We start from the raw sequence: 121896 nt of genomic DNA, 5'->3' as shown, positions 1-121896 counted from the left end.
GGGCCCCCTCGCTGGGAACCCCTCCTCCCCGTGAAGGCTGCCGGTGAAACAAACGGTGACGGGTAAGGCCGGGAGGGAAACTCACAAGTTGGGGGCATCCCCCAACTCAGGATAACACCGTCTGGGCCGCAGCCCGCGCGGTCTGGGCAGGTAGGGGTCAGTGGGCCATAGCCGAGAGGCTGACCACGGCCTGCTACGCCGCTTACCCACGCCCGCAGCCACGCGGAGCCGCGTCCTGGCGCAGCCTCACCCACCCAGAGAAAGAGGCGGAGGAATTGGAGCAGCGCCCAGGCCGCCGGCGCACCCCCAGGATAGTCTTAGCTGCTCTAGTGGGACGGGGCTGACCGTGCAAGCCCCACCCAAGACTAAGCCCCTCCCACAAAGCCCTGCCTCTTGCCCTAAGCGCCACATGTCAGGCTCCGCCCACTGCTTTACATCCCACTCACTCTTCCCTGCCCCTGACAGAGCTATGTACCAAGCCCCGCCCATAGCCATAAACCACGCCCACTCAGCCCTGCTCCTCGGCTCCTTGTGTCATTTATCTAGTCACGTCCCCTGCTGAAGCCACACCCACGTGGCCCTGCCCTAGCTCTAAGCCCCACACACTGGGCCCTGTGGTTTGGGACAGGGAATTAGGCTAGGGGACCGCCACCCCTGGGCTCCCAGTGGAAGAGGTGAAGTGAGAAAGGAGTTCAGGGTGTAATAAATACCTACAAAGGTCAGATGTAGCTATGGATGCCGGCGATAAAAAGTTTAAAACAATCAGCTGTGTGGCCTCTGCAGCACTGCTTTCACCCTCCCTAATCTCCACCTCCTGTCTCCCCTAGTACCTGTGTCCTGGGTGGTTCCCACTCGCCGAGGGAAAGAAGACATGCCTTCTCCGAGAATGTTGCTTTGCTTCCTGAGGGCATGGCTACCCGGGGCTCCTGGCTTTTCTTCGAAAAACCAAACAATTCTTCCATTTTTTCTTTTTTTCTCTTCCTTCCTTCCTTCCTCCCTCCCGCCCTCCCTTCTTTCTCTCTCTTTCTTTCTTTCTTCCTCTCTCTCTTTCTTTTTGAGACAGAGTTTCACTCTTGTCGCCCAGGCTGGAATGTAGTGATGCAATCTCAGCTCACTGCAACCTCTGCCTCCTGGGTTCAAGCGATTCTCTGGCTTCAGCTTCCTGAGTAGCTGTAATTACAGGCACCCATCACACTTGGCTAATTTTTGTATTTTTAGTAGAGATGGTGTTTTGCCATGTTGGCCATACTGGTCTCAAATTGCTGACCTTAGGTGATCTGCCCGCCTTGGCCTCCCAAAGTGCTGGGATTACAGGTGTGAGCAACTGTGGCTGGCCGCTTTTTTTCATTTTTTTGAAACAGGGTCTTGCTCTGTTGTCCAGGATGGAGTGCAGTGGCATGATCACCGCTCACTGCAGCCTCAACCTCCCGGGCTCAAGCAATCCTCCCACCTCAGCCTCCCAAGTAGCTGGGATTACAGGTATGCACTATCACATTGGGTTAATTTTAAAAAACTTTTTGTAGAGACAGGGGTCTCTCTATGTTGCCCAGGCTGGTCTTGAACCCTGGGCTCAAGTGATCCTCTGGCCTTGACCTCCCAAAGTGTTCGGATTACAGACATGAGCCACTGTGCCTGTCCTAGAGCATTTTTTTCTTGTTGGGGTTGTTCACCGGTGGGAAGTGTACCATTCTGCCTTGCTAACTATATGCATAGAGTTATGTACCATCACTCTCATCTAATTTCAGAACAAAAGGAAATCCATACCCTCTCCCAGTCACTCCTCCATTCTCCCCTTCCTCTATCCTATGGCCACCACTAATTTACTTTCTCTTTCTATGGATTTGTCTGTTCTCACAACTAGGGCATTTCTGTGACATGCTAAGTTACCTAACCATGGTGTGGAAGGAGAGGGAAATGGAGTGAAGTTGGGGACCCACCAGGGAACATGTAGCTTGAGGCAGCCGGGAGGGGGCAGGGAGTGTGAAGGTAAGGGCTTGCTTTGGGGGCTCAAGGCAGCTTGAGCCTTGTTTGCAGGTAGCCAGTGTCCACCAGGTACGTGCAGGTGAGGGAAACAGGAAAAAGGGCGCTTTTTGGAGAAAGCAGGTGAGCTGGTTGGGGGCCTGGGATGGGGAGTGGGGAGGCATGAGGGCCGGTGGATCAAGGTCAGAGATTGCTGTAGAGGAGGGAGAATCCCAGAGGCTGAGAGTGCAGGTGGGGAGGAGGAGGAAGAGAGGAGGGCGGACAGGGGGGTGGCTGGGTGGGGCTCTGTCTATAAAGAGTGAAGCTCAGTGTGTTGGTCCTGCAGACAGGAGAGCTTGGCGTACAGCCTGGTGGGGATCAGCTCCCTTGACCCAGTGAACATCGGTGAGTCTTTCCCTTGACCATGACTGAGACGAGCAGCTTGTCCCTCCAGCTGGACTTGTTCCCATTTTATGCGACCTCCTTGCCTTGCTGTATGCCTGGGGCTTAAGACAGGGGTGTTCCCAGTACCCACTCCCCTCCTTCTCCTCAGTCCTCATCACTTCCCTCCATGACCCCAGGTAGCCCCATTGTTCTTCTAGGTGCCCAGGGAGGAGAACCCGCCTGCAGCATGAACCTGTGGCTCCTGGCCTGCCTGGTGGCCGGCTTCCTGGGAGCCTGGGCCCCAGATGTCCACGCCCAAGGTACCGTCTACGGCAATGCCTACCCCCAAGTCCCCCTCTCCCCGTGTCCCCACCCACTCCATCTGTCTCTCATCTCTTCCAGAAGTCTCCTCAATCCCATCTCCACTGAATTTTCCTGCTCCTGACACGCAGGAATTCCTGGCGTTTGGGTAGCTCCTGGGATGGGGTTGGGGAGATAGAGGGTCCCCAGTTCCTTCTTCCAGAGCTCCATGGAGTCCTTTGCAAGACTCCTACAGCCTAGAGACATGAGGAAGCAGACGGTGGCTTCCAGTTGTGGGCACAGCCAGTTACTGCCAGGGACATATTGCAGAGTCCTAATCCTGCTGAGACAGGGGTGGGACTGGAGATCAGGGCCCTGGGGACGGATGGGAGTGGATTCCCATCCCAATCCCCCCATGCAGTCCAGCGGAGAGTTAGTGGCTACTAAACCTTTTTTTTTTTTTCAAGACAGTGTCTCACTCTGTCATGCAGGCTGCAGTGCAGTGGCGTGATCTCGGTTCACTGCAACCTCCACCTCCTGGGTTCAAATGATTCTTCTGCCTCAGCCTCCCGAGTAGCTGGGACTACAGGCATGTGCCACCACATCTCGTTAATTTTTGTATTTTTAGTAGAGGTGGGTTTTCACCATGTTGGCCAGGCTGGTCTTGAACTCCTGATCTCAGGTGATCTGCCTGCCTCAGCCTCCCAAAGTGCGAGGATTACAGGCATGAGCCACTGTGCCCTGCCTCCTAAACCTTTAGGAGCCTTCATTTTCTTAGCGGCAAAGTGGGAATCTAAAATTCCCACTGCATGGCTTTGACTTGAGGATCCAATGAGCTCATGCTTGCAAAAGACTAGGCCTCAGGTCTGCTAGCAGCAATAATAACTGTTTCTGCCATTAACAGGGAACTCTTTCCTTCTTCCCCGACTCCCTACCGCAGAGTAGGCACTTAAGGATTCCAGTCACCAAAGGACAGTTCCTGGGCCCGCGGTGTCCCCACAGGAGCCCTGACAGTGGGTCCTACATCCTCTTGAGTTTCAGCAGCTGGCCAAAGCAGTGTCCCTGGCTGGGTGGCAGACCCGGTGGGGCAGGTGGGGGCAGACAGGGCCCCATCCTCCTGCCCTGTCTGCCCCACCTGCCCCGCCTGTTTCTCACCTGGGTCTGATGGGTCCAAGTCCTTAGCCTTTGCCCAGGAGGGGGCTGGGCTGTGGTCTGATTGTTCTGCTATCAGAGCCAGTGATAGCAGTGATAGCCAGGCCCAGCCCCGGCCCTTTGATACCTGGGGGGAAAGGTGGCCCCCAGCCTTGGGAACTACCTGCCTGGCATTGTAGCCTGAGGTTCCAACAGAATGCACTGCCTCTTGCTCTCAGAGGCCAAGGTTGGGAGACACATGGAGGGCTCGAGTCCTTCCTCTGCCTGCTCCTGCTGGGCTGGGCTCTGCAGGGGACTCGGGCTTGGCCCCTGGAGGTTAGTTCTGGCAGAGGTGGGATTGCAGAGACTTTCAAAAGCCAGTTGGGCAGCGACTTGTGCCTCAGCTTCTACTACCATCTCATCAGCTCCTCCTCGGCTCATTCATTCCACCTGCTCACCCTCCCAGAACTTTCTGGCAGCATCACCTCCTCTTCTGGGCACCCCCAACAGTGGCTGTGCTTCCCCCAATCTGCATAGATTGATTTCCCTGTCTCCCAACCAGGCCAGGAGCTCCCTGAAGACAACACTAGGTCTAATTCATCTGTGTGTTTCATCTCTGCCTAGCCTCTTTTTGAGAGGAAATCTCACCCTGTTGCCCAGGCTGGAGTGCAATGGCACGATCTCAGCTCACTGCAACCTCTGCCTCCCAGGTTCAAGCAATTGCCTCAGCCTCCCAAGTAGCTGGGATTACAGGCATGTCCCACCACGCCTGGCTAATTTTTAATAGAGACAGGGTTTCACCATGTTGGTCAGGCTGGTCTTGAACTCCTGACCTCATAATCCACCTACCTTGGCCTCCCAAAGTGCTGAGATTACAGGCATGAGCCACCATGCCCAGCCAATTTTTATATCTTTAGTAGAGACGGAGTTTCACCATGTATCCCAGGCTGGTCTCAAACTCCTGACCTCAAGCAATCTGCCCACCTCAACCTCTCAAAGTGCTGGGTTTACAGGTGTGAGCCACCGCTCCAGGCCTCCAATCAGCTCATTGTTAGGAGGTTAGAACTTGGCTGGGGAGGGGTGGTGTTGACCTCTTCTCAGGGTGCACCTGCACTGTGAGTCACCCTCTTCCCCGGAGCAGGAATGGAGGTGGCCTTGGTCTCCTGCTTATTTGCTGGTTCCACGCCCTTCCCAGACGGGACCTAAGGGTCTTCTCCAACTTCCAGCTATCCCAATATCCAGAGCTAAGGGGTGAGCCAGGAGGCTGTCTTTTCCCAAAGCTGTCCCTCAGCCTCTGCCGGGCCTGGAAGGGTTGTGGTAGGAGCGTATGTATGCAGACAGGTTCCATGCCTGTGGCTGGCCCTGCCAAGTTCACGTGCAAGGATGCATGTATCTGGGCGGCGGCTGTGTGGTTGCAGGTATCTTTGAGGACTGCTGCCTGGCCCACCACTACCCCATTGGTTTGGCTGTGCTCCGGCGCGCCTGGGCTTACCGGATCCAGGAGGTGAGCGGGAGCTGCAATCTGCCTGCTGTGATGTGAGTGAGGCTGTGGGGGCTGGGGGCTGGGGTGCACACACAGCTTTGCTCCCAGCCTGTGCCCTAACCTGGGCACCCTCCTCTGCTCACCACAGATTCTACCTTCCCAAGAGACACAGGAAGGTGTGTGGGAACCCAAAGAACAGGGAGGTGCAGAAAGCCATGAAGCTCCTGGATGCTCGCAATAAGTCTTTTGCAAAGCTCCTCCATAACATGAAGAACTTCCCAGGTGGGCAAGACCCCTGCTGAGCATCTAGGGGGCCCTCCTCCGTGACTGCAAGCCCATGTGTGCCTCAGACCCTGAGGGAGGGAATTGGAGACCAGAATACTGACAGCTGCCCGAACCCCAAAGAAAGTCAGTTGCTGGTCAGCGGGCACCAAGTGAATGACCAACTGACTGCGTCATTGTCCAGTTTTTTGTTTTGTTTTGTTTTTGAGATGGGGTCTTGCTCTTTTGCCCAGGCTGGAGTGCAGTAGCATGATCATAGCTCACTGCAGCCTCGAATTCGTGGGCTCAAGTGATCTTCTCACTTCAACCTCCCAAGTAGCTGGGGCTGCAGGTGTATTCCACCAGTCCAGCTCTTTTAGTATTATTATTTTGAGACAGAGCCTTACTCTGTCACTCAGGCTGGAGTGCAATGGCACCATCACGGCTCACTGCAGCCTTGACCTCCCAGGCTCAAGCAATCCTCCTACCTCAGCCTCCCGAGTAGCTGGAATTACAGGCATGTGCTACTAATCCAGCTCACTATTATTATTGTTATTATTATTTTGAAATGGAGTCTCACTCTGTTGTCCAGGCTGGAGTGCAGTAGTGCAATTTCAGGCCACTGCAACCTCTGCCTCCTGAGTTCAAGAGATTCTCCTGCCTCAGCCTCCTGAATAGCTGGGATTATAGGCACCCACCACCATGCCTGGCTAATTTTTGTATTTTTAGTAGAGATAGGGTTTCACCATGTTGGCCAGGCGATCTGCTTGCCTTGGCCACCCAAAGTACTGGGATTACAGGCATGAACCACCATGCCTGGCCTCAGCTCATTATTATTATTATTTTGAGACAGAGTTTTACTCTGTCACCCAGGCTGGAATACAGTGGCACAATCACAACTCACTGCAGCCTTGAGTTCCTGGGCTCAAGCAATCCTCCCATCTCAACCTTCCAAGTAGCTGGGATTACAGGTACACACTACCATGCCTGGCTAATTTTTTATTTTTATTTTGCAGAGACAGGGTTGTGCCATGTTGCCCAGGCTGGACTTGAACTCCTGGGCTCAAGCAATCCACCTGCATTGTCCTCCCAAAGTGCTGGGACTACAGGAATGAGCCACTGCACCCAGCCAGTCCATTTCTTTTAATCAGGACGCTTTCCATTCATGCAGATGGAAAGCTCAAGCACGTGGGACACTCACTGGCTTACATAACCAGCCAATAGCTTCAGGCTCAGTTAGATCCGGGAGTTCAAAGGGTGTTGGCAAAGCTCTTGCTTATTTCTCTCTCCATTTCTCCAACAGGCTCTCATGCTGTAAAGAAGTTTAGTTCTGGAAGCTCCAAGCTATCATCGTCCAAGTTTAGCAATCCCATCAGCAGCAGCAGGAGGAATGCCTCCCTCCTGATACCATCTAATTCAGGTAAGGACTCTTGGTCATGTGACCATCTCCCATCCATCACCTTTGCTGAGGTTTGAGGGTTCACGATAGGCTCACACTGGGACAGAGGATTCACCTCCAGGACCAAGGAGGGCTGGCTGTGTGGTCAGTGCTGCAGGTTCACAGGGGAGGGGCCTCGGTGGCTGTCCACTCCCATGACCCAGCCCAAAGAGGCTATAGCATGTGCTGAAGTGAAGCCCCAGGGGAGTGACCCTAGAGCTCCAGGGCCTTCTACACCCAACAATTCTCCAGCAGGCACCAGCTGGGTGTCCTGTAATTCTACTGAATTCTGACACTGTATATATAAATTTTTTTTCTTTCTTTTTTTTTTGGAGATAGAGTCTTATTCTGTCACCAGGCTGGAGTGCAGTGGCACAATCTCAGCTCACTGCAATCTCCACCTCCCGGGTTCAAGAGATTCTCCTGCCTCACCCTCCCAAGTAGCTGGGACCATAGGCATGCACCACCACATCCAGCTAATTTTCGAATGTTTAGTAGAAATGGGGTTTCACCGTGTTGGCCAGGATGGTCTTGATCTCTTGACCTCATGATCCGCCCACCTCGGCCTTCCAAAGTGCTGGGATTATAGGCGTGAGCCACCGGCGCCTGGCCTGTATATATATATTTGAGACAGGGTCTCACTCTGTTACCAAGGCTGGAGTTCAGTAGCGTGATCTCAGCTCACTGCAACCTCTGCCTCCAGGGTTCATGTGATTCTCGTGCCTCAGCCATCCAAGTAGCTGGGATTACAGGCATGCATCAACATGCCTGGCTAATTTTCATGTATTTAGTAGAGATGGGGTTTTGTCATATTGGTCAGGCTGGTCTCGAACTCCTCAAGCAATTCTCCCACCTCAGCCTCCCAAAGTGCTGGGATTGCAGGCATGAGCCACCACATCTGGCTGGCATTGTTTATCTGGAGGTAGTGACACAACTCACAGGTTAAGGACTCAGTTCCACAAGACTGTCCCCATTTCAGATGCTGGTTGCAAGTAGCAAGTTGTCACCTGTACTTCTGACTGATTGGCTGGAAGTCAAGGCTTTCACTTTCCGTTGGATCATTTGTTAGAGTAGCTCACAGGACTCAGGGAAATGCTTTACTTATGTTTACCATTTTATTGTAGAAGATTACAAAGGGGCTGGGTGCAGTGGCTCATGCCTGTAATCCTAGCATTTTGAGAGGCTGAGGCAGAAGGATCAATTGAGCCTGGGAGTTTGAGACCAGCCTGGAAAACATAGCGGGACCCTCTCTCAAGAAAAAAAAGTTTTTTAAATTAACTAGTTGTGGTGGCATGCACCTGTAGTTCCAGCTGCTTGGGAGGCTGAGGTGAGAGGATTACTTGAGCCCAGGAGGTAGAGGCTGCAGTGAGCTATGATCATTCCACTGCAACTTCAGCCTGAGAGACAAAATGAGACCCTGTCTTGGAAAAAAAATAAAAAAGATATTACAAAGGATAAGAATGAATAAGCCAGATGGAAGGGGTGCTTAGGGAGGCAAAGTCTGGAAAGGGCACAAGGGCAGGAGTTTCTGCCCCCGTGGAGTTGGGGTACACCACCCTTCCCACACACATGGATCACAAGCCCTGAAGCTCCCTGAACCCCATAGTTGAGGTTTTTTGTTTGTTTGTTTTTAGAGATGACGTCTCATTCTCTCCCATGATTGCAGTGGTGTAATGATAGCTCACTGCCTCAGCCTCCTGAGTAGCTGGGACTGCAGGCCTGTGCCCTCAGCTCAGCAGGGAATTTTTTTTTTTTTTGAAATGAATTCTCACTCTGTCGCCCAAGCTAGAGTGCAGTGGTGCGATCTAGGCTCACTGCAACCTGCACCTCCAGGTTCAAATGATTTTCCTGCCTCAGCCTCTCGAGTAGCTGGGATTACAGGCACCTGCCACCACGCCTGGCTAATTTTTATATTTTTGGTAGAGATAGGGTTTCACCATGTTGGCATGCTGGTTTTGAACTCCTGACCTCAGGTGATACATCTGCCTCTGCCTCCCAAAGTGATGAGATTACAGGCATGAGCCACTGCACTCGGCCTTCACCAGGGATTTTTTTTAGCAGCTTCATCACATACGAGTGAAGGATGATTCACTCCATTTCCAACCTTCTTCCCCTTCCTAGAGAATGGGAGATGGGACCAAAGGCTCCAAGCTTCTAATCACTGGCTTGGTCTTGCTGGTGACCAGCCCCCACCCAGAAGTCCACCAACAGTCACCTCATTAGAATAAAATATGTTCCCATTACCCAAGAAACTCCAAGGGATCCAGAAACAGAGTTCAAAGACCAAATATTGGCCCAAAAGATTCCAGCACTCCTCTGACTCAGAAACTCACAAGGGTTTTAGGAGCTCTGTGCTAGGGACTGGAGTTAGAGACCGATGCATATAGTTACTATTATTTCACAGCCATCAGTTTCACTTTGGCCTCTCTAATTGCTGCTGCAGGACCGTGAGCCACTCCTTTCCAGGATCCATCAGCACAGGAGGGGCTGGATCTTTCTCCGCTGAAACCGTCACCCTACAGATCCAGCTGTCCCCAAGCCTCTGTCTTAATCCTTGTGCCTGAGGTGGTCCTCCCTCTCCACTCCCACCACCTCCTGCCCCTCTGGCAATTGGAAAGAGGGAGTTGGCATGATTTTAAGCCTTTTGCCACTCCAGGGACCAGCGTCAACCCTGGGCAGGCAGTGGCTCTTGTAGAGAAGACTTTAGATACTTCTCTCACCTACTGTTTCTTGCCACCGACCAGGGCCATGCCAGTGTGTTCTTCTGGGTCCCGGTGAAGCTCTGGTCAGTTCAAGGATGCCCTATGCTTTTCTATGACTTTTAAATAAACCTTGGAGGGTGATGGAGTCATTCCTACCTGTTACGTTTCATGATGAGGTGCAAGTTGCTGCTGCCCTAGCCTGGGGTGAATCCCATGTGATCTCGGCCATCCCAAGCTCTCCTAACAGACGGCTCTCTAGGGGCCAAGCATTAGGTGCTGGCTGCAAACTGCAGTTCCCAGCTGGTGGCCTTGAACCAATCGCTCACTCTCTGGGTACCTCTGAGTTTGTCTGTAGAGTAAGGGCCACTGTGCTTGCTCTGCTTAGATTCCAGGGCTGTGGTGAGTCCAGCTGACGGACACAGAAGCCCTCTGCAAGCTCTTATGGGCTGCCTGGAGGCCACTGGTAAGTCAGGCGGGCCAGGATAGAACCAAGGACAGAACTCTGGGGCCAGGCACTAGTGACATTTCTGCAGGTGGAGGCCTGAGTCACCACCGATTATGTTGTCCTTGGCAACCTCAGTTTCCATCACAACAGAAAATGATCTGGATGAAAATCAAGCACATTGGCTGGGCGCGGTGGCTCACGTCTGTCATCCCAGCACTTTGGGAGGCTGAGGCGGGTGAATCACCTGAGGTCAGCAGTTTGAGACCAGCCTGGCCAACATGGTGAAACCCTGTCGCTACTAAAAACACAAAAAAATTGCTGAGTGTGGTGGCAGGTGCCTGTAATCCCAGTTACTTGGGAGGCTGAGGCAGGAGAATTGTTTGAACCTGGGAGGCAGAGGTTGCCATAAGCCGAGATTGCATCACTGCACTCCAGCCTGGGCAACAGAGCAAGACTTTATCTCAAAAAAAAAAAAAGCAAAATCAAACACATAATCTCTTAGGGGACACCATGGTGGTTTGGGGCCAGGGACCGGGATGAAGTTGCAGAAGAAATAGAGTCACATTCAGTGTTCAGGCTCCACCACGCACTATGTCGGTGACCCGGAAAGCCTCCACAAGCTCTCTAAGCCTCAACTTTGCCCCCCTGGAAAATGGGGTGATAATATTGCCTGCCTCATAGAGCTTTGTTGGAGACCAAATGCACCGTGATGTGTGACACGCACAGCACACAGTACATGCTAACTGCATGTTTATTAACACAATGAATATCCTGGCCATCAAATTTGAATCCGCCTGGAAACAGTGTGGGGGCGGATGGCCCAGGAACATGCACAACTTTGGTTTTTTTTTTTTTTTTTTTTTGAGACAGAGTCTTGCTGTCTCACCCAGACTGGAGTCTAGTGGCACAATCTCAGCTCACTGCAACCTCCCCTTCCCGGCATTCAAGTGATTCTCCTGCCTTAACCTCCCGAGTAGCTGGGATTACAGGCACATACTACCATGCCCGACTTTTTTTTCTTTTTTTGTATTTTCAGTAAAGACAGGGTTTCGACATGTTGGCCAGGCTGATCTCAAACTCCTGACCTCAGGTGACCTACCCACCTCGGCCTCCCAAAGTGCTGGGATTATAGGCAGGAGCCACCATGCCTGGCCAAGCTGCCCAGCTTTCAACCTGGCCCGACCTTGGCCAAGGTATTTAACCTCTCTGAGCCTCAGTTTTCCCTGTAAAACGGGATGGTAGCAGCATCTATTCCGTGAGGTTGTAGTGACAACCACAGTGGTCAATAATCGTAAAATACTTAGATACTCACGTCTGTAATTCCAGCACTTTGGGAGGCCAAGGCAGTAAGATCACTTGAGCCCAGGAGTTCAAGACCAGTCCGGGCAATATAGGGACACACCCTCTCTAAGAAAAATAAATTTTAGGCTGGGCATGTGGCTCACACCTGTAATCCCAGCACTTTGGGAGGCATTGAGGTGGGTGGATCACCTGATGTCAGGAGTTTGACACCAGCCTGGCCAACATGGTGAAACCCTGTCTCTACTAAAAATACAAAAATTAGCCAGGCGTGGTGGTACGCATCTGTAGTCCCTGCTACTCAGGAGGCTGAGGCACGAGAATCATTTGAACCCAGGAGGCGGAGGTTGTGGTGCCACTGCACTACAGCCTGAGTAACACAGTGAGACTCTGTCTATTAAAAAGAAAAAGAAAAAGAAATTTTTAAAAATTAGCCAGGCGTGGTGGCGTGCACCTTTGGTCCCAGCTAGTTGGGAGAGGCTGAGGCGGGAGTACTGCTTGAGCCCGGGAGGTGGAGACTGAAGTGAGCCGTAATTGCACCACTGCACTCCAACCTGGGCAGCAGAGCACAGAGCAAGACCCTGTCTCAAAAAAGGAAGGAAGGAAGGAAGGAAGGAAGGAAGGAGGGAGGGAGGGAGGGAAGGAAGGAAGGAAGGAAGGAAGGAAGGAAGGAAGGAAGGAAAGAGAACGATGTCCGGTATGTACTACATGATCAGGAAGCATGAGTTGTTATTACCATTATGGGAGCCCACAAGCCCTTCTGCTTCCCCAGGCACAAGATCTGCCTGGCCCAGCCCGAGGGCAGCATCTACTTACTTCAAGAACTTGCCAAGGCTCAGGCAGACTTAACCCAAAATAACTTTATTATTGTCTCCACTTTGATATAAAAGCATTCTCCAAATGGGGGCAAACGCGGCAAATCACTGTGAGGTCTGGGCCCCCGTACACCCTTCTGCTCCGAGGGACAAGCTCTGTGCCCACCCCAGTTGCCATTGTCATGTCCTGCCAAACCTCCCCCCCGACCCCAGGCAAGCCACAGTGCAGGACGGAAGCTAAAGCCTGAGATTGACCGGACACGGTGACCACAGGGCCTCTCCCTGACCTTGGCTGTGGGGTGGAGGGTGCAAGCTGCAGCTTCTTGCTGCCTCCAGGAAAGACTGAGTAATTGGGGTCCCCTGGAGCTGGCACAGAGGCCCAGGCGGAGGGTGGGCTCGCCTGAGGTTGTAGTGTAGCATGTTACTCTTCCTGAGTTTCAGGGTTCCACCTGGTCAGTCATCACTGCTGGGGATCAGTCCTTCCCAGTTCCAGAATCTTCCTTCACTGAACAGCTGGGCCCATCAGGCCTCCTTCCAACTAAAGTAACTGCAGCTGCACCTTCAGCCTCAAGGCCTGGCCCCATGGCCCTGGCTGCCCCTCTGGCTGGACATCCCAGGATCCTGCTACATTGCTCACCAGCTCCAGTCGGTAGATTCCAGGCCCCGGCCGCCTCCGCCCCAGCTGCAGGGAGCTGCAGCCACGGATGTGATGCATGCGAAAGAAACCTTGTTCATTTCCCTGGGCAATGACGTACCGGACCCGGCCCTCCAGACCCTCTAGGGCTGGCCGGAGCTCCAGGATGCGCTTGGCCCGGCCCAGGTGTGAGAGATTCAGGCCCAAGGTCAGCAGGGCCTCAGAGTCAAGGGTGGCCAGGCTCACCTGGGGAGAGAGACCAGGTGCATGGTCAGAGCCCAGGAGAATCGGGATGTGGTGTGGGTAGGGGGTCCTGGGATTGTGGTCAAAGAGGAGATTTTGGCCGGTCTCTAAAGTGGAGGAGAGAGCCATAAAAAAGAATGAAATCAGGTCATTTGCAGTAATGTGGATGCAGCTGGAGGTCATTATCCTAAGTGAATTAATGCAGAAACAGAAGACCAAATACGGCATGTTCTCAGTTATAAGTGGGAGCTAAAAATTGCATACCCATGGACACAAAGATGGGAGCAACAGACACTGGGACTACTAGAGTGGGGAGGGAGAGGGAAACCAGGGTTGAAAAACTGTCTATTGGGAACTGTGTTCACTGCGTGGGCGACGGGATCAGCAGAAGCCCAAACCTCCTCATGATGCAATATACTCATGTATTAACTACAAACCTGCATCTGTACCCTCTGAATCTAAAACAAAAAACAGGCTAGGCACAGGGGCTCATGCCTATAATCCCAGCACTTTGGGAGCCTGTGGCAGGAGGATTGCTTGAGGCCAGCATTTCTTTCTTTCTTTCTTTCTTTTTTTTTTTTTTGAGATGGAGTTTTTCTCTGTCGCCCAGACTGGAATGCAGCGACACGATCTCGGCTCTCTATAATCTCTGCCTCCCAGGTTCAAGAGATTCTCCTGCCTCAGCCTCCCAAGTAGCTGGGACTACAGCTGCCTGCCACCATGCCTGGCTAATTTTTGTATTTTAAGTAGAGACAGGGTTTTGCCATGTTGGCCAGGCTGGTCTCAAACTCCTGGCTGTAAGTTATCTGCTCACCTTGGCCTCCCAAAGTGCTGGGATTACAGGTGTGAGCCACGGTGCCCAGCCAAGGCCAGGATTTTAAGGCCAGCCTGGGCAGCGTAGTGAGACCTCCTCTACCTACAAAAAGTAAAAATATTAGTGCCGGCGTGCACCTGTAGTCCCAGCTACTTGGGACACTGAGGTGGGAGGACCCAGGGATTTGAAGTAGCAGTGAGCTGTGATCATACCTCTACACTCCAGCCTGGATGACAAACTGAGACCCTGTCTCAAATATATATATATATATATATATATAAAATACATGTTTATTAGGTACCTACTGAATTCCTGGCGATCTTTGAGGCACTAGGGGTTCAGTAATGAGCAGATAAAAATCCTTCCCCTTAGGGAGCTTACCTTCTAGTAAAGCAAAGCAGATAGTAAACAAATAAATGAACAATGAAAAGGTGACAAGACGTGCTATGAAAAAACATGAACTTGGCTGGGTGTAGTGGCTCATGCCTGTAATCCCAGCACTTTGGGAGGCCAAGGTGGACAGATTGCTTGAGTCCAGGAGTTTGAGACTAGCCTGAGTAATGTGGTGAAACCCTGTCTCTACTAAAAATACAAAAAATTAGCCAGGTGTGGTGTTGCACAGGATTCTTTGAGCCCAGGAGTTCAAGCTGCAGTGAGCTCCAGGGAAAAAAAATTAGCCAGATGTTCAGGGATCCTCTCATCTCAGCCTCCCAAGTAGCTGGGACTACAGGATTGCACCATTGTATTCTAGCCTGGGTGACAGAGTGAGACTCTGTCTCCCCTAAAAAAGAAAAGAAATTGATTTTAAAAGTCAATAAATAGGCTGGGCACGGTGCTTTTTTAGTAGAGACAGGGTTTTGCCATGTTGGCCAGGCTGGTCTCAAACTCCTGGACTCAAGTGATCCACTGGGCTGGGCACGTCTGTAATCCCAGCACTTTGGGAGGCTGAGGTGGGTGGATCACTTGAGCCCAGGAATTTGAGACCAGCTTGGGCAACATAGAGAACCCCAACTCTACAAAAAATACAAAAATTAGCTGGGAGGGCATGTGGTGCATGTGCCTGTGTTCTCGGCTACTCGGGGAATTGAAGTGGGAGAATTGCTTGAGCCCAGGAGTTCAAGGCCACAGTGAGTTATGATGGCGCCACTGCACTCCAGCCTGGGTGACAGAGTGAGACCTTGTCTCACACACACACACACAAAATCAGTCAATAAAAAATAAAGTGGAGAAAAACACGGGATGTGAGCTTCCCTTGGCATCTCAAGTCTGGCTCTTCATCCACAAGGCCAGCGATCAATGTGAGCTGTAGACTCAGTGGCATAAGGCTGGGGGTGCTTCTGAGAGAGGCTGGGATAGACCCCTAGTCCCAGCTGAAGGACCTTGCTCAGACCCCTGCCAGCCTGGGCCAAGGGAATCAAAGATTTGCTCTCAGAGACCCAGCAGCCAGGGGATCATTCCGATGACACTGGGCCCCACAGCACTAAGGTTGCTCAGAGGTGTCCCAGGATGGCTGGTGTTAGGAACAAGGGCCTTTCAGCAGAAGCCAGCCCCTAAAAGGATGCCAGAGCTGACAGTGAGAGAAACGGATGCCAAGCAGGGCTGGAGAGGAGAGCGCAAAGAACCAGACAGAAGAGCCGCCTGATAGCTTCCGCTATGCTTCCTGCATCTGGCTCTCTTTGAGAGCTCCCTGTGTGCCAATGACAAACCCTTCTTTATTTAAGCTCCTCTGAAGTGCCTTCCTGGTCCTGGCAGCTGGACAAGGCCCTGAATAAGACAGCGAGCCTCAATGGCAGGCTACCCCAGGGCTGGGTGACGTATTCAATCCCACAGAAGGTCATCTGTGTTTTCTTCTCTTTTGCTTTGAGGAGTGCTGTGTTGGCTTGGCCTCATTGACATGCCAATGGAGTGTTTTGCTGTTGCATTCAAGTGAAGGTTATTCCTGTTCCCCATCCCCTCAGTTCTGGAGATCTCAGGCCTTCATCCCATGGAATGCTGTTCAGACTTTTGCTCTTACTGACACCTGCTGGCAATCAGTGGGTATTGCAGGTAAAGGCACAACACAGCCCTATTTTTGAGACGGTCTGTCTGTCACCCAGGCTGGAGTGCAGAGGTGTGATCACACCTCAATGCCGCTTTGAACTCCTAGGTTCAAGCAATGCCCCCACCTCAGGCTCCCAAGTAGCTGGGACTACGGGCACAGGTCACCATGGCCGGCTAATATTTATACTTTTTGTAGGTGGAGAAGGTCTCACTCTGTTGCCCAGGCTGGCCTCGAAATCCTGGCCTTGGCCGGGCATGGTGGTTCACACCTGTAATCCCAGCACTTTGGGAGGCTGAGGTGAGCAGATCACTTGAGGCTAGGAGTTTGAGACCAGCCTGGCCAACATGGAGAAACCTCGTCTTGACTAAAAATACAAAAATTAGCCCTTCTCTATCTTAATCTACTTGTGCCCTGGGGCCCTTGCAATCACTCCACTCACTCTTACTGGTACCAAGGGGTGGCAATACAATAGTAAATCCTACAGACACAGCTCCACCCTTGTGAAGTTTACAGAAAATACCAGTAACTATGGGATAATATATACATCCACAGTTTTTCCTAGTAAGGGGAAAAAAATAACTAGAGGGAAAAAGGACAAAGTAATACACTCACATTTTATCTAACACAGAAAACCTCTCAAGCCCAATAACCCTATTTCATGTCTGACTTTGTTTTTCCCCATAGTACTTATCATGTATCATATTTTTCATGTGTTACAAAATATGATATGTTTTACATATTGATTTCTTGTGTGTCTCCCTTTTAGAATATAAACCTCATGAGGGCAGGTGTTTTTATTGTTGTTGTTTACTGTTGCTCCATTACAGTGCCCAGAATGCAGTAGGTATTCAGTAAAATCTGTGGAGTGAGGATTCATCCTCAATGTCTGCAGCTGGGGTGAGCTTGGGGTAGTAGTTTCTATGCTCAATTATAACTGTTTGGGAAACAATGTAAATTGACAGCTTCAGAAGGCAGAGGGGCCCACGATGGCTTGCCATGAATGCCAAGGCTGCTTGTAAAGAGAAGTCCATGTGCCATGGTCATGGAATCTCTGAGCCATGGAGTCTTGCTCTGTCGCCCAGGCCGGAGTGCAGTGCTGTGATCTTGGCTCACTGCAACCTCCGCCTCCTGGGTTCAAGCGATTCTCCTGCCTCAGACTCCCAAGTAGCTGGGACTACAGGTGCATGCTACCATGCCTAGCTAATTTTTGTAATTTTAGTAGAGATGGGGTTTTACCATATTGGTCAGGCTGATTTCAAACTTCTGACCTCAGGTGATCCTCCCGCCTCAGCTTCCCAAAGTGCTGGGATTACAGGCATGAGCCACCGTGCCCGGCCACCACCACTTTCAAGTTCTGTAACTTGGGAATGCGCCCTAACCTCTCTGAGCCTCAGTTCCTCCATCTGTAAAACGGGGAAAATAGTGGCATGTACGTTCCCAGGGTTGTCATAATATCGAGAGGCTGTGAGTACAGAGCATTTTGAGCGATGCCTGCATACAGCAGGTGCTTAATACATGTTTGGCTTTCAGATCCCTTGGGTGATGGCTGCAGGGCTGACCCATAGTCAGGGACTCTCCAGTTGAGGGGCAAGCAGCTGGCATCTGTGGCAAGGCTGCCCTCTCTGCACATCCTGATGGGGTGTGGCCTAAAGGGGCAGGAAGGACGGAGCCATAGGCCTGGCCTACGGCTTCTAAGTGTGTGTTGAAGATCCCTGAGATTCCTAGAGACAAGGCAGGTTCAGGAACTCCAAGGGCACCTCAGACACAGGAGGGGGCCAGGGCAGATGCTGAATGGGTATGTCAGGTTGGGGCCCTGATGCTCCTAAGGGGAGCCTTTGCTGGGGTCCCCAGAGAAAAGACTCATCTCCCCAAGGCTCAGGCAGGGAAGGAGCTTGAGCTTAACTTGGGCCAAGGGTTTGTGAGAACAGCTCAGAGGGATGCACAGAAAAGATGGGAAGAGCTCTGGGACCGAGGCCCCCACTGGAAGTAAATCCCAAAGGGGTCCAAAGGGAGGACTTCACCAACCAGGAGGTGAGGGAGTGACAGACTCCAGGGTGCAGGCACGGTTGGAGAGGCCCAGGAACGTCTCCAGCATCCAAGTGCCTTCATAAAAGGGACCCATGGAGGCCGGGCAAGGTGGCTCATGCCGGTAATCCCAGCACTTTGGGAGGCTGAGGCAGGTGGATCATGAGGTCAGGAGATCAAGACCATCCTGGCTGACACAGTGAAACCCCGTCTCTACTAAAAATACAATAATTAGCCAGGTGTGGTGGTGGGTGCCTGTAATCCCAGCTACTTGGGAGGCTGAGGCACAAGAATCACTTGAATACAGGAGGCAGAAGTTGCAGCGAGCCCAGCTCATGCCACTGCACTCCAGCCTAGGCGATAGAGTGAGACTTCATCTCAAAAAAAAAAAAAAAAAAAGGACCCATGGAAAGCATCAGAGCCCAGCCAGGGTCTGTATGGAAGATGCCTGACTCGTCACCAGGAGTGAGGTACAGTGCTCAGGGGATGTGTCCACCAGAGACCCCCCCTGCCAAGAAAAATCCCAGGGCCAAGAAAGTACAGGAAGGCCCCAAGCTGGCACCCATGACACGGGGAACATGCTGGGATGTGGAGCCTGGTGCTCCTTCTTGGGGGGCTGACATGACTAAGTCAGGTCCACAGCCTCTTTCCCACATTCACCCCGTTCCCTGGCCACCCCCGCCCAGTGCAGCACCCATGTCACCTGGTGGTCCCTGGGGACACTGCGTTGTGGCCGGTCCCGAGGGGAGAGGCCATTGATCTTGCATTCATAGCAGGCTTCAGACGAGAGCAGCTCCTCTTTGTCTGGGGCATCCTGGGGTCCGGGGCTGAAGCCCAGGCCGGATATGCAGTGCCTGGGCCAGAATGGGCAGGGTGGAGGGGTTTCAGGGGTGGGCTGGTGGGGCCTCCCCCAACCCTGCTCCACCCCCACACTCCATTCCGAGTCATGCTGCAAATGCCCACGCATAAATGTGCCTCTGAGCGTGTGCTGGTGTGGCTGTGTGCATGAGTGTGTGCACCATGTAAGGGTGTGCATGTGTGCCCCTTGGTTCACCTGGGCACAGGTGTGAACACAGGAGAGGACGGGCACAGGCTGGGATGGACAAATGGGCATGAGCATACCCAGGGGCATGTGCATGTGCCAACCTGTGTGTTCACGTGGGGAATAACTCATGCAGGCACCTGTGTGCTCAGAGGAATGTGCGAATCTCCCTGAGTGTGCCTGGGGGTTTGTGTATAGTGTCAGCACTCACAGAAGCCTGATGTGTGCTTCCTCACCTGTGCAAACCAGGATGTAACAATGGCACAGTGCCCCCAGGGATGCATGAGCCTGCGTGCACACTGGGACATGCATACACATGCGGGCGCACACACGCACGTGTGCATGCTGGGATCTGTGAATGCATGAGGGTGTCCAGGAATGCTGGCACAGGTGTGTGCCATGTGGACAACTACACGTTAGTGGTGTGAGCCTGTGTGTGCACAGATTCAGGTGCCACTCTACCTCTGCGTGTCCAAGATTCTGTGCATATGTGGGTACAGGCCTGCATGCGCAGGCCAAAGGAACTCTTCTGGTAAATTCTTGGCATGCACAAAGCCCCGTGTGTGTGTGTGCGCGCGCGCATGTTCATGGACGCTTGGAGGGCATGGAGTCTGCCTGCCCCACTCCAGCTTCTCACCCTTGCCCAGCCCGGAAGTAGCCTTGAGGACAGCCACACAGGAAGCCACCGGGCGTGTTGGCACAGCTGTAGCTACAGGGGCCGCCCTGTCCAGCACACTCATCCACATCCTGGCAGCCCCCGAGAGCCTGATCAAAGTCAAAGCCAGAGGGGCAGACGCAGTGGAAGCCACCAAGAGTGTTGCGACAGGAGGCGCTCCCGCAGGTGGGGGGCAATAGGGCACACTCGTTCTCATCTGTGGGAGGAAAGGAGGAGGAGAGGGAGGACACAGAGGTAGGGGCGGGGCAGCCTTTGCACCCCCAGAGCCCTCCACCTGGAATGCCCTCTGTTCAGAGTCCAAGTCCAATGTCAAAACCTCCAGCAAGCTGGCAATGAGCCCTGAGATTAAATCGGCCCCACAGCCCCACGGCCCCAAACCCTATGGTTCTCCTCCACAGCATCTCTCAACACTTCCCCTAAACCCCAAAGTGTGGGATGATCTAGAATGAGCTTTCTCACCCTCAGTGCTATTGATATTTGGGGCTGGATCATTCTCTAGGGTGGGCCATCCTTGCACTGCGGGACATTGAGCAGCATCACTGGCCTCCACCCACTTGATGCCAGGAACACCCATCTGGCTCCAATTGTCTGTTTAGAGTTGGGTTCTCGCTCTGTTGCCTAGGCTGGAGTGCAGTGGTGCAACCATAGCTCATTACAGCCTTGACCTCCTGTGCTCAAGTGATCCTCCAGCCTCACTCAGGAGGATCAGTAGTTGGGACTACAGGTGTGCACCACCATGCCTGGCTAATCTTTTAACTTTTTATAGAGATGGGAGTCTTGGTATGTTGCCCAGGCTGGTCTTGAACTCCTGGCCTCAAATGATCCTTCTACCTCAGTGTTCCACAAGAGTGAACTACCAGGCTGGGTCCCAACTGTGATGATCAAAAATGTCTCCCAGACACTTCAAAATGTACTATAGGGGGGTAAAATGGTCCCCTGTTGAGAACCTAATTAGGGGTCTAATTAATCCCTGTTTCCTCTGCTGGCTGAACAAGTCAAGGCAGAAATGGTTTTTCAGTTCACTTCTGCATCTGAGCTCAGGTTCTAGTGCAAGGGAGGTCCTTGGCAGACAGATGGGGAAAGAATGAATGACTCAGTATAGGGAGGAGGAGACAAGTTGAGAAGGAGGAGTTGCCAGCAAAGGCTGATGGTAGGATCCCCAAGATCCCCAGGGGACAAGCGCCTTGCCTGGAGGGGAGGGGGTTGTGTAGTGTGGAAAGCCTGAGAAGAACTTAACTGAAGACCCATCATGAGAGACAGGAGGAGGGGACAGAGAAGGCAGTGCCTGTGAGACAGTGGGAGAGCAGGGACAGCCACATAACAGAGGCCACAGGAGACAGTGTCCAGGAGGGGCAGGCTGTGTTGCCCAGAGCAATAGAGGTAGAGGATGGAGGCTGAGGAGAGGTCTCAGGAGATAGCAAGTGGGCCCGAAAATGGTAGAGGGTGAAAGCTGCACTGTAGGGGAGGAATGAAGAGAGTAGTGAAACAGGCTGCTAGGAGGTCATGGAGCAGCCAAAATATGGGGGAAGGTTGGGGGGCAGAAGGCTAGCCCCTCAAATGAAAGGCCTCTGCAACAACTATGGCAATGATATAGCGTGCACACCTCCACTGTCCCTTGCAGCATCTGTAGCAGACATCACTAATCACACTCGTGGCAGACATCACTAATCAATCACAGCCCTCTTTCCCTGTGATTACAGAATTGCAGACTTCAGGTCTCAGAATCTTTCTCAACTGAGTCCTCTAGGTCCCCATGCCCTAAGGAATGAACTCAGACACTTTTCCATGCTCATGCTGCTGCCCCTTGACTCCCCAGCAGTGGGGAACTCACTGCCTTCTAGGTTGGCCTGTTCAAACTTTAGATAATTGTACTTGTCACAACATCTTGCAAGGTGGTGGCTGTTAGTCGCCTGCTCTGAGCAGATTCTGGTGGGGGACCCGGCTTGTTCCCAGCCCCTTCCACTCACCCACACACTGGGCCCACTGGGAGTGCTGGGTGAAACCCTGGGGGCAGCTGCAGCGGTAGCCCCCCAGATGGTTCTGACAGCCGTGCTGGCAGCGGTGGGGCCCGTCACATTCATTCACATCTGAGACATAGAGAGGGAGAGAGGGTTCATGAGGCGGTTCTCAGGACCAGCACCCCCAAGCACTAGACCCCAGCCAAAGCTAGGCTGTACCTTCACAGCCATGGCCTGAGCTGTCCTGGGTGAAGCCTTGGTGGCATTCACAGCGGAAGCTGCCTGGGGTGTTGTGGCAGTGCCCGCGGGCACCACATGGGCCAGGCTGGGCTGAGCACTCGTCATTGTCTGCAGAGGAGAGAGATCAGGCAGGGTTGCCAGTTGGTTAAGGAACTTGTATCAGGTGACACAATGCCAGTCCCATCACTGTGTGGCTTCAGGCAAGTCGCTCACCCTCTCTGTGCCTGTTTCCCACTCTGTGAAATGAGATCTGTAACAGTTCCCAACTCACAGAGTAGAAGCCAATGTTTGAGATCCTGCACATAAAGGATCTCATCTCCACCGCCTCAAAGCTGTGTATCCTTGGGCAACTTACCCTCTCTGTGCCTCGATTTCCTCAGCTCTAACATGGAGATGATAATGTTTATCTCATTGCATTTTCGTGTATGTGTGAGAGAGAATTAGATTAACCTAATCATGTAAAGGGCTTTGGACAGTGCCCGGTAAAAGAGTAAAAGATTAACAAAACCTTTTTTCCTTCTCCCATGAAAAAAATGACATTGGGTTGCCTGGTAAGCTTTGTCCTCATGGAAACCTGACAATAGTATGAGGTCAGCCGGTGCCATGGACTGAATGTTTGTGTCTCTCCAAAATCCTATGTTGAAGTCCTAACCCCCAGTGGGATGGCATTTGAAGACGAGGTCTTTGGAGGTGATCAGGGTTAGATAACGTCATGAGGGTAGGGCTTTTATAATGGGAATAATGCCCTTACAAGAAGAGACACCAGAAAGCTTGGTCTGTCCAAGTGAGGACACAGCAAGAAGGCAGCTGTCTGCAAACCAAGAGGAAAGCCCTCACAGAACCAACCAGGCTGCCACATTGATCTTGAACTGCCCAGCCTCCAGCACTGAGGGAAAATCAATCCCTGTAGTTTAAGCTACCAGTGTATGGTGTGTGTGTGTGTGTGTGTGTGTGTGTGTGTGTGTGTGTGTGTAAGCTATTGTTTTAAATAGAGTAGTCTATAAACATCTTTCTGTGTCTTTAAATATTCTTGCTATTTTAGGGGGGTGGGTGCAGTGGCTCACGCCTGTAATCCCAGCATTTTGGGAGGCTGAGGCAGGTGGATCACCCGAGGTCAGGAGTTCGAGACCAGCCTGGACAACATGGTGAAACCCCATCTCTACTAAAAATACATAAAAATTTAGGCAGGTGTGATGGTACACGCCTGTAGTCCCAGCTACTTGGGAGGCTGAGGCAGGAGAATTGCTTGAACCTGGGAGGTAGATGTTGCAGTTAGCCAAGATGGTGTCACTACACTCCAGTCTGGGTGACTGATAGAGCGAGATTCCATTTTAAAATATATACATATATATTTTTAAAGATATGAATAAATATGTATATATACACACATGCACATATTTTTTTCTTACTATTCTTATTCACGTAATTTTAAATGGTCACCACATCTTCACTTGGTGTGGATTTGCTCTGCTTTATTTAACCAATTGTCAGTTTTCTTTTTTTTGTTTTGAGACAGAGTCTTGCTCTGTCACCCAGGCTGGAGTGCAGTGGCGCCAACTCAGCTCACTGCAACCTCCTCCTCCTGGGTTCAAGGGATTCTCCTGCCTCAGTCTCCTGAGTAACTGGGATTACAGGCATGTGCCACCACGCCCAGCTAATTTTTTTATTTTTATTTTTAGTAGAGACGGGGTTTCACCATGTTGGTCAGGCTAGTCTCAAACTCCTGACTTCATGATCCGCCTGTCTCAGATTCCAAGTGCTGGGATTATAGGCGTGAGCCACCATGCCTGGCCAGTTTTCTTATTTTTAGACAGGATTTCATTCTGTCTCCTGGGCTGGAGTGCAGTGGCATGATCTCAGCTCACTGCAACCTCCACCTCCTGGGCTCAGGTGATCCTCCCACCTGTCTCCCGGGTAGCTGGGACTACAGGTGCACAAGACCATGCCTGGCTATTTTTTGTATTTTTGGTGGGGACTACATTGTCCACTATGTTGCCCAGGCTGGTCTCAAACTCCTAGGTTCAAGGGATCCACCCACCTCAGCCTTCGAAAGTGCTGGGATTACAGGCTTGAGCTACCACCCCCAGCCCAACTGCCAAATAAAAGACACTAGGATTTTTCTAATTTTTCACCATTTTAAACAATATGAAGGCTAGGTAAATCTTTGTCTGTTTCTGTGATGATTTCCTTGGAATAAGCTTTTAAAAATGAAATGGTAGGCACAGAGGTCCATAGTTATAATTTTTTTTGTTGTTATTTGTAAGAAATGGGATCTTGCTCTGTCACTCAGGCTGAAGTGGAGTGGTATGATCATGGCTCACCGCAGCCTCCAACTCCTGGGCTCAAGTGACCCTCCTACCCCTCCCGACTAGTGGAGACCACAGGTGTGCGCCACCATGCCTGGCTAATTTTTAGAATTTTTTGTAGAGATGAGCTCTTGCTCTGTTGCCCAGGATAATCTCAAACTCCCGGGCTCAAGAGATCGTCCTGCCTCAGCCTCCCAAAGTGCTGGGATTACAGGTGTGAGCCACTTCACCCAGCCAAGTTTTTGGATTTGAATTTGCTAAATCCCACACTTGTAGTCTGTGTATTATGGCAGCCTGAGTTGACTCAAATGGCCAGATTGCCAGAGAGCATTGTTACGATGGTAGGAGCCCATGGCTGGTATATAGCATTTGAACTGGGATTTTGGGGAATGAACAATAAATTCCTGATGGAAAATCCTGCTTTGGCTTTCTTGGGTACAGAGATTCTTGACACTAGGCATATATCTATGGAGATGTAAAGTCTCTCTTGGGGCCGGGCACAGTGGCTCATGCCTGTAATCCCAGCACTTTGGGAGGCTAAGGCAGGCGGATAGCCTGAGGCTGGGAGTTCGAGACCAGCCTGGCCAACATGGTGAAACCTTGCCTCTACTAAAAATACAAAAATTAGCTGGATGTGGTGCTGCATGCCTGTATCCCAGCTACTCAGGAGGCTGGGGCGGGAGAATCGTTTGAACCCAGGAGGTGGAGGTTTCAGTGAGCTGAGATCGTGCCACTGCACTCCAGCCTGGGCGACAGAGTGAGACTCTGTCTCGAAAAACAAACAAAAAATGAATATCTCTTGGGAACAACTGACATGGGCACATGCAGCTTCTAAGTAGGAGTGGCTCCTGCAGTTGCCTGAGCTGTCACTTGAGGGGCTATGGAGAATAGCTCTAGATTCAGGCCAGAAAGAAATGTCTGACACAGCCTGGCGCTGTGGCTTACACCTGCAATCCCAGCACTTTGGAAGACCGAGTGGGCAGATTGCTTGAGCCCAGGAGTTTAAGACCAGCCTGAGCAACATGGCAAAATCCTGTCTCTACAAAAAATACAAAAATTAGCCAGGCATGGTGGCGCACACCTGTAGTCCTGGCTACTTGGGAGGTTGAGGCAGGGGGATTGCTTGAACCTGGGAGGTGAGATTGCAGTGAGCCGAGATTGTGCCACTGCACTCCAGCCTGGGCAACAGAACAAGACTCCATCTCAAAAATTAAAGAATGTCCAACAGCACCAGAAATTTCTTTCCCTTAAATCTAGCAAAGCAAACCAAGTGTCCGGTTGGCCTACTGTGATCATGTGAGTTTGATCTTCTATTAATAGTTTAGTCATCAGCAAACTAGAACACCTTGGGACAAAATCCAAGCCACTGTCTGTTGTACCAATAAAGTTTTATTGGCACACAGACATGGTCATTCATTTACATATCTTTTGGGCTTCTTTGATGCTATCTTGGCAGAGTTCAAACACTGTGACAGAGACCATATGAACTACAAAGCTGAAAATATTTACTCCTCTCAGCCCCTTTACAGAAAAAGTTTGTTGACTCTTGGTCAAGTTAAGCCTCACACCACCACCTGCCTGGCTGAGAATTTAAACTCTATTCTAGTGAGAGAAGAAGTCACGTGTGAGCATGCTACATGGATGGTACCCATGGGATGCATGTGCCTGGTCCATGTAGCTGCTCACACATCCAGTAAAAACTTTACTTTTTTTTTTTTTTAGACACAGAGTCTAGCTCTGTTGCCCAGTCTGGAGTGCAGTGGCGCGATCTTGGCTCACTGCAACCTCCACCTCCCAGGTTGAAGTGACTCTCCTGCCTCCATCTTCCGAGTAGCTGGGATTACAGGTGCCACCACCACGCTCTGCTAATTTTTACATTTTTAGTGGGGATGAGGTTTTGTCATGTTGGCCAGGCTGGTCTCAAACTCCTGACCTCAAGTGATCTGCCAGCCTCAGCCTCCCAAAGTGCTGGGATTACAGGTGTGAGCTACCGTACCCAGGCACAACATTCTGTTAATTTCTTGTTCTGTCTGCTTCTAGTCTGATTCTGTGCTAGAAGGAAAGTTCCATGATGGAGGAGCCCTGCCTCTCATATTTGTTGCTGTACCCCCAGGGTCTATAACAGGGCCCGACAAACCATTTCTGTTTCTGTAACAGGCTCTGCCGCAAGACTCTTCTCTGCCAATATAGTGCAAAAGCAGCTGCAGGGAATTGTAAGCAAGTGGGCTTGGCTGTGTGTCAATAAAACTTTATTAACAAAAGCAAGCAGGGGGCCAGGCTTGGCTGGCAGGCTGAAGTTTGCCACCGTTTGGTCTGGAGCACTGCCTGGTACACAGCAGTTGCTGAGTAGGTACTGTCTGGGTAGACTAGTGGGAGCATGAATGGGGCCACCCTTGGCTAGGCTCTGCCTTTGGGGAAGATTGGGTTCCCTGGGGGCCACAAGACACTAAGAAACAATGGTGGTAGCAGATGCTCTTGGGGATTTAGCTGTTGAACCGATTTCCTTTCGGGACTATGTGAGACCTGGGATTTCAGGAGCACTCTTGGGAGGCTCTGGAAGGCAGAGCCAGTAGGGACTTGTCAGGGGGAAGGGAAGATGTCATGAGCCAAGGCCAGAGAGTCACGCTTTTTCCAAAGGAAAAGAAGGAGGTTCTAGATGCCCCAGGAAGGAAGTGCTGAGAAAGCAATGATTTTGTTCTGATTGCCCCCATGTCCCCAATCTCTAGCACACGCCCAGTGCTTGATACTTCTTTTTTCAGATGGAGTTTCATTCTTGTTGCCCAGGCTGGAGTGCAGTGGCGTGATCTTGGCTCACTACAACCTCTGCCTCCCAGGTTCAAGCGATTCTCCTGCCTCAGCCTCCTGAGTAGCTAGGATTACACGTGCCCACCACCATGCCTGCCTAATTTTTTGTATTTTTACTAGAGACGGGGTTTCACCATGTTGGCCAAGCTGGTCTCCAACTCCTGACCTCAGATGATGCACCTGCCTTGGCCTCCCAAAATGCTGGGATTACAGGCATGAGCCACTTCACCTGGCCAACTTGATACCTTTTTGGTGAACAAAAGACCTAAGGCTGGGGTCGTGCACCAACTCCTGGTGACGGGGAAGGGTTACTCACCGAAGCAGGCCTGGTGGCGCTGGGTGAAGCCGGGGGGACAGTGGCAGGTAAAGGCGCCGATGGTGTTGACACAGAGGAACTGACAGTTGTGCTGCCGAGAGGTGCATTCGTCCAGGTCTGCAGCACAGATGGTCCAGCAGGCTCAGGTCAGGGCTCAGTGGGGGCTTGGGAGACTTCCCAGAGGCTGCCCTTGCAACCTCCAGGCAGAGGAGTGATAGGAGAAAGACCCCAGAGACAGTGCTTGACTCCATGCAGATGGGAAGGGGTGAGACTGCAGGACACATGTCTCGGGTATCCCTTTGGGGACAGGAGTGGGGCCCTAGAGTGCATGCAGCAGCAGGGGAGGGGGTGAGTTGAAAGGACATCACCTTTGCAGGTCCTGCCATCCTCCTCCAGCAGGTAACCTCGGGGACAGCTGCACAGGAAACTGCCCTTTGTGTTTTTGCAGAGGAAGGTACACGGCTTGGGGACCTGGCTGCACTCGTCCACATCTAGGGAAGGACAGCGGGGTGTGGTGGGGGCGGGGTTAGAGAGACATTCTCTGGGGATGTTCAGGAACTGGGGTTTCCACTCAGACCCCGACCATCCAGAATCTATGGACTTACATAGGAATTAGCATTTTTTCTGCAAAAAGCCAGATGGTAAATACATTTGGTTTTGTAGGCCACACCATCTCAGACACAACTACTCCATGTGGCCTTTGTAGCCACAAAGCAGCCATTGAGGGTAAACAGACAAACGTGCATGGCTGTATGCTAATAAAACTTTACTGACAAGAACAAATGGAGGGCCACACTCGGCCCTCGGGCTGGAGTTTGCCTCCCTCTAACTTAGATGTATACCTGCTACAAAATGTAATTGAAGAATCTCAGGATGTGCAAAATAAAAGGAAGAAATAACAGCAGGAAAGTGGCCCAAATGGGATAGGGTGGGAGAAGGAAAGGATGTTTCCTTCCTTCCTTCCTTTTTCTTTCTTTTTATTTCTTTTCTTTTCTTTTTCATTTTTTAAGAGACAAGGTCTCACTCTGTCACCCAGGCTGGACTGCAGTGGCACAATCATAGCTCACTGCAGCCTCGGACTCCTGAGCTCAAGCAGCCTCCCCAGTTGCTGGGACTATAGGCACATGTGGGGCTACAGGCCACCACTCCTGTCAAATTTTCTTTTGAAATTTTTTGTAGTCATGCGGTCTTGCTATATTGCCCAGGCTGGTCTGGAACTTCTGGCCTCAATCCTCCCACCTCCACCTCCCAAAATACTGGGATTACAGTAGCGAACCATCACACCTGGCCCTCAGTTGTCTGTACGGTTCAGGCACCACTTTGTAAATGAAAACCTAACATTGCAAACTGGAAAATCTCAGGGAATTTGGGGTCAGGGGCTGCGCAGAAGGTGGCGGGGCTGGGCCAAGTGTGCAGGTGCAGAGGGCTGGGCTCACCCAGGCAGGTGGTGGTAGTAGCATCTGGCGTGTACCCGGCCTGACAGTGGCAGTGGAAGGAGCCGAGACTGTTGATGCACTCCCCATGGGCACACAGGTGAGCGAGCATGCGGCACTCATCTACATCTGGGGAAAAGCAGGGTGCAGATGGGGTTGGCTGGCCGCCGAGACCCATTGAGGTGTGTTTCCTTCTCTCTGCTTGGCAGCCCTCTTCTCGGAGGCAAGTCCAGCCTCCTTTCCACACCTGCCACTGCACCCCAGCCCACGTGGACCCCATCCTCAGGCTGTGGATGACACCTACCCACCCCTCACCCCCAACCTGCTCCACCCCCACACTCTCCACCAGCCTCGATAGTGACACCTCCTCAGTGTGCCAACATGCACAACAGAGATACATGGGCGTGGTGGCTCACACCTGTAATCCCAGCACCTTGGGAGGCCGAGAGTGAGGCAGGCGGATCACAAGGTCAGGAGTTCAAAACCAGCCTGACCAACGTGGCGAAACCCCGTCTCTACTAAAAATGCAAAAATTAGCTGCATGTAGTGGTGGGCGCCTGTAATCCCAGCTACTCAGGAGGCTGAGAATTGCTTTAACCTGGGAGTCAGAGGTTGCAGTGAGCTGAGATTATGCCACTGTACTCTAGCCTGGGTGACAGACTCCATCTCAAAAAAAAAAAAAAAAAAAGAGAAATTATGTAGATTATGAGGTCAGGAGTTCAAGAGCAGCCTGGCCAACATGGGGAAATCCCATCTCTACTAAAAATACAAAAATTAGCCAGGCGTGGTGGTGGGCGCTGTAGTCCTAGCTACTCGGAAGGCTGAGGCAGGAGAATCACTTGAACCCGGGAGGCGGAGGTTGCAGTGAACTGAGATTGTGTCACTGCACTCCAGCCTGAGTGACAAGAGCAAGACTCTGTCCTCCCCAAAAAAACACACACACATACGCAAACAGAGACACAGTGCATGCAACATGACACACCAGCCACACACCTAGATGATCCTGCAGAAACACAAAAACACACACTCACACTGAGGGACTCCCAGGTCTCCCCCGAGACACACCCTCGAAAAGCCATTTCCTCCCCAGTCCTATTGATGTCACTTCTGGTCACATAGATAACCCATCTCACTCTCAGTGACACACTCAATGAGACACGCTGATGGCCTCACACTTGCTCACACACGCACACACTCACATACCTGCCCTTGTACACTCACCCGAGCCCAGAACACACAGGCTGGCTGGCTTCCTCTCACTGCCTTCTAGTTCACAGATGAACACGGTGTGTTCTTCTCGCCCAGCTGACACAGACACACACCGGCTCCCCTGCAGCTGGAATGAGCTCTCACACACAAAGAACACACACTGGGCCGGGCGCAGTGGCTCACGCCTGTAATCCCAGCATTTTGGGAGGCTGAGGTGGGCGGATCATTTGAGGCCAGGAGTTCGAGACCAGCCTGGCCAACATGGCAAAACCCCATCTTTACTGGCTGTGGGACGGCCAGCCTCTCCCATGGCCCCAAAGGGCAACTTTGGGTCTGTCTAGGCCCTCTTGCTTTTTATTTTTATTGTTTTTGGAGATGGGGTTTTGCTCTGTTGCCCGGGCTGGAGTGCAGTGGCACCATCCTCACTCATTGCAGCTTCAAATTCCTGGGCTCAAGCGATCCTCCTGCTTCAGCCTCCCAAAGTGCTGGGATGACAGGTATGTCACTGGGAGGCAGAGGTTGCAGTGAGCTGAGATTGCACTGCTGCACTCCAGCCTGGGTGACAAAGTGAGTGTCTCAAAACACACACACACACACACACAGGCTCACACACCTGCTCCCTCAACCCCCCGAGTTCTTGCACACATACAAGGCACCTACTGGTTCTCATATCTGCTAGCACAAAGACACACACACACACACACAGAGTGATTCACACATTCTAGCACCTGCTGGAGTACAGACACATGACTTTGAGCAAACTCCCCCGCTCCCTGCCTCCCTGGGTCCTGAGGGCATGGGCACCCACCTCGGCCCTCGGTGGTGTAGCCTGAGCCGTGGGGACACAGCTTCCTGTAGGTGGAGGTGCTGGGCAGGGGACAGAGCTCGCAGTGGGGCCCCCAGGCCCGGCCGCCCCCACAGCAGCACTCAGCCCTGGTGACAGCCTCACTCCCGCTGGACAGAGCCTGGCATGTGGCTTGCAGCGCCTCGGTGAAGCAGGGCCCCTGCCGGATGTCTGCGGAGAACAAAAGGAAGGCCAAGGGTCACTCCAGGAGGCTGGCTTGGGGGCAAAGACTGAACTTGCTTTGGGGCAAGCTGTATTTTGGGGATGTTGGGAATTGGGGTATCCAGGAGGGAGTTGGATACACAGGACAGATGGCGCTAGTGGGTCACGCGCTGGGGTTAGCTCCCAGGAAGTGGGAGATCTGGGGAAGGTGGGTTCCAGGGTGTGGCGTGGTTCCAGTGAGGTTGGAGGAAGCGTGGAGGAGGCAACTGCTCCGGGGGTTGCCCCTCAGTGCCCCAGAACCCGTCCCTGCCTTGGGGAGCTCCCAGGCAGTGGGAGCAACAGGCAGTGGTGCCCGAAGTGGGTGGCTGCATCCACTGTACGTGCCTGGCCACACTCACCATGGCACTCGGTAAGGGCGTGGCTGGGCCGGAAGCCCTCATCACAGTCGCACCGGAAGCTGCCCACGGTGTTGACACAGCGGCCACCGACACACAGGTCAGGCTGAGCGCGGCATTCATCGTCATCTGAGAGGGCAGGGAAGAGGCAGGCCGGGGGGAGGAGGAGGGGAGGCCACAGGCAGCCAGCCTCTCCCACGGCCCCAAAGGGCCCCTTTGGGTCTGCCAAAGCCCTCTTGCTTATTTTTATTTTTACTTTATTTAATTAATTTATTTTTATTTTTATCATTATTATTTTTTTGAGACAGAGTCTTGCTCTGTCATCCAGGCTGGAGTGCAATGGCGCGATCTCAGCTCACTGCAACCTCCACCTCCTGGGTTCAAGCAATTCTCCTGCCTCAGCCTCCCAAGTAGCTGGGAACACAGGTGCCCACCACCAAGCCCAGCTAATTTTTTTTTTTTTGTATTTTTAGTAGAGATGGGGTTTTGCCATGTTGGCCAGCCTGGTCTTAAACTCCTCACCTCAGGTGATCCACCCGCCTTGGCCTCCCAAAGTGCTGGGATTACAGGCATGAGCCACCGTGTCCGGCCCTATTTTTATTTTTGTTGTTTTTGGAGATGGGGTCTCACTCCGCCAGCCAGGTTGGAGTGCAGCAACACTGTCCTAGCTCATTGCAGCCTCAAATTCCTGGGCTCAAGCCATCCTCCTGCCTCAGCCTCCCAAAGTGCTGGAATGACAGTATAAGTCACCGTGCCCGGTCTGACCCTATTGCTCTAACCTCTCCCTTCCATGAGGGGTTCCCTGCACCCCTGAAGCTCCAGTGCCCCCATACCTGTGCAGCCCTCCCCGGAGCTGGGCAGGCGCCGCATGCCTGCGGGACAGACGCACGTGAAGGTACCGATGAGATTCTTGCACTCCATGCCCCGGGCGCGGCAGTCCTGCTGACCATCTACACACTCGTCCACATCTTTGGATGACCAGAGACAGATAGATGGTCAGCCAAGGCCAGGCACCCGATGGCTGTGGGGACCTGGATTCCACCCTACTCCAGCCCCGGTGGGACCTGAGTGAGTTCCCTGCAGGCCCTCCCAAGGGTCTGTCCCTCCTAGAAAGGAAGCCCCCAGCTCCTGCCCAGCCCCAGCCTCCAAGAAGCTGAAGGAATCAGGAACTGCCCCCCAAAGCTTGCATCCCCTGCTCACTTCAGGGTCTGTGAGTCTGCTCATGGGCCCTGGAACAATGACCCTGTAACAGACCCAGAGACAGAGTCTCAGAACAGGGTCTGCCACCCTTGACACATGGACATTTGGGATAGGAAAGTTCTTTGTGGTGGGTGGCTGTTTTATGTGCATTGCAGGATTTTTTTTTTTTTTTTGAGATGGAGTTTCTCTCTTGCTGCCCAGGCTGGAGTGCAATGGCATGATCTCAGCTCACTGCAACCTCCACCTCCTGGGTTCAAGCGATTCGCCTATCTCAACCTCCCGAGTAGCTGGGATTACAGGCATGCGCCACCATGACCGGCTAATTGGTTTCTCCACTTTGGTCAAGCTGATCTCAGATTATAGGCATGAGCCACCTCGCTCAGCCTTTTTTCTTTCTTTCTTTCTTTCTTTTTTTTTTTTTTTGAGACAGATTTTGCTCTTGTTGCCCAGGCTGGAGTGCAATGGCATGATCTCAGCTCACTGCAACCTCTGCCTCCCAGGTTCAAGTGATTCTCCTGTCTCTCAGACTCCCAAGTAGCTGAGATTACAGACGTGTGCCATGATGCCCAGCTAATTTTGTATTATTTATTTATTTATTTTGAGACTGTTTCACTTTTGTTCCCCAGGCTGGAGTGCAGTGGCATAATCTTGGCTCACTGCAACCTTTGCCTCCCAGGTTCAAGTGATTCTCCTGCCTCAGCCTCTCAAGTAGCTGGGATTACAGGTGCCTGCCACCATGCCCAGCGAATTCTTTTGTATTTTTAGTAGAGACAGGGTTTCACCATGTTGGTGAAACTGGTCTCGAACTCTTAACATCCAAGTGATCCACCTGCCTCGGCCTCCCAAAGTGTTGAGATTTCAGGTGTGAGCCATTGCACCCAACCACACTGAATGATACTTAGTACTATCCCTGGCTACTCAATGCCAGGAACCTCACTCCCTGCTGTGACAATAAAAACATCTCAGGCACGGCTGCATTATCCCCCAGGAGGCACTGATTGGCTGTTCCTGCCATTCTACCCACTCAGGGCAGGTCTAGCCCTTCCTGTCCTGTTAGACTCTGGATCCAGGGAGATGTGCCCTCCCCCTCGTCCTTTTTTTTTTTTTTTTTTAGAGTCAAAGTTTCCCTCTGTTGCCCAGGCTGCAGTACAGTGGGGCAATCATAGCTCACTGCAGCCTCAAACTCCTGGGCTTAAGCAATCCTCCCACCTCAGCCTCCAGAGTAGCTGGAACTACAGGCACATGTCACCACGCCCAGCTAATGTTTAAATTTTTTGTAGAGAGGAGGTCTTTCTATGTTGTCCAGGCTGTTCTCAAACTCCTGGGCTCAAGTGATCCTCCTGCCTTGGCCTCCCAAAGTGCTAGGTTTACGAGTGTGAGACACCATGCCCGACCTCTTCACTCACTTTGCCTCCTTGATTGCTCACTCCCCAGCTCAGGGACGAGGGCTCTTATTCCTCTGTTTGGGGGACAGGAAGTGGAAGAGCTGAGCTCACACCTAGATGTGCTGGACTCCAGGGTCCAGGATGTTACTGACATCCAGTGGGGGGGGGCTTCGGGATCAAGGGATAGGGAGCCCCAGGACCCTGCCTGTGTGGTACCTACCTCGACACGTGGCCCCGTCCTCCCGCAGGGTGTAGCCGGCTGGGCAGGTGCACAAGTAGGAGCCCTTGGTATTGTGACAGCGGAAGGCACAGAGCAGCGGGTTCAGGGAGCACTCATCAATATCTGGGGAGGCCGGTGAAAGTGCCAGCTGGGTGGGGGCTGCTGGCGGGACCCCCACTCCCTCCCCCAGGCATCTCTGTCACATGGCCCAGGTGCTGGGCAGGCAGAGTTGTACCCTCGCAGGTCATGATGGGGCCAGGCTCAAAGCCGTCTGCACAGGCACATTCGAAGCCTCCGATGATGTTGGTGCATGTGCCTTGCCCACAGGGGTGGTCGACGGAGCACTCGTCTGTGTCTGGGTGGATGTAAGGGAGTGGTTAGTGCCTTCAGAGGGTCCCCCAACCTCAGTAGCATCCCATCTGCCTGCCTGTTGACCACCACAGATCAGATGGGGCCAGATTAATGCACCTCTAGTCTGGCTATGGGGCAGGCAAGTGGTAAGTGTTCAGTGAATGAATGAGTGAGGTGTGAATGAATGAGGAAGTGAGTGCATGAACAAGTGAAGGAATGAGTGAACAAAGGAGTGAGTGAGTGAGTGAATTAGTAAGTGAATGAGTGAGGGGGGAATGAGTGAGGAAGCAAATGAGTGAATGAGTGAATAAGTAAATGAATAAGGGAGTAAATGAATGAGCCAGTGAATGAATGAGGTGTGAATGAAGGAGTGAATGAACAAGTGAAGGAATGTGTGAGCAAAGGAGCGAATAAGTGAGTGAATTAGTCAGAGAATGAGTGAGGGAGATAATGAGTGAGGGAGCAAATGAGTGAATAAGTGAGTGAATGAATGATCCAATAAATGAATGAGTGAGGTGTGAAAGAATGAGGATCTCGCCCACTGCCTGGGAGTGTCTTCCCTGCCCTGCTCTGCTCCTTCGTGTCCTGCGAGGGGCCTGGGAGGGGCTGGGGCAGGGCAGGCCACTCACCCACACAGCTGATACCGGTGAGGTCCAGGCTGTAGCCAAAGGGACACTCACAGCGGAAGGATCCATCGGTGTTGACACAGATGCCATTAGTGCAGATGCCAGGGTTCTCCGCACACTCGTTCACGTCTGCGGGCGGCAGGCATTGCAGACATGGTTCCTGTCACCAGGCAACCCCTAGAGCCCTGACCACACTCAAGGTCCCAAGGGACAAGAGTCCACACCCCAGGCTGGCAGGGTCCAGGGCAGCCCGTGGGTCTCAGGGGGAACCTGAGACTCAGAGACCCAGGCATTGCAGAGATGGAACTGGGTGGCTCAGAAGGGGCTCTTAGCACGTGGGTGAGAGGCTCACCTTCTCGGGAGTCATCCAGGCCCGGGACTGCCCCGTGGCCAAAGGGGCAGAGTTCCTGAAAGGCAGCTGGATGGAGATGGGGAGGGGAGTCAGAATCAGGGGCCAGGTTCAGCCCCTGGGTGTGTGCAGGGAAGGGTGAGGGAAGAATGGGAGAGGAAGGAGAGAGCGCGTCATGACAGGGGAACCTGGACAGGGGTGGACACTCACCACTGCCCTCCTGGGGACACAGCTCGCAGGGGTCTCCCCAGCTCTCCCCAGGCCTCTTACTGCAGCAGCACCGCGTCTTGGTGGTGTTGAAAGCTTTGGGCACCGAGCACTTTCCGGCCTCAAAACGAGTGAAGCAGAAACTCTGCCGTGTGTCTGTGGGGCGGGGGCTCCATTACCCTGATTGAGGGCCATAGGCAGTGCCCACCTGCCTCTCTGACCTCCTGTACCCCAGTCCTGGTGAATGGGCCGTGCTGATCTTGCCAGTGGCCAATCAGAACATGCCACAACCCTGGTGATTGGTTTGAGGATGGATATGTGACCTACTCTGTGCCAATGAGGATCTGCACTGGGGCTTTGGGGGGGCAGGTGGAATACCATCCCACTTCATTGCTTTGGGGTGTTCCTGTGCCAGGAAGAAAAATCAAACTCGGTGGTTACTCTTGAATCAAAAATCCCTTCCTGGAGAGGCCAAATGACTGATTCCAGAAAGCCAGAGGATCTTGGAATTCAGACCCCAAGCCCCCAATCCTTAGCTCTGGACTCCATCCATCCATCTGACAAGTCCTCACCAGCAGGCTGGGGCCCCAGCCCTCCAGAATAGCAAATATTGCTTGAGGTGAACTGCAGGCTCTGCTTTCACCCTTATTGCCCATGACCAGTGAGAGAACAGGCTGGCTCAAGCTGGGTGAGGTTAGCCCACAGTAGACAAGGCTGGCCCAGCTGAAATGGAGCCAGCCTAGAGTAGTCTAGGCTAGCTCAAACTGGACAAAACCAGTTCATGGAAGAAGACTGTGGCCAATACAGGAAAACCTAAACGAAGCACACCCAGGCTAGCTCAGAATGGACGAGGTTGACCCTCCATAGATGTGACCTCTATAGCCAAGAGGTTGCTGGCACTAGGATAACCCTGCTAATGCAGAGGGACACCTCTGCCTGGCCAGAGCTCCCAGAGGGTCATACAAGAAACCACAACCCTCTTTTCTGGATGATCTGACTCTTCCCCTCCCAACTTCCCAACTTCTTTCCTAAGCCCTGTGTGCTTCCTGGATTGTGGACTCACCAAAGCAACGGTGCCCGTTGTCAGAGAGGACAAAACCAGGTGGGCAGAGGCACTGGAAGCTCCCAGGACTGTTGGTACAGGTACCAAAGAGGCAGAGGTTGGGCTCCTCTGAGCACTCGTCAATGTCTGGAGGGGCAGGGACATGAGCTGGATGGGGTGGAAGTAGGACCTCCACCAGTGGGGAGAGGACTCGTGGTAAGTAAAAAAGTTCCTTTTTAAAGTTTCCTTTCTTGTTAAAGAATAAATCATAAGTGTGCTAATAACTCTTTGTTAAGCGCTATGCTACATAGCTGTTAAACATGCCATGCTTACAGGCACGTAGTACATTCTACGTCCTTGTACTTTAACCAAAATATCTGTGCTGGACATGCTTACAGGCATGTCTCAGCTCTCCATTGCTTTTATCTTTTTAAAAAGCTTCAAGTTATTAGCTAATTGGGTTTTAGTTTAGATTGTGAGGTCTGGCTCCAGCCAACGGAGATCAGACGTGGCAGTAAGGACGACCCCAAATGCATAAGGGATAAATATGTTCGCTTTTCCTTTGTTCATTGTACTCTCATGGCAAGATGGCTAGCGACAGTACCCTTCCTGCAGTCCGGGAAGTAAAAATTGCTTTGCTGAGAGATCCATTGTCTTAGTGCTAATTTTTCTTTGCAGCATCGAGCGTCTGTTTCCAACAACTCAGCTGTGAAGAGGGGCAGATGGAGTGCAGGTCCAGCCACGGGCTGCAGCAGGGCTGGGGTCCTGAGAGCTCAGTATAAGCTTCAGCATGAGGTGGGCATTGTGTGTGTGTGTAGGTCCTTCTTGGAAAGTATCTCCAGAGTCAAGGTCATGGTTAGGAATAGTTCATGATTAGAGACTAAAATTGTACATAGTACAACCACTGTGGAAAACAGTGTGGAGATTCCTTAAAGAACTAAAAGTAGAACTACCATTCAATCCAGCAATCCTACTACTAGGTATCTACCCAGAGGAAAATAAGTCATTATATGAAAAAGACACATGCACACGCATGTTTATAGCAACACAATTCACAATAGCAAAAATATGGAGCCATCATGTTTATAAGTGCTCATCAACCAACGAGTAGATAAAGAAAATGTGGTATGTATACACCATGGAATACTACTCAGTCATAAAGTGGAATGCAATAGGCCGGGTGCAGCGGCTTATGCTTGTAATCCCAGCACTTTGGGAGGCCAAGGCTGGACAATCACTTGACTGATTCCGGAAAGCCAGAGGATGGAGGTCAGGAGTTCAAGAGGTCAGGAGTTCAAGTTCTTGAACTCCTGACCGCAAGTGATCATGTAGCTGGCCAAGTGATCATGTAGTTGGTCAACATAGTGAAGCCCCGTCTTTACTGAAAGCACAAAAATTAGCCGGGCATTGTGGTGGCACGCGCCTGTAATGCCAGCTACCAGGAGGATGAGGCAGGAGAATTCCTTGAACCCAGGAGGTGGAGGTTCCAGTAAGCTGAGATTGTGCCACTGCACTCCAGCCTGGGTGACAGAGTGAGACTCCATTTCAAAAAAAAAAAAGGAATAAAATAATGTCCTTTGCAGCAACTTGGATGGAGCTAGAGGCCATCATTCTAAGTGAAGTAACTCAGGAATGGAAAACCAAATAGCATATGTTCTCACTTACAAGTGGTAGCTAAGCTATGAGGATGCAAGGGCATAATAATGGTATAAAGGACTTTGGGGACTCCCAGGGAAGGATACGAGGTGGGTGAGGGATAACAGACTACATACTGGGGTACAGTGTGTATACTACTCGGGTGATGGGTGCACCAAAATCTCAGAACTCACCACTTAAGAACTTATCCATGTAACCAAAAACCACCTGTTTTCCCATAACTATTGAAATTAAAATAAGAAAAAATAGAAAAAAAATTAAATCTTAAAAAAAAAATTGCACAAAGCTAACTGAGATTGACATATTTAGCCTACACTGGGTGGGGTTAGCTCATGTTGTACTAAGCTAGCCCAAATAGAATAGATCAGAATAGACCGGGTACAGTGGCTCACGCCTGTAATCCCAGTAGTTTGGGGGGCCGAGATGGGAGGATCGCTTGAGGTCAGGAGTTTGAGACCAGCCTGACCAACATGCTGAAACCCTGTCTCTACTAAAAATACAAAAATTAGCCAGGTGTGGTGATGAGTGCCTGTAATTCCAGCTACTTGGGAGCCTGAGGCAGGAGAATCTCTTGAATCTACTAGGTGGAGGTTGCAGTGAGCTGAGAGTGAGACACCATCTCAAAAAAAAAAAAAAAAAGGGCCGGGCACGGTGGCTCACGCCTGTAATCCCAGCACTTTGGGAGGCCGAGGCAGGTGGATCACGAGGTCAAGAGATCGAGACCATCCTGGTCAACATGGTGCAACCCCGTCTCTACCTAAAAATACAAAAAATTAGCTGGGCATGGTGGCGCGTGCCTGTAATCCCAGCTACTCAGGAGGCTGAGGCAGGAGAATTGCCTGAACCCAGGAGGTGGAGGTTGCGGTGAGCTGAGATCGCGCCATTGCACTCTAGCCTGGGTAACAAGAGCGAAACTCCATTTAAAAAAAAAAAGAATACATCAGAGGAGGCCAGGCCAGACTGGTCCAGGTTAGCTCAGATTAAACAAGCCTAGCCCAGATGGAAGCCCGAATCAGAGGTGGTCAGGCCAGACTGGTCCAGGTTAGACCACAGTGAACAAGGTAGCTCATCTGCTCAGCCCAGGATGGTTCAGTTAGCCCACACTCTCTGAGGCTAGCCCAAGTGGATAAATGAACCAAAGAAGATCAGGCCAGGCTGCATGAAATCATCTCTATGGGTGATTACACCATTGAAGCTTGGGCCAGACTGGTCCTTCATCACCAGTTAGCAAGTGAGGAGCTCTACATTTGGATGCACTGAGAAACGGTGAGACCCCACATTCATGTTCATTTCACAGGATTCACGAGGAAGCCTGTGGGCACCAGAGACAAAGTCCTGAGTTGGGAGTCCAGAAACAATCAGAAGGACAATAGTAGTTTAGGAAGCTGTGTTTGGTGCTGCGTTAAGTACATCTCCACCTTCATCACAACCCTAGCTGGTATTCTCATTTTACAGATGGAGAACCAGAGGCACTCCCTGGCCCCAGAACTGGGAGTTGGGGCTGGACACCCACCTACGCAGTGGTCACTCAGCACCTGGAAGCCAGGGGGACAGATGCAGCGGAAGGAGCCCTCAAGGTTCTGGCAAGTGCCTGGTAGGCAGTTTCCTGCAAGGCTGAGGCACTCGTTGGTGTCTGTGAAAAGGAGAAAGAAGGGTCCTTGTGCCAGCCAGGATGCAGGGGGCTCACCTGGGACTGGGATCAACACCTGCAATCACTGCATGATGGCCGAGGGCCTCAAGACAAGTCCTCCCAGTGGCAGTTCTGGCTCCAGGGCAAGGGCTGAGACTCAGGAACACAGGGACACCTGAGGAAGGATTATCTGACCCTCACGGGGTTATAAGTAGGGCCAGATGGTGTCTAGCAGGAAGAGGTAGCAAGATTCCTAATCTGGCACCACCAGTGGATTCCTTCCATGGTATCCATTTAGCGCTTCTACTATTCTTTGCTTATAGAATCTTACCTTTTCAAGACAGCTTCACCCTACACCACAAACTCCATACATAAAAACATAGTTTGATGTGCTGGTTTTATAATTATTTTATTTATTTATTTATTTTGACATAGGATCTTTTCTTGTTGCCCAGGCTGGAGTGCAGTGGTGTGATCATAGCTCACTGTAGCCTCAAACGCCTGGGCACAAGTGATCCTCCTGTCCCAGCCTCCTGAGTAGCTAGGACTACAGGCAGTAGCCATCACTCCTGGCTAATTTTAATTTCTTTGTAGAGACGAGGGCTCACTATGTTGCCCAGGCTGGTCTCAAACTCCTGGCCTCAAGCTATCCTCCCACCTCAGCCTCCCAAAGTACAGGCTATTATTTTTTTAAACCTTAAAATAAATGCTTGGGTAATAAATGGATCTATGCTCACCCAGAAGTACCAAACTATGGTACTTATGGAGCAGGGGGCTGGCTGAGATGCCTCTGAGCATCATAGGGAGACTCACCAACACAGTTCTTCCCATCAGCTGTGAGCTCAAAGCCATCCTTGCAAAGGCAATGGAAGGAACCAGCTGTGTTGAGGCACTGGCCAAATCGGCACACCTGCCCCACCAGAGTAGTACACTCGTCAAAATCTGTAGAGGGGAGATGGGCAGGTCAGGTCACCCACAAAACTTGAAAGGATCAAGCCTTCCTTGTACTTCTGTCCACAACTGAGTTGAGAGCATTGACTTCAACTTGAGTACTCAGTGTATAGACTGTGTATATTAACCTTCCACCTGCCTTATGAGGCAGGTGCTGATATTTTCTAATATAACCATGTAATACTATGAATTTGCCTCTAAGTGCTTCCTTAGCTGCATTCTATGTATGTTCATATGTCATGCTTTCATTTTCATTTTCATTTTCTTTCTTTTTTTTTTTTCTTTTAAGATGGAGTCTCACTCTGTCACCCAGGCTGGAGTGCAGTGGTGTGATCTCAGCTCACTGCAACCTCTGCCTCCCGGATTCAAGCAATTCTCCTGCCTCAGCCTCCTTAGTAGCTGGGACTACAGGTGTGCACCACCATGCCTGCCTAATTTTTTGTGTTTTTAGTAGAGATGGGGTTTCACCTTGTTAGCCAGTATGTATTTTCTTTTACTTCAATATATTTTCTAATTCTCCTTATGATTTATTTAACTATGGATTATTTAGGAGCACGTTATTTAATTTATAAATATTTGGGGACTTTCTGGGTATCTTTCTGTGATCAAGTTCTAGATTTACTTCCTTAGGTTCTGAGAACCTACTTTGTGGCCAGCCTGCCAACTGAGCTGACTCACCCACACAATCCCCATTGTGTGTCACTACAAAGCCAGGGAAGCAGAGGCAGTTGTAGGAGCCGATGATGTTCTTGCAGGTCCCATTTCCACAAGGCTGCCGGTCACATTCGTCGATGTCTGCAGAAGCAAAACCTGAGAGCCCAGCCCAGCTCACCCAGGGGATTGGGGGACTTGGGGAGTGAGAGACCAGCTGGACCTAGCCCTCCTCCCCTGCACCTAGCCCTACCTAGATGACTGAGCAGTGGCCCCTGAAGGTGAAGGCTGGGAAGTACCCCTGGTGTGATATATCACCTCATTTACAGACGGGAAAACTGAGGCACAGAGAGGCAGATCAGTCATTTACCCAATATCTTAATGTCAAGGCTCAAACTTGGATCTGTCTGTGAACTAGGATGGACAGAAACACCACTTCCATCCTTGGGGAGGTGTAGAACCCAGGCAGCCTGGCTTCAAAGGAGGGGGAAGATGAGGGTCTCACCCATACACAGGGTATGATCTGTAGAGGCCTGGAATCCACGGTGACACAGACAAATGTAGCTGCCTTCTGTGTCCATGCAGTCGCCATGGCTACAGACATTTGAGATCTCCTGACACTCATTCCGCCCTGGGGGTGCAGACAGCAAGGTGTCCCCAGGGCCCCCACCACACAGTGTTTGCCCGAGTTCTCCCCTACTGCAATAGGGAAGCCAGAACCTGCCTTGAAGTCCCCCACTCAAACTTCCACCAGGGGCATCAGGCTGTCAGCATGGACCTGGGCTCCCACTTCTATCACATCCTATTAGCACACTCTCAATACATTTCCCACCCCCCGAATAGTACAGATAAAGGGGAAGACCCGGACAGAGCCATACCCCACCTAAGTTCCCATGGCGACAGAGCCCAGCTCCTGCACCTCCTCCCAGGGATCCTGCTCACCCACACAAGCCCCGCCTGGTGACAGTTTGTACCCTCGGGTGCACTTGCAGCGGTAGCTGCCAGGGATGTTGATGCAGTCGGCATTCTGCTGGCAGGGACTCTCCCTGCTGCCACACTCATTGACATCTGGGCAAATACAGAAAAAGAGGTGGGGGTGACAGAGAAGCCCATCCTAACAGAATCAAACCTGAAACCCAATTCGCTGCTTCAGAGCAGGTGGTCTCTCTGGAAGCAGCCAGAGCTGGAGTGAAGGTGGTTATATGAGATGGAGGTCCTTGGAAAGGTGTTAGCCCATTATACAGATGGGGAAATGGAGGCTTACAGAGTGTTAGTGATGTGCCCAGATTGCACAGTGGGTGACATGCATCCCACCCAGACCCCAGGGCTGGGAACAGGGAGAGGTGCACCTTCACAAGCCAGCAGGATGCTGTTGTAGTTGAAGCCCATGGGGCACTCGCAGTGGAAGCTCCCGATCTGGTTGACGCAGATGCCATTGGCACAGATGGCGGGGATCTCCCCACACTCATCAATGTCTGCAGAGAGCATCTGCCATCAGGGGCAGCCCAGCCCCCTGGGACTTCCAGTGACCCTGAGCAAAGGGACCCACTAGTCCTGCAGTCTGGTTGAGGATGTTGTGACCACAAACCAGCACACATTCAAAAAAATCTTGCTGTGGCCGAAATACATTCACTCACACCAGAAAGAGATCAGGATGTGGGAGGACAGACAAGAGCAGAGAGAGAGTGTGTATTTTTCTCAATTGAAAATATACATTTCCTGACCCAGCAACCCTGCTGGAAAGTAACAGCCCTAAGTGTGAGCAGGACAGTGGTATGAGATGCTATTTAGCAAGAAACTGGAAACATCAATTGAATGCAGAGCAAAATATGGAATGTCTGTACCATGGAATATTCTTCAGCCTTATTAAGGAATAAAGCCCAGTAACACGTGACAACGTGGTTGAACCCTAAAAACATCCCGCTAGGAGAAATCAGATACAAAAGAACAAATACTGCATGACTGCATTTAAAGGAAACATCTAGAAATAGCAAATCAATAGAGACAGAAAGTCGATTTGTGGTTGCCAGGGGCAGAAGGGAAGGGGGAAAGGAAGTGACTGCTAATAGGCACGGGGTTTACTTTTGTGTGATGAAAATGTTCTAAACTTAGATAGAGGTGATGGTTGTGTAACACTGTGAATGTACTCAAAGCCACTGAATAGGGCACTTTAAATGGGTGACCTGTATGGTACATGAACTATATTTCAATAAAGCTGTTATATATAAACAACCTAAGTGTTCATCAGTGGGGGACTGGAAACAACCTAAGTGTCCATTAAAAGGGGACTTGAAACAACCTAAGTGTCAATCAATGGGGGACTGAAAACAATCTAAGTGTATATCAGTGGAGGACTGGAAACAACCTAAGTGTCCATCAAAGGGGAACTTGAAACAATGTAAGCGTCCATCAATGGGGGACTGAAAACAGTCTAAGTGTCCATCAGTGGGGGACTGGAAACAACCTAAGTATCCATCAATGAGGGATTGGAAACAACCTAAGTATTCATCATTGGGGGATTGTGATGAAAATGTTCTTTTTGTGTGATGAAAATGAGTTCTAAACTTAGATTGAGGTGATGGTTGCATAACTCTGTGAATGTATTCAAAACCACTGAATAGGGCACTTTAAATGGGTGAAGTGTGTGGTATGTGAATTATATCTTAATAAAACAGTTATATATAAACAATATAAGTGTCCATCCATAGGGGACTGGAAACAGCCCACCTATCTATCAATAGAGGACTAAAAACAACCCAAGTGTCCATCAAAAGGGGATCTGAAACAACCTAAGTGCCGGTCAGTGGGGACCTGGGATGTATCTGCACCATGAAACACTTCTAGGCAGGGCAAAGAGAGAGGCTGCATTGCAGATAGCAACCTGGCCATTTCCACAAGATACATTTTGGATGACAAAAGCAAGTTGTATCCAACATGTCAGATATTACATAATTTACGTAAAACGCCCCAGAAACCAACGCCGTACATTTTCAGTGGGGGACCTATTATGTAATGAAGGAAGAAAAAACTAGAAAGCAATACTCCAGCCATAAAACATAAGAACGTCCAGAGAGGGAGAAAGGGACAGAGTTTAGGTGGAGACGGGAGAAATGAGTTTTATTTGCCATGCTTGGAGTTTTTTTAAAAAAATAAGGAGAATATATTCAGAGGATTAAAACAAATGAAATTAAACAGTGCATGGTTGAAACTTGGCATGCAGGTGTTAAATTGTGCAATACCTCATTAGACTTAAAAAGGGAGCATTCTGGCTGAGCGAGGTGGCTCATGCCTGTAATCCCAGCACTGTGGGAGGCCGAGGTAGGTGGATCACTTGAGGTCAGGAGTTAGAGACCAGCCTGACCAACATGGTGAAACCCCGCCTCTACTAAAACACAAAAATTAGCCAGGCATGGTGGCAGGTGCCTGTAATATTAGCTACTCGGGGGGCTGAAGCAGGACAATCGCTTGAACCCAGGAGGTGGAGGTTGCAGTGAGCTGAGATCACACCATTGCACTCCAGCCTGGGCAATAAGACTGAAACTCCAACTCAAAAAAAAAAAAAAAAAAAAAGGATTGTGGGGAGCAATTTGACACAAACTACAGCCTAAGTGTCCATCAAAAGGGGACTTGAAACAATCTAAGTGTCCATCAATGGGGGACTTCAAAGAACCTAAGTGTCCATCAGTGGGGGACTGGAAACAATCTAAGTGTCCATCAAAAGGGGACTGGAAACAATCTAAGTGTCCACCAGTGGAGGACTTCAAACAAGCTAAGCGCCCATCAATGGGGGACTGGAAACAACCTAAGTGTCTATCAATGGGGGACTGGAAACAACCTAAGTGTCTGTCAATGGGGGACTGCAATTTGACATAAACTACAACACGGATGCACCTTGAGGACATTATGGTCAGTGAAATAAGCCAGACACAAAAGGACAAATCTTATGTGGTTCCACTCACAGGAGGTCCCTAGAATCATCAGATTCACAGAGTCAGAAAGTAGAATGGTGGGTTCCAGGGGCTGGAAGGGAGATGGGGAGTGATTGTTTCATGGAGACAGAGTTTCGGTTAGAGAAGATGAGAGAGTTCTGGAGATGATGGTGGTGATAGCTGCAAAACAATGCAAGCGTGCTTAATGCCACTGAACTGCACACTTAAAAATAGTTCAAATGGTAATTTTTTTTTTCTGGAGGCAAAGAAAAAAAAAATTCTCACTCTATCTCCAAGGCTGGAGGGCAGTGGTGAGATCTCGGCTCACTGCAATCTATGCTTCCTGGGTTCAAGCGATTCTCATGCCTCAGCCTCCTCAGTAGCTGAAATTACAGGATCCCGCCACCACGCCCAGCTAATTTTTGTATTTTTAGTAGAGACAGGGTTTCACCATGTTGGCCAGGCTGGTCTCAATCTCCTGACCTCAGGTGGTTCATCCACCTTGCCCTTCCAAAATGCTGGAATTACAGGCGTGAGCCACCGTGCCTGGCTCAAATGGTAAATTTTATGTTGCATATATTTTACCGTCATTAAAAAAAATGGATAACAGTTTAATAAAAATAGTGTCATTCTTTTTTTTTTTAAGTGTTTTTGAGGGCAGGATTCCTGGGGAGTTGAAGGTATGTGGGTTGAGGAGGAGGGAAGGATGGAAGGAGAAGAGCTGTGGTGAGGGGAGGGGTGGGAAGAAGCAGACCCCGGTGGGTGGGTGCCCAGAGACGGAACAGGGACTGCTCACTCACCAAGGGGCTTCCCCGTGTGGATGTCAATGGTGAATCCCGGGGCCTGGTTTCCGCACAGGATCTGGTAGTCAGCTGTGGAAAGGGGAACAGAGCTGAGTCTGGGGCTGCAGGCCTGATAGACTCCCCACCTGGAGGGGACACCTCATCCCTGGAGCCCAGCTCTCATGTGGCCACCTTGAACTTTTTTGGCTCTCCCCCCTTTCCCTCCTTCTACTTTTTTGTTTTTTTCTGAGACAAAGTCTCACTCTGTCACCCAAGTTGGACAGCTCACTGCAACCTCAACCTCCCCAGCTCAGGTGATCCTCCCACCTCAGCCTCCCAAGTGGCTGGGACGACAGGCATGTGCCACCACACCTGGCTAATTTTTGTATTTTTAGTAGAGACGGAGTTTCACTATGTTGCCCAGGCTGATCTCAAATTCCTGGGCTCGAGTGATCTGCAATCTGCCTACCTCAGCCTCCCAAAGTGCTGGGATTAGAAGTGTGAGCCCCTACACCTGGCGTCCTTCTTCCTCTTCGGCCAGCACTGGAGTAGAGGCTTTCCATCACACAGACAGGACGTCCCCCATCTGTTTCCTGTATGGGCACCACTAACCGTGCTCACCGTCCTCACCAGGAAATTCAGACTCAGTTTGAACCTCAAGACCTTCCTCCAAACCCACCCATGTCCCCACTTTCCCTCTACCTGGGACACCTGCATTCTCGCTGCACCAATGTATATGCACATCTGAATGCAACCTGTTCCACCATGACACCACACCTTTGTCCAGGCCGTTCCATCCGCTTAGAGCATCCTTCTCCCCTCACCTTCCCTAATGAAGCCCACTTGAGCCTTGAGGTCTCCAGGCAGTCAATGGGAGCCTCCCCCTGACTGGCCGCTCTGGCCCTGGGCAGTGAGTGGCACCACCTTTGGGCTTCCGGAGCAATTCACTCACCAATTAATTCCTGATAAAGATGCTACTCAGATGCTACCTGCCTGACATAATGCCCTGGTGGGGCTGTAGTTCCTGGAGCCGCCTACAGATGTGGGCAGGCACCTGGCCGGTGCCATGTTGCCACCTTTCCCTGGGTCCCTGTCCTAGCCCTTAATCGCACTTCTGCCTTTGTGATGAGACCAATCTCAGCAGCCCCTCGGCTGGTGTGGACTTAGCTGTGTCATATCCTACCTGCATGTCAGACTCAGAGGCACAAGATTGGGGCAGGTACCTAAGTCCCAGCACAGAACTTGTGGGTGGCATCTGATCTGTCTCAACGACTCCATGATCAGAACCGCCTGTGAGCAGCTTCCTCCCAGACCGCACAGCATGGCAGGAAGGGCTGAGTCCTCCTTAGACTCATTCCCTGGAACTCAGCACAGGGTCTGGCATTCAGAGATGCTCCACAATTATCCCTCCTTGTCAGACTGTGCGCTGGACTGAGCAATGTCCCCCTGATAATTCACATCCACTTGGAACCTCTGAATGTGACCTTATTTAGAAACAGGAGCTTTGCAGATATAATCAAGAGGAGGTTGTCCTGAAGTAGGGCGGGCCTCAAATCCAGGGACTGATGCTCCCACGAGAAGAGGACAGAGACCCTGGGAGAAGAAGCCATGTCACGACAAAGGTCCAGTGGGGGGCTGGAAACAACCTAGGTGTCTATCAGTGGGGGATGGAAAATAATAACTAAATGTTCATCAATAGGGGACTAGGAACAACCTAAATGTCTATCAATGAGGGACTTGGAAACAACCTGAGCGTCCATCAGTGGGGGACTGGAAACAACCTAAGTGTCCACCAGTGGGGGACAGAAAACAACCTAAATGTCCATCAATAGGGGACTAGAAATAACCTAAATGTCTATCAATGGGGAACTTGGAAACAACTTAAGAGTTTATCATTGGAGGACTGGAAACAAACTCAGTGTTCATCAGTGGGGTATGGAAAACAACCTAAGTGTCCATCAATAGGGAACTAGGAACAACCTAAATGTCTATCAATAGGGGACTAGAAACAACCTAAATGTCTATCAATGGGGAACTTGGAAACAACTTAAGAGTTTGTCATTGGAGGACTGGAAACAAACTCGGTGTTCATCAGTGGGGGATGGAAAACAACCTAAGTGTCCATCAATAGGGAACTAGGAACAACCTAAATGTCTATCAATAGGGGACTAGAAACAACCTAAATGTCTATCAATGGGGAACTTGGAAACAACTTAAGAGTTTATCATTGGAGGACTGGAAACAAACTCGGTGTTCATCAGTGGGGGATGGAAAACAACCTAAGTGTCCATCAATAGGGAACTAGGAACAACCTAAATGTCTATCAATAGGGGACTAGGAACAATTTAAATGTCTATCAATAAGGGACTTGAAAACAACCTGAGTTTATCATTGGGGGACTAGAAACAACCTAAATGTTCATCAGTAGTAGACTCAGAACAATCTGTCTATCTATAGGGGACTGGAAACAACCTAAGTGTCCATCAGTAAGGGACTGGAGGCTGGGTGAAGTGGCTCACACCTGTAATCCCAGCACTTTGGGAGGCCGAGGTGAGCAGATCACCTGAGGTCAGGAATTCCAGACCAGCCTGGCCAAAATGGTGAAACCCTGTCTTTATTATAAATACAAAAATTAGTCAGGCATGGCGGCACACACCTATAATCCCAGCTACTCAGGAGGCTGAGACAGGAGAATCGCTTGAAGCCAGGAGGCAGAGGTTGCAGTGAGCCAAGATCATGCCACTGCACACCAGGTTGTATGACAGAGCGAGACTCTCTTTAAAAAAAAAAAATAAGTGACTGGAAACAACCCCACTGTCCATGAGAGGCGGACTAGAAACAACCTAACTGTCCATGAGTGGCGGACTAGAAACAACCTAATTGTCCATGAGTCGCGGACTAGAAACAACCTAAGTGTCCAGTAGGGGACTGGAAACAACCTAAGTGTCTAGCAATGGGGAGCTGGAGACAATCTAAGCATCTATCAGTAGGAGACTGGAAACAAACTAAATGTCCATCAGTGGGAAACTGGAAACAACTTAAGTGTCCATCAGTAAGGGACTGGAAACAATCTAACTGTCCATCAGTGGGGGACTAGAAACAACCTAAGTGTCCATCGGTGGGGGACTGGGAACAACCTAAGTGCCTATCAATGGGGCACTGAAGACAATCTAAGCATCTATCAGTAGGAGACTGGAAACAAACTAAATGTCCATCAGTGGGAAACTGGTAACAACTTAAGTGTCCATCAGTAAGGGACTGGAAACAATCTAACTGTCCATCAGTGGGGGACTAGAAACAACCTAAGTGTCCATCAGTAGGGACTGGAAAGAACCAGCTATAAGCCAAGGAATGCCAAAGAACATCTGGAGCCACCAGAAGCTGGAAGAGGTAAGGAAGGATTCTCCACTAGAGCCTTACAGGGAGCATGGCCCTGCTAACACCTTGATTTCCGACATCTCCAGAACTTGGACAGAATAAATGTCTCATTTTTAGGTTTTATTTATTTATTTTTTGGAGACAGGGTCTTGCTATGTGGCCCAGGCTGGAGTGCAGTGGCATGATCTCAGCTCACTGCAACCTCTGCCTCCCAGGTTCAAGCAATTCTCCTGCCTCAGGCTCCCTAGTAGCTGGGACTACAGGCATGTGCCACCACGCCTGACTAATTTCTGTATTTTCAGAAGAGATGGGGTTTTGCAATGTCGGCCAGGCTGGTCTCAAACTCCTGGCCTCAGGTGATCTGCCCACCTTGGCCTCCCAAAGTGCCGGTATTACAGGCATGAGCCACTGCACCTGGACTTTTTTTTTTTTTTTAAGAGACAGAGTCAGACCAGGTGCGGTGGCTCATGCCTTTAATCCCAGCACCTTGGGAGGCCGAGGTGGGCAGAGCACCTGAGGCCAGGAGTTTGAGACTAGCCTCGCCAACACAATGAAACCCCCATATCTACTAAAAATAAAAAAATTAGTTGGATGTGGTGGTGCACACCTGTAATCCCAGCTATTTGGGAGACTGAGGCACAAGAATTACTTGAACCTGGGAGGCAGAAGTTGCAGTGAGCCAGGATCGTGCCACTACACTCTAGCCTGGGTGACAGAGTGAGCCTCCAACTCAAAAAAAGAAAAAACAGACAGGGTGTCACAAGGGCATGATCATAGCTCACTACAACCTCCAATGCCTGGACCCAAGTGATCCTCCCACCTCAGCCTCCAAAGTAGCTGGGATTACAGGCATGAGCCACAACATCAGGTTTTTAAAGCCACCTAGTTTGCAGTAATGTTCTGCAGCAGGCCTGAGAAATGAATACAGCTGTAAAGCCCTGGATGCCCCCTTCCCATCACTGCCCCACTCCTGCAGCTCTTTCTGGTGCCTGGGCTGGCTGCTAGATCATTCCAACAGGTCTCATTCCTGCTGTCAACACACTGCTGTTAGGTCCTGCCTCCAGGCCTTGGGTCCTGCTGTGCCCCTGCCCAGAACACCTTCCCTCAACCTGACCGATGTTTCCATCAGGGTCCCTATCTTGGCTCTGAGCTTCTCCAGGTCTTCCCCTTCCCCAGCCCAGGGGGTCTGTGGTCTCTCTAACCAGCTGTGCTTTCCTCCCTACCCTGGGACATTCACCAACCCCCTTCAACCCCACCTCACCCCACCCTCAGCTAGTACTGTGAGTCTTCAAGGGCCTTTCCCACCAATGAAAACTCCATTGATCCATCCTGAATTCTCAAAATCTACAAAATGGAAGAAAAGCTGCCTTGCCCACTTTAAAGTATCGCTTTCCATACATGGGGACTGACCGTTTGTCTGTGTCCCCACCTAAATCTCATCTTGAACTGTAGCTCCCATATCCTCACGTGTTGTGGGAGGGACCCGGTGGGAGGTAACTGAATCACGGGAGCAGGTTTTCCTGTGCTGTTCTCGTGATACTTGCGATAGTGAATAAGTCTCGTGAGATCTGATAGTTTTATAAAGGGCCATTCCCCTGCACATACTCCCTTGCCTGCCACCATGTAAGATATGCTTCTCCTCCTTCACCATCTGCCATGATTGTGAGGACTTCCCAGACATGTGAAACTATGAGTCCATTAAACCTCTTTTTTTTGAGACAGTCTTGTTCTGTCTCCCAGGCTGGAGTGCGGTGGCATGATCTCGGCTCACTGCAACCTCCACCTCCTGGGTTCAAGTGATTCTCCTGCCTGAGCCTCCCAAGCAGCTGGGATTATGGGCCTGCATCACCAGGCCCAGCTAATTTTTTTTTTTTTTTTTTGTATTTTTAGTAGAGACAGGGATTCACCACGTTGGACAGGCTTGAACTCCTGACCTCAAGTGATCCACCTGCCTCAGCCTCTCAAAGTGCTGAGATTACAGGCATAAGCCACCACGCCTGGCCAAACCTCTTTTTCTTCGTAAATTACCCCGTATCAAATATTTCTTCATAGCAGTGTGAGAATATACTAACAGAGGGACATAACTTCAACTTTCTGGTTCTCATCAGAACAAGGAGGATTAATCTAAGAGCCCTGAGAGCACTGTGTTTCCTTAACCTTAACAAGGAGAGGCCAGGCTAGGAGGAAGCTTGTGGGGGTTACTCACGGCTGGTGGGAGTGGGGCAGGCCTCACAGGGTCTATTCCAGGCCTGGCCAATGTTGTAGGAGCAGCAGCACATCTTCTGGGTCACATTGAAGGCCAGCTCATTTTGACAAGTGCCATTATAGTGCCGGAAGCAGACACTCTTCCTCATATCTGTAGTTGGGGTAAGAGAGAAGAACGTGGGTAAGGGTCACCTAAATCAGTGGAAGAGGGAGCCAAAGACATAGAAACTCATTCACTGATTCATTTGAAGATTACTGGCTTGGCTGGTTGTGGTCGCTCACGCCTGTAATCCCAGCACTTTGGGAGGCAGAGGCAGGAGGATCCCTTAAGGTCAGGAGTTTCAGACCAGCCTGGCCAATATGGCGAAACCCTGTCTCTACTGAAAATACAAAAATTAGCTGGGCATGGTGGTGCACACCTGTAATCCCAGCTACTTGGGAGGGTGAGACAGGAGAATTGCTTGAACCTGGGAGGTGGAGGGTGCAGTGAGCCAAGATTGCGCCACTGCATTCCAGCCTGGGCAACAGAGCAAGACTACATCTTAAAAAATCAAAAACAGCTGGGCGCGGTGGCTCACACCTGTAATCCCAGCATTTTGGGAGACTGAGGCAGGTGAATCACAAGGTCAAGAGATCAAGACCATCCTGGCTAACATGGTGAAACCCTGTCTCTACTAAAAATACAAAAATTAGCTGGGTGTGGTGGCAGATGCCTGTAGTCCCAGCTACTCAGGAGGCTGAGGCAGGAGAATCGCTTGAACCCGGGAGGCAGAGGTTTTAGTGAACTGAGATCATGCCACTGCACTTCCAGACTGGCAACAGAGTGAGACTCCGTCTCAGAAAAAACAACCATAACAACAACAACAAAAAGATTACGGCTTGGTGTCTCTCCCCCAACACACTTGGGGCGTCATTCAGTTTTTCAGCCTTGTTGATCAGGGTATAACCTGAGCAACTGTTCATGGCAGCTTTGGGCTGCAGCTTTGTTTACTGAAGCTTTGAGTCCTGCAGCTTTGTTTACTGCTACATATCAGCATTTCGTATATGAGGAGAGAAGCTTATCCTTCCTCTCCATAGGCGTGAAGGCTCCCAGCACTTCCTCCCACGCCCAGGTGCTGCTGCTGTGACTGCCAGTTCCCGAGGTCATCACGCTTCTTACCCATGCAGCTGTTGCCACCATTGACTTGGAGGTACTCTGCAGGGCAGACACAGGTGTAGTTCCCCAGCGTGTTGTAGCAGGTGCCAGGGCCACAGATGCCCGAGTGAGTGTAGCATTCATCAATATCTACAGGGAAAGGGGGGTGGAGGGGAGCAGCGGGCAGTGTCCAGGAATTGTCTGAATAACTCCCCGCCAGAGACCCAGCAAGGCCAGTTCACCAGGGACTTGAGTTTGGTTTCAAAATCAGCTTAAAATACACACATATCTTAGTGATGAAGAAAGACATAGTATGGGCCAGGTGTGATGACCCATGCCTGTAATCTCAGCACTTTGGGATGCTGAGACGGGAGGATCATTTGAGCACAGAGTTTGAGACCAATCTGGGCAAATAGCAAGACCCCATCTCTACTAAAAATTTAAAAAATTAGCTGGGCATGGTGGTGCATGCCTGCAGTCCCAGTCACTGGGGAGGCTGAGGCAGGAGGATCACTTGAGTTCAGAAGGTTAAGGTTGCAGTGCCCTGATCATGCCTCTGCACTCCAGCCTGGGTTCAGAATGAGATCCTGGCTCTAAAAAACAAACAAACGAAAACAATATGACATTAAGTGGGGAAAAAACAGTTTACAAAATAACCCCAGTGCTTTGGGAGGTCAAGTCAGGAGGATCATTTGAGGCCAAGAGTTTGAGACCAGTCTGGGTAACATAGTAAGGTCCCATGTCTACAAAAAATAAAAATTTAGCTGGGCATGGTGGCACACACCTGTAGTCCCAGCTACTTGAGAGGCAGAGATTGGAGGATCACCTGAGTCCAGGAGGCCGAGACTAGAGTGAGCTCTGATTATACCATTGCACTCCAGCCTGGACAACAGAGTAAGACAGCGGCTCTAAAAAAATTAATAAAAATAAAGCTGATGGTGATACTGCTTCTACTAGGAACAAAATGACCTGAGTTCATGAGTCAGTTTCATTATCACTAAGAATGGATCAACCATGTCTTCCTAATATGATATGATAGAAAGCAAGAACCTTATGGATAAAGTATTCTTTGGAAAAAGAATTGGATTCTCAATCTGATCAATACTCTAGTTCAGGGGCAGTAAACTTCTTCTGTAAAGGGCCGGATCATTTTGCTTTTGTGGACCAAACTACAGTGTGTCATGATTATTCAATCTGCCAGTGTAGCAAGAAAGCAGACAAACAATAGTAAACACACTGTGGCATCATTGGCTGTGCTCCAAGCAAATTTTACGTATGGACCCCTGGAATTCGAATTTTATATAACCCTTCCTTCCTCCCTTCCTTCCTTCCTTCCTTCCTTCCTTCCTTCCTTCTTTCCTTCCTTCCTTCCTCTTTCTTTCTTTCTTTCTTTCTCTCTCTCTCTCTTTCTTTCTTTCATTCATTCTGATAGGGTCTTGCTCTGTCACCCAGGCTGGAGTATGGTGGCACAATCACAGCTCACTACAGCCTCTACCTCCAGGGCTCAAGTGGTCCTCCTGCCTCAGCCTCCAAGTAGCTGGGATTACAGGCGTGAGTCACCACACTGAGCTAATTTTTTAATTTTTTGTAGAGACAAGGTCTTACCATGTTGTCCAGGTTGGTCCTGAACTCCTAACCTCAAGCAATCCTCCCGCTTCAGCCTCCCAAAGTACTGGGATTACCAGTGCGAGCCGCCACACACCCAGCCTTGAATTTCATATAATTTTCATGTGTCACAAAACATTATTCTTCTTTTGGTTTCTTCAACCATTGGAAAAAGATGTAATAAAGTGTTCTTAGCTAGCATGCAAAAATGGGTGGTGGAATATTAGCATGCTAAGAGTGATGTCACCAGAAACAGCAGAGCAGGGAACTCCAGGGCTCCATTCCTCCACAAAAGCAACTATTGAGCTGGCAAAAACAGACAAAAATCAACTTTTGCAGAACTCTGGAATCCAGTCAAAAGCTTACAATCACCAAAGACATGGTGAAGAAAGAAGCTGCTGTACTTCGGCAAGAGAGTGTCGTGGCGTTTTTAAGGGCCTGCCTACCATCCCCCATGCCACAGATCCACAGCAGCCACGAACATCTTAAAAGCAGCAAGAGGGAAGTGACAGATCATGACAAAGGGGGAAGCAGGGGAGCAAAAGCCTTTCCATGAGGCCTTTCCTCCTCGACCCTCGTGAGGCTTAGAAGGGCAGGAAGGCAGGGAGAGAGGGCAAGAGCCTGACCCACCCCAAAGGCAGTCCGTGCTCACCCTCACAGATGCGTGTGTGCTCACGGAGGTGGTAGCCAGGTGGGCACTCACACTGGAAGCTGCCAAAGGTGTTGACACAGTCACCCCCCTGACACAGCCCTGGCAGCTCTTGGCACTCGTCGATGTCTGTCAGGAAGTTAGGAAGCCATGCTTGGGAGCTAAACCCGTGTAGAGGACTTAGGGGGCACCCACACCATGCTCTGGGATGTCCAGGTCCCTCTCGAGGATCCCCAAGACCTGTCCCATGGCTGATTGACATTTGAAGGGTCTATCTGGATGGCTGGACACAGACTCTCTTGAGTTAATGTTACCCTAAATTCAACTCCATTCCCTTCATCTGTTAGTCCATTCTCCCGTCCACCACATGGTTTTCTCTAGATAGAGGAATAGATAGCCTTCTTCCTCCAGATAGAGGATAGTCTTCTCCAACCTCATCACTCCCTATGGAAAGGATGGATGGGAGGATGGATGAATGGATGGATGTGTGGATGGATGCATGGACATGAAAACAGTGGATGGGTAAATAAGCAAGTGGTTAATGAATGAGATGATGAGTGGATGGATAGGAAGGTAGATGGATAGGTGAGTAGATAGATAAATGGGTGAATGGGTGGATAAGTGGATGGATGCATAAATGGAGGATGGGGGATGAATGGATGAATAGATGCGGGATGGAAGATGGATGGAAGGGTGGATGAATGGAGGGAATAGAAAGGGAGTAGGGAACGGATGGATGGGAGAAGTGTGGATGAATGAATGGATGGATGGATGTATTGAGGATGGATGGGTAAATGGGAGATAGATGGATGACTGAATAGATGGATAAAAGAATGATAGATAGATGGGTGGGAGATGGATGGGAGAATGGGAAATAGGTTAAGGATGGACAGATGGTGGCTAGATGAAGAACGGGGAATGGATGGATACAAGAATAGCAGAGGGATGAGTGGGGGATGGATGAATGGGTGGATGGAGCATGGTTGGATGGAAGGATGGAGGGATGGATGGAAGGAAGGATGAATGGAAGGATGGATGAATGAGTAGATAAAGGATAGTTGGATGGGAGTTTAGAAGGAAGGACAGATGAATGGGAAGATGGAGGATGGTTGGGTGGAAGGATGGATGGATGGAAGGATGGGTGGATGGAAGGATAGACAGAAGGATGGAGAATTGATGAAGGGTGGGGGATAAATGGGTGAATGGATGAATAGAAGGATAGGAGAGGAATGAGTGGGGGATGGATGAATGGGTAGATGGAGGATGGTTGGATGGGTGGAAAGATGGATAGATGAAAGGATGGGTGGAAGGATAGATGAATGGATGATGGATGGAAGGATGGGTGGATGGAAGGAGGAATGGACAGAAGAATGGGAGATGATGCAAGAATGAGGGATAGACGAAGGATGGGGGATGAATGGGCGAATAGGTGGATGGATAGGATAGGAGAGGGATGAGTGGGGGTTGAATGAGTGGGTAGATAGAGGATGGTTGGATAGAAGGATGGAAGGAAGGATGGATGAATGGGTACATGGAGGATGGCTGGATGGAAGGATGGATGGAAGAATGAGCAGAAGGATAGATGGATGGATGGAAGGATGGATGGATGGATGAATGGGTGGAAGGATAGATGAATGGGTGGAAGGATGGATGGATGGATGGATGGATGGATGGATGGATGGATAGATGGATGGATGGATGGATGGATAGATGGAAGGATGGATGGATGGATGAATGGGTGGAAGGATGGATGAATGGGTGGAAGGATGGATGGATGGATGGACAGATAGATGGAAGGATGGATGGATGAATGGATGAATGGGTAGGAGGATGGATGAATGGGTAGAAGGATGGATGGATGGAAGGATGGGTGGATGGAAGGATGAATGGACAAAAGAATGGAGGATGGATGGAAGAATGGAGGATGGATGAAAGGATCAAAAAACCAAGTGGAAGAAATGGCTGAAAGAATAGATAAAAAATTCAACGCAAACTGAAAGCATGCTGTGGTCCTGCTGCCCAGCCTCCACGTGGGAAGCTCTGCCCCATCCCAGGACAAGACCGCCCAACTCTGCACTTTGGTGAGGTGGAGATGAGAGAAAAGTCAGTCTCTAGGCAGACCGATGGGTGGATGGTCTGCCAGGAACTCACCTTCCAGAATTACAGTGACGGGGTTAGGCCGGAAGCCTTCACCACCCGGGCACAGGGTTCTGTACTCAGCTGTAAGGGAAACAGGCTCCTGTTAGGTGGGGTATTTGGGCAAAGCTTAGGGGAAACAGGGGACAACAGCAGGAAGCCTAAAGAGGACTCAAGAGTGGGCCCCCATCCTTCTACTGTACTAACCTCATTCTCATATCTCTTTAGCTTCTTAGGGCCAAGAGACTTTGGCCAGTCCTGACACTGCTTGTGCGTGTGTGTGTGTGTGTGCATGTGTGTGTGCATGTGCATGTGTGTGTGTAAATGTGGGTTCCCATTCAACATGTGAGCAGATGAGTCACACGGCAATGGCTGGGGGTAGGAAGGATAGAAGATGATTCCTTCTGATCCAAAACCATATCCTAGTGTAACTGCAAGTTTTCCCCAGGCAAGGAAGACCCTGGACATTCACACACACACACATACACACACACACACACACACACACACACACACCTGAATAGATGGGCAGGTACCTCCCTGTTTCATACCTGAGGCTTTTGCACATACCGTTCTCACTGCATTGCACATCATTCCCCCTACTCTGCTAGGAAAACTCCTACTCATCCTTCAAAACCTCACTCAAGCCTCCTCCCCTGGAAAGCCTTCCCTTACCCTCTTCTCTACAGCTTTCTCCTGAGCTATGGCTATGCCTCAAAAAAAAACCCTTAAGACAGCTCTGCTCTCATAGTCCTGAAACTGGTGGTTTAAGGCTAAGGGAGAAGCAGCGTGCAGAGGCTGTGGCTCATCCTTCTCTGAGTCTCCAGTCCCTAGCAGATGACACAGAGGAACTCTCAATGTTTGTTGACTGACCAAGTGATCAAGTTACTATAAACACAGAGAATTTACAGAAAACCACCTTGGAGAGAGGCCCAGCCAATGAACTACCAAGAGTACCCTGTGTGACACAGGATGAGCCCCCTCCTTCTCCAGTTCTCAGTTTTCCTGTCGCCTAAGGACCCCCCCATTAGCAGAGATGACCCCCTAAGCTCCCAGGCCTCGGTGGCTCAGGTTACAGTGCTCACTGGTGTTGGTCACAGGACACAGCTCACAGGGGTTGCCCCAGGCCTGGCCCAGGGAGCAACAGCAGGAAGCCCGGGAGACACCAACTCCGATCTCAGCACTGCAGGAAATGCCGCCATCCCCTCGGTCATGCGTCTCCAGGAAACAGTTTCCGACCCGAGTGTCTGAACAGGCCGAAGAAGGGGATGGTTAGCAGGTGTCGGGGGGAAAGCTGTATGTGTGTGTGTGCATGTATACTTCTGTTTCAACAGGTGACAAGGACAACCACTCTTGCTGGATACCAGCAGATGTCCCGTTTGTCGGGAGCAGGTAGATTTGAACACATTGACATCCGAGTTAACTCAGAGGGCAGTCCCACCCACCTCTGCTGACCCCGGAACCCTGATCTGGAGCTGAGCATGGACTCACCCACACAGCCCACTCCGCTGGGGTTCAGCTCAAAATCCTGGGGGCAGCTGCAGAGGTAGCTGCCGGGGGAGTTAATGCACACGCCGTTGATGCAGTTCACTGGGTCTGCACATTCGTTGATGTCTGTGGGGAGGAGGCGAGGTCCTCAGCAGGAAGCCTTCCCCCGGCCCCCCTCCCTCCTGGCTTCATCCCAGGAAACTGTAGCCCTCGCTCAAGGTCAACTTCTGGGCACTAGATTGTGGGACAATGTCATGTCCTTTTCTAAGAAGAAACATAAAGGGACAGGAGCCTCCAGTCTGTCCTGTCCCCTCCAGCCCCATTCCCTCTCCTGCACCGTTCTGCTTGGCAGTTTTGCTCATTGAACTCTGCCTGCTCTGGGTTCCATACAGTCAACATATGAAAACTGTATCTATTTTATTTACTTAATTTATTGATGTTTAGAGACAGGGTCTTGCTGTGTTGTCCAGGCTGGAGTGCAGTGGTGCAATCATGGCTCACTGCAGCCTCAAACTCCTGGGCTCAAGGGATCCTTCTGCCTCAGTCTTTGAAGTAGCTGGGACTGCAGGTGTGCCCCACAATGCCCAGCTAATTTTTTGTTTTTGTTTTTTAGAGATGGGGTCTCACTGTGTTGCTCAGTCTGGTCTCCAACTCCTGGCCTTGAGTGATCCTCCCACCTCAGTCTCCCAAAGTGCTGAGATTATGGGCATGAGCCACCACACCCAGCCAAAACCCATAGAGTGAAAATACTTTCCAACCATGAGGTAGCAAACTCCAAGCTGTAGACCAAATCTGGTCTACCACCTGTTTGTGTCAATAAAGTTTTATTGGCACAGGGGCCACATTCATTCATTTATGTATTGCCTGTGGTTGCTTTTGAGCTACAATGGCAGAGTTAAATCATTATGACAGAGACTGACCATGTGGTCTGCAAATCCAAAAATATTTACCATCTGCCCATTTCTAAAACACGCAGAGGTGGGAGACCCTTTTGGCATCTTGGGTGGAGCGGCCACTTTAATCACTGAACTTATTCAGCAGGGGAACAGGAACAGGAAACGATGGGGACATGGCAAGCGCCCCTCCCCGCCCCCACCGCCCCCACCAAGACTTAGGGGGGGATGCTTGAGAAGAGATCTGAGCACAGTGAGGGAGCAAGCCACGTCCCCTGCCCCAACTCCTGGTCTCTCCTCTCTCCTTCCAGCCCAGATGAGCTCATACCTGTGCAGTTGCTACCCCCTCGGTCCAGTTCGTAGCCACCATCGCAGATGCAACGGAACATTCCAGGCAGGTTCTCACAGCTCCCGAACGCACAGAGGTTTCCTTGCGTACACTCGTCCACATCTGCGGGGACCCTGGGTCAGCCTGCCCCACCCAGAGTCTGCGGCAGGGACCCACCCACTCTGTCCTCTGCCCTGTTGGGCCCAGTCTCACCCTGGCAGGCCCGGTGATCCTCAGTGGGGTCGAAGCCCATCTCACATTCGCAGCGGTACCCACCAGGCACATTGAGGCACTGTCCATTGTCACAGAGGTCCATGTTCTCGGCACATTCGTCCCTGTCTGAGGGATCCCAAGATGCAGAGGGCTGGAGGCTGGTGGGCCAGCACCCACACAGGGTGGGCAGGAGGCTTCAGTCACTGGAACACTTTGCTGTCACACAGAGTCCCAGGCAAGTAGTTCTGGGGACTCCGTCCCTGACTCGGGGGTGGGAGGCAGGTAGGGAAGGGAGAGGTGGTTTGGGCCCTTGGGCTCCAGAGGGGACCCAGTCACTCTGGATCCAGGGAGGAAGGCAGCCAGGAAGTAAGTGTCCCGTGTATTTAAGGGTTCCAGGGAGCCATGGGCAGGCAGCAGCACCCCTGGGCTGAGGACACAGCCTCTCCAGCACCCATGGAGCAATGAGTGAGTCAGAAGGAGTCAGGAGGTTGAGTGGCCATGGCAGGCACCATGAATTGAGCCCCTGTGGCTGTCCCTCTGGGGCCCCTGCCCTCCCACGCCCCCAGTCTCACCTTCGCAGGAGAAACCATCTCCAGCAAAGCCCTGGAGGCAGGTGCAGCGGTAGGAGCCAGGGACATTTTGACAGTTGCCTCTCGGGCTGCACCGGTGCTCCCAGGAGATGCATTCATCCAGGTCTGCAAGAGACGGAGCCCAGACCTCTCACCCCATAGTATGTGCATTGGGTGGGGGCAGAAGGAAGAAGGACCCTCCAAACCTCCAACCCTGACTCCCCCACTGCAGACACCCCTGGACCTCACCCTCCCACTGCCTTGTCCCCGACCTACCTCTTCTGCTTTGCCCTGACTCCTTGACCCCAGGTACTCACCATGACATTCGAAGCCATCCCCCACCCAGCCTGGCAGGCACCTGCAGCTGAAACTCCCCGGGATGTTGAGACAGGAGGCGTGGCTGTCACAGTTCTGCCCTCCAACCTCGCATTCATCCACATCTAAAGGGAGAGGAGGCACAGTGGCGAGACCCAGTCCCAGGAGCAAAGAATTGGTACAATAGCAGCTGAAAGGGCAGGGACTCTTCTACTCTAGGGGAGAGCTGGCCCAGAAAGCCTCCTCCCACCTACCCGGGGGCTTCCATCTTTACCCAGAGCCCAGAGGAAGACTCCCAAACCTAACAGGCATGACTCCCAGCAACCCTCAGAAATGGTCTGAAATAGCAGCACGAGAGACTTGGGTTAGACATTAAGAGTGCCTGTCTGGGCCGGGCGCGGTGGCTCAAGCCTGTAATCCCAGCACTTTGGGAGGCCGAGGCGGGTGGATCACGAGGTCAAGAGATCGAGACCATCCTGGTCAACATGGTGAAACCCCGTCTCTACTAATACAAAAAATTAGCTGGGCATGGTGGCGCGTGCCTGTAATCCCAGCTACTCAGGAGGCTGAGGCAGGAGAATTGCCTGAACCCAGGAGGCGGAGGTTGCGGTGAGCCGAGATCGCGCCATTGCACTCCAGCCTGGGTAACGAGCGAAACTCCGTCTCAAAAAAAAAAAAAAAAAAAAAAGAGTGCCTGTCTGAATGAACACGCCCGATTTCCAAGCCATGATTTCCCTGTGCAGCAGCGTTTCCAATCCAGAGTCAATTCTGCATCACCCTTATAATCTCTGCCATGTTCAAACCTGAGTGAGCTACTGTCACTCAACCTTTCTTTAGCACACTTCTTTTTCCCTGACATACATATGTTTTAAAAGACGATTTTGGATCAACGTAAACAACCTCTAGGAAGTCATGGGCTTGATGCTCTGTTATGTAACGTTTGTTTCTAATACACACGAAAATAACCATGTAACTGGAGTGGACAGAATTATGTCCCCTTAAAAGGTATGTTCAAGTCCTAAACCCTGCAACCCGTGAATGTGACCTTATTTGGAAACAGGGTTTTTGTAGATGTAACTGTTTAAGATGAGGTCATCCGGATTAGGATAGGCTCTGATCCTGTGAATGGTGTTCTTCCCAGAAGGCTGTGTAGCCAGATGGCTCACACCTGTAATCCCAGCTACTCGGGAGGCCAAGGTGGGAGGATTGCTTGAGGCAAGGAGTTTGAGACCAGACTGGGCGACATAGCGAGACCTGTTTCTACAAAAACACTTTTTTTTTTCCCTGAGGCATGGTTTCACTCTGTCACCCAGTCTGGAGTGCAGTGCAGTGGTACAATCATAGCTCACTGCAGCCTGGATCTCCTGATCTTAAGCAATCCTCCAGCTCCACCTCCTGAGTTGCTAAGACTACAGGTGAGCACCACCATGCCTGGCTGATTTTTTAAAATTTTTAATGAGACAAGGTCTTGCTATGATGCTCAGGCTGGTCTCGAACTCCTCAGCTCAAGCAATCCTTCCACTTTGATCTCCCAAAATGCTGGCATTACAGAAATGAGTCACCATGCCTGATCATCAAAAAATTTTTAAAAAATTAGTTCAGCATGGTGGCATATACCTGTAGTTCCAGATTCTCAGGAGGCTGAGGTGGGAGGATTGCTTGAACCCAGGAGTTTAAGGCTATGAACTAGTTCATGAGCTATGATCACACCACTGCACTATAGCCTGGGCAACACAGCCAGAGTTCATCTTTAGAAATTAGATACTGCTGGGTGCAGTGACTCGGCTGAAAATTACTTGAGTCCAGGAGTTCAAGACCAACCCAGGCAAAAAAGTAAAACCCTAGAGAGATCCAAGATGGCTGATCACTAGCAGCTCAGGATTGTAGCTCTCAGTGAAAGTGCAGAGAACGAGAGGACGCCACACTTTCAGACGAATTTTTGTTGCTCATGGACCAGGAGATTCCCAGCAGAGGAGCCCCACGGGCCGCTAGCACGACTCTTGTGGCTGACGCGGCAGTTCTTGGTGCAGAGTGAGAGGGACTGGGTCCCCTTTTGGCCGATGTTGTTTGGAGCTCTGGGAAGACAGAGTCACCTATTCAGCTGATTGAAGGACAGACTCAGGAAGGGAGCTAGACCAGAGATTCCCAGGCAGAAAAGCACCATCAATCTTAACACCGCTGTTTTGGCCAGCGCAGTGGATTGCTCAGATTTCGGCGCTGGGAATCAACAAGTTGGATGTCCACTCAGAGACCTAATTTGAAAGTTGGTAATCATAAAGATGACAGGTGGATAAAGTTACAATGATGGGAAGAAACCAGCGTAAAAGGCTGAGGATACCCAAAATCAGAATGCCTCTCCCTCTACAGGGGATCACAGTTCCTCATCAGCAACGGAATAAGGCCTGATGGAAAATGAGTGCGTTCCATTAACAGAAGTAGACTTCAGAAGGTGGATGATAAGAAACTTCTGTGAATTAAAAGAACTTGTTCTAACCCAATGCAAAGAAACTAAGAACTTTGAAAAAAGGTTTGACGAAATGCTAACGAGAATAGACAATTTAGAGAGGAATATAAGTGAATTAATGGAGCTGAAAAACACAACACGAGAACTTCGTGAAGTATGCACAAGTTTTAACAGTCGAATTGATCGAGCAGAAGAAAGAATATCAGAGGTCGAAGACCAACTTAATGAAATAAAACGAGAAGTCAAGATTAGAGAAAAAAGGATAAAAAAGAATGAGCAAAGTCTCCAAGAAATATGGGACTATGTGAAAAGACCTAATCTACGTTTGATAGGTGTACCTGAATGTGATGAAGAGAATGAATCCAAGTTAGAAAACACTCTTCAGAATATTATTCAGGAAAACTTTCCCAACCTAGTAAGTTAAGACAATATTCAACTCCAGGTAATACAGAGAACACCACAAAGATATTCCTCAAGAAGACCAACCCCAAGGCACATAATTGTCAGATTCGTTAGGGTTGAAATGAGGGAGAAAATACTAAGAGCAGCCAGAGAGAAATGTCAGGTTACTCACAAAGGGAAACCTATCAGACTTACAGCAGATCTCTCAGCAGAAACCCTACAAGCCAGAAAAGAGTGGGGGCCAATATTCAACATCCTTAAAGAAAAGAACTTTCAACCCAGAATTTCATATCCAGCCAAACTAAGCTTCACAAGCGAAGGAAAAATAAAATCTTTTGCGAACAAGCAAGTACTTAGAGATTTCACCATTACCAGACCTGCTTTACAAGAGCTTCTGAAAGAAGCACTACACATATAAAGGAACAACCAGTATCAGCCTTTCCAAAAATATTCCAAAAATATATCAAAAAGTAAACAGCATTAACATAATGAAGAACTTACATCAACTAATGGGCAAAACAGCCAGCTAGCATCAAATGGCAGTATTAAACTCATATATGTTATTAACTGGATAAAAAGACAAAACCCATTGGTATGCTGTATCCAGACCCATCTCACATGCAACGACTACAAAGACTCAAAACAAAGGGACGGAGGAAGATTTACCAACCAAATGGAGAGCAAAAATAAATAAATAAATAAAAAGCAGGAGTTGCAATTCTCACCTCTGATAAAATAGACTTTAAAGCAACAAAGATCAAAAGAGGCAAAGAAGGCACTATTAGACTGATCAACGAGATAGAAAATTAACAAGGACATCCAGGACTTGAACTCAGACCCGGAACAAGTAAACTTAATAAACATTTATAGAACTCACCACTTCATATACACAAAACACACATTCTTATCAGTACCATATCACACCTATTCCAAAAGTGACTACATAATTGCAAGTAAATCACTCCTCAATAATTGCATAGCATTTCATAGGTTTAAATGAAATATCGGTTGGCTGCTTGTTTGTTATTTTCTTCCCTTATTCCTTCCTGTCTCCATTGTTAAGCACAATTATTGGCATAAAAGAGGTTTTCAATTCCCATTTTTAGACTGCATTCTAGCCTTGGCAATAAAGCAATACTCCCGTTCTCTCTCCCTCTTTCTCTTCCTTTTTCTTCCTCTTCTTCATTCTTTTTTTTTCTCTTTCTTTCTTCCTTTTTTCTTTTTTCTTAAAAAAAAGATTCTATGTTCAATCCTCTTCATGTCTTACTGTAAACATTCCCTCTGGCATTCACATTCAAAGCTGCAATAATATCTCTAGCTCAGACTTACTTTTGAGTCTGGAAAGAAGAGTCTTGCCTGTCAGACAACTCCACTTGGGGAAAAAAAAAAAGGAAAACCCTATCTCTACAAAAAAAAAAAAAAAAAATTAGCGAGGTGTGGTGGGAAGCTGAGGTGGGAGGATCACCTGAGCCTGGAGAGGTGAAGGCTGCAGTGAGCTGATTGCCTCACTGCACTCCAGCCTGGGAGACAAAGTTAGACACTGTCTCAATAAATAAATAAATAAATAAAAATGAAATAAATATAAAAAAATGAAAAATAAAAAAATAGATATACAGAGGGAAGAAGGCCTTCTGAAGATGGAGATAGAGACTGGAATGACGCATCTACCAGCTGAGGAACGCCAAGGAGGTATGGAACGGGTTCTCCCTCTGCACCCCAAGAAGGCACTGACTCTGAAGACACTTTGATTTCAGACTTCTGGCTTCCAGAGCTGTGGCCTGAGCTGCAGTAAAGTGGCGCGAACTTGGCTCACTGCAACTTTTGCCTCCCAGGTTCAGGCGATTCTCCTGCCTCAGCCTCCCAAATAGCTGAAACTACAGGTGTGCCCCACCACACCTGGCTAATTTTTTTTTGTATTCTTAGTAGAGACAGTGTATTGCCATGTTGGCCAGGCTGGTCTTGAACTCTTGACCTCAGGTGATCCACCCACCTCAGCTTTTCAAAGTGCTGGGATTACAGATGTGAGCCACCCTGCCCAGACTAATTTTCAAAATTTTTGGCTGGGCGCAGTGGCTCACGCCTGTAATCCCAGCACTTTGAGAGGCCAAGGTGGACAGATCACCAGAGGTCAGGAGTTTGAGATCAGCCTGACCAATATGGAGAAACTCTGTCTCTACTAAAAATACAAAAAAAAAAAAAAAATTAGCTGGACCTGGTGGCACATGCCTGTAATCTCAGCTACTCAGGAGGCTGAGGCTGGAGAATTGCTTGAACCCAGGAGGTGGAGGTTGTGGTGAGCCAAGATTGCACCATTGCACTCCAGCCTGGGCAACAAGAGTGAGACTCCATCTAAAAAAAAAATTTTTTTTTTAAATGGAGACGCGGTTGCTGTCTCTATTAATGTTGCGATATGGCCATGTTGCCCAGGCTGGTCTCAAACCCATGGGCTCAAGCAATCCTCCCGCCTTGGCCTCCCAAAGTGCTGGGATTACAAGTGTGAACCACCTTGCCTGGTGGAGAATCAATTTATTTCTTTTCTTTTGAGACAGGGTCTCACTCTGTCACCCAGGCTGGAGTGCAGTGGCACTATCTTGGCTCACTGCCACCTCCACCTCCCAGGTTCAAATGATTCTCCTGCCTTAACCTCTCGAGTAGCTGGGATTACAGGTATATGCAACCATGTCCGGCTATTTTTTGTATTTTTAGTAGAGACGGGATTTCACCATGTTGGCCAGGCTGGTCTTGAACTCCTGACCTCAGGTGATCCACCTACCTCAGCCTCCCAAAGTGCTGGGATTACAGGCGTGAGCTATACCGTCCCTGGCCTAAGAATCAATTTCTAAGCAACCAATCGTGTCAGCATTTGTTATGGCAGCCACAGGGAACTAATGCAGTCACTATTCAAATGTTTAAGTGTTCATCCTTGTATCACATAAAAATTTTCAGGCATTCACATTTCAGAAATGCTGCTGCAGACACTTGGGGTTTCCCCTGCTGAGCTGTTCAAGGGGACCCCAGGGCACCGTATAGGACTATATAATCCCAGTTACTTGGGAGTCTGAGGCGGAGAATGGCTTGAACCCAGGAGGCAGAGGTTGCAGTGAGCTGAGATCCTGCCACTGTACTCCAGCCTGGGTGACAGAGTAAAGTTCTTGCTTTAACACAAGAAGCCATCCGTGAAAATTTACGAGAATGAATTCTGGCTGTGCTCTGCCCTGGGGGATGGAAACAGACCCCATGATTCTCAAAATGGTTCCATGGAATCCCCTCTGCCCACACCGCTGACCGCCGGCTCACCAGAGCAGCCCGTGGCCCCCTTCCTGACCATGTAGCCCAGCTGACAGTGGCAGACAAAGGAGCCCTTCGTGTTCTCACAGTCCCCGTGGAGGCAGATGTGAGGGTTCAGGTCACACTCATTCACATCTGTTGGGGAAGAGAGCATGAGGTCTGAGGACTGAGTGCAGGGGTGATGGGAGAGGAGGTGGGTGAGGGTGGGAGGGAGAGCACCAGCATTCCTGACTGTCCCACCATAAGGGTCCTCTCTACTAGGATTCTCTTTCTTTTCTCCAGGGGCTGGAAGCTTCCTTTGTGTCCACTACTGGGCAGCTGGGAGTGTTCTGTGAGTGTTTCTCATTGCACATTCCAAGGAACACACCAGGTATGTGTTTCCAAAAGTATTTTATGGTCAAATACATTTAGAGAAGGCTGGGATCAACAAAGCTAACCAGCGTTTCCTCCTGCAGGACTTTTCAGAGCCTTTATGCCAATATGCACAGTGGATCTGCAACAGAGGCATGGAGCACACCGCATACCCTAAATGCATTTGCTCACAAGGCCCGTTACTGATGTGCTTGCTCTCCGAGACTCCTATATGCTGGAACTCTCTAAGCTCTTTAAGCTTCACTGGGTTTCTTGGCAGGAAGTTACACTGTTACTTCCTGGAACTTCCACATGCTGGCCTCATCTTTGTCCTGATAAGGCACCCAGTACACATCTGCTCCCCAGGCCCCAGGATGACCTGTAGCCAGGTGAGGACAGCAATCACCACCTTAGAGAACACAATTCTGGCCGGGCATGGTGGCTCATGCCTGTAATCCTAGCACTTTGGGAGGCTGAGGCAGGTGGATCACTTGAGGTCAGGAGTTCAAGATCAGCCTGGCCAACATGGCAAAACCCTGTCTCTACTAAAAATACAATTAGCCAGGTATGGTGGTGTATGCCTGTAATCCCAGCTACCTGGGAGGCTAAGGCAGAGAATCGCTTGAATCCAGAGGCAGAGGATGAGGTGAGCTGAGATTGTGTCACTGCACTCTAGCCTGGCAGCAGAGTGAGACTCTGTCTCAAAAAAAAAAAAAAAAGGGAACACTGTTCTGAGTTTCTTTCCCATCTTGTACACTGTCCTCTGCCAGAAACCCCTTTGTCTTTGGTGATCTTGAACAGGACACAATCCTCTCATAGGTGTTGGGTATGTAGTATTAAACAAATGTCATTACAAAGAGCAAGGTTTGGAGAATTCTGCTTCCATTATATAAATGAGATGTCATGGGCTTTGGAGAGCAGGCTTGGGGGACTGGAGGCTCTTAAATGGAACATGAAGCGCTGTTACAAAGCCTCATCTCCCTACCTGCGAACGGCAGAAGTGGGACCTGGCATGTCTCATGCCTATGTGCCACCTAATGGAAGACCTGGTGTGTGAATTTTGACACCGCCTCCTCCCCCCCGCCGACCCAGCTCCTCACCAACACACGCCCTCATGTCTGGCGTGGCCATGAAGCCATCATAGCACAGGCAGCGGTGACCCCCCAGCACATTGCTGCAGTGGCCTTGGTCACAAACGCCGGGGTTCTCGTCACACTCGTCCACGTCTGGGAGAGGAGGGTTGGGGACTGTGCTCAGCTTTGCCCTGATAGACCACCCAGTACACATCTGCTCCCCAGGCCCCAGGATGACCTGTAGCCAGGTGAGCACAGCAATGGTCACTCGAGTAGCCTGGGGGTGCTCAAGTAGTTCTGAGTCTCTTTTCCACCTTATTCACCCTCCTCTGCAAAAACCCCAGGGTCTCTCCCACAGGGTCAGCAGCCTGCCCGGGGCCAGGACCACAGGTCAGGCAGGGGGGTGCCTCAGGTCTGGCTGGCTTCAATATGCCCCTTACCTGTTTAAAAAAGTTTTAAGTTGTTAGCCAATCAGGTTTTACTTTAGACTGTGAGGTCTGGCTCCAGCCAGCGGAGATCAACACAGCAGTAATGACGACCCCAAATGCGTAAAAAATAAATACGTCTGCTTTTCCTTTGTTCGTTGTACTCTCGTGACAAAGTGACTAGCAAGAGCACCCTTCCTGCAGTCCAGAAAGTAAAAACTGCTTGCTAAACAATCCTTTGCCTCGACCAGGCGTGGTGGCTCACACCTGTAATCCCAGCACTTTGGGAGGCTGAGGAGGGAGGATCACAAGGTCAGGAGTTTGAGACCAGCCTGACCAACATGGTGAAACCCCGTCTCCACTAAAAATACAAAAACTAGCTGGGTGTGGTGGCAGACACCTGTAATCCCAGCTACTGAGGCGGCTGAAGCAGGACAATCGCTTAAACCCTGGAGGTGGAGGTTGCAGTGAGCCAAGATGGCACCACTGCACTCGAGCCTGGGCAGCAGAACGAGACTCCATCTCCAAGAGAAACAAAAATCCTTTGTCTCAGTACTAATTTTTCTTTGCCAACACCGAGCATCTGTTTCTGACAACTGTGCTGGGCTGGGCTCTGGGCCAGTGTAGAGCTGAGCTGAACCCTCCTCCTCACCCCCCACGCCAGGCAGTGAGAAGAGGCTGTGCCCACCTACCTGCACATGCCCTTCCATTGGGCATCAGCGAGTAGCCCTGCCCACAGCTGCACCTGTAGCTGCCCTCAGTGTTGATACAGTGCATGTCACACCCACCATTCTGGACCCGGCACTCGTTGATGTCTGCAGGATGCAGGGCGGACAGGGGCTGGGGTTGGGGGAAGGGGGTCCTGCATGGGGTGGAGGTTGGTTTGGGGGCAGGAGCAGAGTGGAGTTGAGGTGAGGGTGGGAGGGGCTGCTGCTATGGCTGGGGCTGAGTTGGTGACCAGGGGCCAGCAGGTGGGCACAGTCTCACCCACGCAGCCCTGGCGGTCAGGTGTGCCCTGGAAGCCGGCAAGGCAGGAGCACTGGAAGGCACCGATGACATTGACACACTGGCCGTGGGGACACAGGCCATCCCTCAGGGAGCACTCGTCGATGTCTGTGGAGGATTGTGGGTGAAAAACAGGCCTGTGCGCTACCTGCCATCTGTGGGACGGTGAGACACACTGGGGCACACATGCTTGCTAAGGAGTTCACACTGCTGGCATTGGCACAGCCTCGCGTGTGCCTGTCCATTCGCTCACATTCGCTCACATGCAAACACACTCACCCTTGTATAAACACAGACACCCAGACACACACCCATGTGACTGCTAACACAGACTCACAAACACACCTTTGCACCCACTCATGTGTGAACACACTCGCCCTTGACTTGACACACATATGCATACTCAGATATACACTCACACTCAGGTGCACACTCCTACATTCACAACACACCTTACATCCACTTGAACACAAACACACTCACCCTTGTATAAACACACTCAGATACCCCATGTGCTCACTCACACAGACTCACAAACACATCTTTGCATCCACTCATGTGTGAACACACCCTCGTATAAGTGTATTCATAGCCAAATAGTAGATGCCTTCATAGCCAAATACACACTCAAACCCTCTTGTGTGTTCAGATGCATACACACACTCACATCAACTCACGTGCAAACACTCTCCCTTGTACACAGACACCCAGATACACACCCCATGTGCCTGCTCACACAGACTCACAAACACACCTTTTGCACCCTCACGTGTGAATCCACACTCACCCTTGACAGACACACACACACTCAGATACACAGTATACCCACACAGACCCACCCACACTTACCCTTGACACACACACACTCAGATACACACACTCAGGTGCATACTCCTAAATTCACAACACACCTTACATTCACTCGCACACAAATACACTCACCTGTGTGTAAATATACATAAACACCCAGGGGCACACACACCCATGTGCACACACAGACACACAAACACCCATATGCACATTCACACATACACACAAACACACCCCTGTGCACACTCACACAGATACACACAAACCCTCAAACATACCTGTCCTTGTGCAAACACACATCCACACCCAGACACTCACATCCATAGGTACACCCACACAGCCCCACTCACAAACACATCCTCACACCCACTCACACACAAACACCTCCCTTGTATAAACATGCATTTGCATCCAATTACACATCACATGCTCTTGCACACACACACACAGACTTACATACAAACACACCCTCTCAGAAATTAGCCAGGCATGATGGTACATGCCTGACATCCCACCTACTGGGAGGCTGAGGTGGGAGGATCACCTGAGTCCAGGAGGTCGAGGCTGCAGTGAGCTGTGATCATGCCACTGCACTCCAGCCTGGACAAGAGTGAAATCCTGTCTCAAACAAAACAAAGCAAAACAAAATAAAACACAACCACACACATGCAAACACACTTGCCCTTGGTAGATGCATTCATAGCCAAATACACACTCAAACTCTTGTATGTTCACACAGATGCACATACACACACATCTACTCACATGCAGACAGTCCCCCTTGTACAGACACACACACAGTCATACAAATGCACAAATGCTTGCCCTTGTACAGACACTCACACATGTGCGTGCTCCTCTGGACACACACTCCCAACATCTTGTATATAAACTCACTTACACATACAGGTACACACTGACACACACTTGCACGCTCACACACAGGTATGGCCTCAGAGAGACATACACATGCCCGTCCTCTCACTTATCCAGCCCACATTCACCAAAGGCCCACTCACTTTCACACACTCAGATGCACACTCACCCTCACAGGCAGTGCCCTCGGCTGTCAGCTCGTGCCCAGGGGGACACTGGCACTTGTAACTCCCATCCATGTTGGTGCAGGTGCCTCCCCGGCAGAGCAGCGGGTCCCTTGCACACTCATCCACGTCTGAAGGTTTGTGTGGAAAGAGAGAGCAGGTGTGAAGGTGCTGACACAGGGAGGTAGTGATGAAGCTCATGCTGGCTGGCTTCTCCCCGCCACCTCCCCAGCCCCCTTTACCCCAGGGGGAGCCAGCAGAGCCTGGAGGCTCCTGGCTGGGATGACCCAGGGGAATGGGGTCTGCACCAGGAGCAGAGACCAGCCAGATGGGGAGGGAGGCTGAGATTCTCAGAACAGAGGCCATGAAACTGACCCTTTTGGGGCCACTGGGAAAGGCGCTAAGAAGCCCTCCTCCACGTCCTGCAGAACACATCAGAGAGCTGAGGCCCAGTCACACCAGGACTCAGGGCAGGGAGCAGGCAGCCTCGCCACGGCCTCATCACTCTTCAGCCACACAGGCGTCCTTTCATCCCCCAGACCCACCCCAGGGCCTTGGCACATGCTGTGCTGTTCTCCATCGTCTTCGCCCCCATTCTTTCTTTCCTTTTTTTTTTTTTTTGAGATGAAGTATCAGTCTGTCGCCCCTGCTGGAGTGCAGTGGCACAATCTTGGCTATACTAGTGCTTCAGCCTCCTGAGTAGCCGGGATTACAGGCATGCATCACCATGGCTGGCTAATTTTTGTATTTTTAGTAGAGATAGAGTTTCACCATTTTGGTCAGGCTGGTCTCAAAATCCTGACCTCAAGTGATCCACCTGCCTTGGCGTCCCAAATTGCCGAGATTACAGGTGTAAGCCACCATGCCCAGGCTTTTTTCTTTTTTGAGACAGGTTTTCACACTGACACCCAGGCTGGAGTGCAGTGACACAATCACAGCTCACTGCAGCCTCCACCTCCTGGGTTCAAACTATCCTCCCACCTCAGCCTTCAGTACCTGGGACTACAGGCAGGCATCACCGCACCCAGCTAATTTGCAGCTCCTCCCTCCTTCTGCCCCCTCCATCCACATCCACACAGCACTGCTGTCCCCATCCTCCCTCTCCTCAATGCCCACCCTGCCCGGGGTGCCCACCACACCCCTGCCTTGCAGTCACCGACCCAGGCACTCCTTCATCATCATGAAGCCGCTCTTGTAGCCGGGAAAACAATTGCACTCAAAGCTGCCCGGGGTGTTGACACAGGTGCCCTGGCCACAGAGGTCAGGGGAGATGCGACACTCGTCAATATCTGTGGGGAGAGGGGGGCAGAGGCTGGAGGTGCTGTGTGTGCTGGATCAGGAGGCGCAAGGCAGGGGGGTCCCTGTCCTTTGATGGGGATGTGGGCTAGACGAAGCCTGTCTGCAGACATAGGAGGCACAGGCCAAGAGGGGAGGGGTCCCTGGATGCAGACAAGATGGGGCACCAGATGGGGCTTTTAATCTGTAGCTACGACAGGCGGAGCACAAGCCCCCAAAAGGAGCCGAGGAAATCCCTAACTCGACATGACAAGGGCAGGTAGTTTTCTCACAGCCCAAAGCTCTCTATTTTCTTTATTTTAGTGGTAGATTTGTTTATTTTATTTTTGTTTGTTTATTCATTTATTTATTTTTTAGAGAGAGAGACTTATTCTGTCATTCAAGCTAGAGTGCAGTGATGCAATCTCAGCTCACTGCAATCTCTGCCTCCCAGGCTCAAGTGATTCTCCTGCCTCAGGCCCCCGAGTAGCTGGGATTACAGGCATGTGCCACCATGTCTGGCTAATTTTTGTATTTTTAGTAGAGATGGGTTTTCGCCATGTTGGCCAGGCTGGTCTCGAACCCCCGACCTCAAGTGATTCACCCACCTCAGCCTTCCAAAGTGCTGGGATTACAGGCATGAGCTACGTACCCGGCCTTTATTTTTATTTTATTTTATTTTATTTTGAGGCAGAGTCTTGTTCTGTCACCTGGGCTGGAGTGCAACGGTGTGATCTCGGCTCACTGCAACCTCCGCCTCCTGGGTTCAAGCAATTCTCCTGCCTCAGCCTCCCTAGTAGCTGGGATTACAGGCACACACCACCACGCCAGGCTAATTTTGTATTTTTAGTAAAGATGGGGTTTCACAATGTTGGCCAGGCTGGTCTTGAACTCCTGACCTCAAGCAATCCACCTGCCTCAGCCTCCCAAAGTGCTGCAATTAAAAGGTGTGAGTCACCATGCCTGGCCTGTTTTGTTTTTTTAGAGGCAGGGACTTGCTCTATCACCCAAGCTGGAGTGCAGTGGTGTGATCACAACTCACTGCAGCCTCAGCCTCCTGGGAGCTCAAGGGGTCCTTCTGCCTCAGCCTCTCGAGTAGCTGGAACTACAGTTAATGCCGTAATAATATTTTATTTTTTGCAGAGATGGAGGTCTCGCTGTGCTTCCCAGGCTAATCTCGAACTCTTGGGCTCAAGCTGTCCTCCACCTCGGCCTCCAAAAGTGCTGGGATTATAGGCATGAGCCACCATGCTGGCCCTGGAGGCCTCTAAAGGTCACCTTTGTCAGCCCTTTCTTTCATATTTTATTTTTGAGACAGTCTCATTCTGTCACCCGGGCTGGAGTGCAATGTCGCGATCTCGGCTTACTGCAACCTCTGCCTCCTGGGTTCAAGTGATTCTCATGCCTCAGCCTCCTGAGTAGCTGGGATTAAAGGCACCCACCACCACACCTGGCTAATTTTTGTACTTTATGTAGAGACAAGGTCGACCATGTTGGCTAGGCTGGGCTCAAACTCCTGACCTCAAGTGATCCATCTGCCTCAGCCTCCCAAAGTGCTGGGATTACAGGTGTGAGCCATCGTGCCCGGCCCACCCCCTTCTTTTATAGTCAGGGTCTCTGCAGCCCAGCGAGGGCAATCACATGCCCTAGGTCACATAGCACAGAGGTAGATACAAGAAGTGCCCGAAGAACCGGCATTGTCTCTATGTCTTATTCAAGGCCCCTGTCCTTGCCAAGGATCACCCCCTCTCCAAGAGGCAGTGGTGGCACCTACCTGTGCAGTTCCGTTCCTGGGCATCCAGGGCGAAGCCCCCGGAACAGGCGCAGTGGAAGCTGCCCACCGTGTTTCGGCAGGTACCATGTGTGCAGAGGCCAGGGAATGCCTTGCATTCATTCACATCTGAAGTACAGGGCCATCAAATGTCACCAAACCACCCTGATGTCCCCAGGCTCGGGAGCCATACACCAAGCCCTCCCTGGGTGTTTAGTGCCTGGCCCTGCCCACATCCCCTTTTCCCAGACACACCTCTTGACTCCAGGCTTCTGCCTATGCTGTGCCCCTCCCCATCCTTCTGGGGGCCCATCCCCTTCCCCAACTGCACCTTTATAGAAAGGTCGGCCCGACAGGAAGTCCTGGCTGGCAAAGCCCAGCCCCCGTGGGCACAGGCTGGTGAACTCCAGGGACTCGGGATCCGGGCAGGCCTCACACTCGGCTCCCCACGCAGCCCCGATGGAGCAGCAGCAGACATCCATCCGGTACTTGCCAGGCAGGGCAGTCCCACACTCATCCTCGTCCCATCGCAGGAAACACTGTTCCAATCTCATGTCTGCACAGGGGAACGGTCACCAGGTCCCCACCCCTGCCAACCTGTGCCCGCTGCGAGACAGGTGTGCCACTCACTTGCTCTCAATCGGAAGCTTTCTCCCAATGTAGTCAGGTTGAGGGGCAGAGTGAAAAGGGGTGACTTCCTCTGGAGGTGGCAGGCACTATTCTAAGCCCCTCTATCTATTTTTTAAAATGATTGATTGATTTTTTTGAGACATAGTCTCGCTCTGTCGCCCAGGCTGGAGTGCAGTGGCGAAATCTTGGCTCACTGCAGCCTCCACCTCCCAGGTTCAAGCAATTCTCCCGCCTCAGCCTCCCGATGAGCTGGGATTACAGGCGTGTGCCACCATACCCGGCTAACTTTTTTGTATTTTTAGTAGAGACAGGGTTTCACAATGTTGGCCAGGCTGATCTCAAACTCCTGAGCTCAAGTGATCCACCTGCTTCGGCTTCCCACAGTGCTGGGATGACAGGCGTGAGCCACCATACCTGTTTTTGTTTGTTTGTTTTGTTTTGTTTTTGACAGTTTCACTCTTGTCGCCCAGGCTGGAGTGCAGGCTTGAGTGCAATGACACGATCACAGCTCACTGCAACTTCTGCCTCCCGGTTCAAGCGATTCTTCCACCTCAGTCTCCCGAGTAACTAGGATTACAGGCACCTGCCATCATGCCTGGCTAATTTTGTACTTTTGTAGAGATGGGGTTTCACCATGTTGGCCAGGCTGGTCTTGAACTCCTCAGGTAATCTGCTCTCCTCAGCCTCCCAAAGTTTTGGGATTCCAGGTGTGTGCCACTGTGCCTGGCCACTAGGGATTTTTAGGGCAGTGAAACTACCATGTATGACACTACGTGGTGAACTTATGTCATTATACATTTGTCCAAACCCATAGAATGTCCAACACACCAAGGGTAAACCCTAAAGTGCTCTATGGACTTAAGAGATGATAACGATGTGTCCGTGCAGTTTCATTCATTGTAGCAAATGCACCTTTCACTCCGGTGCAGCTGTGATAGTGGGGGAGGCTGTTCATGTGTGGAGGGCGGTGCTATGTGGAGCATCTCTGTACTTTCTGTTCATATTTGCTGTGAACCTAAAACTGCCCTCAAAGATCAAGTCTGGCTATAATCCCAGCACTCTGGGAGGCTGTGGTGGGGAGTTTGAGACCAGCCTGGACAAGATAGCGAGACCTTGTCCCTACAAAAAAAAAAATTACCAATAAATAAATAAATTAGCTGGGTGTGGTGGTGCATACCTGTAGTCCCAGCTGCTCAGGAGATCAAGGTACAAAAATCACTTGAACCCCAGGAAGTGGAAGTTGTAGTGAGATGAGAATGCACCCCTGCGCTCCAGCCTGGGTAACAGAGACCCTGTCTCAAGAAAAATAAATTTAAAAACCCACCCAAATGTCTTTCATGATGTGTTAGCCAGAGGTGGAGGATCTCAAAGGACGCCTTAAATCTCTCCTGTTCTTTGAGTTGCTGGGAGTGGAGGGAATGAAGGAAGGGTGGACGCCCCATGTTCGGAGCTTGCCCAGACTCACCCATGCACAGCCGGCCCGAGGCGTCCAGCATCAGGCCTTCGGGACACTCACAGTGGAAAGACCCAGCGGTGTTGACGCAACGCCCGTTGGGACAGACCCCCGGGAAGGACTCACACTCGTTCACATCTGGGCAGTGGAAGGCAAGGAGGAGGGGAAGCTGGAGGGTCCAGGGAGGGGCAGGGTCCTGGCTGGCCATTCCCCTGGGGTCTCAAGTTGTCCTTGGGGAGGAGGGAAGGGGCCTGGGGGCCTGGGGACTCTCAAGAAGGCCTGGGTCCAGGGAGGGAGGACGTCTGTCCCCATCTCAAAAGACTCCAGGGCGGGGCTGGAGGTAGCGCCCGTGAGGTGCGCTTGCTTGTGTGAGGGTTCTGGAGTAAGGAGTGAGCTGGACATGGGCAGGGAGTTACCATCACAGGTAGCACCCGTCATCCGGGCAAAGCCCCGGGCACAGGCAGGGTCTGCAATTGAGAGAACAGGAGTGAAGAAAGGAGTCACTCTTTCATGCCAGCCCCGGGGGGACCCGCTGCCCCGTTCAGGGCTTTACCCATGGGTGCCCGGGCAGGCACCGCAGCCACACCAGGGAAGCCTCGAGGAGAGCGTTACCGATCTCGCAGCGTTCACAGGGGCTCCCCCAGGCTGCCCCGAGGGTGGCACAGCACTCGGACCGCAGGGTGGCTCCCTGGAGGTTCACCTCGCAGCGGCTCTCCTGGATCTTCAGCCAGCAGGTGCCCTTGGTGCTGTCTAGGGAGAAAAGGCGGGTCACCTGTCTTACCAGCTGGGCCTACACCTGCACCCTGACTCACAGACACCCAGCCTCTGGAATGCCGTCGGGCTCTGGGGCCGCTCACCTAGGCAGATGGTACCAGAGGGGCCCAGCCGCCTGCCAGGGGCACATCTGCAGGTGTAGGAGCCAGCCACATTCTGACAGATGCCGTTCACACAGGGGCTAGACAGGCACTCGTCGATGTCTGTGGGGACAGCCCCCACCAGGTCCTGAGCAGCAGGAGAAGCCTGACCTGGCCAGCACCCCTCTCCCCAAGGGGCTGCTGCACCCAGTGGCATGGGGTGCACCCAGATGCACAAGTGTGCAGAGGGCACTGGAATCAAATGTGCATGCAGGCACACGTATTTGCTGCACTGTGTGTTTAGCACTGTAAGAGACAGGAAATGCCAAACTGTTTTCTTTTTTTTTTTCTTGAGAGAGTCTTGCTCTATCACCCCAGGTTGGAGTGCAGTGGCACCATCCTGGCTCACTGCAACCTCTGCCTCCCAGGTTCAAGTGATTCTCATGCCTCAGTCTCCCAAGTGGCTGGGATTACAGGCATGTGCCACAATGACCAGCTAATATTTTTTGTATTTTTTTTTTTTGAGAAGAGTTTCACTCTTGTTTGCCCAGGCTGGAGTTCAATGGCGCAATCTCGGCTTACTGCAGCATCCGCCTCCTGGGTTCAAGTAATTCTCCTGCCTCAGCCTCCCGCGAAGCTGGGATTACAGGCATACACCACCACACCTGGCTAATTTTTTGTATTTTTAGAGACAGGGCTTCTCCATGTTGGTGAGGCTGGTCTTGAACTCCCGACCTCAGGTGATCTGCCCATCTCAGCCTCCCAAAGTGCTAGGATTGCAGGCATGAGCCACCGGACCGGCCTTTTGTGTGTGTGTGTGTGTGTGTGTGTGTGTGTGCGCGTGTGTGTGTGTGTGTGTTTATTAGAGAACAGGGTTTCACAATGTTGGCCAGGCTGGTCTCAAATTCCCAACCTCAGGTGATCCTCCTGCCTCGGCCTCCCAAAGTGCTGGGATTATAGGCGTGAACCACTGCACCCAGCCCAAACCATTTTCTTACTCTCACCTTCAACACGACACAGAACACATCAGTGATCAGACGTGGGTTTGTTTTTTTTTCCAAGCTGCCCAATTCTCTGATATCAGTAGGGTATCCTATAATTCAATTCTAGCGCTATCTGCCTGGAGTTAAAATCTGACCCCATGGGTTGAGGGCTCAGTCCCACAAGACTGTCATCCACTTCGGATGCCAATTGCAAATTCGGGCCTCCAAAATTTCTGCCTTCTCCTCAGTTTGATCATCTGATAAGCGGCTCACAGGACTCAGGGAAATACTTAACTTCCCTTTACTAGTTTATTATAAAGAATATTACAGGCTGGGCGTGGTGGCTCACGCCTGTAATCCCAGCACTTTGGGAGGCTGAGGCAGGTGGATCACTGAGGTCAGAAGTTCAAGACCAGCGTGGCCAAGATGGTGAAACACCATGTTTTCTATTAAAAATACAAATTAGGCCAGGTTCGGTGGCTCATGCCTGTAATCTTAGCACTTTGGGAGGCCAAGGCAGGCGGATCACGAGGTCAGGCGATCGAAACCATCCTGGCTAATACAGTGAAACCCCGTCTTTATTAAAAATACAAAAAATTAGCCGGGCATGGTGGCGGGCACCTGTAATCCCAGCTACTCGGGAGGCTGAGGTAAGAGAACCGCTTAAAGAAGGAGGAGGTTGCAGTGAGCTGAGATTTCACCATTGCACTCCAGCATGGGTGATAGAGCGAGACTCTGTCTCAAAAAAATAAAATAATAAAGGATATTAAGGATATTACAAATGATGGACAGCCAGATAGAAGAGATGCATGGTGCAGAGTATCCGGGAAGAGACGTGGAACTTCTGTGTCTTGTCCAGGCATGCCGCCCTGCCAGCACACGGATGTATCCATCCACCTGAAAGCTCTCCAAACTCTGTAGCTGGAGTAGCAGGACTTCCTGGGATGTGTGTATAAATGTGTACCCTTGAGTATGTACAACCGTGTGTGACTGGGGAGTGCAAGTGTGGGAAATGTGAGAATGAGTGTATGAGCCAGGTGGCTCGCGCTTGTAACTCCAGTACTTTGGGAGGCCAAGGCACATGGATCACTTGAGGTCAGGAGTTCGAGACCAGCCTGGCCAACATGGTGAAACCCTGTCTCTACTAAAAATACAAAAATTAACCAGGTGTGGTGGTGCACATCTGTAGACCCAGCTACTTGGGAGACTGAGGCAAGAGAATCGCTTGAGGAGGAGGTTGCAGCAAGCCAGGATTGTGCCACTGCACTCCAGCCTGGGTGATAGATCAAGACTCAGTCTCAACAAAAAAAATGAGTGTGTATGTAAATGTGAGTATATGTGTGTCTTTGAGTGTGTGTGTGGATATAGGTACATATGCAAGTGTCTGAGTATGTATGTCTGTGTGCACATGCACACAGCATGTCTGAATGTATGTGTCTGTGTGTGTACACAGCATGTCAGCGTGTCTGGGTGTATGTATGCATGACGCATGCAACGTGCATGTCTGAATGTGGATGTGTGCATGATGTTTCTGAGTGTGTGTCTGTCTTGTGTACACGCCACATGCAGCATGGGTGCATGTGTGTGTGTCCACACTGCACGCAGCATGCATGCTGAGTATGTGTGTGCATGGCTCTGTGTCCACATCTCATGCAGCATGTGTATCTGAGCATGTGGATATGTGTGTGTACACACTACAGAAAGCATGTGTGTATGTGAATAGAGGTAACATGTAAGCATCTTTGAGCATGTACATGCCTGTGTGTCTGTGTGCACACGCCACATGCTGAGTGTGTCAGGGTATGTGTGTGTGCAGACCCATGTGAGCTGGGACCCTGTACCTTCACAAGTCTCCGTGTCCTGCCAGAAGCTGAAGCCCTGGGGGCAGGAGCAGCTGTAGCTGCCAGGGCTGTTCTGGCACCACCCGTTGTCACACAGGAGGCTGTTGAGGGCACACTCATCCAGGTCTGCGGGGTGGGGGTGGGAGAGAGGGGTGAGGGGTCTGCAGCAGGAGAGGCTGCCTACACATTCCCCGCCAGGTGCCATGCTCACCTGTGCAGTCCTTGCCCGAGGCACCTGCCTCATAACCCAGGTTGCAGATGCAGCGGTAGCTGCCCCAAAGGTTCTCACACATGCCATTGGCACAAACCTCAGGGTCCAGAGCACACTCGTTGATGTCTGCGGCAGGAGGGGGGTGTGTCAGCAGTGGCAGCAGGAGGGTGTGTCCCGGCGCACCAGGGATCTCTAGAAGTCAGATTCCCCAAGGCCAGAGCTCCAGCCCAGACCTGGCCTCATTTGCTCTAAACCAGGGTTTCTCAGCCTGGTCACTGCTGACATTTGGATCCGGATCATTTTTTGCTGCAAGGGGCTATCCTGTGTATTTTAGGATATCAAGCAGCTCCTGTGGCCTCCACCCATGAGACATGAGTAGCACTCCCCTGCCACCAGTATTAGTCTGGACATTGTCAAATGGCCTCAGTGGGGCAGGGGGCAAAATTATTCCGTTTGGAAATTGTGGAGCAAACATCCATACAGTCGTGCCATAATAAAAATAAAAGCAATTCTAGGCTGGATATGGTGACTGTCACCTGTAATCCCAGCGTTTTGGGGGGCCAAGGTGGGCAGATCACGAGGTCAAGAGATTGAGACCATCCTGGCCAACACGGTGAAACCCCGTCTCTACTAAAAATACAAAAAAATTAGCCGGGCGTGGTGGCACGCGCCTGTAATCCCAGCTACTTGGGAGGCTGAGGCGGAAGAATCGCTTGAACCCAGGAGGCGGAGGTTGCAGTGAGCCGAGATTGCACCACTGCACTCCAGCCTGAGTGACAGAGTGAGATCCTGTCTCAAAAAAAAAATTTACATATATATATTTTTTTTGAGATGGAGTCTCGCTCTGTCACCAGGCTGGAGTGCAGTGGTGCAATCTCGGCTCACTGCAACCTCCACCTCCCGGGTTCAAGCGATTCTCGTGACTCAGCCTCCCAAGTAGCTGGGATTACAGGTGTCTGCCACTGCTCCTAGCTAATTTTTGTCTTTTCAGTAGAGATGGGGTTTCACCATATTGGCCAAGCTGGTCTGGAATGCCTGGCCTCAAGTGATCCACAACCCTTGGCCTCCCAAAGTGTTGGATTACAGACATGAGCCACAGGGCCTGGCCGAAATTAATTTTTTAAAAAATTGGCTGGGCATGGCGGCTCATATCTGTAATCCCAGCACTTTGGGAGGCCAAGGTGGGTGAATCACTTGAGGCTCACAGTTCAAGACCAGCCTGGACAACATGGCAAAACTCCATCTCTACTAAAACAAACAAAAAAACAAAAATTAGCTGGGTGTGGTGGTGCATGCCTGTAATCCCAGCTATCCGGGAGGCTGAGGCAGGAGAATTGCTTGAACCCAGGAGGCAGAGGTTCCAATGAGCTGAGATCACGCCCCTGCATGCACTCCAGCCTGGATAACAGAGCAAAACTCTGTCTCAAAAAAAAAAGAGAAGAGAAAAGAAAAGAAAAACAAATTAGCAGGTCATGGTGGTGACTGCCTATAGTCCCAGCTACTCAGGAGGTATCGCTTGAGCCCACAAGGTGGTGGCTGCAGTGAGCCATGATTGCACCACATCGCTCCAGCCTGGGCAATACAGCAAGATCCCATCTCTAAAAAGGGTGGGAGGAAATAGGACACAGGGAGAATGCCATGTGAATATGGAGGCAGAGATGGGGTGACGCTTCTACGAGCCAATAAATGTCAAAGATTGCTGGCCACCACCGGAAGCTGGGGAGAGGTCCGGGACAGATTCTCCCTCAAGGCCTCCAAGGGAACCAGCCCCGCCAGCACCTTAATCTAGGACCTTGGCCTCCAGGAGTGTGAGAGAATCAACTTCTGTTGTTGAAGCCGTCCAATCTGGGGCATTTTGTTAAGGGAACCCCGGGCAAACTCCCACAGCCCCCAACCACAGCTCTCCCCACATATGGTAGGGCAGGCTGGCTGCTGCTTGGAGGGGCTGGGCTCACTTACCTCGACCATCCGTGGTAATGCCAAGCCCACTGCTGCACAGCGCCTGGAACTCCGCTGGGGGATAGAGGAGCAGAGCGAGATGGGTCAGGGAGCTTAGCCATGGCTTGGATTCAGCCATGGGCAAGGATGAGGCCCCCTGGTCTTGGGCAAGAGTGTGGGACTAAGACGCAACTCCACACCCCTGTGGGGGGAGAGCAACACCCTTCAGCCTCTTTTTGAAAACAGCCTCCACTCCACAGGAGCCACGACCCCCCACCACCGCACTCAAGGACCGATGGAAGCACTCAAAGCTGTGGAGGCGGTGGGGACCGGGCAGCCGGATGCTCACCAGAGTTCTTGGCAGGACAAAGCTTGCAGGGCTCCCCAAAACCGTGGTCCGGGTTGGCACAGCAGCACTCAGACTTGGTGACAGTGCTGGGGAAGGGGCGGGCGCAGGAGGCCTTCTCGATGGCCCCGTAGCAGGTGCTGCGCACGTGGGTATCCACACACATTCGGCCGTCCTTGCCCATCACCAGCCCCCCCAGGCACTGGCAGTGGAAGGAGCCCTCGGTGTTGGTGCAGTGGCCATTCACGCAGATGCCGGGCAGCTGGCACTCGTCAATGTCTGCAGAGGCCGTGGTGGCACAGGGATAGGTCCCATCCTGCTCCCCTCCTCCCCCCTTCCCGTCTCCCACCCTTTCCATCTTCCCAGCCATTCTGTTTCTTTCCTTTCCAGTTTTCAGTTGTCTGTGTCTCTGTCCTCTCCTCCTCTTGTCTCCCTCTTCACCTCCTCCTCCATTTCTCCCCATCTTTCTCTCTCTCCACCTTTAAACAATTTTCTTCAAGGCAGGGTCTGCCTCTGGGAAAGGAGTGCAGTAGCGCGATCATAGCTCACTTCAGCCTCCAACTTCTAGGCTCAAGTGATCCTGCTGCCTCAGCCTCCTGAGTAGCAGGGAGTACAGAAGTGAATATCCATGTTTGGCTAATTTTTAATTTTTTTTGGTAGAGATGAAGTCTCGCCGTGTTGCCCAGGCTGGTCTCAAACTTCTGAGCTCAAGTGGTCTTTCTGCCTCAGGCTTCCAAAGTGCTGGGATTACAGGTGCATGCTACTATACCCAGCTAATTTTTTTTTTTCAGGTAGAGATGGGGTCTGGCTATGTTGCCCAGGCTGGTCTCAAACTCCTGGCCTCAAGTGATCCTCCCATCTCAGGAGTGCTGGGATCACAGATGCACCTGGCCCCTCCTCACCTTATAATCCATTCCTTTTTTTTTTTGAGACAGAGTCTCACTCTTGTCACCAAGGCTGGAGTGCAATGGCACGATCTTGGCTCACTGTAACCTCCAGCTCCCAGGATCAAGCGATTCTCCCGCCTCGGCCTCCCAAGTAGCTGGGATTAAAGGCGAGCAGCACAACACCGGCTAATTTTGGTATTTTTAGTGGGGACGGGGTTTCACTGTGTTGGCCAGCCAGTCTTGAACTCCTAACCTCAAGTGATCCACCCACCTCGGCCTCCCAAAGTGCTGGGATTACAGGCGTGAGCCACGGCACCTGCCTCTTCTTTTCTTCCTTTTCTTGTTCTTCACTTCTTTTCTTTTTCCCCCTCCTCCTCTTTCTCTCCCGATCCCTTCTCTTCTCCCTCTCTCATGCCCGTCCCATCCCTGTTCGGTCCCTCTACACTTCCTTCCCCTCCCTCTGCTTCCCCATCTCCCTTCTCCCCTCTGCTGGCCAGTCTGGCTCGAGCCTCACCCATGCAGTAGCGGCCGTCAGGCGCCAGCAGGAAGCCAGGTTTGCAGAGGCAGGAGAAGCTGCCATCCTCGTTGAGACACACACCGTTGATGCACATGGTGCTAGTGGCACACTCGTTGTGGTCTGGGGACAGTAGGAGAGACTGGGTCCAGACAGGGGGCCAGGTGCCCACCGCACACTGGGACCCTCTATCTCCCTTCTCCAGGCTGCAGGGCTGAGCTCCCCAGGATCACTCCCTGGGCTGTGGGAGGCAAACAAGCTGTGGTTGTCTGTGACTGTGTTTGCTTATATATTTGTCTGCTGGGATGTGAGTTCCCCGGGACATGGCCCCTGTCTTGCTTGGACTGCATACAGTAGGTGCTGCATAAATATTTGCTCAAAGCTGAATAAAAGTGTTGGTGGTGGCACAACATTGGAAATTTATTAAATATCAGTGAATTGTTCATTTTTAAATGTTTAAATATTTTTTTAAATACAACATTTTTTTTTTTTGAGACCAAGTCTCACTCTTGTCGCCCAGGCTAGAGCACAATGGTGTGATCTCAGCTCACTGCAACCTCTGCCTCCAGGGTTCAAGCAATTCTCCTGCTTCAGCCTCCCAAATAGGGATTACAGGCATGCACCACCATGCCTGGTTAATTGTTTTTGTATTTTTAGTAGAGACGAGGTTTCACCATGTTGGCCAGGCTGGTCTTGAACTCCTGACCTCGTGATCCGCCTGCCTCGGCCTCCCAAAGTGCTGGGATTACAGATGTGAGCCACCTCGCCCAACCTCCTGTTCAACTTTAAATGATTAAATTTAGGTTGTGTGAGTCTCACTTCAATTTTATAAAAAGGAAAGGGGGAAAAAAAGTAAGAACATGGTCTAATTTCATGGAAGGTGGCAAGTGCAGAAATTAATTGTTTTCCAAAATGTCAGTTTTAAACAATAAAGGACAGAATGTACATTAAGAAAATAAATGCATGAAATGCCACCACAAAAGTTTGCACATGAACATTCACAGAAGCATTATTCCTAACACCAGGAAGTGAAAACAAACCAGTGTCCATCCACTGATGAATGAATCAACACACTGTGGTCTATTCATGCAAGGGAACTTCATTCAGCCATTAGAAAGAATGAAGAAGCCAGGCACGCTGGCTCCTGCCTGTAGTCCCAGCTACTCAAGTGGCTGAGGCGGGGGGATTGCTTGAGCCTGGGAGTTCAAGTCCAGCCTAGGCAACACAGTGAGATCCAATCTCAAAAAAACAAATACATGGCTGGGCGAGGTGGCTCACACTGTAATCCCAGCACTTGGGGAGGCTGAGGCAGGTGGATCACCTGAGGTCAGGGGTTTGAGACCAGCCTGGTCAACATGGTGAAACCCCGTCTCTACTAAAAATACAAAAAATAGCTGGATGTGGTGGCAAGCACCTATAATCCCAGCTACTAGGGAGGCTGAGGCAGAAGAATCGCTTGAACCCGGGAGGCAGAGGTTGCAGTGAGCCAAGATCGCACCATTGCACTCCAGCCTTGGTGACAGAGCAAGACTCAGTCTCAAAAATAAATAAATAAATAAATAAAAATAGGTATATATAGAGAGAGACAAGGTCTAGCTCTGTCACCCAGCCTGGAGTGCAGTGATGCAATCACAGCTCACTAAAGACCCAAACTCCTGGGTTCAAGTGATCCTCCTGCCTCAGCCTCCCAAGTAGCTGGGACTACAGGCACACGCCACCACGCCAGGCTATTTTTTGGGCTTTCTGTAGAGACAGGGTCTTGCTATGTTGTCCAGGCTGGTCTTGAACTCCTGGCCTCAAGTGACCCTCCTGCCTCAGCCTTACAAAGTGCTGGGATTACAGGTGTGAGCCCCCAAGCCTGGCATAAATTTTTTTTGTTTGTTTTGAGACTGAGTCTCGCTCTGTCACCCACACTGGAGTGCAGTGGTGTGATCTCAGCTCATTGCAGCCTCCGTCTCCAAAGTTCAAGCAATTCTCCTGCCTCAGCCTCCCAAGTAGCTGGGATTACAGGCATGTGCCACCATACCTGGCTAATTTTTGTATTTTTAGTAGTAACAGTTTCACACATTAGCCAGGCTGGTCTTGAACACCTGACCTCAAGTGATCCTCCCACTTCAGCCTCCCAAAGTGTTGGGATTATAAGCATGAGCTACCATGCCTGGCATAGAAACATATTTAATTTTTTAAAAAATGAAGCACCGCCAGGCGTGGTGGCTCAAGCCTGTAATCCCAGCACTTTGGGAGGCCGAGGCGGGTGGATCACGAGGTCAAGAGATCTAGACCATCCTGGTCAACATGGTGAAACCCCGTCTCTACTAATACAAAAAATTAGCTGGGCATGGTGGCGCGTGCCTGTAATCCCAGCTACTCAGGAGGCTGAGGCAGGAGAATTGCCTGAACCCAGGAGGCGGAGGTTGCAGTGAGCCGAAATCGCCCCATTGCACTCCAGCCTGGGTAACAAGAGCAAAACTCCGTCTCAAAAAAAAAAAAAAAAAAAAAAAATGAAGCACCAATACACGCTACAATATGATGCACCTTGAAAACATCATATTCAGCAAAAGAAGACAGTCACAAAAAGCCACGATTCCCTTTTGTCCAAAATGGGCAAATTAACTGAGTCAGAAAAACAATTTTCCTAGTGCCCAGGGCTGCAGGCGAGGACAGAGAATTTGCAGAGCGACTACTAATGAATATCAGGTTTGTTTCCGAGGTGAATAGGGTGTTTTCAAGTTGGACTGTAGTGATATTTGTCTGCCTCTGTGCATATACTAAAAACCACTGACTAGTACACTTCAAATGGCTAATTTTATGGTATATGAATTCTGTATCAAAAAATGTCAAAAATGTCTTTTTAAATGAAGGAATGCAGAAAGGATAGGATCCTTCCACACGAGGGAAGACTTGAAGGCGAATCTCCTGAGATAAGGTGACAGAGTCAAGGGGTCCCTTTCGGTTATGGGTTGTGGGAGCCAAGTCCCCTCTGGCCCCCACAAGCCATAACCCGCCTGTACCCCAGAGCAAGCCGATGGGGTGCTCTCCAAGGTCCTGATCTCAACTCTGTTTCTCTCTCTCTCTCTCTCTCTCTCCTCTCTCTCTCTCTCTCTCTCTCTCTCTATATATATATATATATATATATATATATATATATAAAAACATCGGCCAGGCTGTTCCAAGCCATCCTAGGACATGGAGGGACCCTGCTTCAGGCCAGGGTCGGGCGTTGCCAGTGTGGTCTTGCCCAAAAGACCCTTTCTTTTTCTTTTTTTCTTTTTCTTTTCTTTTTTTTTGTTGAGACTATTTCACTCTTGTTGCCCAGGCTGGAGTGTAGTGGTATGATCTTGGCTCACTGCAACCTCTGCCTCCTGGGCTCAAGTGATTCTCCTGCCTCAGCCTCATGAGTAGCTGAGATTACAGGTGTTTGCCACCATGCCTGGCTAATTCTTTGTATTTAGTAGAGACGGGGTTTCACCATGTTGGTCAGGCTGGTCTCAAACTCATGACCTCAGGTGATCCATCTGTCTCAGCCTCCCAAAGTGCTGGGATTACAGGGCATGAGCGACCACACCCAGCCTTCTTCTTCTTTTTCTTCTTCTTTTTTTAATTAGGAGATGGAGTCTTGCTTTAAACAGCCAGGCTGGAGTGCAGGGGCATGATTACAGGTCGCTGCAGCCTCGACCTTTTTGGCTCAAGAGATTCTCCTGCCTCAGCCTTGCAAAGTGTTGGGATTACAGGCATGACCCACCAAGGCTGGCCCCAAAAGTTTCTTCCTTGCAATTCACAGAATAAATTCAGGAAGGAAGAAATGAAAAGGGGAGTCAGGGTGGTCAGGAGATAAGAAGGGTCTAAGGTGGGCTACTGAGTTCAGAGGTGAGCAGAGGAGACATCGTAAAAAGGGAGGTGGGTTTTGGGACAGAGTGAAGATTTTTTGTTTGTTTTTCTGAGACAGTTTTGCTGTCTCCCAGGCTGGAGTACAATGGTGCAATCTTGGCTCACTGCAACCTCCACCTCCTCCCGGGTTCAAGTAATTCTCCTGCCTCAGCCTCCTAAGTAGCTGGGATTATAGATGTGCACCACCATGCCCGGCTAATTTTTGTATTTTTAGTAGAGACGGGGTTTCACCATGTTGACCAGGCTGGTCTCGAACTCCTGACCTCTGATGATCCACCCGCCTCGGCCTCCCAAAGTGCTGGGATTACAGGCATGAGCCACCATGCCTGGCCAGGGCAGAGTGAAGATTTGAGGTGGCTGAAAAAGGCAGCATTGGGGCCCAGAAGCCCCTGCCTACCCTCCCACTCTCAACTCACCCACACAGTTCTTGCCGTCAGGGCTGAGCTCAAAGCCTGCATTGCAGACACACTGGAAGCTGCCCTCCGTGTTGACACAGCGGCCCAGGTGACAAAGGCCACCACTGACAATGCACTCGTCCACATCTGCAGGGAAGGGAGGTGGGCCATCAGGAGGTGCCCCCAACCTTCCAAGCCTGAGCCAGACCCCCCACCATCACCCCCACTCTCGGATGGATGGCCGTACCCACGCATGCCTGCCTGGTGAGCGTGGCCTGGAAGCCCGGGTGGCACCGGCAGTGGTAGGTGCCGGGGATGTTGACGCAGTCACCCTGGTGGCAGGGGCTGCTGGTGCATTCGTCTACATCTGAGGGGAGAGGACCCTGAGCCCCAGCCGCAGCAGGGCAGTGAGAACACCCCCCCTCCACCCGGCCGCGGCTCACCGATGCACTCGCCACGCACGTCCTGAGTGTAACCCACATTACACTCGCAGCGGTAGCTGGAAGGCGTGGGCAGGCAGCGGCCATTCAGACACAGATTGGTGAAGTGTCGGCAGATGTCAATGGTCTGGTTCAGGGTAGTAGTGCCTGCTGGTGAGGCCCGCAGAGGCATCTGAGCAGCGGCTGGTCCCACCCCAGTCTGGAGCCCAGATACCCCCTCTGAGCCTGGGACCCTGCCCTGGCTTATATCCTGCCCCCTATGCCCCGGAGAGTCCTGCCTTAGATTCAGAACTCCAACTTGGGCCCCCTCCAACCTGGGGCCTGGATCCCTCCAACCTGGGGTCTAGATCCCTCCAACCTGGGGTCTGGATCCCTCCAACCCGGGGCCAGCATCCCTCCAACCTGGGGTCTGGATCCCTCCAACCTGGGGTCTGGATCCCTCCAACCTGGGGCCTGGATCCCTCCAACCCGGAGCCAGCATCCCTCCAACCTGGGGTCTGGATCCCTCCAACCCGGGGCCTGGATCCCTCCAACCCGGGGCCAGCATCCCTCCAACCTGGGGTCTGGATCCCTCCAACCCAGGGCCAGCATCCCTCCAACCTGGGGTCTGGATCCCTCCAACCTGGGGTCTGGATCCCTCCAACCTGGGGCCTGGATCCCTCCAACCCGGAGCCAGCATCCCTCCAACCTGGGGTCTGGATCCCTCCAACCCGGGGCCAGCATCCCTCCAACCTGGGGTCTAGATCCCTCCAACCTGGGGCCAGCATCCCTCCAACCTGGGGCCAGCATCCCTCCAACCTGGGGTCTGGATCCCTCCAATCTGGGGCCTGGATCCCTCCAACCCGGGGCCAGCATCCCTCCAACCTGGGGTCTGGATCCCTCCAACCTGGGGCCTGGATCCCTCCAACCCGGGACCAGCATCCCTCCAACCTGGGGCCTGGATCCCTCCAACCCGGGACCAGCATCCCTCCAACCTGGGGCCAGCATCCCTCCAACCTGGGGTCTGGATCCCTCCAACCTGGGGCCTGGATCCCTCCAACCTGGGCCTAGAGATGCCTGTGGACTCCTACTCTGTGCCCAAATCCTCGCTGTGGGGCAAGACCCCACCCCAGGCCTAAATCCTCCATCTCAGACCCCCACACCAGGCCCAAACTCCCCACCCAAAGCCCAAATCCTGGCTTATTTTTATTTTTAGAGACAAGGTCTCACTCTGTCACCCAGGTTGGAGAGCAGTGGCACAATCACAGCTCACTGCAGCCTCCAACTCCTGGGCTCCGGCAATCCTCCTGCCTCATCCTCCTGAGTAGCAGGGACTACTGGTGCACATTACCACACCTAGTTAATTTTAAATTTGCTGTAGAGACAGGGTCTTGCTATGTTGCCCAGGCTGGTCTCAGACTCCTGGCCTCAAGTAATCCTTCCACCTCAGCCTCCCAAAGTACTGGGATTACGGGCATGAGCCGCTGTGTCTGGTCCAAACTCTAACTCTAAGGACCAGATTCTCCAGTTACCTCCATCCTCATCCACTATGGGCACTTTCATTCCTGCTAGCTGGGCCAGGAGCCCCCCCCAAAGCCCTGACCCTCTCTCTGAGGCCTGGACACCCTCCCTGTTCAGAGCTCTCTCCCCAGATCCAAGTCCACCCTTCAAGTTTTGGAACTTTCCTCTCAAGCCCCAGGCCTCACCAATATTAGAGTTGCCAGGACCCAGGCTGGGGACCCCACGCCCATTGGAGCCATGAGGGTTGAGTCGCGCTGGTCCAAGGGCAGGACCCATGCCATTGGATCTGAAACCCAGGAGGCCAGGGAAGAGGCCAGGGTGGCCAGGTAGCAGCGGCAGTGCCGGGGTGCACAGTTGCTGGAACTCATCTGCAAGGAACCAGGGTTAAGGCCAGGCCCTTGGTCCTGCCCTGTCCCCTCCTCCCCGTGCCCAGCCCTGCAGGTTGCAGCTCTTACTCACTGGAACCCCGAGGAGGACACAGCTCAGGGGCTGGGCCAGCCCCCCAGCACCTGCCCTTGTCGCAGCAACACTGCCTGTGAGTGTAGTAGCCGGGGAGATCTCTGGCACAGCGGCCCCCAAAAAGCACCGAGAAGCAGGTGCCGACCCGGTGGTCTGCAAAAGATCAGAGAGTGAGCCCATGAGCACAGAACATTGGTGGCCAGGCCTGGATCCAAATCCCAGCTGTAGCAGCACCGCCTGTAGGATGGGTCTGTTTGTCTGTGCCTCAGTTTCCCCTCCATAAAATGGGGATTCTTGGAGCATCCGCCTCACCTGAGAAAAGTATTACCTGGATGAAAAGTCTGACATAGTCCAGATGCAGTGGCTCATGCCTGTAAACCCAGCACTTTGGGAAGCCGAGGCAAGTGGATCACTTGAGGTCAGGAGTTCAAGACCAGCCTGGCCAACACAGCAAAACGCCATCTCTACTAAAAATACAAAACTTAGCCAGGCGTGGTGGCTAGCACCTGTAATTCAAGCTACTTGGGAGGCTGAGGCAGAAGAATTGCTTCAACTCAGGAGGTGGAGGTTGCAGTGAGCCGAGATCTTGCCACTGCACTCCAGCCTGGGAGACAGAACAAGACTCTGTTTCAATAAACAATAAATAAATAAGTAAATAAATAAAAGTTTGACATGTGGCCAGTGCCCGCTCAGTGCCATCTCTTATTACCAAGATTTCCAAATTATCACACAGAGGTACTGAGCTTCCCATTGCTGCAGGCATCCAGCTGCACCAAGGAAGACCCACTGGCAGGGAAGGACTGCCCCGGTGGGAGACCAGGCAGGGCCACCAAGATCTACAGCTGTGTGTCTTTGCTGGCTGACTGCAGGCATTACAGGGAAGCCTACAAGACTGTGAATTTCAGAAAGGGGCCCCAAGGAGTAGAGGGGTGGATTGACAGCCACTGCCCTGGGGAGACTGAGGCAGAGAGGCTCCCCAGGTATGCGAACCACCAACACTCTTCCACTTCCCACAGACCCCTCAAGGTCAATGGCTTTAAGCAGCGATCGGATTTCTCAGGCTGTGGCTTAAAGAGAATATTTTTAGGCTTAAAAACGCACAAAGCTTGGCAGGTGGCCTACAGTTTAAAAAGCTCCTCCCAGCAGCTGGGAGGGCCACTGACAGCCGCCCCGACCTGCCCCAAACTGGGCAAAAACGCAAATGTTTCCACTTCCCTAGTCCCTGCCCTGTGCACCTGGGGGCCCCCAGGTACCTGTGTGGGAATCAGGGTTTTTCATTCTCAGCCTCATCATAGCCCCTCAAAGGGGGCTGGGCCTGTCTAGACGAGGTGAGGTCAACAGACTCCTCCAAATTTAGACAGCTGCAAAAGCAGGAGAAGGACGGGAAACCCAATTTCCCAATCTCAGGGAATCCAACAGGCAACACTCCCTCAAGCAAGAAAGATAGAATATAAGAATTTTAACAAAAATGGTTGGGTGCAGTGGCTCATGCCTGTAATCCCAGCACTCCGGGAGGCCGAGACCTGAGGTCAGGAGTTCAAGACCAGTCTGGCCAACACAGTGAAACCCCATCTTTACTAAAAATACAAAAATTAGCCAGGCATAGTGGTGGAGGGCACCTGTAATCCCAGCTACTTAGAAGACTGAGGCAGGAGAATCGCTTGAACCAGGGAGACAGTGGTCACAATGAGCCAAGATTGCACCACTGTGCTCCAGCCTGGGTAACAGAGCGAGACTCTGTCTCAAAACAAGAAAATAAAAGAATGTTAACAGAAATGATCCTGTGATTACTGTAAGTGTACACTGTAACAGCCTCCACCTCACCTGGTGTCCATGAATGTGTCCTAAGTATTCTCTTAATACTTAATGCAAATTACTTAATGCAATTACTTAATACTTAATGCAAATTAAAGTAATGCAAATTACTCCCCAAATTATATCTTACTCAATCTTCACTGAGCTAGGTACTGCTATTAGCTACCATTTTATAGATGGGAAAATTGAGGCACAGACAGGTTAAGTCACTTGCCCAAGGTCACAGGGTCTGCGAGCAGCTCTGGGTGGGAACCCCAGACTGATTCCAAAGACTACGTTCAGAGGCTGGATTTTCTTTCTTTTTTATATATTTATTTATTTATTTATTTATTTTTGAGACAGAGACTTGCTCTGTGGCCCGGAGGCTGAAGCGCAGTGCAGTGGTGCCAGCTCGGCTCACTTCACCTCTGCCTTCTGGGTTCAAGCGATTATCTTGCCTCAGCCTCCTGAGTAGCTGGGACTACAGGCACGCGCCACCATGCCCAGCTAATTTTTGTATTTTTAGTAGAGACAGGGTTTTACCATGTTGGCCAGGATGGTCTCGATCTTTTGACCTTGTGATCCACTCACTTCAGCCTTCCAAAGTGCTGGGATTACAGGCGTGAGCCACTAAGCCCGCCCAAGAGGCTGGTTTTTCAAATCCAGGGTCTGCTCTTTAGCAGCTGAGAGAGGCCCCCACAGTCCAGGGGATGTGTCCAGAGGTACCCCTAATGCCAGCTATGACACCCCCCATGGCAGACACCTAGAAAGCCTGGAGTTGGCCACAGCATACTGGCTGAACTCCAAACACAATATTCTCAGCCCTCCCTGCTAGTGGCCTAGCCTGAGGGCCTGGGGTGATGCTGGAGAACCTCCAAGCCTCCTCCTGTCTCCCCTAACCAGGATGCTGCCCATCCTCCAACACCAGCGTTCAGGTTCCTGGCCAGCCCTGCTGACTACAGGCAGCTTCTAGGGCCTGATGCCCAGCTCATCAAGACAGCAAAAGAAGGCCAGGCGAGGTGGCTCATGCCTGTAATCCCAGCACTTTGGGAGGCTGAGGTGGGCAGATCATGAGGTCAGGAGATTAATTTTTTGTATTTTAGTAGAGACAGGGTTTTACCGTGTTAGCCAGGATGGCTAACCCGTCTCTCATACCCTGTCTCTACTAAAATACAAAAAATTAGCAGGGTGTGGTGGCACATGCCTGTCGACCCAGCTACTCAGGAGGCTGAGGCAGGAGAATCGCTTGAACTGGGGAGGCGGAGGTTGCCGTGAGCCGAGATCACGCCACTGCACTCCAGGGAGCCTAAGCTGCCCAGGACACAAAACACAGGTGAGGTCCCAGGTCGTCCCCCTCCAGTCACCCACCTTCACATGCAGCACTGCTGTCACTGAGCTGGTGTCCAGTGGGACAGCGGCAATGGAAGGAGCCCACCGTGTTCACGCAGCTGCCTCCCTGGCACAGACCTGGCACGGCCTGGCACTCATCCACATCTGCAAGGACAAAGCCCAGCAATGGAGTGAGAGGCCCATCAGAGGGAAGAACCAAGGTGGCCAAGGGTTCCCACTCAGCCCTGACCCCACGACTTACCTTGGCAGGCCCCCGTGTAGATATTGGGGATGAAGCCGCGGCGGCAGGGGTGTGGCTGTGCAGGGCAAAGTTCACATGGAAGGCCCCAGGCGCGGCCCACAGTGGCACAGCAAAGCGCCTTGGTGCACACGAGGCCCGTCAGCTGATGCTGACACCCCTCGGGGCCCACTTGGCCAAAGCAGGGTCCCATCCGATAATCTGCAGGACAGACAGATGTGGGCACCTGGCTGAGGGCTGCCCTGTCTAGAGATCTCTGTGTCTCTGACACCTCAGCCTCCCTGCACCCACACACCAGGCTTTACTTATGCTGTCCCCCTTCCTGAATAGAATGCCTTTCCTCCCCTTTCCCTACCTAACGAACTCCTATTCACCCTTCAAAACCATTTTTCTTCAAAGCATTTCCTGACCAACTTCCAAGAGAGACCAGGATCTACAAGCCCATACAGCTCAGGGTCTGTCTGAACACCCTGTCTGAACTGATGGGACTCCTTCCCCAGGCCCGTCCTCCTTTCAGGCCTAGGCAGAGACCCACGGATGCCCAGCTACAAAGTATGTCTAGTCCTTGCACACACGCCTGGCCCTGCCATATCGCCCAGACTTGAGGAGGGATCTATTATCTGCCCAAATTCTCTAGACCCCCAACATCACATCCTCAATCCCCATCAGGCCCAGCCCAAGGTGACTGCATTGGTTCCCCCAACCCCAGTACATGAGCCCAGATGTGACTTCTTGTCTCTCTTCTCCAGATGTTTCCAATAAAGGAGTTAGCTCTCAAACAAGGGCAGCCCCTCCCAAGAGAAGAAGCCAGAGTCACTCCCAACCCAGGCCCCATAAGGAGGAGGGGCTTCACAGAGACCCCCCCACCCCCCCGGCTGTCCTGATGCCCCAAGCCAAAACCCAATGCCTGGAACCTCCCCCACTCCACCTCCCTCTGACTCTCCCTCTGCCACCCAGAGCTTGGGCAGCCTCCAACAGCTCATATTCCAATTCCGCAGTTTCCAAAAGCCCACCCTTGAACCCAGGTCACTTCCCCAGCCCCTCCAGCTTCTATTCCCCGGGTCCTACCCATCCTCGCCTTCCTGGGCCAAAACACCACAGCAGGCACTCGGATGCCTCCTGCAATGGAAACTCTCGCAAGCCTGGACTTCCCTGACGCTACCCACTCCTCTTTTTCTTTCTCAGCCTCCCATGGGCTCTGTTTTTTCTGTTTGTGTTTAAATGCCCAGGTTGCCATCTCTGCTGGGCCTTCCTTCTCTCCTGGGGATCCTCAGCTGCGTCCCAGGCTTCAGTCCCCACAGACAGAGCAGCCCCCACCACTGTCTCTGCCCCAGGCCTGAGTGTCCAGCTGTGGACCCTCGACCAACACTGAGCTCAGAGTCTTCCTCCTCCCTGCCAGGGTGTGCTGCCACCTTCCCCCAACCAGTTTTCAAATCAAGCCTGGGGTTCATCTTGACTCCTTCCCTCTTTTCTCCCCACCCCTGCCACACCTCACTGCTCACAAAAGACATCACTGTGTCCACTCTCCTTTTTTCCTTTTTTCCTTTTTTTTTTTTTTGAGACAGGGTCTTGCTCTGTCTTCCAGGCTGGAGTGCAGTGGCGCGATCTTGGCTCACTGCAACCTCTGCCTCCTGGGTTCAAACAATGTTTGTGCCTCAGCCTTCCAAGTACCTGGGACTATGGGACTATAGGCACACGCTACCATGCCCAGCTAAATTTGTTTTTGTGGGTTTTTTTTTTTTCCCCAAGATGGAGTCCAGCTCTGTCACCTAAGCTGGAGTGCAGTGGCACAATCTCAGCTCACTGGAATCTCCGCCTCCCAGGTTCAACCGATTCTCCTGCCTCAGCCTCTCAAGTAGCTGGGACTACAGGTTTGTGCCAGTATTTTTAGTACAGACGGGGTTTTACCATGTTAGCCAGTATGGTCTCCATCTCCTGACCTCATGATTCACCTGCCTCCGCTTCCCAAAGTGCTGGGATTACAGGCGTGAGCCACCGCGCCCGGCCTTTTTTTTTTTTGGTATTTTTAGTAGAGACGCCTTTTGCCATGTTGGTCATGGCTAGTCTCAAACTCCTGGCCTCAAGTGATTTGGCCACCTTGGCATCCCAAAATAGTGGGATTACAGGCATGAGCCACCGTGCCTGGCTTCTTTTCTGTCTTCTTCTTCTTTTTTTCTTTTTAAGAGCGATAGGGTCTGGTTCTGTCGCCCAGGCTGAAATGCAGTGGCTCTACCATGGCTCACTGCAGCCTTGAACTGCTGGGCTCATGCAATCCTCCCACTTCAGCCTGAGACTACAGGTGTACACCACCACGCCTGGCTATTTTTCACTTTTTGTAGGGATGGCGTCTCACTATGTTGCTCAGGCTGGTCTCAAACTCCTGATACATCCACCCTCTTAATTTTGGTAACAACCTATCAGCAGGTGATCCCACCCAACTTAGCCCTCTTAAAATGGGATCACCTTTAAGAGTTAGGGTGACCAGGCGCAGGGGCTCACGCCTATAATCCCAGCATTTTGGGAGGCCGAGGTGGATGGATCACTTGAGGCCAGGAGTTCGAGACCAGCCTGGACAACATGTCTCTACTAAAAATACAAAAATTAGCTGGGCTTGGTGAGGCATGCCTGTAATCCCAGCTACTGGGGAGACTAAGGCAGGAGAATCTCTTGAACCTGGGAGGCGGAGGTTGTGGTGAGCCGAGATCGCGCCACTACTCTCCAGACTGGGTGACAGCAAAATTCCATCTCAAAAAAAAAAAAAAAAAAAAGTCAGTGTGCAATAAAGAGGGGATGTGCCCATCTCATGAGGTCCAATCTACCCTATCATATCCAGCTGAGGGGTCTCCTCCTTCAGGAAGCCCTCCCTGACTCCCTTCCACGGAGCAGATGGTTTCTCTGTCCTTCACATGCTCCAGGGCTGCCCCAACCCTTGTCTTAGCCTTGATCGCCCCAGATGAGAATCTTCTGCCTGCAGTTTCTTCTCCCTGCCCCTCAGACCGGCGCATCCTCTCTCTTTCCTACCAGACTCCAACACAGGCCCACGATCAGAGCCAGTGAATAACAGATGTTTTGGAGAAAGATTAGCAAATGAAAGAAATGTCCTCACACTGCCCCAGCTGCGAGAAGGAGGCCAGCTGGGCCCTCTCAAGGCCTGGCCATGTCTCAGGGGCTTCCAGGAAACTTCCTTCCCTCCGCAGAGTCCCCTGTCTGCCCTCCACCCCCGTGTGCTTGGTACCTCTTTCACACTGAGGTCCCACGAAGCCGTACACACAGGCACAGTGGTTGGGGCCAATGCAGCGACCCCTGTTGTGGCATCCGCGGTCACAGATGGCTGTGGAGGGAGAGAGGGAGGTGGCCAGAGTTTCCCCACTTCCAGCAGCAGAGAGAGCTGGGGTTCACAGCAATCCCATCTTACCCAGGAATCCCCAGGATCTGGCCCAGTCGAATGATAAGACTGAGGCCGGGTGTGGTGGCTCATGCCTGTAATCCCAGCACTTTGGGAGGCCAAGGCAGGTGGATCACCTGAGGTCAGGAGTTTGAGACCAGCCTGACCAACATGATGAAACCCCATCTCTACTAAAAACACAAAAATTAGCCAGGCGTAGTGGTATGTGCCTATAATCCTAGCTACTCGGGAGGATGACTCAGGAGAATTGCTCGAACTTGGGAAGCAGAGGTTGCAGTGAGCTGAGATTGCACCACTGTACTCCAGCCTGGGCAGGAGACTGAGATCACATCTCAAGGAAAAAAAAAAAAAAAAGGCAGGTGCTCGTGCCTGTAATACCAGCACTTTGGGACGCTGAGGTGACTGGATCACAAAGTCAGGAGTTTGAGACTAGCCTGGCCAACATGGCGAAACCCCGTCTCTACTAAAAATACAAAATATTAGCCAGGACTGGTGGCAGACACCTGTAATCTCAGCTACTCGGGAGGCTGAGGCAGAATTGCTTGAATCCGGGAGGCAGAGGTTGCAGTGAGCCGAGATCGTACCATTGCACTCCAGCCCGGGTGACAATGCGAGACTCTGTCTCAAAAAAAAAAAAAAGAAAAAGAAAAAGACTGTGAAGACTGTGACAATAAGCATGTCCCCTGCAATCTCCAGTCCAGGAAGAAGGACCCCTGGGCAGTAGACAGGTAGTAGCAGAGACTGGTGCTCTGGGATCACAGTTCTGGGTGTGCAAAGGGGCAGGGAGTCCCACAGGGATACTCACGCTGACCACACACGGTGCCCGTGTAGCCCCTCTGACACAGACAGGATGCCCCACGGCAGGTGCCCCCATTCATACAGCTCACACTGCACCCTGACCCTGGGAACAGGAAGGTGGAGCGCACACAGTAAGGTGGAGACGGGCCCCACGATGCCCTCCCGGGAAGGCTGCGGGACTAGGCGTGCTCAGCCCCACTCCTGTCTTTCAACAAAAGCAGCCCGGAGCCCTGTGATCTTCTTCCCCCTCCCCCAAGAGGCCACTCCTCGCTCACCTAGGCTCACCCCGCAGCTGGGAGCCAGTGTCCCATCCACACAGGTGCACAGGTTGGGCTGGGAGCAGAATCCCTCGCCGCAGGCGTGCCTACAGATGGCTGGACGGGTGCAGCGGGCGGCAGTCAAGACCAGGACCGAGGCTGGGCTGTCCCTGTTTCATCGGTGTCCAGGCTGGCCGGAACACCTGACTGAACACCTGGCTGGACTCTGCCGGTCATCTGCATCCCCAGCTCTGCTCATAGCACACCCCACCCCTGTTTTCATGGGACGTCCCCTGACTCCCGGGCTGGGCTGGGCAGGTGGTGTGACCCAGGCTGTGGGTTGGGAGTTGTGCTAGAGCCATCGGGACAGAACGCTGTTTGGGTCAGAACTGCTGAGCTGTGAGGACAGAGCTGGAGATGCTGGGGTCCTGGATACTGTGATGGGGTGTCTCCTGGGAAGTGGAGGCAGATTCCGGAGACACAGACAGAGGGTGAGGCCAGAGAGAGACACAGAGAAAGAGAGAGAAAGAGACTCAGAGAAAGAGAGAATCAGATAGGTAGATAGACAGTAACCAACAGAGAGAGGCCAGGTGCGGTGGCTCACACCCGGAATCCTAACACTTTGGGAGGCTGAGATGGGAGGATCACTTGAGGCCAGAGTTCAAGATCAGCCTGAAGAATACAGAGACCCCCATCTCTAAAAAAATAATAATAATAAAGAAAAGAAACCAACAGAGAGAGACATGAGCAGAGATGAACAGAGAGAGGCAGAGACAAAGCAAGCGAACCAGAGAGACAGGCAGACAAACAGCGAGACAGAAACGAGGTTTTAGGGCAAAGGAAATGAATGTGGCAGGTTGGCCTGGAAGCCTGAGGACAGATGCAAGGGCCGTTCCTGTGGTTCAGCCAGAGGCCCCTGGCTAAGTCCCCTTGTAAACAGAGCTGGACCTGCAGGCAGGTAAGAGTGTCTCTGGCCGGTGCCCCGCCCCCACCTCCAGAAGGCAGCAGCACTCACGCACGACACACTGGCTCCTGCCGGGGAATGTCCTCCAGCCGGGACAGCAGTAGGCGTGGAAACGGGAGCCACACACATTCGGCCTTTGGGGACAGCAGGATGTGTCTGGTGAGCCCCTGGCCGGGTTCACAGCCCCCGAGCATTCCCCTGGACCCAGGACGGCCCAATCCACACCAAAGGGGTCTCCCAGCATCCCAGGTACCACGCACCCCTGCAAGATGCCTGGGCTGCCCCGCCTCCGCACACGTCCAGGACCTGCAGCCTCCGGGGCCCCATCCCAGCGGCCTTGGCCACCCGCCATGCACGACAGAGCCGAGCAGGCCAGCAGGAGCCGGGCCAGTGGGCCCCTTGCCAAACACAGACCCACCAGAGTCATGACGTGTCCCCTGGAGGCTGCGGAGAGGAAGCAGAGTCAGCCCCAGAAGAACCCTCAACCCTGGTCATGGGGCACCCCACACAACTAGGAGGCTGGGGTGATTGCCAAATGGGGCAGCCCCGGGGCCTGTGGGAGCCCAGGGAGGCATTCAGCCCTGACCGGGGAGCAGTGAACAGTCAGAGGAGGCTTCCTGGAGGAGGTGGGGTTGAGGGTGCACAGCCAAGACAAGGCGGTTGTGGGACATGGAGGGGAGGGTACACAGGGCCAGGTGGGGCCAGGTGGGGCCAGGCGTTGCAGGAGTGGGCATAGCTTTTATGGCGCTATAGTGTCCTGAAGTGTTCGCTTGTTCAACAAGGGCAATGAAAGGCCCTTGAAAAGCTTCCCATGGGAGAAGCAGGGTCAGAAATCCATGTTAGATGGAGTGGGGAAGGGCAGCAGGGGCCCCGGGGATAACAGGACTGTCAGGAGGCTGGGGGCTGTCCAGATGGGAGAGAGAGGAGAGGAATGGGAGATTCCCAAAGTTCTGGCTGGGAGGGTGGAGCCGGCAGAGAGTCCAGGGTGGGAGGAAGGTGGCAAGTCCATGGGAGGCAATCACCCCACTGTCCCTCTGTGACACTGATACTCCCACTCCTGCCACACCTGGCCCCACCTGGCCCTGTGTCCCCTCCCCTCCACGTCCCACACCCATCTTGCCTTGGCTGTTCACCCTCAGCCCCAAGACCCTTCTCTAATAGCACACCTCCTCCAGGAAGCCTCCTCTGACTGTCCACTGCTCCCAGTTCAGGGCTGGATGCCTCTCTGAGCTCGCACAGGCCTCAGGGCTGCCTCAGGCAACCACCCCACTGTCCCTCATTCCAGGCAGGGGGCCTAGGCAGGGGCTGGAACTTCCCAATGCAGAGCATAACCCTGTGCCCAGCAGGGAAAGGATCGCTTCTGTGCCCATTTCACAGATGAGCAACCTAAGGCCATCACACCATGAGTGAGGAGCTAAGCTGGAGCTTAAGCCCACGCAGAGGAGAAGGACGGGGAGAAGATCAGGAATGGAACTTGCTTCTGCTCCCCTTGGCTGGGTCCTTCCTGGGCCATGAAGGATGGGAGGGAGGAGACGGGACAGGAGACAACCAGCCAGCCGTTTAGAGGCTGGAGGCAAGATGCTTGAGAGACAGACGCCACACCAAGTGGCCTTCCCGTTCCATTCAGGTCCCAAAGAGAAGGGGAATTGGACCTAGGGGGAGAATGGGCAAGGAGCCCTGCTGTGTGGCCTTGGCCATGCCCCTCTCTGGGCCAACAGAGTGGTCCCAAAGAGAGTTGGCTGGCTGGGGAGTGGCACCCTCTTTTCGCTTCTGAGTTGTCCAGGTCAGTCTGCACTCTGAGGTTCCGTGGACTCCTCCAGGCAGCCTGGGGGCCTGCAAGCCCTCCTCCCTCCTCCCCCATCCCCCACCCCTGCCCTTTGCCTCGGGTGGGGTGGAGGAGTTGGGTGAGGGAAGTCTCCGGCCTGATTTGCCTCGGTCCCCCTTACACTCCAGCCACACCCTGGAGTTTGTGGAATGAATGAGCAGAGAAGGCGCGCCGGGCACGGGGTGGGGAGGCTGAGGGCCGAGGAGCGAAGGGTCCCGAGCTCCACCGACGGAAAGGGGGCGCCCCTGGAGCCCGCCGGCCGCGATCTCCACCCAGCAGGACTCCCGGCCGCGACCACGCTAGGCTCCGCCCTCACCTGTGGGTCAGGGGCCCCGCGCCTGGCCGAGCCCCTCCCGCCGGCCCCCCGCGCCCCACTGCGACGGGCGCCACTAGAAGGCGGAGAGGGGAGGGGGCTGGGCCCGGGGCTGCCCGGCTGCGAACAAAGGAATCCCCTCCCCCTCCTCCTGCCGGCCGCCCCCCCCGACCGCCCGCGCCTTCCCCACCCTTCAGCGCCCGCGATCTCGCCCCGCCGTGGGCCCCGCGCCTTCACCTACCTGCGAGGCTGCGCGCGTGGAGGCGGGTGGACGCGCCGGACTCTGCGCTGCAGGGCTGGCTCCTGCGGCGCCGGGGACCCGGGGCGGGAGCGCGAAGCCGAGAGGCCGACCCCGCCGCGTTCCCAGCCCAGAGCTGCCACTCGGGGGGAGTTGGGGGCGGGAGGAGTTGGAGGAGGGCGCATTTGCACCTCGTAGCTCCCGGGGCGGGGACGGGGGGCTCCGATCCGGGGCGGGGAGAGAGGCTGCGGCTGGGGGGAGGGCCTGGGGCTCCGGGTGAAAACTCTGAGGGGCTGGAGGGATGGGAGGGCGGGGGGGGGCTCAGGGCTAGGGGCACCTTGTAGGGGCTGCGGGGGCCTCGTTTTCGGATCGAGATTTTGGGGGGCCTGGACGACAGCCTGGGCAGAGAGGTCCCGGGACTCACCTGGGCGGCCCCCCCACGGCCTCCCAAGCCGCAGCCCCCTCCCTCGGGCAAGGAGAATTCCAAGGGTGACGGTGACATTGGAAACTCACCTGGCTCTTGGAGCCTGGATTCTTAACTAGGCTGAGATCAGGGGCCCCTAAATATGTTGGCAAAACATTGAACAAAGATACGTTCCCCTGGGAGAAGGGCCCACGTTTTTCATCTGGTTCTCAAAATGAAGAGGTTAACAATTCAAACGGTGTAAGCTTTCAAATCTCTTTGAACGTGTTTCTCCACCTACCAAAGGGCCCACACAAGAATTTCGGCTCCCTATCTGTTGTCTGTACTCCAAAGGAAAATTTCTAGGCTTTTCCACCACCTTCCTGCCTTTGAGAATAGACCCTTAACGTGGGGATCTGTCAGAAGCCGTGTGTTGGGCCTGAAGCTGTTACTCCATCCAACAAACTCCTACGCATCTGTCAAAGCAGTTCAAAAATTCCCTCCCTTCCCGCGAATTGTGAATTTACTCTATTGAACTCTCAAAGTTCAAAAGATTGTGCTGAATATCCCCCCACCATGGCACTTCCAGAATTTAATAAATAAGCCCAATGGGCTTGAGACCAGGAGTTCGAGACTAGCGTGGGTAACATATTGAGATCCCATCTCTACAAATAATAATAATAATAAAAAGAATTAGCCAGACATGATGGCATGCACCTGTAGTCCCAGCTACTCAGGATGCTAAGGCAGGAGGATTGCTTCAGCCTAGGAGGTTGAGGCTGCAGTGAGCTATGATCGGGCCACTGCACTCCAGCCTGGGCAACAGAGCAATACCCTCTCTCCAAAAAATGGAAACCCTATCTCCATTCCAGAAGTGCTATGGTGGGGGTATATTCAGCACAGTCAGCTTTGGGAGTTCAATAGGGTAAACTCACAATTTGGGGGTAGGGAGAGGATTTTTGAACTGGGCTTTGACAGTTGCATAGGAGTTTGCTGGAGGAAACAGAACAGGCAAAGGCCTGGAGAGGAGAGAACTTAGAATAAACATGCCTGGATGGAGTGAGGCTGGAACTTTAAGGGAGAGGAGAAGGGGAGGGAGCAAGAGGAAGGCGGGAAACGTAAGAATAAGCTAGAGGGCGGGTGTGGTGGCTCACGCCTGTAATCCAAGCACTTTGGAGGCCAAGGCAGGCGGATCACCTGAGGTCGGGAATTCAAGATCAGCCTGACCAACATGGTGAAACCCCGTCTTAAAAATTAATAAATAAGAAAAAAAAAAAAAACGAAGAAGAGGCTAGAAACAACCAGGCTCCCCCCAACCCCCGCCTCTGAGGGGAGGCACAGCAGACTCACAGGAAGGGAAGGCTCTCCCACAGTTGCACTTCCAGGTCTCAGCCTGTGTCCAGGGAGTGTCGAGGGTCCCAGGGCTGGGCTGGGGGAGCACATCGGACAGAGGTCGACTTCAGGGACAAGAGCCAGTCATCCTGGCCAAGGGAGGGGACCCTGGACCCTGTGAGAAGGGTCAGGTGGGGTGGTGGGGTATGGGGAGGTGGACTGGGGAGGGAACCCCAGGATCGAGGTGGCCCAGCAGAGACAGAGGGGTGGGGTTCCTGTTGGGGGGTGGGCCCAGGGGCTGTTGTGGACAGGCCAGTTTCCCTGGCCACCTCGGACACCTCTTTCCAGACTCCCCTGCCAAAGTCCACCCAGATTTGTTCTGCAACAAATGTATCTTACCTGGGCATGGGGCAAGCACCAGGTTCCCTAGAAGCAGCCCAGCATAGGTACAAAAGGTGGGGAGAGATTGTCCCATCCCCAGGGACACTGCACAGCTGGTATTGCCATGGCTAAGTCTGGAGCAAGGCTTTCCTGGAAGAACTGTGGGACAAGCAGTGACTCCATCCTAGAAGTCTCCCTACCTGCTCTCCTGAAGATGGGAGAAGGAAGCCAGAGGGTGTGTCTAGACCAAGATGTAGAACTGTGGGAAGTCCCTGCACCCAGAAGTTCTCAGTGACAGCAGGGAGCGAGCACTGTTCTTCACAGCCCCCGACCCAAGCTGCTGTCCACACCGTGTGCTGTGGCTTCAGACATCCCATGCTGCCACCTGGTCTGTTATGTTACTGCCAGTTATCGATGTGGTATCACAGATACTGTCACCTCCCACTGTACCCTCATTACATCACACTTTAAGAAGGGACACTTAGGCTGGGTGTAGTGGCTCACACCTGTCATTCCAGCACTTTGGGAGGCTGAGGCAGGCAGATCACCTGAGGTCGGGAGTTCGAGACCAGCCTGACCAACATGGAGAAATCCTGTCTCTACTAAAAATACAAAATTAAAAAAAAAAAAAAATACAAAATTAGCCAGGCATGGTGGTGCATGCCTGTAATCCCAGCTACTCAGGAGGCTGAGGCAGGAGAATTACTTGAACCCAGGAGGCGGAAGTTGCAGTGAGCCGAGATCTTGCTGTTGCACTCCAGCCGGGGCAACAAGAGCGAACCTCCATCTCACACACAAAAAAAAGAAGGGACATTTAGGCTGGGCGTGGTGGCTCACGCCTGTAATCCCAACATTTTGGGAGGCTTAGGCGGGCTGAACACAAGGTTAGAAAATCAAGATCATCCTGGCTAAGGCAGTGAAACCCCGTCTCTACTAAAAAATACAAAAAAGTTAGCCAGGCGTGGTGACACGTACCTGTAGTCCCAGCTACTTGGGAGGCTGAGGCAGGAGAATCACTTGAACCTGGGAGGCAGAAGTTGCAGTGAGCCGAGATTGTGCCACTGCACTCCAGCCTGGGTGACAGAGCGAGGCTCCGTCTCAAAAAAAAGGGACATTTAGGCTCTCGATCTTCCCCCATATCGCAGTCCCCTCAACAGGACTGTACAAAGCACGCACTTAGTCTCCCCATCAAAACTGCATAATCAGCCGGGCACAGTGGCTCACATCTGTAATGTCAGCACTTTGAGAGGCTGAAGTGGAGAATTCTTTGAGGCTAGGAATGCAAGGCAAGCCTGGGCAATGTAGCAAGACCCTATCTCTCCAGAAAAATAGAAAAATTAGCTGGGCATGGTGACATGCACCTGTAGTCCCAGCTACTCAGGAGGCTGAGGTGGGAGGAGTGCTTGAACCCAGGAGTTTGAGGCTGCAGTGAGCTATGATGTTGCCACTAGACTCCAGTCTGGACGACAGACGACCTTGTCTCTAAATACACATCATTATCATCACCAAGTTCCTATGCACAGTCACTTGTCACTGTGACCCTGTCTCATTGTCACCTGTCCATGTGACACCCTGCTCTTTTCTGATTGCTCCACTACTGGAGACATGCATGCCTCCTGTCACCTTTACACCTTCATCTTTCTGCCGTGACATGGTCCCCTGCACGTGGTAGTACCATCACCCAGAGTGTCAGGTTCTTAACATCACAATCGACTGGCATCAGCACCAACCAGGTTCAGCAGAAAGAGTGACCAAGCTCGGTGGTGCCAGAGCCAGCCATGTTGACCCACATCACATGCAGATCGGGCCCCAGGAAGACACCATGGATTACCACCTGGCACCTCAAGCCCTGATGCTGCTCAAGGATCTTGAGATGCTGGCACCAGTGCTGCCCACCCTCAGCAAAATGAGGTCCATGCACTCCAATGGGGATCTGGTGTTTTAAATTTTTTTTTTTTTTGAGTCGGAGTCTCACTCTGTAGCCCAGGCTGGAGTGCAGTGGTGCCATCTTGGCTCACTGCAACCTCTGCTTTCCAGTTCAAGTGATTCTCCTGCCTCAGCCTTCCGAGTAGCTGGGATTATAGGTAAGCACCACCATGCCTGGCTAATTTTATATTTTTAGTAGAGACAGGGTTTCACCATGTTGGTCAGGCTGGCCTCGAACTCCTGACCTCAAGTGATCTACCTGCCTTGGTCTCCCAAAGTGCTGGGATTACAGGCGTGAGCCACCGCACCCGGCCACTAGGGGGTGGTGTTTTGCTTTGTATTTTCCCCTGAGACGGAGTCTTGCTCTGTCACCCAGGCTGGAGTGCGGTGGCGGGATCTCGGCTACTACAACCTCCACCTCCTGGGTTCAAGCAATTCTCCTGCCTCAGCCTCCTAAGTAGCTGGATTACAGGCATGGGCACACCACCACGCCCGGCTATTTTTATAAACATATATATATTTTTAGTAGAGACGGGATTTCACCATGTTGATCAGGTTGATCTTGAATTCCTGATCTTGTGATTTGCCCACGTCGGGCTCCCAAAGTGCTGGGATTACAGGCGTGAGCCACCGCGCCCAGCCCCTAGGGGGTTTTAAAATTACAGTGTCACCTGTTGCTGTCAAACTGCCTCCCCATCATTCCCAGTTCCTGTGACATTGTCACCTGTTGCTGTCACATTGTCACACTATTAATGTCCCCCAGAGCTTTCCCCGCCTCCACTGCTGCCGCTGTCATCCCGTTAAGGTCACTGTGAGTCATTCCAGCCCCACCCTCCATCTTTCTGAGCAGTCAGGGAGACCTGTCATAGGCGAGACTTGACTGTGTGCTCCCGGGCCAGCAGACCCCAGATGTCCATTAGCACGGGCTCGAGGAAGGCATGGAGACAGGGGTGGGCAGGGTGTGCCCAGGAGCACAGGGTCAGGGCTGGGGACAAGGAGGTGGGAGGAGGGATGGGGAGATGCCTGCAGCCTGTGGTGTGTGGAGTGCACTGGGCCAGCCTAGGCCAGGGTGGCTTGGGGACAGAGCCCTCTTTGTATGAGCACAGGAAGCAGCTGGGAGTAGGAGCATTGAGTACAAGGCCAGGAGTTTGGCCACATGCCCAGGAATGAGGCTTGGAGCAGGGAGAGAGGCCGTGGAGTTCCCAGGAAAGCTCTGAGGAAGAGGTCGGGCTCACAAAAGACCCCCAGGACAGGCCCTGCTATCATCCTGTTACACAGATGAGGAAACTGAGGCACAGAGCCACCAGATCGCTCACTGGGACCCCACAGCCAGGAAAGAATAAAGGCAAATCTCAACCCAGGCCACAAAGCTGGAAACCTTCCCCATGGCCTTGGGCCCTCACCCACACCCCTGCCCCACTGCCTTGATGTTCTAGGCAGGGGACCTGTCTAGGATCAATATACAATATATTCTCTCTCTTACTAATAAACACAAATGTTTACACCTTTAAACATTGTTCTGCATTTGCCTTTTTTCCTCTTTGTAAAAATAATTTTAAAAAATATATAGGCCGGGCGCAATGGCTCATGCCTATAATCCCAGCACTTTGGGAGGCCGAGGCAGGTGGATCATGAGATCAGGAGTTCAAAACCAGCCTGGCCAACAAACCCCATCTCTAGTAAAAATACAAAAATTAGCTGGACATGGTGGTACGTGCCTGTAACCCCAGTTACTTGGGAGGCTGAGGCAGGAGAATTGCTTGAACCAGGACTTGGGAGGAGGAGGTTGCAGTGAGCCGAGATCGTGCCACCACACTCCAGCCTGGGCTACAGAGTGAGACTCCATCTCAAAACAACAACAACAACAAAAAAAAACAAGGTCTCGCTCTGCCACCCAGGCTGAAGTGTAGTGGGGAAGATCACAGCTCACTGCAGCCTCGAATTCCTGGGTTTAGGCAATCCTCCCACTCAGCCTCCAGAGTAGCTAGGACTACAGACACACACCACCTGTCTAATTCTTAGGGGTTTTTTTGTAGAGATAGGGTCTCACTATGTTGCCCAGGCTGGTCTCAAACTCTGGGATCAAGTGATTCTCCCACTTCATCTTCCCAAAGTGCTGGGATTACAGGCATGAGATGTCATGCCCGGCCTTTTTTCTTTCTTCCTTCGTTCCTTCCTTCCTTCCTTCGTTCCTTCCTTCCTTCCTTCCTTTCTTTCTTTCTTTCTCTCTCTCTTTCCTTCCTTCCTTCTTTCTTTTTCTTTCTTTCTCTTTCTTTCCTTCCTTCTTTCTTCCTTCCTTCCTTCTTCTTTCTTTCCTTTCTTCAGATGGAGTTTCGCTCTGTTGCCCAAGCCGGAGTGCAGTGGCATGATCTCAGCTCACTGCAACCCCCACCTCCCGAATTTAAGCGATTCTCCTGTCTCAGCTTTCTGAACAGCTGGGATTACAGGCATGTGCCAACAAGCTTGGCTAATTTCTTTGTATTTTTAGTAGAGATGGGGTTTCACCATGTTGGTCAGACTTATCTCGAGCTCACAACCTCAGGTGATTCGCCCACCTCAGCCTCCCAAAGTGCTGGGATTACAGGTGTGAGCCACTGCGCCCAGCCTCTACATTCTATTCTCTGTGGATCTGCGTGTTCTGGACATTGTATACATTTTTATTTTATTTTATTATTTATTTTGAGATGGAGTCTTCCTCTGTCACCCAGACAGCTGAAGTGAAGTGGCACAATCTCGACTCACTGTAACCTCCGCCTTCCAGGTTCAAGCAAGTCCTCTGCCTCAGCCTCCCGAGTAACTGGGACTACAGGCACGCTCCACCATGCCCAGCTAATTTTTTTTTTTTTTTAATTTTAGTAGAGATTGGGTTTCATGATGGTGAGGTCGATCTCCTGACCTCATGATCTGCCCACCTTGGCCTTTAAAAATGCTGGAGTTCCAACCACCACACCCGGCCTCTTTTTACTTCTCAATACATCATGGCAATATTTTCATGGGAGCGGGGGCTCATGCCTGTAATCCCAGCACCTTGGGAGGCCAAGGCAGGCAGATCCCTTGAGCCCAAGAGTTGGAGACCAGCTGGGGCAACACGGCAAAACTCCATCTCTACTAACAAAACAAAGATTAGCCAGACATGATGGCATGTGTTTGTAGTCCCATCTACTCTGGAGGCTGAGGTGAGAAGACCACTTGAGCCCCAGAGTTCGAGGCTACAGTGAGCTGAGATCACGCCAGACTGGGAGACAGAGCAAGACCCTTTCAAAAGAAGAAGAGGGAAAGAAAAGAAAGACAGAGAGGGTCGGACATGGTGGCTCAAGCTTGTAATCTCAGCACTTTGAGAGGCTGAGGCCAGTGGATCACAAGGTCAGGAGTTCGAGACCAGCCTGGCCAACCCAGTGAAATCCCATCTCTACTAAAAATACAAAAATTAGCTGGGCATGCTAGTGAGCACCTGTAATCCCAGCTACTCGGGAGTCTGAGGCAGGAGAATCGCTTGAACCTGGGAGGCAGAGGTTGCAGTGAGCTGAGATCACACCACTTCACTCCAACCTGGGCGACAGAGCAAGACTCTGTCTCAAAAAGAAAGAAAGAAAGAAAGGCAGAGAGAGAGGGAGGGAGAGACTGAAAGAGAGAGAGAGAGAGAAGGAAGGAAAGGAAGGCAGGGAGGGAGGGAGGGAGGAAAAAAGGAAGAGGCTGGGGGTGTAGTGGCTCATGCCTGTAATCCCAGCATTTTGGGAGGCCTAGGCAGGCTTTAAGGTCAGGAGTTCGACTTCAACTGGATTAGAATTAGTCCTACTGGGAGAAGGGCGCCACCCACTGCCAGCCCTGCCATCTGCACCCATTTGTCTGGGGCCCCAGTGCCCACCCAGCCTCTCTCCCTCTGGTCCCATCCCTGATGGCTAAGGCTGCACTTGCAGCTTTCTGCCCTGCCCCCTAAAACCTTAAGGGGGCCATTAGTTAAGTCAGATGAGAAGACTGAGGCTCAAAAATAAAGTTGGTTAAGTGCAAACCGTAATATCCAGAAACCTGAACATCACTGATCTTCAGAAAATGCACACATGCCAGAGCATTCACTGGCACTCAATAAATGCTGAAAGGAGTGGAAGTTGCTTGTGGAGAGCTGAGCAGGACTCAGACTGAAAGGAGTCTTGAAAGCCAGGAGCATGGACATGACCTGGCAGCAGCAGGGAGCCATGGCGGGTTCTGGGCAGGGAGCCACGCCATCCTATTTAGGAGGACTTAATTGCCAAGAGGGAGTTAATTGAATCTGTCACTAGAGGGCACTCAAATCTTCCCATAGATTGTTAGGTGGCCACCGGTCACGGAGCTATTGAGCATTTGAACCAGTTCAATGGAGATTTAAGTGTGAAAGCCACATGGATTCGCAAGCACTTCATACAAGAAAAAGGATGTTGGAAGCCTCAAATAGCGATGACAGGGTGAAATGCTGGTATTTTGGGTACACTGGACTAAATAAATTATATTATTAAAATTTCATCTGTCTCTTTTTGCTTTTTAAAATGTGGGTTCTAAAAGAGTTAAGATTGTCGGTGGCCGGGCGTGGTGGCTCTCGCCTGTAATCCCAGCACTTTGGGAGGCCGAGGCTGGCGGATCACCTGAGGTCAGGAGTTCAAGACCAACCTGACCAACAGAGAAACCCCATCTCTACTAAAAATATGAAATTAGCCAGGCATGGTGACGAATGCCTGTAATCCCAAATACTCAGGAGGCTGAGGCAGGAGAATTGCTTGAACCCGGGAGGCGGAGGTTGTGGTGAGCTGAGATTGCACCACTGCACTCCAGCCTGGGCAACAGGAGTGAAACTCCAACTCAAAAAAGAAAAAAAAAAAAAAGTTGGTCTATGTCGGTTGCATCAGTTTTTATTTTATTTATTTTTTATTAGACAAGATCTCGTTCTGTTGCCCAGGGTGGAGTGCAGTGGTGTGATCACAACTCACTACAGCCTAAACCTCCCAGGCTCAAGTAATCCTCCCACCTCAGCCTCCCAAGAAGGTGGGATTACAAGTGCATGCTACCCCACCCAGATAATTTGTGTATGTTTTGTAGAAACAAGGTTTCATCATGTTGCCCGAGCTGATCTCAAACTTCTGGGCTCAAGTGATCCTCCTGCCTCAGCCTCTCAAAGTGCTGGGATTACAGGCGTGAGTCACCGTGCCTGGCCCTGCATTCATATTTCTATTGGACAGCACTTGTTTAGAAATAGGAGTTACTATTTTTTTCAACAGTCATCAGGGGTTGAACTACCCTCTCTTTTTCTCTTATTTCCTCTATCTTTGGTCATTCTTCAAGTTAACAGTCTACCAGGTTGTTCTCTTTGTTCACTGAATGAAGGCAGATGTTCATAAATACATAGGCCAAAAAGAGAGAATGGGGTCATTGTTTCATAAATATGGAATAATATTGAATAGACTGTTTTATTCACAGGACTTTCTGGAAACTACTTAGACCACCTACTAAAATCTGAATTCATTCTTTTTCATTGCTTGATAATCTTCTATGGTGTGGATGAACCTTAATTTATTCAACCACACCCCCATTTATGAGCTTTCACTTGGTTAATAGGTTTTATTCCCTGCCACTACCAAAAAGAAAAACAAACAAAAAATGCTGCAGTAAGAATTTTTTGACTGGGTGCAGTGGCTCACACCTGTAATCCCAGCACTTTGGGAGGCCAAGGCAAGAGGATCGCTTGAGACCAGGAATTCAAGACCACTCTGGACAATGTAACAAGACTCCTGTCTCTACAAAAAAAAAAAAAAATTAAAAATTAGCTGAGCATGATGGCATGCACCTGTAGCCCAACCACTTGAAAGGCTGAGGTGGGAGAATCACTTAAGCCTGGGAGGTTGAGGCTGCAGTGAGCCATGATCACACCACTGTTTTCCAGCCTGGGCATTAGAGCAAGACCCCGTCTCCACAAAAATTAATTTTATACTTATGCCCATATGTGCTGATGATTTTCTTTCCAAGGGAAAGATTTTTAGCAGTGAGCTTGCTGGGTGAAGGACTTCTATATTTTTAATTTTAATAGATGTTGCCAGGTTGTAGATACTGACAAACTGATCTTAAAATTAATACAGAAAGGCAAAGACTGAGAATAGCCTACAAAATATCAAAGAAGAACCAAATTGGAGGACTGTCACTACCCAATATCAAGACGTTCTGGAAATATGCAATAATCAAGACAGTATTGGCAAAAGAAGACACACAAATCAACAGAATAGAGAGTCCAGAAATAGATACACTCAAATATAATCAATTGATCTTTGACAAAAGTGCACAGTCAATTCAACAGAGAAAGGATAGTCTTTTTGTTATTTAGCAATCGATGTGCTCCCTGCCCAATGCACACAGAGGCCAATACATGGCATCAGCTTTTGAGAAAATAAAAGCTTTATTGCAAATCAACTTCAAGGAGACAGGAAGAACCACTCAAATCTGACTTCTGGAGCTGCAGGCTGGGTCAGCTTTTATAAGCATAGGGTAATGAGGTGTGTTCTGATTGGATCTTGCATTGAAGTGATGCTGGGAGGCATGATCTGATTGGATCCTGCCATGGGGTGATGCCAGGGCTCTCTCTGATTGGATCCTGAGTCCTATCAGGCGGTGTCCGCTTCTTAATTCAGTCTCCACTCCTCTCTCCTCAGTGGGAGCACTTATGTTCCGCCTATGGTTACACACTTAGTTCACCTGGACCTGCTCAGGTTATGTGACCTTCAGCCTAGGGGTCCGTGGCAACTGAAAAACAACTCAGAACTTTGCTACATAAAAGTTGAACCATTAGGAGGCTGAGGTGGGTGGATCACCTGAGGTCAGGAGTTTGAGACGAGCCTGGCCAACATGGTGAAACCCCGTCTCTACTAAAAATGCAAAAATTAGCCCCATGTGGTGGCACGCATCTGTAATCCCAGCTACTTGGGAGGCTGAGACAGGAGCACTTGAACTCAGGAGGCAGAGGTTGTAGTGAATTGAGATCGTGTCACTACTCCAGCCTGGGAGACAGAGTGAGACTCCATCTCCAAAAAAAGAAAAAATCTAAAAACAAAGTTGAACCAGATGATTGGTCTGGTGTCGTTACATTTTCCACAGATGGTGTGAGAACAATCAGATGTCCATATTCAAAAAATAGGCACAGACTTTACACCTTTCATAAAAAATGAATACAAAACAAAAATGAACACAGGTCAGGCACGGTGGCTCATACCTGTAATCCCAGCACTTTGGGAGGCCGAGGTGGGTAGATCACCTGAGGTCAGGGGCTCAAGACCAGCCTGGCCAACATGGTGAAACCCCATCTCTACTAAAATTACAAAAATTAGCTGGGCATGGTGGTGGGCACCTTGTAATCCCAGCTACTCGGGAGTTTGAGGCAGGAGAATCAATCTCTTGAACTCAAGAGGCGGAGGTTGCAGTGAAGATCATACCACTACACTCCAGCCTGGGCAACAAGGGTGAGACTCCATCTCAAAAAAAAAAAAAAAAAAAGAATACAAGGGTGTTGAGAAATGCTGAGTGTATGATAAAATTATATTGTTTGCTGAGAAGAACAATGGCAAGGAAAACCTAGCTGGTCTCCCCAAGTGGAAAACTGCTTGGGGCATTCTAAAGTAGAAAACAGTATATGTATATATATCATACACCGGTTAAAACAATTCTTTAAGCATGGGCTGTGTGACCCTGCCCCCGTGGCTCCGCTCCCTTGTGGAGAACACTTTCGGGTTTGTCCTTGATCAGTGGTAAGCAGGCACCAGCTGCCTACCTAGTTTATCTTGGTTCTATGAGAAAACACAGAACACCTGTTTGTTAATGATAATCACCTGTTCAGAGAGACTACGTGGGTCAGCGTCTGCTCAAGGCCCTCACCCCTCTGAGGCTCTCAGCTCGGGAGTCTGTTGGTCCCCAGATAGTCCCACTTTGCTCTGCTATCTGGGTGTCTGCTTCTTAATGCCTTCAGCACCGCCTGGGCGGGGGTCTCTACGGCAGGACTGGTCTCGGTAAAAGGGAGGATAGTGAGGTACCTAGAACAGGAAAATTCACAGAGACAGAAGGTAGAATGGAGGTTACTGGGGGCTGAGGGAAGAGGGATGAAGTGTTATTATTTAATAGGTACAAGGCCGGGCATGGTGGTTCCGCTGTAATCCCGGCACTTTGGGAAGCTGAGGCGGGCGGATCACTTGGGGTCAGGAGTTCAAGACCAGCCTGACCAACATGGTGAAACCCTGTCTCTACTAAAAATACAAAATAAACCCAGGAGGTGGAGGTTGCAGTGAGCCGAGATCGTGCCTACTGCACTCCAGCCTGGGTGACAAAGCAAGACTCCATCTCAAAAAAAAAAAAAAAAAAAAAAAAGGTACGGATTTCCTGTTTGGAAAAGGTTCTGGAGATGGATGGTGAAAATATTGCAGGAAAGAGCTCCCAATCCAGACTCCAAGAGAGGGTTCTTAGATGTCGCACAAGAAAGAATTCAGGGCAAGTCTGTAAAGGGAAAGCAAGCTTATCAGGAAATAAAGGACTAAAGAAGGCCTGCTCCACTGCGCAGCCGGGAGGGCTGCGGGTTACCCGTCTTCATGGTTATTGTTTGATGATATGGTAAACAAGGGCTGGATTATTCAGGTCTCCCTTTTTTAGACCACAGAGGGTAACTTCCTGATGTTGCCGTGGTATCTGCAAACTGTCACGGCGCTGGTGGGAGTGCGGCAGTGAGGACGACCAGAGGTCACCCATGTCACCATCTTGGTTGTGGTGAGTTTTGACCGGCTTCTTTACTGCAAACTGTTTTATCAGCAGGGTCTTTATAACCTGTATCTTGTGCCAACCTCTTGTCTCATGCTGTGACTTAGCATGCCTTAATGTCTGGGATTGCAGCCCAGCAGGTCTCAGCCTCATTTTACCCAGCCGTGATTCAAGCTGGAGTAGCTCTGGTTTACATGCTTCTGACAGTGATGATTGCACAACATAAATGTACTTAATACCACTGAGTTGCATACTTAAAGATGGTCTGAGGACTAAGCTCTGATTTTTTTAAATCTTGCCTGAATTCCTATCTAAGGGGTCTGGGTCTGCCCTACAAACTAATTCCTCATCAGATGGGTTTTATTTAACCCTATATATCATGAATTACTTTCCAATCTGACTCTGGCATAATGTTACGTGATGTGGGAAATAAAAAAGTTCCTCTTTAAAGTTTCCTTTCTTGTTAAAGAATAAATCTGTTAATAACTCTTCGTTAAGCCCTATCCTATGTAGCTGTTAAACATGCCATGCTTACAGGCACGTAGTATATTCTATGTCCTTATACTTTAACCAAGATATCTTTGCTGGACGTGCTCACAGGCATGTCCCAGCTGGCAGCCTATGCCCCTTAACTGTTTAGAAAAGTTTTAGGTTATTAGCCAATCGGGTTTTAGTTTAGATTTTGAGGCTGGCACCAACCAATGGAGATCAGAGACAGCAGTAAGTACGACCCCATATACATAGGGGATAAATATGTCTGCTTTTCCTTGTTCATTGTACTCTCGTAGCAAGATGGCTAGCGAGGGCGCCCTTCCTGCAGTGCAGGAAGTAAAAAAGTAAAAACTGCTTTTCTGGGAGATCCTTTGTCTCAGTGCTAATTTTTCTTTGTGGCACTGAGCATCTGTTTCCAACACTTGACAAAGAAGAAAATCAAAATATTTTACCACAAAACATGTTTCTTTGCCATATTTTGAAATGGCCTTGGGCCGAACGTGGTGGCTCATGTCTGTAATCCCAGCACTTTGGGAGGTCAAGGCAGGCAGATAACTTGAGGTCAGGAGTTGGAGAGCAGTCTGGCCAACATGGTGAAACCCCCTCTTTATGAAAAATAGAAAAATTAGCCAGATGTGCTCACTTGAACCCAGGAGGTGGAGGTTGTAGTGAGCCAAGATCATGCCACTGCACTCCAGCCTGGGTGACAGAGCAAGACTCTGTCTCAAAAAAAAAAAAAAAAAAAGAAAAGAAAAAAAGAAATGGCCCTGCAAAGCCATCCGTTGTGGGGGAAAATTTGCATTTGTAAAGAATCTCTAGGCAGGGCATGGTGGTTCACACCTATCATCCCAGCATTTTGGGAGCCGAGGCAGGTGGATCACCTGAGGTCCGGAGTTTGAGACCAGCCTGGCCAACATAGTGAAACCCCATCTCTACTAAAAATTACAAAAATCAGCTGGGTGTGATGGCAGGCACCTGTAATCCCAGCTACCTGGGAGGCTAAGGCAGGAGAATCGCTTGAACCTGGGCGGCGGAGGTTGCAGTGAGCTGAGATCACACCTCTGTACTACAGCTGGGCAACAAGAGTAAAACTCCAAAAAAAAACAAAAAAAAGGTAAATGGTATGCTATATATATTATACCATGCAAAGAAACACAAAGAATCATAGCCCTAGATGTAAAATACAAAGCTATGGGGGATGGTGCAAGAGGAAGGTGGAGGATGGGAGGGAGAGAAAAAAAATAAGGAGAGGAGGGAGGGAAGGGAGGGAAGGGGAAGAAGGAAAAACTCTACAAAACTCTACAACTTCTAGAAGAAAATCTAAGTGATCTTGGATTTGGTAATGAGACTTTATTTTATTTTTATGTATTTATTTGAGATAGGGTCTTGCTGGAGTGCAGTGGTGCAACCATAGGTCACGGCAGTCTTAACCTCCTGGGATCAAGTGATTCTCCCACCTCCACCTCCTGAATAGCTGGGAACACAGGCAGGAGCCATCACACCGGCCTAATTTTTAATTTTTTTGTAGAGACGCGGTCTCACTAGGTGGCTCAGTTTAGAGTAATGAGATTTTAACACCAGAAACATGATCTATAAAAGGAAAAAAAATTGGTATTGAATTTTATTAAAATTGGATATGTTTGTTCTGTAAAAGATACTCTTAAGATAATAAAAAGACAGTATCAGAAGAAAATACCTGTAAAACAGATGTCTGAAAAAAGACTTGTCTACAAAACAGATGTTGCCAGGATGAAAGCGTTCAAATCCTATTAAAGAACACATTCCTCCCAGTCATAGATGACTGCCCATTTTCCCACAGTCTCGCCAGCAGTGAGTGTTACCACTTTTTAAAATTTTTGCCAATCTGAGACAATGGGACATGCTTTTTACTTCAGTTTGCTTTTTGTAATCCCAGACCATTTGAGCATCTTTTCATATGGTTTGGGGTGGCTTGGATTTATTCTCTGGGTTCTATGTATATTCACTGACTTTGTCCCTTTTGGGGTTATCTCTTCCTCAATTTGTACACACTCTGCCTCTTTGTCACTTGAATTATTGACCTCAACATTTTGTATCGTCTTTGCCATCCAGAGTTCTTAGTTTTTATTTTATTTATTTGTGTGTTTGTTTCTGAGACAGGTGTCTCATTATATTGCCCAGTCTGGTCTTGAACTCCTGGGCTTAAGCGATCCTCCCACCTCAGCCTAGCACGTAGCTGTGACTACAGGTTTTTAATTTCTAAGAGTTTTTAATTTTTAGCAAGAAAAATGTCTTTTTATTTTTCCACTGGAGCTTTGAGTTTGTAGGGTTTTTTTGTTTTGTTTTGTTTTGTTTTGTTTTGTTTGAGACAGAGTCTTGCTCTGTCGCCCAGCCTCGAGTGCAATGGCGTGATCTTCGCTCACTGCAACCTCTGCCTCCTGTGCTCAATTGATTCTCCTTCCTCAGGCTCCTGAGTAGCTGGGATTACAGGCACCCACCACCATACTCTGATAACTTTGTATTTTCAGTAGAGATTGGGTTTCACCAAGTTGGCGAGGCTGGTCTTGAACTCCTGACCTCAGGTGATCTGCCCACCTCAGCCTCCCAAAGTACTGGGATTGTAGGCATATACCACCACACCTGGCCCAAGTTAGTAGTTTTGAAAGTCTCTTTGGTCCTTTGGTTGTATAGGCAGCTGCTTATATTTTATTCTTTCTTTTTTTTTTTCTTTTTTCTTTTTTCTTTTCTTTTTTTTTTTTTTTTTTGAGACAGAGTTTCATTCTTGTTGCCCAGGCTGGAGTGCAATGGCATGATCTTGGCTCACTGCAACCTCTACCTCCTGGATTCAAGGGATTCTCCTGCCTCAGCCTCCCAAGCAGTTGGGATAACAGGAGCCAGTCACCACACCTGGCTATTTTTTTGTATTTTTAGTAGAGATGGGGTTTCACCATGTGGGCCAGGCTAGTCTTAAACTCCTGACTTCAGGTGATCCACTGGCCTCAGCCTCCCAAAGTTCTATGATTATAGGTGTGAGCCACTGCACCCAGCCAGCTTAGATTTTATAATAGAATTTTTATTCTTTATATGTATTTTTTATTTTATATCTATATCTATATATGTTTAGAGATGAGGTCTTGCTCTTTTTTTTTTTTTTTGAGACAGAGTTTCATTCTTGTTGCCCAGGCTGGTATGACCTTGGCTCACCACAACCTCCGCCTCCCGGGTTCAAGCACTTCTCCTGCCTCAGCCTACCGAGTAGCTGGGATTCTAGGCATGTGCCACTATGCCTGGCTATTTTTGTATTTTTAGTAGAGATGGGGTTTTTCCATGTTGGTCAGGCTGGTCTTGAACTCCCGACTTCAGGTGATATGCCCGCCTCAGCCTCCCAAAGTGTTGGGATTATAGGCATGAGCCACCACTCCTGGCTGGGTCTCACTCTTTTGCCCAGGCTAAAGTACAGGGGCACGATCACAGCTCACACAGTCTCGACCTCTGGGGCTCGAGTCATCTTCACACCTCAGCCTCCTGAGTAGCCAGCACCACAGGTGCACACCACCACGTCTGGCTAATTTTATCTTTTGTAGAGACAAGGCCTCACTATGTTGCCCAGGCTGGTCTCGAACTTCTGGGCTCAATCAATCCTCCCACCTCAGCCTCCTGAAAATCTGGGACTGCAGGTGTGTGCCAATGTGTCTGGGCACAGGATTCACTTGCTTTTCAACAAATTGCAAAAGGAGGTCACAGAGTGACAGAACTGAGATCTGATCCACGTGTCTGCGGAGGGTGTAGCTGCTAGACCCTGTGGTGATATCAAACGTGCAGGTGGGTGGTTAACCTGGGTTCTGTCCCTTAGCCCTAGTAAGACATGCAGGGGAAACCCCTTTCCCTTGCTGCTTGGCCAGCTCTCTGGGGACATAGGAGCCAGGTAGGGCAGGGGAACAGGCCCCAGGGAAAGCAAGGTGAAAGGGAAAAGGCCAGACTAGTAGTCCCAGCTACTTGGGAGGCTGAGGTGGGAGGAACACCTGAGCCTAGGAGTTCAAGCCTGCATTGAGCTGTGGTTGCCCCACTGCACTCCAGCCTGGCCAACAGTGAGACCCTGACCCAAATAATAATAAATAAAAATACAGGCCAAACGCGGTGGCTCACACCTGTAATCCCAGCACTTAGGGAGGCCGAGGTGGGCGGATCACCTGAGGTCAGGAGTTCAAGACCAGCCCGGCCAGTATAGCGAGACGCCATCTCTACTAAAAATACAAAAAATAGCTGGGCATGGTGGCAGATGCCTGTAATCCCAGGTACTTGGGAGGCCGAGGCAGGAGAATCACTTGAACCTAAGAGGCAGAGGTTACAATGAGCCAAGATCGTGCCACTGCACTCCAGTCTGGGTGACAGAACAAGACTCCATCTCAAAATAAATAAAATAAAATAAAAATACAGAAAGAAAAAGAAATGATAGCGTGCAGAGGCCATAGAGGAGAGAAGCAATGAGGAGCTTCCTAGTTTGGGGGTCCTCAGAAGATGGGGTCCCACAGGAGGGAACTGGTCTTTCTGTGAGGCTCACTTGAGCTAGGAGTTCCTTCCCTCTTTTCTGATGTTTTGGCCTCTTTTGCCTTGCTAATGCTTCTCCCGGAGTTCCCTGATTTCTTCAGGGTTAGCTAATTTGTTCAAGAGTTTGCAAACAACTGGCTTGTCCAGGAGCACATGGTTCCTATGCAAAGCTCACACCCCACAATCACCTCCTTTGCAGAGCTGTGACACCCCGAGCCCATTGCCCTGACCTGATTACTTTAGGGCCAGGTGCCAGGCAATTAGGGACAGCACCCATGCCCCAGAGCCTGGAGAAGTTGTTCAACCCAGCCCATGGCAACTTTCATCTGCCTCACTGTGCCTTTCCCATGGAAACTACAATAAAGGTTCTTACCCACGTTTCCTCCTGCTCTCTCTCTCTCTCTTTTTTTGAGACAGAGTCTTGTTCTGTCACCCAGGCTGGAGTGCAGTGCTGCAATCTCAGCTCACTGCAACCTCTGCCTCCCAGGTTCAAGCGATTCTCCCATCTCAGGCTCCCAAGTAGCTGGGATTACAGGTGGCCACTACCACGCCCAGCTAATTTTTGTATTTTTGGTAGAGATGGGGTTTCACCATGTTGGCCAGGCTGGTCTCGAAATCCTGACCTCGGATGATTCTCTTGCGTTGGCCTCCCAAAGTGCTGGGATTACAGGCATGAGCCACCTCCCCTGGTGTCTGTCTCTCTCTCTCTCTCTCTCTCTCTCTGTCTCTTTTCTTTTTTGTAGTGCAATCACAGCTCACTGCAACCTTGACCTCCTGGGCCCAAGCAATCCTTTCACCCCAGCCTCCCGAGTAGCTGGGACCATGGGACATACACCATCATGCCCAGTGAATTTTTAAATTTTTTGTAAAAATAGGGTATTGCTATGTCACCCAGCTAGTCTCGAACTCCTGGCCTTAAGCAATTCTCCCACCTTGACCTCCCAAAGTGTTGAGATTACAGGTAAGAACCTTCTGCTACATTTTAAAATAAGAAGCAGGTCAGGCATGTTGGCTCACACCTGTAATCCCAGCACTTTGGGAGGTTGAGGCAGGCAGATCACCTGAGGTCAGGCGTTCAAGACCAGCCTGGCCAACATGACGAAACCCTGTCTCTACTAAAAATACAAAAAATTAACTGAGCATGGTGACAGGCACCTGTACTCACAGCTACTCAGGAGGCTGAGGCAGGAGAATCGCTTAAACCCAGGAGGCAGAGGTTGCAGTGAGCTGAGATTATGCCACTGCACTCCAGCCTGGGTGGCAGAGCAAGATTTCATCTAAAAAAAAAAAAAATGAAAAAAAAAGCTTTGGGTTGAGGTGGCTCACATCTGTGATTGCATCACTTAGAGAGGCTGAGGAGGGAGGATCGCTTGAGACCAGGAGTTTGAGACCAGCCTGGGTG

At 51.1% G+C, this 121896-nt stretch overlaps 2 protein-coding genes across 3 annotated transcripts; one reads left to right on the top strand and one right to left on the bottom strand.

Annotated features, from left to right (window-relative positions):
* Positions 1-251: 251 nt before the first annotated feature.
* On the top strand, positions 252-9807 carry CCL25 (C-C motif chemokine ligand 25). 2 transcript variants are annotated; one of them, XM_012435821.3, is made up of 7 exons: positions 252-2103; positions 2306-2364; positions 2562-2663; positions 5193-5310; positions 5406-5539; positions 6822-6938; positions 9400-9807. In XM_012435821.3, exons 3-7 carry the CDS (start codon positions 2591-2593, stop codon positions 9405-9407), a joined length of 450 nt encoding a protein of 149 aa, XP_012291244.2. In that variant the 5' UTR covers positions 252-2103; positions 2306-2364; positions 2562-2590; the 3' UTR covers positions 9408-9807. The 2 variants fall into 2 exon arrangements, with proteins under 2 accessions (XP_012291244.2, XP_012291245.2); XM_012435822.3 differs by having other exon boundaries at positions 2545-2663.
* A 2564-nt stretch (positions 9808-12371) lies between these two features.
* On the bottom strand, positions 12372-100745 carry FBN3 (fibrillin 3). Its single transcript, XM_064381962.1, has 63 exons — positions 100564-100745; positions 100355-100437; positions 99358-99456; positions 99090-99185; positions 98114-98209; positions 94882-95079; positions 94659-94784; positions 91497-91649; positions 91223-91405; positions 89541-89684; positions 89345-89464; positions 89119-89244; positions 84815-84937; positions 83417-83692; positions 83089-83142; positions 81130-81255; positions 80919-81044; positions 78098-78217; positions 77853-77990; positions 77657-77707; positions 77253-77378; positions 75489-75713; positions 75161-75286; positions 73272-73400; positions 72117-72242; positions 70244-70369; positions 69949-70071; positions 68859-68984; positions 67417-67542; positions 61256-61378; positions 60942-61064; positions 60370-60495; positions 60157-60279; positions 58939-59061; positions 58533-58694; positions 57463-57531; positions 55315-55440; positions 53082-53207; positions 51924-52073; positions 46358-46429; positions 42978-43103; positions 42571-42696; positions 42134-42259; positions 41656-41772; positions 40840-40968; positions 39910-40029; positions 36762-36887; positions 35702-35854; positions 35495-35560; positions 35146-35271; positions 34401-34520; positions 34166-34288; positions 32194-32328; positions 31364-31489; positions 30768-30974; positions 28754-28879; positions 27686-27808; positions 27318-27434; positions 21870-21998; positions 21660-21779; positions 19654-19888; positions 18678-18828; positions 12372-13097 (listed from the first exon to the last, which is right to left on the bottom strand). Exons 1-63 carry the CDS (start codon positions 100728-100730, stop codon positions 12756-12758), a joined length of 8430 nt encoding a protein of 2809 aa, XP_064238032.1. The 5' UTR covers positions 100731-100745; the 3' UTR covers positions 12372-12755.
* Between the last annotated feature and the right edge of the window lie 21151 nt (positions 100746-121896).

This window comes from Aotus nancymaae, unplaced genomic scaffold, assembly GCF_030222135.1.
Source record: "Aotus nancymaae isolate 86718 unplaced genomic scaffold, 86718_ANA_hifiasm-v0.15.2.pri h1tg000028l, whole genome shotgun sequence".
Classification (NCBI taxonomy): Eukaryota; Metazoa; Chordata; class Mammalia; order Primates; family Aotidae; genus Aotus; species Aotus nancymaae.
The sequence above is the reverse complement of the archived record's forward strand: the minus strand, read 5'-3'. Positions and strand labels throughout refer to the sequence as shown.

Bases quoted from the DNA above. Each gene is read 5' to 3' on its own strand.
- CCL25 (XM_012435821.3), top strand. From the start codon at position 2,591: ATGAACCTGTGGCTCCTGGCCTGCCTGGTGGCCGGCTTCCTGGGAGCC. The intron at 2,664-5,192 runs GTACCGTCTACG...GTGTGGTTGCAG, and splicing joins CCCAGATGTCCACGCCCAAG to GTATCTTTGAGGACTGCTGC. The intron at 5,311-5,405 runs GTGAGTGAGGCT...TGCTCACCACAG, and splicing joins TGCAATCTGCCTGCTGTGAT to ATTCTACCTTCCCAAGAGAC.
- FBN3 (XM_064381962.1), bottom strand. From the start codon at position 100,730: ATGACTCTGGTGGGTCTGTGTTTGGCAAGGGGCCCACTGGCCCGGCTC. The intron at 68,985-69,948 runs GTAGGTGGGCAC...CTCCTCTCCCAG, and splicing joins CAATGGAAGGGCATGTGCAG to ACGTGGACGAGTGTGACGAG. The intron at 21,780-21,869 runs GTACAGCCTAGC...TCTATGTCTCAG, and splicing joins CTCAGGCCATGGCTGTGAAG to ATGTGAATGAATGTGACGGG.